The following is a 144,179-nucleotide window of genomic DNA, read 5'->3' on the forward strand; positions in this document are numbered from 1 at the left end:
TTAACTACACTAACTGAAAGGCAACTGATATATGTATATAGTATACTATAACAAAAACGTATTGTAAAAAGAATTGTTTGCTCTCTGTAAAATTCTAAACTAGAGATATTAATATTTGTCACATGTTGTGCGTATCAGCGACGTAGTAGCTTGATACCTGATGGAATTAAAAGTACTCGTTTATAAATTGACTGGTTTTTAACTTAGATATCATTTTAAAATTTATTTAACAGAAAGTCAACTAATTTCGAGTGTTTATAACACATTTAGAACCAAGGTGGTATGTAACATCAATGAACCTGAAATATAGTTAAAATTTAAAATAGTTGAAATACCTTAAACTGCATAAAAAAAAAGTAAAAAGAGCTGTGCTACACAAAAAGTAATTATGATCTTTTTTTTTTCGATTCAAATTTACTTATTTTTTAAAGTTTTTAGCTGAGCGCGTATTTATCTTAACATAAAAAAAAATTAAAAACTTTTAAGATTTACTTTAATAAAGAATTCATTTATCATATCAAAAAGAAAAGAAGTATATAGATCCATAATTTTTTTTAAAATTAATTTTGGAAGAAATAAACCGAAGTACTTTGATTGTCGAGTTTTATAAGTGTATTTCTATACTAAATGTAAATCAAATGTTTTTATCAGATAAAGATGTTTTTAATTGACTTTAATAACAAACATAAATATTGTTTTTAAAATCACTATATGTTTACATGTAATTCATTTATAAAATTATTTACTAAAAAAATCGAAACTATACAAACTTTATAAAATAAGTTCTGAAAAATGTATAAGTTACTCTAGTTTTATATGCACTTGACTATGAGTAGAGATTAAAAAAAACTTTTATGTAATCAAGTTTACTCATATAATTTTCAAAAGAAAAAAAAAACTTGTAGTTAGTAACTGACACTTGTAAAAATCTAACTAATGTCTAAAAATCTAAACTTACACATACATAACTCAAATTGAGCATACAGAAAAATGTTACAAAAAGCGGTGAATAAAAAACTATAAACTTTTTTTAGTATTGGAACTAAAGAGATATTTGCTTACTTATATTTATATATATATACAACACGGGCCTATTATATAACTGACAACAACGCTTTATTATATAATGCACAGTCCTAAGTTAGTCCTTAAACTAATTTCGTTATTTATTCTAATAGGCTTATTAAGTGTTACTTTAACTTATACCATTTTTTAACCAGAAATCGAGTATGTGATTAGTAAAAAGCTCTAAATTAAAAACAATCGACATCGTTACGCTAGCAACGATGGTTAACTGCTCGTGAGAGACAATAACAAAGCCAAAACAAAGGCAAAGTAAAAACAAACTCAGCCCAAACCAAGCGAGTTCACTGCTTATAGCATGAAATATTTTGAGAGAAGAGAATGAAAAATGATGACTCTCTACCGCAGCAGAGCGGTTAAATTGCTTTTTCTAATTTAATATTTCTATCATTTTAGCTTGGGTTTTATAAAAAAAACATTAATTTTAATTATTGACACTTGTGAAAAGTATTTAAAAAATTCATTATAGTATGAGAAAGAATGAAAAACGACCACCGGCTACCGTTGGTAATTATACTTAAAAGCTTAAATACAATTTACAAATTCATAAAAATAGAATAAATTTATATTTATTTAAAATAACTATAAACAGTTAGTTGTAGCTTGTTATTATTCATTTATACAATAACTTTAAATTTTTTCGTTAAAAATTTTAAAAGTTAGCCATATGCTATTTAGTTTTAGAATTGTTGTTAAGTTAGTATACTTAAAAAGACTTTTGTGAAAAATATTTAATTTCTCATATAGCATATGGCTAACTTTGAAAAGTCTTAACGAAAAAATTCAAAGTTATTCTATAAATGAATGTTAATAAACTACAAATAATTGTTCAAGATATAGATTTAATCGTTTGCGAACAAAAGATCCTAGTGAATTAAGTTCACTGGAATATAAATAAAAACAAATTATACAGTAAACTTCCTTTATTGTACCACATATGTTTCTGTGTGTTAACGAATTAACACACTTCAACTAGGTTTTTATTGGAAATAAATAAGAAAAAGTATTTCTTTTCATAAAAAAAGATAGTTGAACTGTGATCCAAATAAGAAGAGATGTATTTTTGCTATCTCTCTAGTAACTATTTTTTGTATCCAAAAAGCAAGTAAACTATGATTTTAGTCAAATTTTCTTTTATTAATTCCAATATATTACCTAAAAAAGTTTTTTAGTAATTTTTGTACTAATAAGTAGTTTCATATATATACAAAATGAGCATTTTTATGACTATGCTGTCGCATTAAAATTCAAATAAAAATAGTATTGAAAGTTTCAAGAAGCAGTACTATTTCAAACAATAAAAAAAATGTTTAGCAACACCAAATCTTTAATGTTCTTAATAAGATTAAAACCTTTATCAAAACTTATTTCTTTAAAGCTAAGTTATATTTTAAATTTTAAAAACATTTCGTACTCTACGCTCACTAAGAAAATTAACAGATTATGAAATGTTGTTTATTAACTTTAAATTAAGTAAAAGTTAAAATTTGGTATTACTTTTTATTGCTTGAACTGTAACAGTTATAACTTTTTGTTTATTTTGTTCAGATAATTTAAACTTAATTTATTGCCGTTTTACATATGACCAAATTTTTAAATATCAGTCAAAGTTTAATGTATAGTTTTGTTAATGGTAATTATAAAAACTATAAACTTTGTACCTGCTGAATTACTTAAATGTAATTTTCAGTTTTGTTGAAAAGTACAAAATGCTTACTAATTAAATGTCAAATATTAGTACTAATCAGATATTTTATTTTTAATTATTGTTGTAAAGACTGAATAATGTGTACGTACAAAAAAACAAATAAACGGTTTAAACTAAAAATTTTAATAGTTTGTCTAAATTTTTTTCTTTTTATAAAATTTTTAGAAATAAATTTAATATTACTTGTGTAAAATAACTAAATCTATTTTGAAAATGAAATAAATGTTATGATTTCTTATGGTTAATATTGAATATTCTTATTCAATAATATTGAATATCTCTTCGTTTTCAATTGATATCATTAACTATTTCAAAAATTGATTAACTTTTTAGTCGTAGTTAAAAGCAAAATGAGTGCAATTGTAAAACTTAATGCCGGAAAGAAGCAAGGTCTCACTCCCGCCAAAATTTGCAACCACATCAATAAACACTTCAAAATAACGAACCTTCAATTGAGAGATGTTACTTGTAAACAAAAGAATTCTTACGTCTTGTTGCAATGTGAGGAAAACGCTCAAAAGTTGCTGAATAAATCAGCTTTGACCATTGACAATGTTTATTGTGGGCTGTCTTTAGAGCATTGCGCTTCTTTGAAAAAACTGCAACTGAAATCTAAAAAGCCTGCTGGTAAGTTTGCTAATGATAGATGTGAACCATCTGATGATAGATTTTCGAGCAGCCGACCTTTTCTAGGGGCAAGCCATGTTAAAGAATGTAATGACAACAAAGAAGCACAACAACCGATATATGTTGCTTGCAAAGGAAGTATAAACCAAGGTTTTAAACAAAATGATATTTATGATTATTCGGCACAAAGCAATCCAGACGTTACAAGTCTGAATTATCCAAGATTATGTTACACTAAAAATCCAATGTTACAAAAGTTACCATATCATCAAAATGCTAGTTTTGAGAACCATAACAACCCAGCATTTTTGAATCTAACCCGCCCAATGTCATGCACTTCGTATAACCCAAGTTTTCCACACCAGAACAACCTAAAAATTTTTGACCAGAATAACTCAAGATATTTAAACCAGATTGACCAAGGATTTTCAAACCAGTGTAGCTTAAGATTTTTAAGTCAGAATAGCCAAGGATTTTCAAACCAGAATAACCGAGGATTTTCAAACCAGATTAACCGAGGATTTTCAAACCAGATTAACCGAGGATTTTCAAACCAGATTAACCGAGGGTTTTCAAACCAAATTAACCGAGGGTTTTCAAACCAAATTAACCGAGGATTTCCAAACCAAATTAACCGAGGATTTCCAAACCAGATTAACCGAGGATTTCCAAACCAGATTAACCGAGGATTTTCAAACCAGAATAACCGAGGATTCTCAAACCAGAATAACCGAGGATTTCCAAACCAGGTTAACCGAGGATTTTCAAATCAGAAAAACCAAGGGTTTTCAAACCAGATTAACCGAGGGTTTTCAGACGAGTACCGGTAACAGTGTCCCTATCCGGCTTTTCGTAAAGTTAATGGACATTGTTATTTTTGACTCTAATCTTCAATATATGAAGTAAACGTTTTGTAATTATCAAAAACTTTTTAGTCTTTTTGTTTGTTATCGAGCTTAAACCCATTGTTAAAATACTATTATGGGCCTGCATATTAAACACAAAGTTTTTATTAGTCTTACCATTTCTTTTATAATTTTGTAGTGTGTTTTTAGTATATCCTTTTTTTACAAAGACTCTTTTGAATTGATCTTTCTATTTTAGATTTTGTTGTTTTACAACTTGTATATTTTTTGTTTTTATAAGATGGTATATAAAGTATAAACATTTAAGAGTTATCTTATTATTTATAATTAAGATTAGTATAAGCTTTAACTTTATTTAAAGAAAAATATTTTTAATATAAGTTTTTATATCTATTATCAAAAGCAATGTTAACTTAAATATAAAACATTGATAGCTGAACATTAATTCACTTCTAACCTTTCATTTATTTTTCTGCAAAAGTATTGCCATTGAAAATATACTACATTAAACCACCTATATTTAATTGAACAGTAAAAAATTTGCTAAGTATTCATATACTTATGTTTATCCAAATTTTATGCAATTTTAGTAATATTTTTTCTTATTTAAGCCACTTTTTTAAGACACCTCCAATGGTTACCTAAAAAAATCATTAAAACTGGATTTGATTACTAACTAAAATCACTTTCATACTTTTCCTAATAAAAGAACAACAGATAACAATGGTTCAAAAATAACAGCAATTTGTGAAGTAATAAATTGTTTATCATTACATCCAGTTTGTACTTGCATTTATTTGTATTTAAAAGTTTGATGTTTAACTCCATTCAACTGCTCAAAAAAAAGGAAATTACGTGGAGAATATACTGTAAAAACTTCGTATTAATTATTTAAAAAATTAAGGTTTGTTTTATAAAAGCTATACCTAGCTACGAAGCTTTACTGAGCTATTAAACATTTGTATTGCAAATATTTAAGCGTTTAAAAACTATTAAGATGATCAATTTATAGAATAAAAATTTATGTTTTTCTTTCCATGAAAAAAAAATAAAATGATTTTACATTTATTATTTTGTACAGATAATGATATTGTTATATACTATAAGTAAAAATGTACAGAGAGACTTTAAAAAAATTACCTAAATTTGAGTGCTCGATCACAACTTAAATAAATGGGAACGGGTCTAAATTGCACGATGACAAAATTGCATGAGCTAACTATATTGCTTAAGGGGACTAAATTGCACGAGAACAAAATTGCACGAAGCCAAATTTTCACGAGCTACATTTTTGCACGAGATTAAAAACTACATAGAAAAAAGAGAAAAATAAAAATAGTGATAGTAAAAATAAAAATAGAAAAACAACTAATAAAAATTATTATAAAAATATTTTTTTTTTAAGTTCTCGACCGAGGGTAAGGGTTAGGGGTAACAGTGATAGTAAAAAAATAATAATAAATAAACTTAAAAAATCAAAGTTTGAATTAAAATAAAATAAAAAAAATATTCAAATTTAAAAAAAACTACCGATCGAGGGTAAGAGTTAGGGGTAACAGTAATAGTAAAAAAAAAGAAATAATAAAATAAAATATTCTAAAAAATTAAAAAAAAAATTTTTAGATATAAAAAAAAAACTTACCAACCGAGAGTAAGGGTTATAGGTAACAGTGATAGTAAAAAAAAATTAACAAATATATATATATATACATATATAAAAAAAATCAACCCGTGCAAAAGTGCCTCGTGCAAAAGTATCTACGTGCAGTTTTATATATGTGCAATTTTGTCCCCTCGTGCAATTTTGACAGTTAGCCTAAATAGATAGATCCGTGTAGAAAAAGACCTTTTGTGATAAAGCTACTCGACATTTGCTTGTAAACACTGTTTTATTTAACCTATTTTTTTCTTTTTAAGTTTCACTTCTTAAGATAAAAGTTATTACAAATTAGTTTGGTAGTGATACCATATCTTTTTAAGTAAATAGTCCCTGGTTTAGTATTTCGTTGAAGCAGTTTCAAACATTTCACCAAATTTTCATTTAAACTGGAATTTTCAAAACAAAAGTTTCAAACAGGTCATGAATGCTATAGTTGGCAGAAAACAAAACAATTTACCATTTTGTTTCTACTTTATATAGTTTTACTTTTCAAAACAGTTATGATTGTAAATCAAATAATGAAGTGTTTTATAATTACCAAATATTGTGGTTTTACTGTGTTTTACCGTTTGAATTTTTAGAAAGAATTGTCAAAATAGTATTGAAATTTATTGATATCCTGTATTAATGTTATAAGTTTTTTTATGTTACTAGTTGGTAGAAGTAATTTTTTTTTTCTTTAGATAGTACTAACAAACTTTTATAATATTTTTTAATTCAATATTATTTTTTTAATAAAAGTATTATGAATTTATTCGTTCAAGTATTAGTTTAAAAACTAAGTTTTGGTCAAAGACCTTGTTGGTGCTAAAACAACTAAATTAAAAATTTTAATTACTTAATTTGTAAAATAAATTCTTGAAAGTATAACTTCATTATTTCTCCTCTAGTAGTTTCTCCTCTCTATTTGTTTTCTTAAAACCAAAATATATAATAAAAACATTATTGTTAGTTTATATTATTTTCAGTATTTTGTTAGTTTCTAGATATTTTTATAGAACTTCATACTTTTAGTTAGAGATATTGATTTAATTAAATTTGCAACAGCTGATTGTGAGTCCACAGTGGTGGAATGTTGATGTATTTTTTGTTGTAGTGTAGGCATATTCTTGCTTGGGGATTTCAGCTTTATGATTTCCCACACTTAGTAGTTTCAATTTTTGAGATTTCAAACTTGTGAGTATTTGCCAAATGACGTGCCACTAAGGATTTTTTTACAGTTAATTTTTTTTTTCTTTTTTGTTGGTTTTATATTAATTTAAAAGGGGCAGGTAGAGTTAAAGTTGTACCATCATAAAACATTTATTGTTGAAAAGGAAAAATAAGAATAATTTTATATTGTTTTTCTATCAAAAAAAAATTGAATAGTTTAAACTTCAGTACTGTAGAATATGTGGCCTGATGATGTAAGGGTCCTAATGTAGTACATATTAAGTGGTTACTCACTGTATTTTACTTTGAAAAAAAAAATATTAACTTTTATACTGAAATTCTAAAAAATTATTGTTTTGCTAAGACTTAATTTAACAAGTTTAACCTGCAAAAGTTTTTTACTGTTAAATCTAGCCCACCGACTACAAAAATTACCAAACCCTATCATAAAATAACAGTAACAAAATAATAAACCTTTATAGTAAATGAGTAAATGAAATTTTGTGCACCAGGTTATCAAGTGAGCACAATTAAAATTTTATAGGTAATGGTGAATCAAATAGTTCAATAGATTTTAGAGTTGAATCTTAGTGAAAGATTTAAATAAAAAAGTTTGTTCTAACAAAGATTCTGACCTTCTAGCAGATTAAGGCCATAAGTGGGTAAGCCATGTTTATTACAAGTTGATCTTATCTTATAAAGTTTTTTCCAAGCTTCAAGATGCTTTTTATTATTGTTTTAAATAATTTGAATTATTTTTTGAGATATGACCAGTCAAAGTTGGGCCACATAATAGGTTTCCTATGGGAAGGGAAAACTAAAACAGCAAAAAAAGACGACTTTATTTAAAATCTATTTTGTCCTACATTTTTCAAGCAATCTACTTCAAATTTTCACAGTCTAATCTTTATATAATAACAAAAAAAAATGTTACTTTAAAAAAGAATTTGTAAAAATATATTTTTTTGAATAAAAAAGACTTTTTATTTTTATTTTTGTGATAATTTTTTTGTTTTTTTGAATATTTAAAATTCATAAGTAAGATTTTTTTCTTATAATATAAGGAATATTTCTTACAAATTTGAAGAAGATTGCTTGAAAAATGAAGAAGGAGATAGATTATTTTTTAATTTAAAAATTTCCAAGAAAATTGATTTCAAAAAATTTGCGGTTCATGCGTTTGTATGTGTATTGAAAACTTTTTACAAAAAATAAAATATCTCAAAAGTTAAATGATATTTTTGAATTCTATAAAAACTTGTAGTTAGTATTTAAAGCTTTCTTATAAAAACCAAAGTTAATTTTTTTCTAAAACTAGAGTTTAACCCTCCCTATTACCTTAACACAACAAAATTTGTAAACGAGCTGATAAAATATTGTTTAAGTTAAATTAAGCTTATTAAAAAAAATATTTTAGAACAGCCATTGCAACAGAAAATTTATATAAATCGTGAAATTTAAAAATTCAGGCTATGTAAAAACACTAAATTAACGTTTCTATAGTTAGCTGAATATTTGCAACCTTTTATTCTTATATTTTTATCCTGGTGCATCAAACCTTCAGTTAACGTTGTATAGTTTTGATTCTTTGTATATGTATTCTTATTAGACGTCTAAATATAATATTTAAGTTTAAAAAAATAACACTTGACGTCATAATTAACACCTGAAGACAAACAACCTATATAGAATACACATACAAACTATATTATTAAAACTATACAACGTTAACTGAAGGTTTGGTGCACCAGGATAAAAATATAAAAATACAAGAATGTAAGGTTGCAAATATTTAGCTAACTATATAAAAACATCTATAATTTTAAACAAATTGTATATTTAAATTTATAAGCTCAGAATAGATAAAAATCAACTATTATTTACAACAAAAGAATTATGTACTATTCATAGTTTTACTTTTTATCAAGACATAAAAAGTTGTTTACTGTATCTTTTGAGTAATTTTATTCAACTAAATACATTTTTAAACTTATTAAATAATTACAATATTAAATTATTTTTGTACTAAAAGTGACAAAAAAACTTGTATATTTAAAAATGTTAAAGAAAAGAAAAAAAATTCTAAAAAACTAGTGGCCACCCTATGTGTAGTTTAACCTGCTGCTTTAGTAACAATCAGTGTTACTTACTTCAAAACACTTTTCTTTAAATATATATTACTATATTGATACTAACAGATTTTAATTATTATCACTGTATTGTAATAATGTCAGCGGGAGATGAGGATTATGAACTAAGGGACTTGCTGGTGAGCACTCTGGACAAAAACGGCTCTCTTGGCAAAATCAAGGTTTGTTTTCACACAAGTTTCATTATTTTTGCTTTTTTCTCTGGATTAAGTCCTTAAATAAAACTTTATTTCCGATTTTTGAAAATTAATACTAGTTTTTTTATTTACAATATATTTTTATCAATGGTTGTTATGTTTACTCCTTAAATAGCTATTAGCTTCTGTTTATTTACAAACAGACAGCTTCAAATTTTATTTTTAGTGTAAAAAATAATAATCATTGCATATTAAGCTCAGTAACATTGTCATAGTAAACCTAACAACTAATATTTTTATACAATGATACTATGGTTTGAAAAACAATAAACTAACATGTTTACTCACACAAATTGAAAAAGCAGATAGTTAAAAAACTAGTTTTTTTTTGAAAATATTTAATTTGCATCCTTTTAACAGAGTTATGTTTTCTAAGCACGCCAGTCTAATATTTTTAAATTAAGTCTTTTACAGTTTTAACTTCAATGTAAGTTTTCAAAGAAGGTGTACTTCTATAGCTAGACTAATAACTGAAGATCTTTTAAGTCTAAAATAGTGGAAAGTAGTTTGTATACTCTTAAAATGATATTAGTTAATGTTTTAATTATAATATAAAGAAAAACATTTAAATATAATAAAATCAGAAAAGTTTTATTTTTTATTTTCATCAGTGCATATATAAACTGTATTAATAAGATCATACTTCATCCTTTTTTTAAATTTTAACACTTACTGAATTTATTGTATGAACAACAGTACTTTATAATGTATATTATGTTGCTCTTCACAAGAGTTGATTCAAAACTTTGTTTCAACTAGTCAAACATAGTTTTGTTTTTACTTTTTTTTTAGTATTATCTTTAAAAATTTATCTATAGCCTTTATTTTTTTCTCAGAAAGAGTTATAAAAAGTATGTTTTTTTTTTGCTGATTAAAATTGTTCCTTTATTGACAATTAACTTATGATTTAGTTTACCTTCTGATGAGTTGTTACCCCTTATATCATCTTAAGATACTTACTAAACTTTATTAAGTTTTCGCATGTATTGATTATAGTTTTATAACCTAAAAACTTATCATAAGCAACTAAGGCTAAGATTGATTTACATTGTTAATTATTATATTTTTATTCTAAAAACAAATTTATTTTACAGGCAGAATTAAGGGCTTGTGTATTTTTGGCATTGAACACTCATGACAACTTTGATGTGAGTTTAAGTTTATTTGTGTATAATTTTTTTTCAAGATACCTGTAAAAGTTTACTTTTGGGTTTGAATAGTAGTTGATAAGTAAGTATAACAACAATTTTGTATCTAATAAAAAACATTGTAAAAAAATTTTACATAGAAATACCATAGTAATACAGTAATCTCTCGCTTATTTACGCACATTGTGTCCACAGAAAAAGTGCGTAAAGATATGAGAGATCGTAAAGAAACGAGAGGTACCAAATATACTCACTAAAATGGCTGTTTTTTAATATTGCTTCTAGTTAAAAGCAGACTGGGAACTTTCCCACTTTTAACAATTTGATTACTTTATTTATAAATATGAAAACAACAGATAAAACTATACATATATTAAAAAAAAGGATTTATATTTCTATAAAATAATAATACGAGTAGAAATAATTTTACTATTTTAATAATAAGTAGAAATTATCTATATGTTTATTTATATGTGACATTTATATTCTATTCTACTTAGCAAATTCAATTTATAATTAAGCATTTCTTTACAATTATAAAATGGTGTTTATTAATATATAATGCAAGACTGCTGTATTATTTCTTTGTGTTTTAAACTCTCATTATTTCATTATACTTTCATTATTAAAAACAGTCATGTTTATTTCAGAATTTTGATTTAATCTCTTATTGTTTACAAAACTTCTGATATACTGAGGTATAACTAAATGTTTATCAATTAGTCTAGGAACATAAATTTACAAAGTCTAAAGATATAGAGAGGTGTGTTAGCATTCAAAAACATATTTTAATTTAAAAATATACATTAAACCTAATTTGTGCAATATTAAAAAAAAATATATTTTTATTTTCTGAATTTTATAGAATTCTGAAGTGCGTAACTAAACGAGAGTGCGTAACGTCACGAGTGCGTAAAGATCCGAGAGGTTACTGTATTAACTTTTGGTGTTTTTTATGTTTTGTTAAATATAATAACTGTTACAATATTTAATCTGCTGTTTTTTACAATAACTAAATTTGTATATTCCAATATGTGTACAATAAATTATAAATTGAGTATTCTGAAGTATTTCTTAACAGTTCATAAAATTTCTAAAAATAAAAGCCTTGGGATCCACTTTAATTTTAAAGAGGTATTTTGTAATCTTTTTTAGTCCGATGCTTTTTAATGCTTACTTAGGGTTGCCACAAAACCTGGAGTCCTGAAAAAAACCTGGAATTTGTCAATTTAGGCTAGAAAACCTAAAATTTTAAACAATTTTTACATGTTAAGTAGTAAAACTTCAATTTTAAACAAAAATTCTATTATATAGATAAAAAAATGCTGACTATCAAAATTAATTTTATTAAAAAACACATTTAAAGTAGGTTTACACTATTTTTTTAGTATTGTTATACTGTTTAACAAAGTTTTTTTTTACCTTAAACTTTGTTTTAAACTAGAAACAGACTTTAAAAAATGTTTCCTTCAAAAAAGGGATGAAATTCAGAAAACCTCGAAAAATTTTCTCAAAAACAAGTAACAACCCTGATAGGATTTAGGTGGTAGTTTTTAATTTATTTTGGCTTTTATATGAAAGCTGGAAGCATAAATAAAAGTCAATTTTATAGAATCTAAAAAAATAGTTACGTTTTCAGATAAAGGTTTTATGTAAAAAAAATAATTGCAATATATGAATTTTTTTTTTGAGCTATCAACCTAAAAGTTAAAGAAAATCATTCTTATACAATTTAAAAGATTTCTTGTGCTAAGTATTCTAAATATATTGAACAATAAAAACTTTGAATGAATAAAAAGTGGTGGTTTAAAAGATTTTCTTTTGTTATTCAAAATACTTTTTCTAGTAAAAATTAAATATTAGTTTTTTAGACTAAAGTCAGGGTTGCCACACACTCAGGGAACTCAGGGAATTCAGGGAATCTCAGGGAATTTTCAAACTGTAGAAAATCTCAGGGAAACTCAGGGAATCTCAGGGAAACTCAGGGAATTTTGGCATTTTTCTTTTAACTCAGGGAAACTCAGGGAAGTTTTGATTTTTTCTCTAAATTTCAGGGAAGTTTTTGAAAATGTCAGGGAAATTTTTTTCTAGATCTAGAATGAGGTTTAGTTAATCCAGTTTTAATATTTTGTTCAAAAGTAGTAGTTTTTATTATTTAAGTGGTTATTTAGAATTTTTTTAGCCTTGCGGCTAGTTCTTTAATATTCTTAGTATTAATATTGTAGTTTTTTTAAGTTTTAAATTTATATTTACTTAAGTATAATCAAACAGTTTAGAGAAATGAAAGTTGTTGTTAACTATTCATTATTATATGTATGCATTTAAGTGAGGTCTTCATGTGAAATATTATTATAGTATTATTATAGTATAATTAAATTTTGTCAATTAAAATGTCAAACAAATAAAACTTTATTCTTTTATGTAGAAATTTAACTAACAAATTTACACAAAGTTGTGCAAAAATTTAGTTTTAGTTTTTAATTGGTTTAAACCTTTTAAGATTGAGTTTTTGAAAACATTTTTTTTCATAAATTTAATGCAGAAGCATACACATACAACCTTCCTTTTATTATTAAAGAAGAAAAATGAGAATGAGGTATTAATAACTTGTGTTAGAAGAGAATTTTTTTTTTTAAGATTTGAAAAATACTCAGGGAAACTCAGGGAAATTTAAGGTTACTCAGGGAAATTTTTGGTCACTCAGGGAAGATTTTTTGGCTCAAAGAGTGGCAACCCTGTAAAGTGTTAAAAATTGAAGATTACTTATGAAAAAAAAAGAAGATCAATTTTCATTAGTAAAATTATTTTGTCCTTTTTTATTTTGAGCCTTCCAAAAGTAATCTTATGAACTCAACAACTTTAATCATTTATATCTCAAAAATAACTTTGAATTTTCTTAAGCTTTTTAAGTTGTCTGATTGCTAAGATAAAGCTCTACAAAAAAGATGAACATTTAAAAATAAGTTGGACCCCCATGCCTTTAAAGAAATTAAAAGAAGTTTTGTAAATTTGATGAATCAAGCTGTAGAGTTTAAAAAAGAAAAGGGGTTAACAGAAATGACTACTTTATGTTTAACTTTTCATTCGTTTTTTGACGAATCTTCTTCAAATAGTCACTGTGTATTCATTACTTTTTTTAATACAAATAGAACATTTTGATTCCTTTTAAAAAACATTGATTGGTTTTGATCATTTTTTACTTTTGGAAAAATCCAATAGGTAAATTTTTTGAACTATTTAAAGGAATTGTAACTGGAGTACCTTGCATAAAAACAAATGTATTTTGTAAAGTTTAAAATTTCTAGAAAACAGACTGTAAAAATATGTTTTATTTAGAAAAAATTTCTACTAAACTGCCCTTAAACCCAAACCTATAACCCCTTACTACTCAAATTAAAATTAAGAAATTAAAATCTTTTGCTAATTAATAACATAAGTTTTCTTACAATAGCCAATGTAAACGTTTATTTTTAAGAAATGTGTTGATTGACCCCCTGCGACCTCACTTTGGTTTCATATAGAAATTATAAAAATTTCATACACTACAATCTAAAGCCATGCTCTGAAGTAGGTTTGAAACAATACAAGAGTTGCAAACATTTTTTCAATCAGGGCTGCCCGCTGGTGAACACGAAGCTGCAGAAGTTTCTGAAGCAGGAAGAATCTCAGTTATGCATGGAGCTGATGTTGGAGTTAATGGAGAACCTGCACCTGGACTACACCACCACCGTGTTCCGGCCCGAAACCAACAACGTCAGTTTTGATATGAATTGATTTTTTGTTTTGATGGTTTGTATGCGTTCTTTTGTTTTATATAGTTTGTTTGTAAGTTATAATTGTTTTTGTTTTTAGTTAATTGCAATAGTTTGAAATTTACGTGCAGTTACATTTTTTTAATTTTTTGAAGTTGAGATCAAAGATAAATGAGTTATCAATATACTTAAATTTTCGGAAAAAGTATTGACTTTGTACAATATATAAATAAGAAGATGCAATTATTATCTTCAAAACTTCAACGCCGACATTTCTAACAACAGACGTCAAATGAAGAACCTTCCCGAACTGACGTTTGCAAAAAGCTGGGAATCGATGTTAAAAGTTGTGGAGAATTTCCTTTGCTGGCCACTTGTGTGAGAAAAGTCAAACAAGTCAGTTGTCTGATGTTACATTTGCACTGTGTTGCTCCTTTATTTTTTTATAACTTTTACAATAATTTTTTAATTCCCTGCTGTTTTTAGTGGATTTGTAAGTTTTTAAAGTTTTTCTATACATAAACTTTGCATATGCTCCTTAAGTTACAAGGACAATATCCTCCTTTTGAAAAATAATTGATTATAAGTCAAGCTATGCTTCAATAACTTTTACCCGACTTGGTGAAATTCTTACAATAAAACGTTTTGCAGGGTAGCAGTAACGTGACCAGCCAGCCGACGTCGAAACACATGGATGAAGCGATGGGAATGTTCAATATGAAGCAGAATAACTCGACCATATCAACAAGCGAAGTTGTGGACGTTTTGTCGATCGTCTGCCCCATGTTCCCCGTCTTCCTCATCGACAAGTTCGTGTCGGAATACACCACCAACGATCAGAGTTTGTTTGAAATTGACTAGTTTGTCTGTAGAGCTGTTGTTTATAAGTAACCTAGTTTAATAAAGTATTGTTTTACAAGACTTCGTCAATTTTGGTTTTAAAATTTCAGAAGAAATTTAATTTTATGTATTTAAATGTCCCTTCAAAAAGGTTTCTTTGTCTACCACCATTGATCAAAAATTTGTTCTTGTACTAATTATTAAAGTTGTTTTTAATAAAAAGTAGTTGCCACACGCAATCAAAATTTCTTCAAAGTTTTTTAATCAAAAGTTAGTTTTGAAATTGTTTCAAATTAAAAGCTTTTTTTGTGTAGTAACTTGAACTGTTAAACAAATCAAATGAGTAGTTTCCAAACTCGTTCAAAGTTTTTCACTATAGTCACTTTTTTACCTTTAGATATTACTCAAAATAACATAAATCTAAAGTTAGTCTTTTTTAAGTTTACTTTTAAATAATTTTTAAAACCATTTTTGATTTTGGTGTTAAAGCAACATGTTTATTAAATAAAAGTGTTTCAAGTTGTCTTAAAATATATCTAAATAATTTTTTCAGGACTAACGTGGAGCGAATTTACGTGTTTGTACGAAAAATTCTACTCAGCCTGCTACAGTGTCGTCTCAGGTGAGTTTTGTTTGAAATTTGTGGTAATTTCTGTACGAACACGGTCAATAGATATGTAGTTGCATATATGTTGCTTTAACGTTAAAAAAGTATGTTTTCATTACTCAGAGTTGCCAATAAACCTGGAATTTAACAGTTTAGGCTAAAAAAACTTGAAAAACCTGGAGTTTGAGATATTTTGAACAAAAATCACTATTAGACCTTGAATTTTGAACAAAAATTACTAAAAAACCTGGAATTTTAACCTATTTTTACATGTTTTGTAGTAAGATTTTTATTTGACACAAAAAATCCACTATTAAGATTGAAAATTTTTGTCATCATCAAAAAATTTCTTTATTAAAAAATACATTTAAAGTTGCTTTACAGTATCTCTTCAATACTTTTATACTACTAGCACAGTTTAAAACTTTAAACTAAAAACAGACCCAAAAACGTTTACTTTTAAAAACCTGAAAAATAATTTTCAAAAAGTTTGGCAACCCTGATTATTATCATTTTTTATTGTACAAATATGAGCTATATTGGTTTGCTGTTGAAAAGTAAGTAGTTTATGGCATGTTAAAAATGTATTTGCGAACAAAAAGTTGACATATTTCACGAAATTCTATTAAAATACTTCATTGTTTACTTAAGGAGGCAATTTTTAAGAAAGTCGTTGGAATGTTTTCTTTAGTAAATGCTTCTTAACCTTTAACTATTTCAAACTTTTATGTTGTTTATGTAAACATATGCGTTTTTATTGGTTTCCTATTGATGGTAACTTTTTTAAATTTGTACAATTTTTTTTTCTGTACAACAAATGTAAAATTAAGGTCTACTAAGGTGTTGTAAAAATTTTAAAGTTTTTTTTTCTTCTTTTTTTTGTGTGTTACAGTTTTTTTAAGTTGATTAAAATATTTTCTATCAATACCTTTTAACTGACAATTGTTTTATTACGATCAACTTTTTCTCAGGCGACAATCAAAATTGTGGTGATTTCAAAAGTGAAGACAACAAGTTTCCCCATCAAATGAAAAATTTCAATAAAACTCATCATATTGAGTCTCCACCAGTCAGTTAATTTCTCTTCATTATAATAACTAGTATTTAATAAATTAACTTGACAGTTTTATATGTTTGGCATTTTGAGCCTTTACAACTTAGTGTTGGTAGACTTGTTTATTTTGAATATTTAAGCTTTTGAAGGTTTTTTTTTATAAATACTTTTAAATAAATAATCAAACTTCCTTACTTACGATATATTTTTTTTTGTAAAACAAGTAGCTTCAAAAGGTTTAATAAACAATTTTTAGACATTTTTGTTTTAACTTTTGGTCTATATAACAAACTTTTTATATTTGATAGAAAATTTTAAGTTTTTTAGTATTAACTTATGTAATGTATATAAAAACATTAGAAAAAATGTTATTTGAACTTTTTACGTATTTCAAAAAAAAATTTAGTTGAATATTTGTAAGTAATTAATTTTTTAAGTACTGATTTTAATTTTTGGAAGCTTGTTTTTATAGGTCTCATTTTTGAACTAATTTAAAAAAAAGCTTTTTATATTTTTCATCAACTTATTTTTCTTATAAATATAACGTTTGATGTTGCTGTAATATATTTTTCTTTCTAGTTTATTGTTGTTTTATGCTTTTTTTAGTCCTGATATGAAAAATGTTTTTTTTATCTGCCTATTTTATCATCAAGTTTTTTTATTACTTTAAAAAAAAGTTTAAAGATTTGCCGATGAACAATGTATAAATATTTCAAAATAAATTGACTTCTTTAACCACTTTACACTTTATCATGTTTTTTAAGAAATTCACAAGTGTTTAAAACTACAATGTGTCGACCTGTTTTTCTTATCAAGTAAAACTCTCTTACCCAAATGGAAACATTATAGCGACAAACTCTTGTAATTATTTGTACTCATACTATTTTGTCAAAGCCTCTGTAGTTATGAAAAAATAAACTCGTTGTAATAAATTTAAATTCATCCTTTATCAGAAATAACTTTAGAAAATTTTTTAGAAGTATATAGAGCCTAAGATAGCCACTTACTCAATTTTCAACTATTTTTTTTTAATTGATATAATTTCAAAATAAATGATAATAGTGAAGTGGCAAAATAGCTTGTAAAAACTCATAGATTTAATTTGTGTCTGTTAACTCTTATCTTTAAGTTGGTATTTGTACTTTTAAAATGCCCTCACCTACAAATGTTTTGTACATATTTAAAGTTAATTGTTCTTTTAATATTTTTTAGAATTTAAAAGTTGTTATTTTCTAGGAACCGGATTTGTCTGCATACTTACAGAAAACAAATGATGACGTCATAATAAACAAACAAAACTCTCTGATCAGTAGTTCATGTTAGTTTTATTTTTTGTAGTGTTATCACAAGTCTTATTATTTATTTTTTTGGTTAAATACAAGCCTTTTCTAAATACTTGCGAATAAAATTAAAAATATTTTAACTTGTTTCATTTCCCATGGTTTTTATTTTCATGGGACACTTTTAATATTTAAAGTTAAAATATGTTACTTAAAGTACTTCAATTCACTTTGCATTCTGACACATGAACCAATGAAAAGAAATCTTTCTGCCAATTGATACGATTACCTTTTTTTTGAAAACTGAAATAAAAAGCATGTAACCACTTATCATTTACTTGTACATTGTGTTAAACATGTGTTTTAACTGATATCTGTTTTTTTATTTTGCAGCATCTTCATCGAAATCGTCGCAAAACTCAATGTTGCGTCCCAACGACGATTTTTCGCGCCAAAACGACGAAATAGACAAGTTTTACGACGACTGCCTCAGCGATGACGGCGCTCAGCAGAAAACTGACTTCAGCAGCAGAAGCGCCGACGCCAGAACGAGAAGCAACTCGACCGAAAAAAACAGCCCCAATGAAAAAAGCAGCCCGTTAGTTATTCAACTAATTTTTCAGTTTTGTGGAGAAAATCTTGTTATCTAAAGCAGTGGTCGTCAAGGTGTACACTGGTGCACACTAACGTGCACGAAATTTATTTAGGCGTATGTTTTAACTTGATTTGGCTAAATTTTTTACGGATTTAATACTTTTTATTTTGATTAATTTTTTTGAAAACCCAAATACTTTTTGTGGCTTTTTTTTCTGCTTGATAAGCTTTCATAGGTTTATAATTAAAATAAGTGTTTCAACAGAATTTCTCCAAAGCTGTCCCCTTCGAAAATACCGGTCAGAAATTCAAATTCGGCAAACACTGAAAACAACAGCAAATCAAATAAAAGCAATGCGGGTTTGTGTTGGTTTTATTTCAGTAGATTTTGATTTATGATATTACCAGTGATTCAGCACTTGTTTTAATTTGATTTAATATTTATAATAAACATGACTTTAAGTTTTACGAAAATGAAAAATCATGTGTTCATTTTAAGTTTTATTTAAGCTGCTCTAGATTTATTAACGAATTTTCAGTGATTAGCAGTTGTTTCAAATTTTTAGGCAGTGTTGTTTGAATTTATGAAAACTAGTTGTAAGCATAAATAGTGTGTTGTTTATAGTACCTATCATAATGCAGATACAACTTCTTATAAAAGGAATCTTCTAAAAAATTAAGTTTTATTTAATAACGTTGCCGTGTGTTGAGAGATTTCGCATTTATAACCAAGCATCTCTGCAGTATTTATTTTTAAGTTTATATTTTTATGTTTTTTTTACATTTTTGTTAACCTTTTAAATAGAGTAGTAACTTTTGTTCAAAATTTGCATAAAAACTTTATAGTGACGTCTGTGTACTATATCACACAAAAAATTTTTTTTGAAGTATTTTAAATAGTAAAAAAATTAGCAATTTAAAAGGTTGTTGCCATAAATCGGTCGACATTTTTAGACGGGTTGTAATGCTCGTAACATTAAGATGATTAGCGAAGCTCTATGAACTACAGTCGCATCCTGTTATTAGACTGAATTAAGGGCATTGGGGAGACCACCTTGATTTTTACAAGTTGATCTTATTTTATTGAGTTTTATCTGAGCTATCGGACATTTTTAACCGCTTGAAAAAATTCAAAGTAGTTTTTGAGATATAAGAGATCAAAGTCGGTGACATTAATAGGTTCCTAATGGAAGGCACAAACTAAAAACGCGAAAAAAGACCATTTCACTAAAAATATATGTCCTCCTTCATTTTTTAAGCAATCTTCTTCAAATTTTTTCAAAAAGTATATTAATAAATTCTAAAAAGATTGAATGCAGGATTTTTTTATTTTAATAAAATTTTTATTAATAATAAACTACTTTTTTTCTGTTTTTTTTATCTAACATTTTTATTTTTTGATATTTTAAAAATTCCAATACTCAAAGTCTTTTAAATTATAAAAGGAACGTTTCCTGAAAACTTGAGGTCTCTAGCTCAAAAAATGAAGGAGAAGATAGATTTTAATAATTTTCTAAATTTCCGAGAAAATTGACCCCAAAAAATTGTGTTCTATACGTTTGTATCGGGAACTTTTATAAAAATTACAATATATCAAAAGTTAATTAATTTTTTTTATTCTATAAAAACTGGCTTATAGTTTGTACTTCAAGCTTTCATATAAGATCCAGTTTATTTTTAGTAAAAAAAATGTCAGATCCTCCTACACCCTTAACTAATCTTTTGCTCAGGGAAGGCAGCGTCAAAAATTGAGGAAGCATTTTAAAAATAATGTGGTATTAAAACTAATGCAAAAACTATCTAAGTACTAATTACTGAAATTCACCAAATTTAATTTGCTTGTTATAAACTTGAGTATTTTTCTCGCAAGTGAACGCCTTTGTCAGGTGGGTTTTTTTTTGCCTTGTCAAGAATTAAATTCGCAAATACGTTCAATGTCCGATTGTTATGCATATAAACTGGTACTTGTTTTCACAACACTTCTGTTTCGCCACAAAATTAATTTCCGTAATGTTTCAACGTTACCTTAGACTCACTTTGCAATCATTTTTCTTCGCCACAATATTATACAAAACTACACTTTGTTAGGTTTCGTTGCCAATACTGAGAAATTTTACATTTATGATGGCAAATATCTTTGGCAGTATTGCTTACTTCAGTTACTATAAAAGTTAGTTTAAACTTCATGTTAAGTTTCTGGTAAGGTCAAATGTTGTAGTCTGCCATGATAACTAAATAGTTATTTTTGATTGTTGTGATTGTTTTAAAAAAATTGATTTTAAATCGGTGGGATTTGAGTTGTAACAATTCGAACAAATGCAGTGAGATTTTTTAACTGTAGTTTCAAACATAGAAGAAGCAAAAATTCCAAACAGAGTAATTTTCTAAAATTAATTCTAAAATTGGGCAAAAAGTTCATGTGCGCTAAAAACGACTAATTTTATATTTTTTGATAATTAAACAAATATACTAATGTAATATATATTTTTCGCAAGAATAGGTTGGCAATTTTAAGTCAGGTCGCAATGCCCGTAACTATGAAATAATAATACTGGTTTATTAACACATTATTGCATCATGTTTCTTGACCGAATTAATTTGTTTTCTGATCGGGAAGGCATCATCAAAAATTGAGTAATCGACAAACAGTTAACAATAATGAGTTAACGGAATGTCATGGTAGTAAGTTCTGAAGTATGATTTTAAACGATACTAAATCTTAAACTGGTTTACTTACAATTCCCACACATTTTCTTTTCCTCTTTTTATTTTTACTATTACTGTTACGCCATACCCTTGGTCGGTAAGGAGTTCTTGGATTTGTTCGGGTGGAATTGTGTGGGAGTTGGAACTGAGCGGTGCCCACTTAAACTTGACACTATCACATTATTTTTCTCGCAACCAAACGCCTTGGTCAGGTCTTATTTTTCTGTTGATCCCTCGTTAAAGAGTTGTATTCTCTTATAAATGTATGTTAAAGTTATATCTGACTGTTGCTTGAGAACATTCCTGTTTATCAACTGTATTAATGAGACAATCACTGTGTTGCTGTTTCTGTCGGTCGCAAAATCAGCCGCCATCAAAGCTGGTTTTCAAGGGTTGTTATAGATATTCAGCTACAACTCTACGTCTAAATCTTGATTTTTCCATTGAACGCTATACGTGGGCAGGCAAAGAGTCTTCTCTGCAGACTTATCATCACCAGAAAATACATTTAACTTTAATTTTTGTTTTTGACCTTAGTAGTAGCTAACCTTGTAAAGGGGGGTGTCTCTTTTGCACGGCGACTCTTTTGCCGTCACTTTAGCACAAGGGTTACCATGGGACGACTTTGCACGGCATCATTTTTGCACTAAGACACTTTTTCACAGGTTGAAAAAAAAATATTTTTTTTCTTTTTGCTATCAAAAATTACTCCCAACTCATACCCTCGGTCTGTATTTTTTTATTTTTTTTTTTAACAATTAATAATTTTTTATAGGTATATTTACTTTTTTCTATCACTGTTACCCCTAACCCTTACTCTCGGTCAGTATCTTTTTTTTATTTATAAATCTTTTTTTTTCTCGTTTTTTTTACAATTTATTTTAATTTTAAAGTTTTTTTATTACTCTTGTGCTAAAATTATGACCCTTCGTGCAAAAGTGTCCCCTCATGCAAAAGCGACCAATTCCCACCTTGGAAAACATACATTGACTGACTAATTTTCAGTATGAATCTCCTTCACATCAAGATTTTTATTTTTGTTGCTGATCTGTTTGATGAAAACCATGGAAGTGTGCTGCAGCAGTATTTTTAGATATTTTTTTCATCTGTTATTCACTTCCGCCTAATTAAACTAAATGTTTGTTGCACAACAAAGTAAAAAGTATGTTTTACGTGTTTAAATGTTTTTTGTTGTTGGTAATTTTTTCTTATATATCTAACTTCAGTTACATGACTATTCAAATTTTGGTATTTCAAATTCTGACAAATTAAAATTCTTAAAAAAATGTTTAAGGGGCCACATCTCAAAAAGTGATATATATTTGTTAAAATTAATAATGGTCATGTAATATAATATGATTATGATGGTAAGTATTCAAATCTGAAAATGTAATTATAAAGTTAATAATTTTTTAAGTTTACTGTATTTTAGTATGTTTTAAAATTTATTTTAGCCATATCTCAAAAAAAATGTTTATTAAAAAATGCTCATAGTGATCTAATTATTGTATTATGATAGTTAAAGTATTAGAATAACAATTTTAATTATTTGGTTTGTTGAAATATATTAACAAAAGTTAATGACAACTACCAAGTTTTGAATTGTCAGAATTTGAAAAACAGTGCACCTCAAATTTCAGGAGTTGTAAGTGGACTATAAGTTGTAAAGTTTAAACGTCACAGCACAATATAAGTAGATTGTTACAGATAAAAATTAATTACCTATGAGAAATATAATTATTTGAAAATGTACAAAAAAAATACCTCACTGTTCTTTGAATTCAAGATGTAGGTCTGTATAAGCCTGAGTTTATTAATAGTTGTTTTTGTAAACAAAATTTTAACGCCTATGTTTTAACTAGTGCTGACGGCAAAGTATAGAATTTAATTGATGAATAATTTTTTTTTTTAAAGGCAACCAACTATAAAAGGTCTACTTACTAAAGCACGTAGTATTCGAATACTAATTCTGTTTTTATAACTATGTAAGATTTATGTTGTTACTCTTAAGGTTATTTTCAAATAACAACTAAATAATTATTTTGTAATAAGTTCTACTTGTAAAAAGTTATTTGCAACTTTATTAATGTTTAATTTTAGTTAAACAAGTTAACCATTAAATAGTATTAAAAAAAATTAAAAAAATTCTACAAAATGTTTTCCTATAATGTTTTTTAACATTAATTCAATTACAATTTTGCACAGTTTGTCATTTTATAAACTTTTATTACAGAATTGAAGTTTGATAATTTGTTGAGCGGAGAAACTTAGTAACTCTCTAAATGTTTCTAATAAATTTGTTTTGATTAAAAATGTATATTTTTTGTTTTATATAATAATTTCACTTTTTTAGTGAGAAACAGCAATGAATACTCGGAAGATTTCACAAACACAACAACTACCAATGATAATGAAAGTATCCCCGAAGAAATACCTGTTAGTTTGTTATATAAATGTTTTAAAGTTAAACTTTCATTGATACTTTGATTAAGTTGTAAAGTTTTGTTTTATTTATGTTTTAAAGATACCAAACGGTAGTCATGACTTCAAAAATATTTTGTTATAATAAAAGCTTGACTACAAATTAGACTATTGCTACTTTTATTAAATTCAAAATAAAAACATTAAAAATAAGTCATCGAGTAACAAGATCTTGAATTATATTAGTTGTAACTTACGGGGGGAGTGCCCCGGGGTGGTGGACATGTCTCGATAAGAGATGCCGACGTGTTGTCTATTGTAACCAATCTATGTATTAGGGGTAATTAAACTGGGATATATATTTAAAGATAAGATAAATACATCTAAGATACTTAAAAGTCAACAAAAGTTTATTTACAAATATAAAATAGTCACACGACACACTAACTAAAACTACAATTGAACACAAGTAACAAGAAGTATCTTAAACTAAAGAAAACGAAGCAATTCAGACTTAAACTTAAATATTTTGTAATACAACATTTCGAGCTTTACCAAACACAAATAACACTGCTACTGCAAGTAAATGCAAGTAAAATTCCGTTTTATAAGCACTGAAATAAATGTAACTCCTTTAAGTAAACAATATTGTTTATTGTTTTAGAAAATTGTTTTAAGAGTTATAAAAATTGTTTTAGAAAAGCTTGTTTTGAAAATAATGAAAAATGTTTTGGAAAAGCTTTTATTGTTACATAAAATTCCATATTTATTCACAAGCTTTAAAATCCTAAAATGAAATGTTAGTTTCATTACATTACTTATTTTATTTTTTTTTAACTAGTATTAAAAGCCTGGTTTTAAATAATTTAAATCCTTAAAATCCTACTTTACTTTAAACTTTTTTAACAGTATTAAAAGTCCGGGTAAAAAAAGTAAGAAAAAGAAACTGTATTTCTTATTATCTCAAAAATTACATAATTTACAAAAACTTAGATAAAACACAACATAAAGACAAAGTAAGTAACAATGATAGTCATTTAGTTGTCTTCCGGCTTGTTGTCCTCGGGCTTCTTGCTCTTGGGATTTTTGTCCTTAGGCATGTAGTCCTCGGGCTTGTTGTCCTCGGGCTTGTTGTCCTCTGGTGGTTAATAGAGGTTTATGAAACATCAATTTTGGATCATTGACAACGTCTTGTTCTTCTAGGAAACTTTTTGACTTTCTGTCTTCTAGCTGGTTTGTAGAATCAGCAAAACACCACATCGATTGGCTTTGGAAACAATGACAGCAGGAACTTTGATTGTGACGTCATAGAACAAACACAAATCTTCATTCAATCTTTTGTCTATTGTCGAACTTATAAACAAAAAAACTTTTAAAGTTTCATGCAGCAGCAAGGTGTTAGGTGTGCTTAAATGACAATCAATTATTTGCTTCAAACAACGTTCAAAAAGATACAAGCGCAACAATTTATTTAACAAACAACTTTTAAATTTAAGGGGAGTTTATTTTTGGTTTCTTTCAAAGGGAAAATTTTAGCACAATTTTATACTTGAACTTGAAACGAGTAATAAAATGTGGCAAACGATAAGCCATTTAACGACTAAGAAAGATGAAAACTCATTCAAACATATTTTTAAACTTCAGAAACATTCTAATTTAAAACAAATACAATCTATACTTTAATACAATCAATCAGCAGATCAAAACAATAAACTAGTAGTAGTAAACACATAGGAAAATTAGTCTTATCAGCTAAAACTCCGACGTTATTAAGAACAACTATACTGCTGTTGTAATTCTAAATTTTATTGCGGTTCTTACTTTACATTTCTATGCTTAGAAAAATATAATAACTGCGCTCTCTTGGCAACTTATAAAATGCAATTTTGCACTAAAATACTGCGTCCCCTGACGACTTATGTAAATTGCAACATCTTCAAAGAACATTGTGCACTAGAGTAAAAAGACAGTGCTTTTTATAATCGAAATACTGCGCCCCCATGCGACTTATGTTAGTTGCAACTTATATTGTGCCCTTAGCTAAAAAGATTAAGCTTTTTAGGATCGAAATACTGCGCACCCATGCGACTTATGTTAGTTGCAACATATATTGTGCACTAGGAAGAAGAAATATTATGCTCATTAGCAAATAAAATAAGCACCTAAGCACTAAAAAAGCATATATAAAACTATAAATAGAAATAACCGCAAAAATTATATAGTACTTCCAGCAAAAAATCCTTGACACCAAGCTTCACTTTTAACAAAACTAAATAAACCACTACCACACACTTGTATTATAATTGTAGACTTGCTGTTTCAAAGTAGAAAGTTATTCACACAATTTTTCTTACTATTATCATAGTGAAATGTCGCAAAGTAAAGTATTATCGCAAATTATACTGTCAAAATTTCAAACTCGTTAAAAAATTGTTTAGTAATAAACTAAAGTTTTTTTTTGCTGCGTTTTTTAATTGATAAGGCACCTAATTCCTAGTCAGAAGATTCCTAGAACACAGGCCACACATGGTCTCCAATGTCTCGATAAGAGATGCCGACGTGTTGTCTATTGTAACCAATCTATGTATTAGGGGTAATTAAATTGGGGTATATATTTAAAGATAAGATAAATACATCTAAGATACTTAAAAGTCAACAAAAGTTTATTTACAAATATAAAATAGTCACACGACACACTAACTAAAACTACAATTGAACACAAGTAACAAGAAGTATCTTAAACTAAAGAAAACGAAGCAATTCAGTCTTAAACTTAAATATTTTGTAATACAACATTTCGAGCTTTACCAAACACAAATAACACTGCTACTGCAAGTAAATGCAAGTAAAATTCCGTTTTATAAGCACTGAAATAAATGTAACTCCTTTAAGTAAACAATATTGTTTATTGTTTTAGAAAATTGTTTTAAGAGTTATAAAAATTGTTTTAGAAAAGCTTGTTTTGAAAATAATGAAAAATGTTTTGGAAAAGCTTTTATTGTTACAAAAAATTCCATATTTATTCACAAGCTTTAAAATCCTAAAATGAAATGTTAGTTTCATTACAGACACATTAGTGGCCATGCTAAATCGTGGGGAAGGTTTTCTAGAGGATAGCTTTGCTACATTTAGACTAAAGGGTGGTTTTTAGTTAGGGTCCATGTTAGGTATAATTGAGACTAAAATAATTTCAATAAAGTCAATGTAAGATATTGAATTTATTTAACTTTAAGTTCAATACAAACAAATCCAAATCTACTAGATTGGCAAATTAGTCAAATATAAAAAAATAATTTAAATAAGTATTCCTAAAAAAATTGTATAAATCAGCAAATAAGCCAAATATAAAAAAGCCGAGCAGTGTAATAGTATAATCCCTAATACAATTGTACAAATAGGCAATTAAAAATGTTATTATTTTTTCAACTGGAAGCTAACTGCTAAAATCAAATTCAACTGTTCAAAATCAAGTACAGAGTTTGTGTTCAAACAAATTCAAATCAAACTAGCTATAAGTGGACTGATTCCACCACTCAAATCTAAATACAGAACTTAAGTTCCAACAGGCAACAAATTCAAAAAAAAAAAAAGCTATAAGTGAACTGATTTTACTTACTCAAAACCCAAATATAAGGTTTGTAGCCTGACAACACTGCAGTGACTGCAATGTAAGAAATGAAAATGTTTTCCTTTTTTATTGCATCATTAATGCAGTTTTATGCATAATAAAAAGTGATTAGCAATGTGCTGATTATGATTAATTGCACAGTTTCATTTTGATATTCAAAACTTAATATCAGGGATGCATTACATAATAAGATCTTATCTCGATCACTATCCAATATTTAAAATCAAAACATCTAATTTCAACCCACTTTACAAAAACTTGTATAAAAAAATGCTTTTTTAAAACACTACTATAAAGGGTTGCCAAAAAACCTGAGTTTCAAACTATTTTTACATGTCAAGTTACAAAATTTCATTTAGTTACAAAAAAATATATCATTAAGATAAAAAAATGTATCATTAAAAAAAATTCTTAAAAAACACATTTAAATTAGCTTTATTATCCTTTAAATGTTGTTATACTACTTAAAAAAGTTTTCTCTACCTTAAATTTAATTTTATACTAAAGATGGACCTAAAAACTTTTATTTTTAACCTTAAAGAAATTTACAATAAAACCTAAGGCAACCCTTTACTGTAAGAAAAATTTAAGTTGTTAGTAATTTACTGAACATAACTTAAGTATGCCAGCATCTAATTTGTTGTACACAGATACATGTGTCTGGTAAAAGTGTTAAAACTTATATGAATTTATACATTTGAAATATTACGTTTAATAGTTAATTCATTGAAGTATTTAACATTGAAATGTTTTACTTACATAAGACTTGATAAATACCAAAATTATTTATGATGAAGTAGTAGTTTTTGTACTCGAGAAAGTATCTGTACTGAATTTTAACTTTAATAACTTATTTTGTCAAACTATTTATCTGTAGAATTTGTTTTTGTTCTAAAATTCAAACTGTTGTAGCTTAATTTTATATAAAAGTTATTATATTAGAATTTTTTTTTAATCAGTTGTAACAAAACTTAAAAAGACAATAGTTGTTTAAAATGATATTGCAAAAATAGATATAGATATATTCCTTTAGTTGCCAATAGCCGTTTTGGCACTTGTGTTAATAATTAAGCAAATGTCAATACGAGTGACAAAGAAGCTCTAAAGCATAAAATCAACATTAAAGTATCAGCTGGAATTTTACATGTAGTATATTAATAAGGATTGTGAATCACGGGTTAACAAAGATTGTATATTAAAATTTCACAGGACATCAGCGGGCTGTCGGATTTGTCGTCGGCCAACTCCTTGCTGGCCGACCTCACAGAGGACCACACCATGTCGACGCACAACCACCCCGATGCCGACTACATGTCCGACGTGACGTCATAATCGCCTCTGATTGAACGGTGTGACGTCATGATGAATTTTGCGTGACGCCGTGTTCTGATGTCAAAAATAATTAAATGGTAGTTAAACACAAGTATTTTAAACCGTAAAATTTAAACAAAATAATAAAAAAGTAATAATATTTTTTGATTAAAATGTTGTTTATTTTTTTATTCAAAATTTTTTGATCTAAGTTCTAATTAACTAGTGGTTTGCAGGTTTTTGATTTGTCGCTTTTAAATTGCTTTATTTTGTATGAAATAAAAGCAAAATTTTTATACTTTTTACCCTAATCTTTTATTTTAGTTTTTATACCTCTTTATAACATTCAAATTTTATTTAAAATAACTATATCAAGGAAAACAGGTTGAAAGAAAAAGAAAGTGTAAAAACTTATCAGATTTTTAGTTTACAGTGGTCACGTTTTCTTTTACATTTTTGATTCACTTTTTTTTCTTAGTCATAAAAAATGAGTAACTTTTTTGGTTTAATTTTATCTACTTGCTATTTATTTTTAAACTAAGTGATATTTATTTTAACTTGCTCTGCTTAGCTTTGTTTTACAAATTAATCGCCTCCCAAAGATATTTTAAAACATTTCCAGTTAGTTAATACTATTTTCCTTGATTTTTTTCTCAAAGAACTTTCAAATTCAAAAAACTTTAAACCTCAATTTCATACTTTTTGAAAAGTTTTCTTTTAGTTTTGTTATTCTGAAACACTTGTTAGGTTTGATATAGCCTTTATTTTTTTCAGATTTTTGTATAACATACTGACATTTTAATTTATTGCACGTTTATGATTTATGGTAGCTATGTGATAAATGTTTTTCTTAAACTTAGATCTTTAATTACTGTTACGAAATTTTATAGTAAAAAATGTTTCAAAATTGTTTATAAAAGCAAATAAATTTACAAGTAGTACTGAACACGGTTTTAACCGGTATTTTATTATAAAGACTAGTGAATAAAAAAATTTACAGGCAGTAAATTTAATATAAGAATTGGGTTAGTTAGGTTTAGGCTATTATAAGTATTAAATAACGATATTTATATTGCCACTTACAAAAGCTCTGAAGGTTCTTCTAGGTGAAACGGCGTAAGCTTAAGTTGACAATCGCTGAATAAAAAAATATTTTAACGATATTTATGTTGTACAAAAACCACAGTATGGATCTTAAGCGCGAAACTGTTTCATTTAATTTACTGAAGTTATAGTATTTAGAACAAGGTTTCCCAAAGTGGCCCCTTTTTTGAATCTTGTTGGTGGAGGCCTTTTTTTTCTTTGAGGGCCTTTTGAAAAAAAATTTGGGAAATCTTGCTTCAGTTTTTTTAGAATATACCTCAAAGATGTTTGTGTTAATTCCTTTAATATTTTATCAAAAATCTAAACTTCGGAACCAATCAAAACATTTTTTCCTAAACTTAATTGTGACGAAGTTAAACTACGTTCAACACAAACTTTAAGATCAGTACAACTTATTGCGACAATGTCTTTTTTACGTTTACTTTCTTCCAAAAACAGCAATTGATCCTGGTTGCAATAACGGTTTTCGTACAAAACTTCGCTTTTTAGTAGAGTTAGTTACGACAACTTGTATCAAATAACTTTAAACATATTTCAGTAATCTTATGTAGAGTCGTACGGCAAATGTAAGATTTTATTGTATCAAAACAGTATTATGTTGCAGTTTTTTCTTTATACGTTTTTTACCACATCAAACTATGATATAATTATTTGTTAAAAAGTTAATCTCAAAACAGTTAAACACATATGTACTGTCACTTACATCAATTAAACGCTTATGACTGTTAACTGACTGTCCTGGACAAGACGTTAAAAGGTATCAGAGTGTTGTGCGACTAAAGAACCAAAAGGTTCTTCATGCACCCGGTCTTAGGACCAAAAATTTTGAGTTCTTTTATTTGTCGTTTAATAAACAATATATACTGTTCAGTTTTATAAACATTAATTGTACAAATTTCACAACTATGGTAAATGACAGTAAACTTATGCATGTATAATTCACAAACGTTATACTTTATTAACTATTTGAAATTGTTAGGAGTATTGACTTATTGCAGTTTCCTATGAAATATAAAAGGAGTTAGTGGACAGATCTAAACAACTATTCATTACAACTTAGTTAGCGAAGTTATATTTTTCACTGTTGAACAACTTAATAAAATGTACTTTTCTATAATGTTTTTAGAACCATCAATTTTTATTAATCTCGAGAAAAACTCCTTTTGTAAGGACTTAATTTTGAAGAGCTATATTTTAAACTTTAAGAAGTTCTTTACTTTGAACAAAAATATGTTATTGTTTGATTGCTATTATTTTTATTAGTAAAAAAACATCTACAGATTTTTTGATAAGTATACAAAATTAATCAGTTTGCTAATTTTTCAAGTTGAGAGCATATTCGCCAGGCCAGATCTTATGATTTTTAATTTGCTTTAGCTTTTCCTTCAATTTTTTATTTAACCAGAGCCGTTGTAAAAAAGATCTTATCATTTTTAGCCAGTTTAACACTATTAAGACCTTAATTTCTAAAATTTAAATTCATAATGTAATTGTTATATATAACAGTTATATAACGGGCAGTTTCCAAAGTGTTTTGCAACCCAACTTGTAATGCAATGATCGTGGGAATCATGGTCGCATTTCCCAAACTTTGCAACGAACTCCCCGATCTTGTTCGCGGACAGACACTGGATGCACTGGTCCATGATGTGGTGTTTGCAGACATTTTTTGACTTTGGTTTTCTACGTCCACGTGGCCACGGCAAAATTTTTCTTCACTTTAAACAGCTTTTCAGGCTGGTTTTGTGAGGCTGCCTTAATAGTTGAGGTTGTGGCCATGGAAGCTGTTTTTTATTCATTTTTATCAATTAGTTTCATGCTAATATTGTTTTTTAAATATGCTAATTTATTTTTTGTTCAAGAGTTACTAAAAAATTATTATGAATTTGTAACCAAAATTTGTAAAACGCATCCAATAAATTTTGAGTTTACTAAATATATTGTTATATCAAAACAGAGTTGGTTTTAAAACGTAAACTAAAATAACTAACAGAGTATATAGATCTTAATGTTTTCTTTTAATAAAGTTATATTACAATTTATGTCATAGTTTACAAAAAGTTTGATCATACCACAAGCTTTCATTAGACTGAGACCGGTTAAGTATTAAAAGTGTTTACTAAGTCTTATTCATTTTACTGTTTTTAAATTTTTTTCATAACTTTATTGAAGGTTTATTGTTCTTTTTCAAACTTGTTTCAATCCTGTCACATCTTAATAAGTTTTAGCATGTTACACTTCAGACAGTTAGCATAGATATTAATGTTATTAAGTGAAAACTTAGTCGCAAAACTTTTATTTAATGGACACTATAAACACTTTCTTTTATTGGGAACTAGAGGTGACGGCCAAGATTCTTCAAGTAACAGACAAGACAAATATACAGGTAAGCCATTTTATCAGGGATTTGAAAATTTAGTAAAAACACTGGGAAATTAAAGTTTTTGAAACTAGAAACTTTAAAAAGTTTTAATATGTAAATGATGAAAATAGGAAAAGAAATAGTTTTTTTTCGGTTTTTATTTATTTGAAAACACCTATTGAGTAGGGTTTTATTACTTTTTCAATAAATTCATACTATTAAAAGCTGCATTTTACCTTTAGTTTTTTACTAAAAAGAGGTTAAAAAATTTACACTTTAAAAATGTGGAAACATTTTTTTTTAAAACCGGTGGCCTACTTGTAATCAAATTTTCAAATACAACTTTGGCTAAAAATCTTCTGTAGCACACCACCTCATCCTGACCACAAAGCTGTTTAGTTGCAATAAATTTCGTCTGTCAGTTTAAAATGGGATATGACGAGTATCAGCCAGCTATTGAACCAGAAATGAGTTACAGTGCAAGGTACCTAAAATTTCTAAAGATAATATAATCTAGTTAAAGACAGAAATTAAACCGGTTGAACCAACTGCTTTAATCTGCCGTTTAAGCACTTTAGACTAAAACTTACAACATCTTTCCAGTTTATTATATGCAGTATAAAAATGTCCAACAACTCCTGTTTATTAAAAAACAGAAGACAAAACTTGGTCTGCAATTTCAGAAAATAAAAATATCTAGAGAACTACAACGTCAAATGCTAGATAGAAATGCTGAGACAGAAAATATAACTTTTTTGAATGGCCTTTAAAATCAACATTGTTTGGAAAGCAGGTAATAAACCCTAGGTTTCTAGAGTTTTGCTTTAAATCAACGACTGTAGAAGCTACGTAATGTCTTGATAAATTTTTATAGCGTTAAATAGCTACTTATATTTACTCATCAAGATTTTTGAACTGTACTTTAAAATTAGCCGTTAGTCAGCTGTGATTTACCGTAGCACAAGGAGAAAAAATGCTGTGTTTGGTTCAAAGTAAAAACACATTATAAACCTTTACTTTGGACCAAACACAGCATTTTTTCTGCTTATAAACTTGTAAACCTCAGCGAACAAAGTACAAGTCTGTAGAGCATTTTATGAGCAACGGACTTTAATGATAAAACTCTTTTATCGCTTGAAAACAATATAAAAATATTTTTAAGTTCATAGTTTTTTAGAAAAAAGAAACTTTTGATTGTATACAACAGTTAACGTGATATCAAACAAAATAGACATCACAGTACACTCCTTAAACAAAGAACATTTTAGTTGTTATTATGAAAAGCTTAAACTTGTTCTCTCCACATTAGTTATTTTAGAGCTGAATAGCGTGTGGTGACTGATTAAAATTTGCTTACCCTGTTATAGATTTTATGCTTCCAAGCTGCTTCAAAGTAATTCGATACCCGCTGAGTGCAAAGCAGCAGTTTTTCTTTTAAACAACTTGGAGTGAGATCTACAGTAAGACTTTAAAAAAAGCCATGTTGGAAAACAATCAATCAGGTTAAATTGATTTAAAAATCTTCAATCAGTGGTTACATGAACCCCTTGCATAAAAAGTTTAAAATGTATAATTGAAACATAAATAATGCTTCAAATAAGTAACCATTTTGCTTTGTGGCAAAATTGATCTAATATTAGAGTTATAACGTAATTTATTATTTTTTTCTTCTACGTATAAAATAAAAAGGATCACTCATTTATTTTAATGTTTATATTCAAAAACCTTGAATACATTTGGCTCTTAGCTTGTAGACAACATGAAATTTATGGAACGTACACAATCATTTGACCCATAGCTAGTATAACATTTTTGCTTTGTGGTTTAGTTTTTAAAAAGTGGTCAAATCGATAAATATGCATTAAAAAAACTTTTAAAACTACAGCTTTAGACCCCTCTGAAATGTGCACAAACTTAAGTAAGTGGGCTTTTTAAACTAAAGTTAAAATAGATTTAAAGTACTCAGACCAACTTAAAACTCTCAAATTTCTTCTGAACAAAGTGCTACGAACCGAACCTAAGCTCACGGGTAGCTAAATACCAACAGCGAGAAATTTTAGTTGATGCTTGTGATAACTACACAAACATTTAAGCCGAGTAGGTATAATCAGCTGATAAACACCATACCAGTAACACTCAAATCTATTTTAAAAAGTTTAAAGAACCATGTGTGTTTAGTTTTTTCATGAGTAAAAACACTACTAAACTGTTTCTTATTATTTTTAACAGTTTAAAAGTAACTTTACTTTTATTTCTAATGATATTTTGATAACAGTCTAGTGTTTTATCTCTTGAAACTAAATTTTGGTTAAGGTTTGTTTTAAAAGTATAAACAAAAGCGAAGATTAACTGTAAAATTATTTCTTTTTTCTGTCATATTTAAAAGAAAAATTGCTTATTTCAACAAGCTATGTTTAAGATATTAGTTTAATTTTTTTTATGTTAGTGTTATCATTCAGTCAGTTACGAAAAAGTTAAAGCTTGTCACGTTTGTTCTCTGTTGTATAAAACTTATTTTTCCCAACTTAAATTTCTAATTTATTTTTAGTTTTCAAACAATTTAAACTTACCAACAACTTTGTCAACAAACATGACTTTAACAAAAGACTACTTGTATTATTGAACTATTAAACTGTAAAACACCTAATTACTAAAAAATACAAAACAGGTACAATCATTTGAAAACATTATATTTATAAAACGTCTTAAGAAACAAATTTATTATAATTTTTTCAGATACTTAGATTATTAATTTTTTACATAAACTAACAAGTTCTGTGCGTAAAAAAAACTTTTCGATGCACATTAACGCGCATTCTTTTAACTGTTTAAAAAGTTAGAAGTAAAAGGTACTACTTTAGCTGCTTAGCACTAAGACTTTATGAACTTTCCTACTGGTTGTGTTCTTTAAGAATTTTAAATACTATCAGGAATCACAGGAAACTACACATCTCAAAAACGATAAATCAAATACTTAGAGACCACATATTCTTTAGAGCTTAAATGAAAAGTTTTATAAAAATCCAAAGAAAAGGTAAAAATACTATCTAGTTTCAATGAAAACTAGTATTTTTAGCTATAACAAGTTTTACTAACACAACATCTAGAAGAAATGCAATAAACATATAAAATCTATAAACTAATGACAGAAAAATGAGAACTTGTTTTAACCTAAATACTCTTGTAAAATTTTAAGATAAAGTACTCTACAAGATGGTCTTTGCCAAATAGTCATTTCTGATAACTAAACAATATACCAACTAATTCTACTAGCCCATAGGTATGGGCTGGGCAACATTTCTAGTTAGATTCAACAGCAAAAATCTCTTGCAGGACTTTTTGAAAAAATCTAAGAAGCCGCGTAAGTTTGATCAAAGTAAAAAACACTGTTTATATATAATTGTAATCAATAACTGATCATTTAATAAAATCTTGTATGTAAAAAAATAAACACACCTAACTGTTTATCTAAATATCTCAATCTTATTAGTTTGGTACAAGATTTTTTTAAGCTAAAAAACACGTCGCATCCAGAAATTTCTGCTAAAGGGCCAAACCCGGTTGTCCACATTTAAAACTGGTTATACTACTAGGTATAGAGATCCTAAGTATAGTAAGTTACCTCAGGTGTCTTAATTGCTTTAAGCATCGTAAGTGCTGTAGGTTTGAACATAAAAACTAGGATAAGTGATATTAAGGGTTGGTGGGCAGTTGTTCTAATTATTTACAGGTAACTTTTGAGGTTTTGAATAGACTGCGTACTTTTGAAAAGTAACATATAAGTAACCATAAACAACAAGAAAACTCTCTAGAGGCGAAAATTGAATAGAATGACTGTTTTATAATCACTACTGTAGTATTGAAAACTAAATTAAAGCTTAATTTAAAACTCTATTACAATTAATCTCAGTTTTATTATTTTTAACAATTTCTAAAGGTAAATAAAACACGTGTTTTTTGCTTGGCGGGCCTCATTTGGTCGTAAATTGCTATCTCTTAAATTATAAAATACCGAAATAAAATAAATATATTATTATATTTAAAAATAACTAAAGCCACCAGGTATTCTTTAGTATCGTAGAGGTTAAACAGCAAACAGGGATCTTAGTAAAACCAAGCATGTAGTTAAACTCAGGTGTTTATAGTAAATTTGACTGAATTACAAAGAATATTGTTTGTTCAAAAAGCGAACAGCGAGTATATATTAATTGTAATATATGTATATATGCACTATACTATAATTAACAAATAACCCAAATTGCTATATATATATATATAAACTGCTTTATAAAGTGAATAAGACTTAACAACCCAAATACATAATTTATTTGTAAACACGTTTTTTAAATCAAAAGCATATTCTCATAAAACGTTTCATTAGATTGTGAATCTAACTCATGTTCAAATTGTTCTATGCACCGTCACAAATCGAATTTAAACTTAAAAGCTGATTATCACAGCATAGCATAACAAATACTTTAAACTATATAAATCATTCACCCTACAACAACAGCCAGACTTTGGTACGAATTAAAAACTATTTTAACCATGACCAATACGTCGTAATACAACCTAAAAACACTCATTTTTGTATAAATAAACATTGTCAGTTAGCATGGTTTATTAGTTGAACAATAAAAAAAATACAATAGTGATAATCTAGTATATGTCCTTGCAAGTTCCGCACGTGTAGGGGCAGTCCTCTCGAACGAACCACGAGTACTGGTTGGTGACGTCACAGTAGCCCCTCGACGCCCACTTCTGGCACTTGGTCATCCTTTTGTTCGACCCGCATTTTTTCGTCCTGGCGCCGTCCTCTTCCTTGCAAGCTGGAATGACGTAAAGTTTTTAGAACAAAAGTCAGATTACAAGGTGGAAGAATAAAAGATCGTTTGCTGTTTTTGTGCAAAAATGTTTATGAACAAGTACAGTTTTGGTTTGTAAAGCTGAAATAGTTTTACTATTTTAAATTGACTCTTAATTTGTACGGCTGGTCAAAACACCTAAAAAAAGTATTCTTTGTAAAACTATTAAAATACTTTTAGTTACGCTCCTTTCCCAGAAATCCTGAAATCCAGACGGAAACCAAAACGAGGACCATTTTATTAAGGCCGGTAATACTATTTGTAAGTTTTTGACATTTTAAAAAGTATATCACTAAAAACAATTTTGTTTACAGGCAAACTTATTAAACCTTTAAACCGTAAGTACGCATAGTTTACTTTAATAATGTTGTTATATTTTTTGGAACTGACGACCTAATTACTTGAAACGTTTTTTAAAAAGAAAAATTTCAAAAAAATGAATATTAATAAATTATTTCCTTCAATAAAGTTAACAAACTTATTTGTTTGGTTAAAAACTAGAGTCATAAAAATAATAAAATACATTCTTAACATGCTGAGTGTTTCTTAAGCGGTCACATGAAAAAAAAAAATTATACGACCTAAATTTACTTTTTAATTAATTCTTAAGCTCAAAATTTTAAATAAACAAACATTTAACTTTGAAAAGAAAATAGTTGTTTGAGTTTTTTTTTTTTATACTTTGCAAAAAATTAACAAAAACGTTTGAAAAATTAATTATGTTAAGACTTTTAACTCCAACATTAAATTAAATTTAAGCTATCAGTTTTGATTTTGTATATTTACCAAGTATTTTAAAATTCGTAATATAACTCACAAAGTAAACTTACTTAAACTTAATTACAAAGCTTTAAATCAAGCTTAGGTTTATATCTAAACAATCAAATGTTTAAAGTTTTCATTAGATTAAAGTTATTATTTTTGTTTGCAGAAAGGCATAAAAATAATTTGAATTTTTACTGTTAAAAAAACTTTAAACAACAAATATTTTGAAAACAGTTTAAAAAAAAATCATGAATACTACTCTACTGTTTACAAAAAAATATGTAAATAAAGTTTGTATACAATATAAGTAAAGGTTTCTTAAATTTCATTATATCAATGGTTGATTTCACTAAACATCTAATACTTTCGTATCGTAGTATAAATAGGGATTTGTAAGTTTGAAATATTTTTAAAAAGTTTGTTTTTATATGTTTTCCCAATGAAAATTTAATCAAGCCTAAAATTCAATCAATAGATTTTTTCAAACTAGTTAGAATAATTCAATTGAAAAAAGTTATCTAATTTGAGTGAAAAGTTTATAAATTTGTGCACTTTTCTTAAAACACATGGGTGTTTTTTTCAAACTAAAGAAGTAAAATATCATATTTTGTACTTTCGTGTTTTGACAGTCTTTAGATGCTTAAAAGATCGTAAATATTAACTATTTCCGTTTAAAAGGAACATTTTTTATTTCATTTATTAAATCAAAATATCAAAAATAGTTTAGTAAGTTACATGTGAGCTTAAACTGTATATGATTTTCAAACAAATAAGAAAATGAACCGTGAACTAGCTGTCAACTTTGTTAGAGGCCACTGAGGTATTAGTTAAGTATTATATATTTTTATAGGCTCTACATGTGCTATTTTTCACAATCTTTAAAAGTTTATCAGGTTCAAGACAAATATAAAACTGCAAAAACATATAAATTTTACCATTGTTTTTTAAATTTTTTTCACAAAAACCTATTTTAAATACGACTAACTCATTAATTTAGCTTTGTAAAGAAAGCTTTAAAATCACTTTTCAAATTATGAAAATTACTTATATATCGTAAAAATGTTATTTGACTTGTATTTTTTTCCATAACTAAAATTTTAATTTAAAATTTATTCAGACTTTTTTTTAAATAAATATCAAATTACCTCGCGCAAACTACCATAACTTCAGTGTAGATTTAAGTTTTTAGCTTAGTTTAAAACTTTAAACTTAGTAAAATCTTGACATTTTATTACTAAATCTAAAAGAAAACTGAAAGATGGACTTTTATTTTCTACACCTAGTTGCAGACCTAGTTGTGACAATTGCATTGCACAGTTTGTATTTGTCTATATTGTCACATTGCGAAAACTGCAAACTAGTGAAAACAAAAAGTAGATGGATTATTTGAAACTTGAATAAATACATGTGGTAACCGGAAACAAAGAAACTCAACTTACGGACGCATTTTTGGTCGACCACCGATCCACGCTCCGTCTTCAATACCAGCCCCTGGCCAGTTTGACAATTTCCAGCAGCGTCCGTTTGTCCGTTGACGACCGCGGTTGCCAGGGACAACAGTGCGAAAGTAACGAAAAGCTTCATTTTTCTCCCGAGTCGTCGTGTTCGGTGTTCAGCTGGTAAACAATCTCAACACACATTTGCGGTGCGATTCGCAATAAACGCCCCGGGGTGTCTGTGCGCGTCGTTTCCTGGGCAACCGTTGTTTTTTGGCGCGATATTCATATATCGTGCTAGGTCATTTTTCATTGACTGTCAACAACTTAAATTTAAAATTTCAACGGAAATAATCGCGCGAAATCTGACTCTATCCGCTTTGAAGTCGGTTAGTAGTTTTTTTTTTTTAGTTGTAGATTGCTTTTTTTTTCATAATGAAAACTTGTATACACACACACTAAAATTCCGTTTTGATTCATTGCAGTCAAGTTTTTTTATTTTTAAAAATAGTAAAGTTTCTTATAATTTAATATTATTACCATATATTTCATAAATTTCAGTAATTAACCAAACCATTAAATACCATTGTGAAAGATTATACTTTTTTATATGTAAATTTATAGGTTTTTGTTACCAAAATTTGTGGTCTGAATTTTTTAAACGATTAAACAGACTACACCCTAACAGTCTTGTTAAACAAATTTAGCGGGTGAATAGTATATCTCGAGTGATTCAAAAACTAGTTCTTTTTTGCTTTGTGTAAACAATCGATAAGTGGTTTTTATTATTAAATACACTATCATTCTTAAAAAATGTTTATGCAATATATTTTTATCATAAGCAGTGATTTTTATATCATTAAACTATTTTTTACTGATAATTTACTTATCTTTGTTTAAACTCATAAATAATTAGTAATTATGTATGATTATTGTAAACAAATTCTGTATCTTAATCTATCTATTTATCGAACATATTTAAAAAAAAAGAACATTTGATTCATATTCAAAGTACTAATACGTGATTTACTTTTAAAAGTTTTGCAGTTTTTCGGTAGCAATGATGTAAACTTTTTTAAAGCACTGAAACTAAAGTTTTTTGTAAAACACCTCCTAAAAATTTTTTCATAATTAAACCAACTTTAAATTAACATAAAAAATTAAGAATATTTTTTTAACAGTTTCGACTTTAAAAACTTTAAATTCAAAACCAATTGGTAAATTATGTACAACAATACTATAGCTTTTATTATAGTATTTTATTGTAATACAAAAGCTTTAAACTAAGATTTTTTAATTTAAAATCGAATCGAAGTACATTATAATTTCCTAACTGTATTTTGCTTTCAAACTTTGTTAAGAAACTGAATTGATCACGTTCCTTAATCAAACTATTTTTACTATTTTTTTTACTTTCAATGTTTAAAATAAACACATTTTTATGTACTATAAATAATTGTATTTTTTTTAAACTCGTATCTGTTTATGTGAATAAATACCTTTGAATTTTACTACATTTATACCGTTTTTTTTTAGTCATAGTTTGATAGGCTTTTTTTTATAAATATATTGTTTTATTTTTTGTTTCAGCTGTATGGATACATAACTAGTTTTTTTAACTAAAATTATCAGAAAAACATATTAATATTTATTGGTATGTACGTTTTGCATTTTGTAGATTAACAAACACAATTATTTCATAAGTTTAATGTTTCCGTCTAAATAAACTTTTAAACTCTGCTTTATTTTTAAATACTTAGCATTTATAATTTACTTAATTTTTATATCTATTTAATAAAAAAAGTTATCGATTTTCAAACCTTTACTTAGTTATATTTATCGTAAACTTACATAGTATTGTTGTAAAAAAGTTTTAAATAATCATTCTAACCAATAATTAATTACATATTGGTATACTTTTTTAGAACACTTAACATGTCTATAAGATTTATATTGCTAACTTTGAGATATTGTTTTAAATTTAAAATACTTTTGATTTACTTTATAAAAAAAGTTCTGTTCGTCCTTAGAGTACTAAATAAAACTTTATTGCTTTTTAGTAAATTTGGGTTTTATAAAAGACTTAATTTATATTTATATTGTTATATTATTGTTTTATTTATATTATATTTTGATATTTAACTACCTCCAAGTTTTCTTTCTAGTCACCCTTTTCTAAATTAAAAAACTGAAAAGCTGATTAGTAATAACTTTCTACAAAGTTAAGTTAGAGCAAAAATATTTTTATAATAAAATGTATTATTTATAAATTACAGCTAAAATTATATTTCAAACTTTTAGGTTATATGTACATTTTTTATCAATGTTTTATTAGCAGATTCTAATTACAAAACAATGTTTTTCTTGAAAGGGCTCTAAAGTTATAACTTGAATTTTATTCATATATCATATTATACTTTTTATAAAAAATATTGGTGTACTTTACTTTTCAACCAACTTTTGAGTTTCAAAACCCGTTTCAAAAATATTGTTTTTTTATTATACACCATTTTTTATACGGTTATTATTTACTTTAAGTATACTGTAGTCTGTAATTAACTTTTTTGAATTTTGGTGTATAAAAATTTTAAAAGCAAAGTAATCATGAAACCTTTGTCCTGGACATGACGATAAACTGTTTTGGTGTTCGACTTGATAACCGAAAGGTTTTTTTGTACACCAAGTCCTTGTACTAAACTTTTTTAACGTATTTTTTGTCGTTCAATAAACAATCAACCGTGTTATTTAAAAGTTATGAAAGTGTTTAAAACAAAAATAGAAAATTTAAAAAACTAAAGCTCACATAAACTTTGTTTTATTTTAAAAATAATAAATTAGCTTTTCTGTATTGCTTGAACTTGTTTTGCCTTTTTATTTAATGTTTTCTGTCATTTAAAAAAACAAAGAAATTAATCAAAGTATTTTTATTTTTTAAATGAAATTAAAAATAAAGTAACTTTAAAAACAGAAAGTGATTGATGTAATTGTTAAGTTTTTGTTTATTTTTGATATCTAAATTAATAAAGAATTTTTTATTCAAACTTGTTTCAAACAAAACATTTTTAAAGTTTTTTTAATTCAACGTGCTATAAAAAACTGTTCCTTATTAAACCTTAAGTAATTTTTTAACAAACAACATAGAATATACATAGGTGCATTAAAATTTGTTAAGGTTGATTAGATATTTTCTAAAAAAAATTTAGTTAATCGAAAATAACCAAAATACCTGAAAACGTATATCTTTTTTTGAATATAATTTCGGAACCAGAGTTGTTATTTAAGTTGCTATAAACAAATAGTAACACTCTGTATCAGCCTTAAAGTATTAAATCTTGAGGTTCAAAACCATGAAGTACTTTAATGTGTAATATACAATTTGTATTTATGGTGATTACAACCCTTAAATTCTGATTTGTGGTTTTTAGCTCTAATATGCTTAACCTGAAAAATATTTACCATACGATTTTAAATATTAGTGATTGAGTTTTTTGAATATAATTTCCGTACACTAAATAGCAGGATAATTGTTTTCATATCTATTTATTAACAATATTTTAATGCTTATTTGCCTATTTTGACATTTATTTGGTTTTGTTTTTAAATAACTGTTATATTACGATACTATAGTTTGGAAAAGGTATTCTAAATTTGCATTCCTTCAAAAAGAATAAAACCGTTTTCTGTACGACTTGTTTTTTATTATAATCTTTTTATTCATTATTACGGCTATCTTTAAAGTTTTAAAACATTAAAACAACTTTTGACTTTAACTTATTTTAGTGCTTTAGAACTTTATTTAGTACTGTATATTTTTTTTGTAGTTTAAAGAGGATTTACTTTTGTTAGTCTTAAACTAAAACAAAGTCTTTATTGAACTACTGTTTACTTAAGTTTTAAGAATATCAAGTTTTATTATTTAAATATCGTTATTTAAATCTATTTTAAACAACTAGTGGTGTTTAAAACCAGAAAAATTAGATATAATATCTTAAACTAGAGTATTTAATCTTATCATTTTTTATAAAATAAACCTTTATATTGTTTTTAAATATATCTAATTATGTATTTCTAGATACGCATTAAATACCTAAAAATTTGTCAGATACCTTAAACTGTTTGTGTTTTTTAAGACATTGCAATAAAGTTTAATATTTATATGTAGAATAAAACGTTATTTACATTACAATGTTTGTTTTAAAATAAAACAGTTAATTAAATAATAAAAAGAAAAAAAGCAATGTTAAGAATGATTTTAATTATATTTATATTAGTAAAACTTCTTTAGATTTCAATAACTATGTTACGACTACCAAGTTGTTTAGTGATAAGTTAGTTACAATGCAAAACGTTTAATAAACAGTTTATAATAGTATTGATAAAATCTCCGACAAAATCTAGAAAAAAACGCAATATAAGCTTATTTATGCAATATACAAATTTAAATGTACCACAAAGTGTTTGAATAGGAGCAACGCCTGAAAATTAATCCTAAAAATAACCAAAATAATAAGTATTAACACCGGTTAAGCGTAATTGATGTTTTTATATTAAGGTTTACCACGACCTGTAAATTTTTCAAAGCATGTTTTAAACGATTGACACTGTTTATTTTTTGATGCCACTTTATAGTTATGGTTTATGGTTTACCAATTAACTTCATGCTGTTAAATCCGTGTTGTCTTTTGTTGTCTAATTTAAATTCTAGCTCGCATATTTTTCCAGCCCAAAGCCTATACGCGAACCTTTTTATATTTTAATTTAGAATTTTGTTTAAAAATTTATTTCTTTTTAGTATTATGCTTAGAGCTACTGAAAACTGTAAAAAATAGCGAGAATTATTTAAACCTTCGTTTTTGCTCTTTTAAACCTAATGATTTCAGATATTTTTATGATTAAAATTTGTTTTTCATTACTTATTATTTTTCTTACCTTATAGCAATTTAAACACAGCTTTTATTGATAAACAAACTATTACAAAACACGGCTTAACATTTAGTGTGTTGTAAAGTGTTTTATCCTTATTGAAAATGCTTTTATATCTTAAAGTTCTTATTTTCATAAAGGAATTGTTTTATTTGTAACTTGATAACTTGAACTTTTAAGAAATAGTTCCTAGATGTTGCAGCGATCGATTATTACTTAATTGACGATTTTTATATAATTATACTCATTTTTATGTATCAGATTACCACTCGTTCGATAACTTATGTATTTTTGTGAATTCATTGTGAATAATTTTAAAAACCAAGTTGCTCTTGAAATATTTATTATTAAACTAGTTACGTATTTGAAAAATAGCTCAATTCTCTACAAGGTTTAAGCTTAAAGTTTTTAATTGGCTATAAGCTTAAAATTATTGTTTTTAGCCAATTTAGATAAAAACAAAAAGTTTGCTCATATAGACAAATACCAATAAAACTGATTACATGATGAAAATTGAAACAAAATTGCCTTCAATTTCAATAAACAAATTCTTGAAAAAACACAAAATTCAATAAAAATAATAATAGTTTTGAGCTATGATTTATTGTACTAAAATTTCAAACATCAAGTATATTTCTTCTTTCAAAACTTAAAAAAATACAACTGAGATACGTTATTTAAATCTATTTAATCATTTTTTACAATAATTATAGTTTAGAGTCTTTTGAGTTTAAAAATAATTTAATTTAATTTAAGCGGTAAAAATTTCATAAAAGTTTATATATGTATTTTATCAAAAATTGAATTATTTAATAGTTTAACTAGATATATTTTGTATAGAAAACTAAATGTACATTTAAGTATTGGTAGTATATTTTTTAAACTGGGAATTTAAATCATAAACATAAAAAGTTTTTCAATTTTTTGAAGTTAAAAACGTATTTTTAATTGACCTTGTAGTCAATAATTTTAAATTGGATAAGTACTGTGTGTTGCTTATGCACTTGCTTGTATCTTAACAAACGAAAAGGTATTCAAAGAAAAAGTTTTTTTTTTCTTTTGTTGAAGGATAAAAATAATATACAGTACTAAGTTGTACTTTTAATTAGCTTATCTTTAATTATTATGCTGGAAGACGGTATGTTAAAATAAAATATACCTAACACTAAAATTTAGTATTTAAAACTACTAACTGTTTTTTTATTTCTCTGAATTCGATATTTTGGAATAAAACACAATAAAAAAACGTATAGTTTAAAATAAAACTGTTAATTCTGTAGCTAGGAGTAATTGTTAACGTATAATTGTTTAAAACTCTTGCTAATTAAAACTTTTCAGTATATTATTAATTGTTTCATAGCTATCACTTCTATTTAGTCTCATCTTGCCAAACAAAGTTGTAAGAATATTTGATTTTGTTAAGACTTCTGAACACCGTTTCCCTTTTTTTCAAATAAGTTACTTTACTTTTTGTTTGTATTTAGTTTATTAAAATCTAATTTTATAAACTTCTCAAACTTTCACAATTACAACAATTAGCTTGTTTTATAACTAGTTTGTTTGAAATTATAAAATGTATCATTAAATTAGTTAAAAAGTTACTTTTATGAAAAAACTTTAAGAGATGTTAAAAAAAGTTATTAAAAATTTGTATACATCAAAGTAGTACAAAAATTATTGTTAGTAAAAAAAGTTGTATTTAGATCTTAATGACATATTTGTCTTATGCCTATAATTAAAATTTGTTTGGTGGTTCTATTTAACTTATTTGATAGTAGTAAAAAAATGTATTAAATAAAAAATATATTTACGTTTAAAGTATATACTACCTTCATTAAACTTCAGATGTCTACAGTCTTTTAAGTTGTGCTTATACTTATCTTTTTTTTAAAAGTTAAATTTTTTAATCTTGTGGTTATCTACTCAGAAAATATAAAAATTCAGTACTTGTTAAATTTTATGATTACTAAGTGTAAGCTCATCTAAAGTCTTCATATCTTAAAATCTAAAAACAGTTCAATATCTCAAAAACTGTTTAAATTAAATTTATTTTGTATTTTGTGTGTTGTACTTTTATCTCGCAAAATACTCAATATTCATATATGTTAGTGATTAACTATTTTGATAGAAATTATACTACAACACAACATATTAAAAAAAGCTTTCAGCCTAAAACTTTTAGAGCGTTGTACTGTTTACAACCTCGAAAACAAGTTTGTAATTTATTGAAAAAACAAATAGAGTTGTTGTTCCTAAAAATATTTTTCATCACAAGTTTACAAAACCACACTCATAAACAATTTAGCAACGATCTAATACATCAAACTAAGTGCACTTGTATAAATATTATTAATTAGAAATAAAAAAATATCTGCCACACCAAGGTCTTGTTTGTTTATACAGTCACGTTAATTAAACAGAAAAAAAATTACAATATTTTCACCAGAGTAAATAAACATCATGAAGTAATTTACGCTTAAGAAGCAATAAAACACTAAATTATATGTCTTTATTTCACATAGTCAATAACTGTCGTGTTTAAGATGCGATACTGTTGCATAATAATTTAAAACCATTTGAATTTACATAACTAAATAGTGTGTTTCAATAAACAAAATTAAGGTAACTAGAAATCAGAAAATATACTATGATTTTTTTTAATTTTTCCTCTCACACACGTCTAAAGAGTTTAAAAAACGATTTTCAAAGTATTATGTCGTAATTTTTCCTCCAAGCTTTTATTTTAGCTTCTACCAGTTCTAATGTAGTAGCTGGTCGTAGTATGTAAGTTGTCACTTTTACTGACTTATACATTTTAAGTAATCAGTAAGAAGTCAGTCTTAATTTTTTTTTTCGTACGGGGAAAGAGTCGACTTTTACTTAAATCTAATCCGTCGCCAGTAACAATTCAGTCTTATTAAACCACGAGATGAGAATGTAATGTGTTTGCGCCTGAAAAAAGGCGGGCAAGGAAACAACGTGTCGATATGTTATCACCCGAGGCAGTTAGCGCGACTTGTATATATTCGCCGATGTGTATTGGCAAAATTAAACATTGCAGCTGAACGCGTCAGAATAAGTCAGAATGAAGCTTTCAGTCACTTTCGCGCTGCTGTCCCTAGCAGCCGTTGTCTTGAGCGACAAGGGGATCGTCCCCGGCGGGCACCCGTGGTACCCGGACAGGTGGCAGGATGTATCTGGGGTGTGTCCGGCCGGTGAGGGGTACGCCGTGCAGAGGGTTGAAAAGGGAGGCGGAAAATTCTGCACCCGTAAGTTTTTTTTTTGTATTTTTTTTCAATTATCTAACTAGAAATTTTTTGCAATCATTTTTTTAATGTTAATCTTTGTAATAGATTTTATACTCAAAAGGTGATTTAAAAAAAACGTTTTTTGTCGGTAAAATACAGGGTGCTTGTTGAAATAATTAAAACAAAAAGTTTGCATTTGTGAATATTTTTTTCTTGTTGTTGTTGGTGTAAATATTTTACTTTGGGAACATTTTTTCTGCCAACTGGGTAAGCACATTGAACACAGCGCAAAAGCGCGTACCTAACCGGCAGTGCGTACTTAGGAAAATTTTATTTGTAATTATTAACATTAACGCTAACAAAAACATGTTAAAAGCAACTACGGTTTACAAAAAACTATTTTAGCAAAATCTGCCAAAAGAAAAACTTTAATCATAAAAATAAAACAGGCTTGTTGGAAGTATATTGGAAGCCTTGAGTGTTTGTTTAGCATATGTATTTATTTATGTGTGTATATTTATATTGGACCCACAAAATATTCTAGTTCATCTTGTTTTTCGTTGTACCTTAAAATTTTACATAGTACAGTAGTACATAATTAATTACTAATTTTAAACTAATAAAGATTTATGAATACACTTTTAATACTTTTATTTAATTAAGTTTATTCAAAAAAACTAGTTTAGGGTTATAATATTTTACTAGTGATAATAATTGTTTAGATATATTTTTTCACTATACCTAGTTTTCTTGGTAAATAACACAACACTTAAAGGTAAAATTATGTGGTGCTCATAGTATACCATTGCTTACATAGTAAATATTAACAGTAATGGATTCTATAAGAAGTAAAAATTTTATAAATTTAAATAGATATTTTGTTTAAATGAATTCAGCAAGGTTACCATAATCTCAGGTCACTTAGGCTAATCAAGATAATTAACGCTTGTTCTTCAACCATTTAGGTTACTTTGATTTTGTTATCGAAAAACTCATGGTATTAACTTTTGTATTAAATTTAATGAAATTTTCTAACTTTATTAACTTTTTAGATTGTGTTAATTTTGTTCATTTAAGAGTTTAGTATAGTTTTTAAGTGTTTCTTATTCCTATGTTTTAATCATTGGGTAATGGTTATGCAACTTTAAATTGAACTGTTTATTATTTTCACTAAATAAAAAACTGTAAAAATTTTGTCTTATATAATGAATTTGATATAAAGTATTTAACTTCAAAACCTATTTTTCGGTTACCTTAGTTTTAACTTATTAAAACTTAAGACAGTATAACTTACTATAGAAAATAACATTTTTTATCACTACTATTAGAACTGTCTTTTAATTAAAAAGTAAAACAAAATTGCATTTTGAACTTTGAAAAAGCATTTTTCGGCCGACTAAAAAGTAGGTAGCAGGTCACTATACTTGATTTTTTTAAATTCTAAACTTTGAAAACGCCGAGTGCTACGAAAACATGACTAATTACAATATTTTTTACCAGCGTGTAAACTTGAGAACCAGACCAAAACCAAAAAAATAAAATTTTTGTTACAATCGTAACCATTTTTTTTTTAAACTCCTCCCAGACTTTAAAAGCGAAAATATCTCCCAAAAAAATTACAATTTCAAAAAAATTTAACACCAAACAACCCACAGCTTGCAAACTGGAGGACCAGACGAAGACTGCCAGCTGCAACAACAGCCGGAAGCGCACCATGTGCGAGAAGTGGCAGGAACAGGGGTACTGCATGGACTCGAACAAGTACGCGTGGTACGTGCAGAAGGAGTGCCCCGTCACCTGCAACGTGTGCAGGGTCGTCAAGGGCTCACCCATGAGCACAACGGGCAACACGTACAACATGTACAACGGCCAACCCATGGTGTACAGAATTAATAATTAGAAACATAACGTTTCAAAAAACCGTGCAACTTAATGCATTTATCTGTAAAATTTGTGCTTATTATTACTGGGTGTCTTTTTTTCTAACTGGTTTGAACAATAAACATAATGTGGTTAAATTTTGTATTTTTACTAAATTATAATGTAGATGTTTTATACAGTACTGTGTTGCTTGTTTGTTGAAATGCTTGAAAACAAATATATGTCAAGCTGAAATCGTAGTTTAAGTATTTAACCAAAATCATAATTTACAATTTTTAACTAATTTTAAGATTTTTTAAAAGTTATAAAACGGTAAAAAGTGACTTTTGTCACACCTGAGTAGAAAGTTTATTATAAACTGTTTATATTTACATTTTTACAATATAAAGTTTTCAAAAAAAATTGTAATTTTTAACTCTACCGATTCATCAAATCGGTTAAGCAAAAAACTATAATTTTTCTTTTATTTTTTGAGTTGCAGTTTTAGTTACTAGAATTAGAATTTTTGTGTTTACTTGTAGCACTTAATTGGTTAACATTTATAATAATTTCTAATACAAGCCTGATTGAAAAAAAGTATCTAAAGTAATTTGTTTTATTTGAATATTCATATATGAAAAACTAGTATTTTTAGCTGTCAACTAAACTTTCAATCTACAAAAGTAGATTAGCTCATTCATTAAGATATTTTCATATATCGTCTTACCAACAACATATTTACGTAGTTTACGTTTTTTTCAGTATACGCTCAAATTGTTTGAAAACTTTTTTGGTTTAAAACGAAATAAGTACATGAAGTTAAAAAAAAAGATTTTCAAGCTACGACTTATCAGCATTCATGATTGGATTCGCTTTCTATTCTATTTGTTTTCATTCGTAATTGAATGTAATTATTTTTAGATATTAACTTTTAGATGTAATGAAGTTTGTTATTTGTTTTCAATGCTGCTTGAACAACATATTTAAAAATAAAATTTTGCACAGCTACTAATTAAAATGAAGGCGATAAAATGTAATAATAGAACTCAACTGTCGTTTAGGTTTTCACTTTTTCACAAAAACAACTTACATAGAGCTACTAGTTAACCACATTTACATAATAAGCTAGCCTTTCTAGGCAACCTTTTAAAGTAAGAGTAAAATTTTCCTAAAACAAGTTGCTCGCGGGCCGCACTTTTTCAAAAAAGCTGTAGCAATCAATACAAAAGTAGTATTTTGTATATTAATGGCATAAAACAAACCATAATAAAGCATTTGTGATTACTAACTATTTAGTTAACAGCTGGATTTAAAATTTTTTCCACAATAGCTGTTTTTAACTCAATAAAAAAAAATTATTTTAGCTGAATAGTACGTCGTGGGTCGTAGGTTTTGCTTTGTGGGCCGCAGTTTCTCGAACCCCGGTCTAAACGCTCAACTTGCAACCTATAAGCTCTTGTTCGTTACTCCAAAAACTTTTATCATAAACGCATTTAAAAAATTCATCATAAAAAACTGAGTAATAATTTTGCTCCGAGTGATCCGAGTAATTCTTAAAGGTTTCCTTATTAAATGTCAAGGGTCACTTAAAGGTTGTAACTTTGAAAGTTTTTTTTAATTGTTTAGTCCCAAATCTTTCGTATGTGTACTTTTAAGGGCGGTTGTTTATAGCTGGAAGTTTGAAGAATACAGCTTTTAAAATTGTTTTAGAAAAGCTCAATTAAAAAGCAAAAATCCTTTTATACTTTAATAAATCTATATTACTGTAGTAAAAAGTTAGTAAACTTATAATTAAACTCTACTAGAAATGTAGTATACCCTTTGCAAGAGCTGTGTAACAAATATTTATTTGTGTCAAAAGTGTTTACTTCTATATAAAAGATAAATATTTGTTTTTCAAACTATTAACTAGTTGATGAAACGTAGGTAATATGATAAGTTAGACTAGCATTCAAAACCTACAACATTTGCTAGCAGCAGCCTAAAATATTTAAAATTTCTTTTGAGTAATGTTTGGTATAACATTTTTTTTATTTTTTAATAAAAACTTTTTAGTACCCTTTGTTTGCATAAACAGTAACAAACAAATTTTAAATTTTTACCCGAAAAAGTGTACTTTAAGCTTAAACAAATTTTGAAAAAAGTACTAAATAATAATTCAAATTTTTTTTTTTTTTTTTTTATAAAAAGTTAATACAATCACTATATTTTGTAGACTATTTAACAAAAGTTTACTTAACATAAAGGTGATAATTAAGTTTATAGTTCATCAAGTTATTTTTCAGTCTGTAATCAATAAGCCAAATTTATTATAAAGGATATTTTTGATATCTTTAAAAAATTTTAACTTTTAAATTTTCTTATATTTGCTTTTATAATATTTAAAATTAATAAAAAACATACTTTGAAATTATTAACAGGTTAATTTAATAATCTTTTTAAAGTCACTCAATTGATATATTTTCAAGTAACTCGCTTATTTGTTTTTATTTTTTACAATAATACTTATAAACTTTACAAGATTGTGTACACTTGGACAAAATACTTTAATTTTTACATTGAATATGATAAACTAATATAAATCTATAAGTCTGTCATTTAAATACTTATAACTAAAAGTAACAAACTATTAGTAGAAATCTCTGTTAAAAATAATAAACACAACTAAGCTAAAAAATAATTTTTAATAACCGTGACAAACTTCTAAATTTAAATTTTTGTAGACAATTGCGTCTTTTCAAAAACGACAATTTAGTTAATATTGTTAAAACAATAAACTACCGACTACACTGTGAGATAAAACCTACTATCTTGCCGCAAACATGTTTTGGTATCTGTTATCGGTTTAATCTTAATCTCTTTTTATATATTCAATTGACAGTTGTATATTTAGAGAAGCTGCTTACTTAAACCAAGAAGTACAAGTTTATTCTATAACTATACAACTTATTTTGATATTTTTGCTGTCGTAAGATTATATCATATGAAAAATATTTGTTTTTTGTACAAGTATGTCGGTGAATATGAATTCAGCTTGTTGTAGTTCAACTCTTTTCCCAAGATTAAGTTTTATTTTATTAAAGCTGGTAAAATATAAACTATAAGCTGCAAAATTATTCAACATTCGTAACACTAAAAGATTTCACTACTATTTTAAAACTTTTTACACTATTTTAAACAATCTAATCGAAAAATATAGATACGTACAACAAACTCTGTATGTTAAACATTTAGTTTATTGTTCATCAATAGAAAAAGATAAAAACTATCAAACAATCAAAACAAAATTCATCCGCTAGTTGGCGTACTTGCACACGTTGCAGGTGTACGGGCACTCCATCTGCACGAACCAGGAGTACTTCTTGGTCGCCTCGCACCTCCCGGCATCCCTCCACTTCTCACACCTGGTCCTCGGTTGGGTCAGTGGACAGTTGGAAGTCTTGGTCATGTCCTCTGGCTTGCAAGCTGCGGAAATATATTGTTTTAATTACGAGTTTTAATATTTTTTTTTAACTTTATTTATCCAAGCTAAAAAACTTGACCTAAATTTTGCTTGTGGAATAAATTTAAAATTGGTTACGTTAAGTTTTAATCAAAACGAACTCTTGGTACTATAGAAAACATATATTCTTTTTAATATAAAATCATTTGACTATGTAACATCAATTTATCAGTCTCAATCTTTTCTAGGTAAAAGGTTTACCATCTATGGAATGATTTAGTTTGTTGTCGACTGAATGAAAAAGTTTGTTGTTTTGTCTTATATTTTGTTACTACAATTTATAAATAAAAGTACGATCACAGTTGAACATATTATTCTTTTAATGCATACTTTGTAGAAACCATTTAGACTTTAGTTGTGCTTTCAGATGCAACACGTTAACTACAAAGCTAGTTTACAAAGTAATTAGTTATGCTAAGGTGTTGGCTGAATATTAACTGACACGTAGTAAATTTTTTATACCTTAAAGTATTTGATTTGTAAAGCATTAAGAACTGTAGAATTAGCTTTAAATGCTTAATAAAATATATACATATGCCTTTTTTATCTTTTAGACTACCTTTATGTTAAGGTATGTCTAAGTTATATACTAAAACATCCGATTTCTACAAAAATTGCCTCCGATATATTTCTTGCGATGTGAATTTCAAAGATACGACCCGCTATCGCACAAAAATTAATTTGATAAAATCGCCAGTTGACCTTTAGCTTTGTCAGAGTAAAGAATAAGAACGATAATAATTGTAAATAAATATTTTTTTTTGTTTGTAATTTGTTGACGCAAATTGGTAAAAGTTATATATTAGTTTAAAAACCTTATCGTAAAACAAACTACACAGATAAAATGTGTAAAATGGAAAGGATGAAAAATATATATTTCTTTCATACATGATTAAGCTATTCAGCGTTTGCTGGATCAAAATAAAAACAATTAAACTAAAAAAAAGGATATTTGCAAAATAATACTGAAAACAAATTTCTGACTAAATTTAAGCTCATAGAAAATTTTTTAGAGGCAAGAAAGTATTTACAACCATACACAGGCTCAGCAGAGCTTTCTTTGGAGTATTTTTAAGCATAAGTAAAGCTTTCAACATTAAATACAATATAAAACCAAATATTCATAACAGTTTATTGGAAATTTTATTAAGATTGACTCTGACAGTGATTTCATATTAAAAAAAGCCTAATGCAGTTTTAAGTCTTATACGTTTTGAACAAGTTGGAAAGTGTGTATTTTAAAACACTTGAAACATTAAAATAGATTCAATAAATGCATATTTATATGACTTTTGTATTTTAATAAATAACACTAGTAAGCACTAAAATATACTAAAGTCAAAAACGTTAGTTTGTATTAATTGAAATTATTTACCTCTTTTAGGCTTCATAGTTACTTTTTAATATACTTGTTACCATATACAAAAATATAAAAAGCAACAATAAAGTAGTATACCAGTTTAAAAATCATGAAAAGTTGAAAACCGAAAACTACTATTATAGCAAAACATTTTAAAATGTGGCTTATTTTGACTTTTGCTTAAAAGTTGGACGTTTAAAACTTCAAAATAATTGTCAACTTAGTCTAAACTAGGTTAAATTTTGTTTTTATGGTTAAGTTTTAGTACAATTTTTGAGACCAAATGCGTATCTTTTTATTTAATGTAATTTATACTGCCACTAATAAAAGTTTTAACACACTTTTTATTAATTTATACTTAACAACCCTCGTATATAAAACCAATTACTTTGATTAGTATTTAAGTTTTGTAAGTTATATAAAAAAAAATTACACTTGTGTAAATAAAAGTTATTAAATCAACTAAAATAGTATACTCTTTAATATAAAAGTTTTAACTTTTAATAATATTTGATATTTCTTACACGAACTAAATTAACTATGTAAATTTTGAACTAGTTTATATTTAAGATATAAAAACATTACGTCGCAGGAGATCGAAAGTAGAATAAAAGTTCTATATGCTTACAAAATATATAGCAAAACTATTCAATAAACCAAGTATTAAAACTAACGGATGCAATGGTATTCCGGATTCACTGTCGGAACATCTTTGCTCTTGATCGCCCAACCTTGTCCCAATGGACACTTTCCAGAAACGTCCATTTGTCCGTTGACGACCACCAGGGCCAGTAGTGCAAAAGTGATAATAAGCTTCATTTCTTTTCTGAGATGCTGTGATGTGTTCAAATGTTTAATATCGTCGAAACACATCGGCGCATATATACGAGTTACAGCGAAACTGCCTCGGGTTGTGTTCTTTGCTGCCGTTTATTTTTGGCGCCATGCGAACTAGCATCTCGTGTGTATTGTGTAGTGCCTCGTGCATGGCGGCATACCGCTTACTTTCCGCCAATAACAACATCAAACTACTACAACGGAAAATTCAATTCGTGTGAAAATCGGCTTTTCGGCTATAAGAAAAAGATTGTGCAAAATATTTTGCTGTTTTTAAAAGGTGTTGTTAACATACCTTTGTTTTTCCTGTTTTATTTGTTTGCATCGTCTTAAAGTTTTTACTTCACAAAACCATTTAACACAAACGTTATAGTTTTAATTATACTGTAGTCTGTTGAGTGACAAAAAAAATGCTCAAAATATTTTCTCCTAGGACCTGGTGCACGAAGAACCTTTTGGTTATCGAGTCGTACGTCACGGATACCTTTTAACGTCTTGTCCAGGACAGTTATTATTACCTCTTAAGAAAACACATTTTCAAACTATGAAGTTTTTTCGAAAAATAAAAGCTTACCTACCAACCTTGGAAAACAGTTAATTAGCATAACATCTGTTATTTTAATCTTAAAAAGTTAAATTAAACTGTAGTTTTATTTGTCAAAACGATTTGCTACAAATATTAGTTATTATATTTTAAAATTTTACAGGATACTTATTTTATAATGTTAAGTAAAATAAATTTTTATACTAATTAGTTTTTGTTTTTCGCTGCAAACAGTTTATTTTAATTTGTCAATAAACACTATACAACAGTAAACTTTAAAAACTATAAGGTTTTTACTAAAGTTAGCTATCAGAAAAAAGATTGGTTTTTGTATATATAAGGTTTATTTTAAATTAAATTCAAAACATATCATTTTTTATTTATTAACTTATTTTCAAATGTTTTAATTTAAACTAAGACTAATGATAAATCTAGATGTTTATCTATTTTTTATAGATAAAATTATCAAAATAAGATTACATAAGTTATTTAGTTTAAACAAAGTTGACATAACAGATTGGTCAATTTATCTCCACCAGTATAAACTTTGACACTTTTTTATATAGAACTCCTAAGCAGTCAGGAGAACTAATGTTAATTTGATATTATTAAGCTGTTTTCATTTTAAGATACGCTGCATATAAACAAGTTTAAATATGTCAAACTGAATTAGTTTATACATTGACAAAATATTGATATCTTTACCTACATGCTTTAGTTTAACAGCTTCAACTCTTTAGTTCGTTCTTAAATGATTTTGTTCTCAAAAATTTAGTTGTCAGAACATTTAAATTTAAGACTTGATTCACTACTCGTTTACTTAGTTAAAAACCTAACCTTTGTACTTTTAAAGTTAATTAATAATAAAACTAAACATATTAATTAATGTTAAGTTTTATAATTCAGTATAGTAGAGTTTAAATTAAGTGTTAAGTTATAAAGACAAAAACTATACAAAAATATCCGCATTGTTTACGAGATTGTAATGCTTTTGTTAACCTTATTTTTTTTAACCTTATAATTAAATCACTAAACTAAGAAACTAAATATTTTAAGGTTTGTTCAGGATATATATCTGCTGTTTTTCTTTATATAAAAGGCATTTTACATTTTATTAAACGTTTAAGTTTTCAAAATAATCTATCAATTTTTTTTTCCTACTATCACCTGTATAATGTTTAATATTTTTTAATTTTTGCCTGGTATAATGAAAAAAGTGTCTTGTAGTTCGTTGTTATTTAGAAAATTAACAAACTAGTTTGTTATAGTAATGTAGTAAAACTTACAAAAGTACTTTTTGTTTTGAAAAACTTAGAACTCTTTTAAACTTAACATTATTCAAGTTTAAGTAGTTGATCTATTACGAAAGTGTTTCTTGTTAAGATCAAATTACTTAGTGAACTTGTATTGCCTTTTTATTTACAAACAACAACTAATTATATATCTTTTCTGACATAAAAAGTAAATTTAGACACAATAATCAATCAAACAATTTATTCCTGAGATGAATTAAAAAATATTTTTTGTAAAATTTGAAAGATGCCAACTTTTTTTTTATTTTTAGCTTTTTCCAAGTTTATTTGACAACAGGATTAACAAACTTGTATATTTCCCATTTCCTTAATGATTTACATTGAAATTTAAAAAATAATTTTGAAACTTTACAATGCATGTTTAGTAGTATGTAAACTTATAAGTTAGTGTAGATTAAAATAAAACTAATTATCGTAAAATGCGCATAAATGTAACTACACGAAAAAATATAATTAAAAATTTTAAGTTTTTACAAAATTGCGCTAGTTTAATAGAAAAGACTATTAAGTTTATAAATTAAGTTTTTTTTTTTATCAATTTATAACTAAAAATTAAATTGAATTAACTTTTTTATAAATATCATATTTACTGTGCAAATTTTCATTTGATTCAAACTTTTTTTTTACTTTCTACTTTCTAACAATTACCTTTACAAAGTTTAGTTTAAATAAAGACATTTCTATTACTTAAAGCTAACAGTTTTATTTTCTTTTTATTAATTTTAAATTGATTCATGCAAAAGGTTTATTAAAACTTGAAGTTTTTTTTTAATTTAAACAAGTCATTAACGGGTAGTTTTAAACATATTTTTTATAAGTATTTGTCAATGACTTGTCATTAAATAGTACTTCTAAATTTGTTAGATACTATAATTTTGTAATTTTTCTTTTTATACGTTGCAACACAGTTTAGTAGTAAGTTACAGTAAGTCAAAGCTATAAATATAAATTTTTTTATTCTTTGTTATAAAAGTATTTGGAAATCAAAAAGAAGATGGTTATATCTATCAAAACGTTAAAAAAACATCTTTAAAACCGTACTAGTTTTATTTCTAAATATTTTATGTGTATGTTTACATTTATAAATTAAATTAAATTTATTGTATACTGTACATCTTTATTATACTCAGTTAACAAAAAATTCCAGTAAATTCTCCATCACAAACCTGGGCACAAAAAAGTTTTCAGTTTAGTTATTTAAAATTTATTTTGATAATTTTAACAATTTTTTAAATAAAAGGAACACCTAGCTAGATATTAATCAAATGAACAAACCTTCTAGAAAGAGTACAATGAAATTGTTCCAAAGTGTTAAATGTATGTGTTTTATGTATTGAGTTTTTAAGTTTCTTAATAAAAATTATCAATTATCACTAGCAAAATTTTTTGTGGTTTGTGGCTTTAAAAAGATTAACCTTTTTTTACTATTTTTTTATTATAGTTTTAGAATATAATTGTGTATAGCGTAGACTTATATTTAGAGTAAAATAAGTAAGCATAACTTTTTTAAGAACTTGAGTAATTTGTTTGTTTGTATTTATTTTTAAGAATTTTACTAACATAAATAGTTACTTAAAAATAAAAGTATGGAAAAAATATTAATTACAATCTTAAAATATAGAAAACGGCTTTTTTATTTTCATTAACTTAAATCTATCAAACTTTTTTTTTCATAAAATATCTTTTTGATTTTAACTTATTAATCAATAGGTATAAAACTTAAATACAATTTTATTCTTATCGACAAAAGTTTATACTTACACAAAAAAAAGATATGAATAACATTATTATGAATAATGTTAGTTCTACAATTTTAACTTGTACAGCATTGTTTTAATAATAACTTTGAGTTTTATTTTAGTTTTATAATTAAAAATCTAATTAGTAATTTTTAGGAAAGTAAAGTTAATGTAATTTGATTATTTTTTTTCTAATTAAAGAGAAAACGTTCTAATAAAAATCTCATTAAAGTTATTTTTAGGTTTACATGAGTTTTAAATTTTTATTGGTCGAAAATGACTGGTTTAACTGAACTGATATCAAGTTTTAAAATTTGTATATAATTAAAACTATGTAACAATTTAAGGTGACCGCATCTAGTTGATGTTTCAGAAAAATAAGTTAAAACACTTTAAAATTTTAAGTTTTCCTACGGTATAAATTTAATTTCTACACTTAAAACTAAAATCTTTTTTTTTAAGTTATCATTCTTTTGTTGTTTGATATTACCTTTTATGTTTAAAAAAGCTTTATTTTTTACACCTAAAATGATAAACTTTTAATCTACGTTTTTTAGTTTGAATTAAACTTGAACATATCACTCACAACAATCAGCAAAAAAAAGTGTTTGAATAACAGACATCAACCAGTCATATTAGATTTCAAAAGCAACATCACAGCCATATACACAAAAATTGGTATATTGAGTTTAAATCGTCTAGTTTTTTAAGTAGTTTATATTCACTTCTACTTTGTTATCCTAATTTTTATTTGAAGAATGGATTAAGCACAATTATTTATTTATACTTTTAAATAATCTTTTTCTTTTAACTAAACATAGATTAGAATGTTTTGTGTTTACATAATTGTTTTTGGTTATGATCTTAAAATAATAGCTAAAAATTATTTACCTCTATACTAAGTTTGTAAAAAAGAATGTTTCAATATAAAACTGTCAGTGCAAAAAGTTTGTTTAAAACTTTTGTGATAACTTTTCTGCTAGAAGCATACTTTCAATCGATTTTAAACTTCTTATAAAAGTTTTATAAACAAAGTTTAAGCATTTAAAGCTTTTTTTTTCAGCGTTTGATAGCTTATCAGTAGATACATCAGATGTAAAGTTACACGAACTATTAGGATTGTAGTTAAATACAAACTCAATATATAGTCTGTTTTTTCACAGAACTTCAGTTGTTTTTAAAGTGATCAAAATTAATACTTAAAACTTTTAGTAATAAAAAAAGGTCTTTTAAATTTATGTAACAAAAGCTTTTCAAATAGTATAACAAAACAATATTACTAAATTATTACTTACAGAAGACAAATACGCTGTTGTACTAAATTTTGTATAAGTTTTTGCGTATTTAAATTGGTTTGGTATAATTTTGGAAAAGTTTTAAGTGTGTGCCGTCGAACTTTACAAAGAAAAATAAAACTATCTATTCAAATTTAAAACCAAAGCACAATAGTTTATAAAAGTTTAATGAAGTTTTTAAACGGTTTTAAAAATTCAATACATTGTCTTGATCAATTTTGCTGTAGTTTAGCATTATTAAACGCTAAAAGGAATGTTTTTATATTGTAGGAAAACTAAAAGTGTTTTAATTTAGTTTTCTGGAACATCAAGTAAATGCGTTCACTTTAAATTGCTACATGGTTTTAATTATATGCAAAGTTTTAAATTTAATATCAGTTCAATTAAACCAGTTATTTATGACCAATAAAAGTTTAAAACTCATGTAAACCTAAAAATAACTTAAAAGAGATTTTTTTTAGAAAGTTTTCTATTTAATTAGAAAGAAAATATACAAAATACATTAACTTTACTTTTGTAAAAATTACTTCTTAAATTTTTTAATATAAAATAAAATATAACTTATAAAATATTAAACCAAAGCTGTACAAGTTAAAAATTGTAAAACTGCTATTCATAATAATGTCATTCATATCTTTTTATTGTGTAAGTATAACTTTGTTCTAAAAGAAAAAAATGTACTTATTTTTTAGAATAACTGGCTAATGAGCTAAAAACAAAAAAAGATATTTTTATAAAAAAATTGATTAATTAATAAAGTTAAAAAAGTCGTTTTTAATTTTTTAATATTGTTTCTAAAATTTCAATGAATTTTATTATTAATAAAATTATTGATTCGTAGAAGAACATTTTACCGATAAAAAGTTTATTGCGTTTAGTCAGGACAAACAGGGAGAAAAAACTAAAAAAAGTACTACATCTTGAAAAACTATATTACAAATATCAAAATGCATAAAATATGTATAACTAGAGTTATATTTTAACGTTCAAGTGCTTTTTATTTATTTGATTTAACCTTCTTATATTTTCTCGCAAAAAATTGTTTTCTTTATTAAACTTACAATAAGTAAAAATTTAGTTTGCTATAATGTTTTTACATAACTTTTAATTATTATTTTTTAATTATATAAAACACTTCTGTCGGTAACTATTATGTTTCGTTTAATGTATTTAGTTCACAAATCTGAAATTTGATTATTAACTGCTGAGCTTAGATGTTATTAAATCTACTGGTAAGTTGACCTCCGAAGGTGTCTAGACAAAAACGCACACTGAGTCTAGCTATGCAAAACATGTTTTTTAATCAATTTAAATTCTTAAAAAGTCGACACGCCCTATTACTTAATAACCAAATACATAATCGCGATTATCCGACCAAAACATAAACAGCAAAGTTTTACAAAGATGGTGCAATATGTACTTCAAATGTTAGGCACTTATATACGTGACAATCTTATTATTGCTAAGGTAATCTGCAATCCTAAGCTGAAATTATTTATGTTCAATTAAACCCGTCTAAATAGCATGAATAGTTAAGGTGCGTTTTGTGTACAGTGGTTGTTATTATGACGTAACACTAAAAGCCTTCCGGCCAGTTCACAAAGTTCGTATAAAACCACCAACAGGCCGCTTCAAGCATTCAAAGCTGTCAAGTTCGTTGCAAAGAGAAAAACATGAAGGTCTTAGCAATTCTCGCCCTCTTCGCCTTGTTCGCAGTGTCCCGTTCGGAACACAGTTGTGAGGACAACCAGTTTGAAGTTGAAATTAACGGAGAAATGCAATGTGTTGGTTAGTTTTGATAGACGATTTTGTTTTTGACATTTAAATGCATCATAACCATCTATAATATGTCATCGTTTTACCTGGTACTTGGAAGAATAAACCTAAAATAGAGAAAATACTTTAACGCTAACCTTTTAAACGTTAGAATAAAAAACACTTCCTAATACCTATAGCAATAAACTTACAAAAAATAGAGAGTTCAAGTTAAGTATTATCATTGTTAAGAACTTTTTTAAGCAGTTCTAATTCAACATTAAATTCAATTCTGATAATAGTACAATTGTTTTCAAATAGTCTTCAAAAAGAAACTATTTTTTCAAACACAACTTCTGTTAATAAAATAAGTTAACGTTTACAGCTCGTAGAAAACAACACGATAAAATAGATTTTTTTAGACAGTTTTGCAAACATGACTTTAGTCTCTGACAGCTTGGAACATAGGTACTTTTTTAAACTATATAAAACTTAAACATATCATACTAAAATCAATATTTTGTAAACTTTCAAACCACTTTTACAGAATGCAAAGACAAGCACCGTATGATCTGCGGACACGCCAGCAAAACCAACCTCTGTCCCGGGTACGCGAGAGCCGGTTACTGCACGAGTGACAATGAAAAAGCTTTGAACTTTATGAAGAGAAACTGCCCCGTGTCTTGTAAAATGTGCTGACCGGAACTAAAATTTCATCTAGTGTTTGTATACTGTTTTAAATGTTCATTTGAGAATAAAAAGTGACACTTAAAACGAAGCTTTGTCTGTTTTAGACTTCGGAATAAAATTAGCTACCTAGTTTAATTTTTAAGAACTTTGTTATTTTAGAACATAACTTAATTAGTTCTATGATTATACCTTTAAGTCTTTATTAAACCACTTTGAACCTTAAAATTTCTATCGTGAAAAAAAGCATCTCTAATATAAAAAAGCTTAAAAATATCAATATATGTTTATTAAACATACCAGTCCTATCTCGCATTTATTTTTAAAACTATTTAAGATTGTCAAAATATGTTTTAACGTTTAAAACTACTATTCAACTTCTAAGCAAAGTTTAGTGATGTAACTAGTAACTATTTTCAATTGCAAAAATTGTGGTACACTTAAAAATGGTTTTATTTAAACGACAGTTTATACGAAAACAAACGTTTTAATTGAAATTAAAAGTTATTATACTACCTAGCTATATCGTAGAAATATTTATATATTTTTTATTAATTTAAAACGTTTAAACGAACTTTAAATATTTTTGGAAATTTTTAAGTTTGGTTTAATGATAGCGTTAGTTGAAAAAATAAAAAAGTTATTTTTTTACTACTCATGTATATTAGCGTAAAACTTAGACTATTGATTTCGTGAAAAAATATTAGAACTTAGTTGTTTAAAGCACCTATGCATGTAAAAACTTTCATTGACTTATTTTGATACTTTTAAAGCTTGAGTTTTTACTTGTTTAACTTGACTGCTGCTAATTATTTACATTTTCTAATCAATGTCATATTAGTATTTAGATAAATCAAAAAGTTTATCGAGTTCATACGAACAGTAATACCATATACACTAGTTTTTTTTTACAACCCGACTTAAAATTCCAAATTATTGTTTGTGATTAAGTTTTTGTCTTTGTATTTTGTATATAATTAATGATAAAAATTTAATACAAACCGACGACGATTCATCTCTTTTCAAAACTAGTTATTTTTCAACATTGGTTTTAATAAAACACTTTTTTTTGACTTATCTGATAACTTACTTGGAAACTGTAAAACTTATTAAAAATATTTTTGACTAATTAAAAAACAAGATAATGCCCTGTTTGCTTTATTCTGATCTAAACTTTATTTTGCATATAAACTTTATAAACAAGTTGTTAAGTAATGTAATTAAAAGTGAAATTAAAATTTATTTTGTAAGTGAAAAAAAACTCTTAAACATAAAAAATTTAAATTTATAGAATTTGGCTATGTTATTTTTAAAAAATTTATTTTCTTGCTGAAAATAAAAAAAATACATAACTATGATTGCTACATTTTTTTTTATAAATTTTCAAAGTTAAATTATAACTGATACAGATGAAAACATTGTACTACAAATAAATATTTTGCAATAGAAAAACGACTTTTAATTAATACAGATTGTCTTGGATTTTTTTAAAAAGGCTGACATAAGAAGTATAGTTAAAGTATTTATTAATAAAGTTAAACAATTATTATTCAGTATTAAATTATATTTTTTTATACAAAAATGTAAACTAAATAATTACAAAAAAAAAGAATACTGTAATCAAAACTATGATTTGTTTTGAAGGTATAAAAACATCGTAAGATGCAATATAAAAGTTTTCAAATCATCTAAAATTACTTTTCTGAAGCAAACTGTGGGTTATTCTCAACTTTTAGAAACACTTATTATAAAATATTTGACAATAAAATATTTGACAATAAAATATTTGGTTAAGTTTAACTTCAAACTTCTATAATCAAACAAGTTGTTTAGTATAATATTTAAAATTAATCAAGAATTTTCTGTCTATTCTTAGTCACATATTAATATTTAAGCTAAATTTTTCGTTAAATGACAACAAATGTAAAATTATTAGTTTTAATTAGTAATCTACCGGATCTAGATCCGGCTGGATCCTAATTTAAAAGAGACCCGGATCCAATTAGTTTGGATAGACTTTGTTTTCTGCGATCAGCTTCTTTTAGTCTTATATACATAGATTATGAAATTTGATTATGTTTTGAACTAAGCCAGTATTAAGAGTTATCGCCCTGTAAAACAATAGAAAATACCGGATCCAAAAGCAATCAAAATTCATTAAAAATATGAACACTGTTGCTAAGGACAACCAACCATTTTTCAATTACTAGCGATCAAGGTTTCATAGACCCGTTGGCTGCTTTAGAGCCAAGTTACTTGATTCTAAGTACTTTACTGGTACAATGCTTCCTCAGACTTATAAATGTTTGAAGATAATAATATAAACTGAGTTTTTAGAAGCTTCGTTTTTGTCATTTAGAAGTGACATATGGAAAAATTCGAAGACAAAGACATCATATCTTTCTTTAACAGCGCATTGGTTAGATGAAAGCTTTGAGTACAAACACCGAACTTTGCACTGTAAGGAAATAGAAGGTTCGCACACTGGCTCTTAAATCAATAAAGATCCGGATCTGACCGGATCCTAAATAGTGGATCCAGTAGATCACTAGTTTTAAGAAAATATTTAAACTTTACTTTTACTTCTTGCTTTCTTCGATACTTAATCAAAGAGAACTCAGAACTTTAAAAGTACTATGTTCAACTATTACTATTTCTACAAAATACAAATTATTATAAATTGTCCTCTAAGAAAACTTATGTTGTGCGTTTAATTCTTTTTTTTTAACAACAGTGGATTAGAAAAATTCTTTTTCAAACTATTTTAAGTATCGTTTTTAATATCTATGGTAAGCTCTTTTTCTCTATTTTTTTTTATTTTAGCATAAAAAATTTCACGTAATATTGTTTAAAAGTATTTATTTTATCTTTAACAAAACTTAAAGTTTTATAAACTTTGTTTCGTTTTGTTTTTTTTTATTATTAATTTGCTTAAAATACAGATCAAACCACATCCAAACTACCATATTAGTAGATTAAGTGAACGCTGGTTTATACAACTTAATTTTTCAAGCAAATTCACAAACAAAAATAACAATATTATGCCTTAATTACTTGTTTTACAGACTGCGTTCAAATAATAGTAAAGTAATAGTAGTTGTACTGTTTTATTTAATAACTATTGCTAAGTGAATGACATGCATATGTTTTATATAAATCTAGAACGCATAAACATTTCACATAAAGTTCCTAGCTGTACATATACTGAAAAAGAAAAAAACAATTAAGTAACAGCTCTCAAAAACTCAGTAAGACTGACGAGAGGACCAAAGTTGTTATTATTAAGAAATTGCTTTGTTATTTAAACCTTGACCCAAGGGCGAGTGTAAGATATCTACGCCATTCTTAAGACTAAAATTTTGTAGTTGAATCGCTAAACATATAATTTAAAACTGTTTGAAAATCTCTGAAGCTTAGAAAGTTTGAGTTAATGCAGCTTCTTTTTTTATAAGTTTGCTTCATCTTGTTTTACAAACATCTATTGGAAGTTGTGGAATTATAATATACTATTTTTAAAACAAATATAAACTAAATTTTGACAAGCTTTGTATAACTACCACATAAAAGATATAAACTTTAAAGATTAACTTTTAATTTTTACACACTTTTAACTATTTTCAGAAGTAACATAAAAGTTAGTAAATTCTTCATCAAACTGCTTCCAGGCTTCATACTACTTAAACTTTTTGAAAGCTTTCAATGTGGTATTTTATGAATTTTCACAAACTAAAGAAAGTATATATATATATATATATAGTAGCAGTTCTAGTACAAGGATCCTAAAAGTCAGCCATATTTTTTTGTTTACTAACTGACCCTCAGATTTTAATTCAAAAAGCTCGTAGTGCCAAACACAATGTCGTAAAATTTATTCATACAGTTCTGCCTTTTAAAAATACAAAATTATTTCTCATCAATTTTTTGGTCATAAATGCATACGTGGAAGTGATGAACTTAATGGTTGCTTTTGAAAAATTAATGCTATGTTTTTAGATTGAAGCCGAAACGTATTTTGTTGAGTTAAATAATAGTTTTTTTTTATGTCCCAATGTTAAAAAAGGTTCTTCGAAGCAGCTGTTTTTTACCTGATAGCTAGTAAAATGCTTGAGTGCTACAGTTCAAATAGTTGTGAATGTATAATTGACTTAAACTAAAGAATTTCTATCTCCATTACCAATTTTAACTAAAGTTGACAACAGTTGTCAATAAATCAATTAATTATAATATTGATTTTTTGGAACACTTTTAAATTCTTAACATACTGTCTTCGAAACGTTAGCAGGTAAAAACAGTGATATGTCTGGTATTAAACTCGTTGAATTATCTAGAAACTTTGGTAAATATGGCGACATTGAAATATTGTTTTTAGAATTTAATTTTTTTGTTTTGAAATTCCGAAACAGTCATCGCTAATGAGAAAGATGATTCTTAAGATTCCTTAGGTTCCTTCAGTTTTTTTATTCATTTGTTCTTTTTCTGTTCACATTTATTAAGAACTATAACAAGCTATTCGATCTGTTTTTATGCTCTACAGATAGCATACATTCAGCTCACATCCTGTTTTTCAATTGAAAAATAGTGCTGTAAACTATTAATTCATTACTTTCATAGTGTTTTTCGGTCACAGGGAAAAGTTTTGATTAAATGTATATTTTTATTTCTTTTAACTAATATTTGTGATGATTTAGTAGCTTCTCCAGTTTACTCTTAACTCTGAAATACTTAAATTCGATACCATGTTTTTGTAGTGATTTTTTTTTTAGTTTTTATAATCCAATATTTTTATTTCTTCAGCTATCATGAGTTCGGCAAACTTCGGCCTGCAATGTACGTTTCAGTAAAAAAATGCATACCATTTTAAAACAAAACAACATGCTTGAAACCTACAATTAGGCACTAAATAAATAGTTAGTATTTAATTTTTTTTTTCTTTTTTTTACAAAAGTATTTAAAAAACACTCGAAATATTTGATCCTAGGACCTGGTGCACGAAAAAACTTGGTGCTCGTTATACTAAACTAGTAGTTTAAAACAGTACTTTTTTATTAATTACTGCAAGTATTTGAAAAATTGTGGCCTACGTAAGACTTGTATCTATATTGGCAGTCTATTGTAACATAAAAATTTAAGTTCCGAAAATTTTTATTCATACAAGCAATTTTTTTCAAATACTTAAGAGACCATATCTTAAAAATTGTCATATATTGGAAAATAAACATGTGGAGGTCTTATTAATATCAATTTAGCATAATTTAGCAAAAAAATGGCTTTTAGATATAAATAAGACCACAATAGTTTTAATCTTATTTTGAATTAACATTATTTTTTGAGTTTTAGCCCTTAATTTTTTTTTAAGAAATTTATTTGTCGAATTTGAATCATCCAAGTTTGAATAGTCGTTCACCCGCAGTCCACAATTTTTTTATTAAAGTACTTTTAGACTAGTGACTTACACATGGTTGCCACTGATCAAGCTGAGAAAAATTTCCTGACTTTTTACCAAAATTTTCCTGACTTTTCTAAATCAAACTGTTAAATTAAACTTATTCTAAAATACATAAACCAACACTTGAAATTATATAAAGCTTCCAATCTAATTTTAATACAGGTTAAAAACAACAGTGTTTTTGCTGAATTCTATCATCAAACTTCCAGTACATCACTTAAACCATCTGTGTATGATTGATGTTTGTAATAAACAGCTCTATCAGCAAAATAGTTGTATTATTACCTTAAACACAGCTTGTCTGAAAAAAGACACAAATTTTTAGCATTCCTAGCATAAATATATCTAGATAAACAAACGACATATAAGGAACTTCTACAATTAAAACCTTGAATTTATAACGATCTTTCACAACTAAAATCTTAAAACAATAACAAATTTTTACAGTTGAAACCTTAAAACAATAAAGAACACAATTTTTTAGAATTTCCTAGCATAAATGTATCTAAATAAACGAAACGACATATAAGGAACTTTAACAATTAAAACCTTAAATCAATAAGGAACTTTCACAACTCAAACCTTAAAACAATAACGAACTTTTACATTTGAAACATTAAAACAATAAGGAACTTAATCAAATACTGTTCTTTTAAATGTATGTACTAAAATTTATTTTCTCTGTTTTTTTTGAGCACTTCAACCTATTCATCTAATGAAAATATGGTTTCCTTCATCTGAACTGCATTACGCTTCATTTTCTTGGCAGTTAAAATCATTTGCCTCTTTTTATTTAAATCGCTCTCATCTGCTGTCCCTACACTTGTTGAGAAGAATCTTTTCTCTAATCAAGCCACAACTTGTGGGCTTCATTTCTTTTCTTTTAGCACTCATTTATTTTTACTTTCATTTTAAAAATATTTCCTCTTATCATTTAGTATAAAATTTGTAACAGATAAATATACTCTTATTTACTTTAAAAACTTAAGTTACTCTACAAAAAATACAAATAAACTTAATCTTGGCGTATACCTCTGCTAAAATTTATTTTATAAATCTAAACAACTTTTAAAAAAATATAAAGAGGTAAAGTATACACATAAACATGTTACATAAAATACTAAACTAACTGCTTAGTTATAAAGAACTCAATAGAACTCAATTATTTACTTGAACAAAAAACACTTTGATTCTAAAATTATGCTAGATAAACTTTTTGTATATATCACAGTTTCACTATGGAGGTGTCCTTGCTACAGATCATCAATACTAAAAAGCTCAGAAAATCTGCTTGTTCAATATGTTAATAGAAAATTTTTGCAGTTTTGTAATGGATATTTTACTAATTTATACCAGATGAAGGCATTGGAAATAAAATTAAATACTTTTGTAAATTCCTAGGAAAATTTTGGAATTTTTTTCTGACTTTAAAGGACTTTTAATTAATTTTTACCATTTGAAGGCTTTGGAAAACAAGGAATTTTGTAAATTTAAACTGACAAAATCTGACCTTTTTTTTTAATTTTATCAAATTTCCTGATTTATTTTCAAAACCCCCCATTTTTCCTGACTTTTGTCATTTTTTCAAATTTTTCCTGACCGAGTGGCAACCCTGCTTACAATAAAAATGTTAAAATGAACCGTTTATAACTCATACATAAAATGCAGCATAACAACTTTAAAACCCTCGTTTAAAGTTCTGCTATTAAAACACTATTTAACTTAGTTTCACGTTTTCAAGAACGGCAAAACTTTATTTTTCAGCAAATATTTGACAACTTAACACTTATGTGTTGATTCACCTTTTTTATCGCAATCAGATTTTAATTCCATTTTTGATATAAGATGTTGTCTATAGTGGTTAGGTAAACTAACCTAGTTAGGTATTACTAACCAAAATAAGTAACAACAAATACATGTTCTTAAATAACGAGGACAAATAACTGCATATTACGTTATGCCAGGAAGTTGCAAAGTTATTAAAACAATTATTTTTAATTATATTGGTTACTCTTTGCCAAGAGATTATTTTTTTATTATTGATTTTATCAGGATTGCCAAAGGTTTTTTGAAAATTAATTCCAAGGTTTCTGAATTTTCAAAGTTATTTTACGAGGTTTCTCTGAAAGTTTTTTGATCGATTTCAAGTATAAAACTCAAGGTAAATAACTGTCTTAAAAATTTAAACAACATATAAAAAATATTTTAAAGTTAACATAATTGTGTTATTAGATAGATAAAAATTCCTATGTGATAAATCGTGTATATCTAATGAATACTTTTACATGTAAAAATTTTTGTGATTTTTTTTGAAATACTAGGTTTTTTTGACAACACTGTTATATAGGACTCCAAATATACACATCTACGGCTCATTAAGGACATATTGTACCAGTAATAATTTATTGCTTATAAAAAAGAGTCGAATAGTTAAAGTGATATGAATAGATAGATGTATTTTGATGTTTGCTATCAATACAGGTTTTAGTTTTCAGAAATGCTGAAAAAGTTTCATTTATTTTTCTAATATACCAGACGCCTAATGGTGAACCTGGCTTATTGTATAAAACTTTCCTTACCTATTTTTAGGCTTTATAAGAGTTATTGAATTGAATAGAAAAATTAATATTTTATCAGATGTCTCTTTATCCAAGTATTTACAAATAAATTGTAAACGTTATACAGAGAAATCTTGTCTGTTTTCTCACTGAATAGTGTACCTAAAAAATGCTGCTGGATTTTATACCTGGCACTGCTAAACTAATAGTCTAGTGCCAGGTTCTAAGACCTTATCAAACATACGCAAGAAAGGGTACAGAAAAAAGTTCCTCGATAATTAGAATGCTGGTCTGGAAAATTTGACCACTTCATACAGTTGTGTTTTGACCATTTACTTAAGTTAACTATAATAAAAGTAGTGCTTTACTTTTTTTTAGTTCTAACCAAGTTTGTTCCTAGCTTTTCAGTTGTCGATATTCGTCTTTTTCTTTAGTAAAAATATCTTATCTGGCTTTTAGACACTTAATAATTTATCTATATTAGAAACTTAAACTAATAAAAAGGAATGCAATTTTTTTTATTGGTTTTCATCAAAAATTTTTACTCTATTCTATTTTGGTTTTAACAAAAGTTCTGAACTGTCATGGAGTCTTTAACAAACTAAAAGATGGGGACCTTCACTTTAATAAAATTAACAATTTATCTATCTAAAAGTCTAAAAATTAATCTAAAAATTAGAACTTTAATTGCCATTAAATAAATTAATATAAACATAAAAACCGAAATTTGTAAAAAGTTATTTTATTATTAAGTATTTGAGCTACACCAATTGAGCTAAGATTTAACTAAATTGTGAAAAAGGTCTCACATAAATATCAGCTACAAATACATATAAAAAATTTAATAAAGCAGATTAAATTTTGTTGAATGCAGCAATATCAACAGATTGTACGTGATCTTCGAAAGCAGTGATAGACTCTTCCAAGAAGTCGGTTGATACCTGTTTAATATTAGAAAGTTAATGGAAAAATATGAGTAGTAAACTTGTAAACATTATGTTTATCGATTTTCACTCACTGAAGTAAAATTGCTCTCAAAAATATAATATTTAAAGCTGTGTACATGGAACAATTTAAAACACTCATTAGCTTATACCATTACTGTTTTTCATTTACTTTGCTTATTTTAATACTTAAGAAAATTGCCATTTTTTGACAGTCTAAACCTCATGCCAAAACTTGAAACAAAATTGTTTTGTTTATTTAATAGCTCATGCTGAATTAAATATGTTAAAATAAGCTTTTTTTAATTAATTGCATTATTCTAAAATTTATTTTAAAATACTTTTATTTAAAAAAATAAACTTCTGCTTTAAAAAATTCAGTCATTTATTTAACTTTTAACCACTATCAGAATATCTTTTCATCAATTTATTTTTCTATTTACTGTAGCAGCTTTTAATTTTAACAATGTTTCAATTTGTGAGAAAAGTATAATTTAACGCAATACACGAATGAAACTTAGTCAAATTCAAATTATGAAACCGAAACCCCCTTTTTAATGTTCAAAACCAGAACTTTGTATATTTATCCATTCAACTTAAGTAATTAACAAAAGTGTTACTTGTGAAATACAAATCTCACCTTGTCGTCTTCGATGACGCAGTTGATCTGAAGCTTCTTGATTCCGTATCCGATCGGGACGAGCTTTGACGCTCCCCACAACAATCCGTCGCAAGCAACCGACCTCACGTTCGCTTCCACCTGGTAACATTTCGCTAGTTTGGCTTGGTTGTTAATGTTAAAACTCAAAAAAGGTGAATGCTGCGGTGTTACTGTTTAACATTTACATTGCATCGGTATGTGGCTGGTAATTACTTTTTTCTAAGTTTTTAATGCAGCATTATTGTAAATGATTAAATTGTTGTTATGTATTTTTGAAATTACTCATTGGTTTTCTGCATTTATCATTTCCGGTTTATAATTATTATGTAGATAATTTATAAACGCTTAAACCTACTTTAAAAATATATTTACTTAAATAAGGACTAAAGATAAATATTTTTAGTAATTTCAGTGTGCAACTTTACCTATTAAATAAAATTAACTTTTGATAATTAATTAATTATAATGTAATTATAATTTTTAATGTTTAAAAACAGAACAGTCATGAACGAAGTTTAATTATATTGAATTGTGTGCATACCTCTTTCATGTCAGTTTCATCATCCCATGGCTTGACATCGAGAAGGATTGAAGATTTTGCTGCTACCTTCTTCTCTGTAAGTATGTTTACATATAACTACTTTATTAACATTTGTGATTAAAATCATTAAAAAAATTAAGTCATTAGAGAAGTACCTTCTTTTTAACTATATTTTTGTGCTTCTCATTAAATTACTTTAAAAACTACTATGCTATTAATTTGGTATAAATCAGCTCAATTGATCAACATTTGCTTTCAAGTTTTAAAACCAGAAATTGATGAATAAGAAAATTTCAAATGTGTTTATGCCGTTTACATGACAAACAAATCAAAAGATTTTAAACAATTTCAAATTGATTTAAATGTAATAATCTAATAATTTAATAATTTTGAAACCAACTTCCAGCCTTCCTCTCGTTGTAAGCGGCGATCCTCTCCGCCTTGATCCTTTCCTGTTCCTCGTCTTCCTCGTCGTCGCTTCCGAACAGATCGTCTGAATCGTCGTCGGACTCCTCCTTGGCAGCCTGCAGTTTGGTTGTATATGGGATTCATATTATATTTACATATGAGGTTGTGTTTTTATATTCTATACAGAAGGGTGCTGGACCAGGAGCATAAGTACAAGAAGAACATCAAGTTCTAACTTGTAACGTGTAATTTTTCACAGTTCTCGTTCGAAACTTGTGGGTTTTAAAAAGTGATTAATATATGGGAGGATGAGGATACATACATGGGGATAAAGCTACGTATTAATAAAGAAACAAACAAATATTAAAATTTTAAATTAGAGTTTTTGACTTGATAAGTTTTCAATATCAGTTTTCAGTATCCTCACGTTTATAAATTAATTAGAAAATTAACAAATCAACTTATTCATAATAATATATATATGTACATTTAAATCAAACTGATTAACTGCTTTCAAATGTAACGCTCACCAGTGACCAAGTAGGGCATACAAGCTGCTAATGTCGCGTTTAAAAAACACAACAGATCATTTTAGCAATGCCCGGTCGACAGTGTTAGCGGTGGAAACGGCGGTTTCCTTGTTTGGTTTGCGAGACACATGTGATGGTTCAATCACGTGAGAAAAATTGAACCACTCAGTGGTTGGTCTCGGGTGAAATGTAGTTGATTATGGAGGGATTGCGTTTGTTATTTAAAAAAAGAAATGAAGATTAATAATTTTCTCAGTGAAATTGATAACGGACTGGTAACAATTGTTAATGTCTGTGAATTATTTTGTTATCTTTTGGAAATACACAATTTATCATGTATAAAATATTGTGTGTAATAATCATAGAATCAAACTAAAACAACTTTTTATTTGTTATTTAATAAGTTCACTCTGTTGATATCTTATTGGACTTTTTTATCATGTTTTTATTCTATTATGAAGTTTAATTATACATAAAAGTGAAGAGTATTTTTAGTGTTCTATATATATGATTACTCTCATTTGACTCGAAAACTTTAATGTGACTACGCACATCTAAAAACATCTTGATCATACAGAAATGAACGCCTTATGAAATATCTTATACACCTTCAAGAACACTTGTTCAAACCTGTTTGGCCTGGGGAGCTGCGGGAGCTTGAGGGGCGCCCATCTTGCCTTCGACGGAAGCGAGCCTGGCGTCGAGGGCGGCGAACTTTGAGGTGAGCTCCTTCACCTGCTCCTTCAAGCACGCGTTCTCCGTCTGCAGCTGGTTCACCAGCTCGTTCACGTTGCCCGACGGCTGTTTGATGTGTTGGGATTAAACACAGGGAATAAACATTTAACTGATCAATAGTATACATTTTTTCCTTATAATATTTGCCTACTGTATGTTCAAAACAAAATGGTCTTATGTAACCTTAAATTTATAAAACACTGCATCTGCACAAGCTTAATATTTGAAATTAATTAAAAATAACAATTTATCCAACTGATGTACATACTAGGTTAATTTATTTTATAAAAAAATTGTAAGCACAATGATAATAAGCACAAATTGTTTATATCTCTGCTTTAACCATTAATTGCTAAAAAATTATATTGCAATATTTAAATATATAAAATAAAAAAATTCAGTTATCAAGTAATAATCAGGACATGAAACCATTATTAAATTAATTGGCAATAGAAAACATCAAAATAAAAATAAAGGTGATCATATATTAGATTCTATTTAGATTTAGAGTAAAAATTATATTTTAAAGTATTTTAAGTATCTATCAAACATACTACATTAAAATTTAGTAAATGTTAAGCTAGGGAAATTAACTAACTTAGTGCAACAGGGTTTTGTTTTTAGGAACTAGTTTTTTAATTAAGAATTGTTATATTGAAAGTGTTTTTTTAATTTTATTTTAACCTAGTTATGTATAAATTACTTTTAATATTAATATATTGTTCTGAGACAAACTGATTTTCATATCTTTTCACAATTATCTAATACGATTTTTTTTGCTAAATTTATTACTTATAAAAGTAGAGTAAAATTTCTAAGTTCTTTTATTAATTAGGGTAATTTATAATTAAACTGAGATCAACTTATTAATAATACTGGTATTAGAGTTAAAAAAGTTGAAAAATTACGGTTTTTTAATTAATAATTTAGTTTAATTAATTACCTTTCTTTTTAGTGATCAAGCTCACATTTGTGTTATTCAAAATTAGATTGTTGTTTTTCTAGCGAAAAGTGATATCATAATTTTAAAATCTCAACTCGAACAATACGAATAATTATTACAAACAAATTAAATACTACTAAGTTTAAATATCAAAATTAAATAAATTTGATAGTATAATTACTTGTTGAAATTAAAAATAATATTTTTAAGATCAGTCTCTAGACAAATGACATAGTTTAAAATAAAACAAAATCATGGAAGCACTAATAGATAAAAATTCAATTCATAATAAACAAATAAAAAAACTTAAAATAACAGTTTTTTTTAGTGTTTGAGTAACATTACAGGTAGATATTTAAATACATGCATTCAAAATTAAATCAACCAAGAGGTGTATAACATAAAGTCTGGTTGCAACAAAATATAGCAAAATAAATATCAAGATAAATATAATCAAAAGCGAAATAAAAAACATGAGCAATTACGTTTTTCAACCTAATTTCACCAACAAAAAGTTGTTTTCCTGTGTTGTGATAAAAATATAAAGCTAATGGTTTTACCACAATTACAACAATTTATAACATCACCAACTTATTTGGTTTAGATGCATTTACTAAAAAACAATGAAGTCTAATATGCTCATTCTATCTGAACAATTACATATCAATTGCTACTAAGCCATCTAAATATTTTATAAGAATTTTAATGAAATTGAATGCGAAACATGTGAACTTTATAGCAACTTAAAATTGAAAAGCAAAGAAAAAAGCATTTGGATTCTTTAATTTATTGATTTTTTTTGCTAACTTTTGTATCATTCCTTGATGCTAAACTAGCAATTCTACAAAAAAAATATGTCAGTGTGAAAAGTATTTTAACTGTGATAACAAACTTAGAAAATTATTGAAATAGAAAGTTTTAACTAAATGGCTTACATAGATAGTTGAAAACTTCTACACATATTTTAATATTTGTAAGATATTATTGTTTAAAACTAGATAAAATAAACAAATTTGAAATACGAAAAAAAAAAACAAGTACTCTCATTATATACAATGACAAACTTCAGTCAAACATAAATACTAAAGCTATATTAATAACAATTTTCACATTTGTTTAAGTTTTATCATAAAAGTATTTTGTTATTTTTACTACAATGTATTTTAAATACAAATAATTTCAGCATGTTTATAGCATTATGAATTCATAATGACAAGCTTTGAAATAATCTAATAACTACTTAAGTCAATAATCAAACATTTGGGGTCGGCAACCAACAAAATAATGTAAAATTATCAGTTTCTTCATATTAAAACTTGCATCGTACAGGGTTGCCAATGATTTTTGTAAATTTCATTCAGGTTTAAAAAAAGATTTTGGTCCAATTTAGTATATTATTAAAGCTAAAACTCAAGGTAAAAAACTGTCTCAATTTATATAACAACATTCAAAAGATACTGTTAGGTTACTTTTATTATATTTTTCAATTAAGTTTTTTTTTCTTTTTATGATAGAATTATTTTGTCTGATCAAGTTTTGTTTATGTACATGTCAAAATGGTAAAAATTTCAGATTTTTTATTGATTTTTGTTTAAAATTCAAGTTTTTTTTCCAACATTTCTTAAATTTCAGTTTTTTTTTTTTGTTAAATTCCAAGTTTTCCTGGACTTCAGGTTTTTGGCAACCTAGATCTTATTTAATTATTTAATACCGTAATTATTATTGAAATAAGGTAACTTAATTCTACTTGTCATTAAAAGGTGTGGTAGTAATTTATTGACTTTTTTTATCTTTACTACTTTTTTTTAATTACTATTTAACAAAACCATTTGGTTGCCGACCCCATGGCTCTGCTCTAACAAAACAAATCAACATGCAAAATTAATCACCAAAAGATCATCACACACGCTTATATATAAACAGAACATGTATTGTGTTAGTGTTGGTCTCTTTTAAACTGACTTTTGGGTTATTAATACTGTTCATGGAATTCAGTATTTTCATCCTGGCGTCTGCAATCAGCTTGACAACAACTGACGAACTGCTGGGAGCCTGCAAAAATCAAATACCTCTACTACCCACCGCAACATCTTCAAATTACTTCACACCAAATTACTTGTTTGTATAAAAACTACTTGTGAAGCACAGCTTAGCATTAATTGAATGGCAAAGTTTATGGTAAATTGTGGTTAAGCTTAATATAAATTTGGATGACCAAAAAACAATTAGGCTTGAATTAGGTGTTCAAAATAGAATATATAGAAAAGAATGCAAGAATCTAAGTTGTATTCTATAACTTATTTAACAATATTAAAAATTATTAATACTTATATATTACACCATGTTAAATTTAAATAAATAGATATTTATAAAACAATAGGTTTAATAAGCACATTATTTTCAAATCATTTATTTTTAACCTAAGGTTTTTAAAATATATATATTCGTTAAAAAAGCAATTTGTCCTTTTCTTCAAAAATTTTATTGTAATACTACTTAGATCATTATTGAGTTTTATTAAAAATATTTATTTTTCTTTATAGCTTAATTTTCTTTAATTATACAACACTATTTACTTTAAGATACTTATATATTTACTTAATAGCTCATTTAAGTCAGGAACCTAAAAGCTTGTAGTTGAGTTATAACAAAACAAGAACTAAAAATTTTGAATATATTAGTGATTGATTTTACTATAATAAAATTGTTAGTATGACAGAGTGAAAATCATGGGGCATACACATAGTTGATATTTTGAAATTCACCATTCTTTTTAAGTAATAGAAGTTAAATTTATTTAATTACTCAAGTTTAGAATTTTTAATAACATACAAACCTGTTCAACGGCAGGCTGAGCATCGCCAGCAGCAGCAACTTGGCTGGCAGGGGCTGGTCCGGCATTGTGGGCGTGAAATTTCATCTCAGCCTCTTCAAACTTGGCGCGGTCCATCCACACGTTAGCCACCATCATCTTAGCAAGATCCATGCTGATTTATTTTAATTTGCTTTTTTAAATGTTTGTTTTGTTAGAATACTTTCATGGTTATGCATTTGTATTGAATTAAAACAGCCAAAATTCTTATTTAAACTTGAATCATCAAGAAGTAGAATAATCTAAGGACATAGGGGGTTGCCATACTTCTTAAAAATTGATCTTATTTTAAAGTTTTTACTAAGCTTTTTGCTGTTTACTGTTTTAAAAAACTCATCTTAGTTTTTGAGTTATGACCGGTCAAAATCAGGCCACATAAAAAGTTCCCTAAGGAAAGAAAAGAAAACTAAAACAGCAAAAAATACTTTTTTTTTATTTAAATCTATCTCCTGCTACACTTTTCAAGCAACCTCCTTCAAACTTTCAGTCTAATCTTTATATAATAACAAAAAAACATTACTTTGGACTTTATAAAAATTTAAGTGAAAATATTTATTTAAAAAAAAAACTTTTTTTGTAACAAAACTTTTATTTTTTAAGATTATTAAAATTCATAAGTATTTTTTTGTCTTATAATGTAAGGAAAATTTCCTGAAAATTTGAAGAAGATTGCTTGAAAAATGAAAGAGAAAATGAATTTTTAGTGATTTTTTTTTATTTCGAGAAAATTGACCCCAAAAATTTTGTGTTCAATAGTTTGTATTGGAAACTTATCACAAAAAATAAAATATCTCAGAAGTTAAATGGTATTTTTTGAACATATGTCAACTGGCTTGTAGCTCCACCTAAAGCTTAAATATAAATACCAAAATTATTTGCATGTAAAAAATTGTTGGACCCCCATATGGCTTTAATGGTGTGTTGAATAATTGTGTTCTAAGCCATTTAGTTTAAATTAAACTTAAATATTTTATTGTCACCATACAAGCATGTGATTATTTTTAGTCACCTTAATTAAACAAAATAAAATTCTTAACTCATAGGCTGTCACTCTTTAGGGAAAAAACAGCTTGAGTGACAGTATTAACTAGCTCATGTATGAGAAAATTGAAAAAAAAAGTTTCTGAAAACTATCAAAAATTAAGTTAATCTAGCTATGGAACATAAATACAATTAAAATTATATATAAAACAAATTAAACAAAAAATTATACAGATAACAGTATGTGATTTAGGAGAAGAGTCAGCTTGGAGTAATTTATGAACCATCAAGGGTTCATTACAAAGGCCATGGTTGTCACTCTTTGAGTAAAAAAACTGTCATGAGTGACCCAAACTGTCTCTTAAGGGCATGGGGGATTAGGGCATAGGGGAGTTAACACCCTTTTTTGATCTTATTTTAATTAGTTTTTACTAAGCTACAAGATGCTTTTAACAGATTTAAAAAATTCAAAATAATTTTTGAGATAAAGCTGGTCAAAGTCCAAGGCAACAATAGGTTCCTTATGGGAGGCTCAAACTAAAACAGCAAAAATAGACTATTTCACTAAAAATCTACCTAATCCTACGTTTTTTGAGATAACTACCTCAAACTTTCAGGAAATGTTCCTTGATATATTTAGAAAATTCTGTTGGAAAGAAACTTAAAAATGGTTAATAAGTTTTTTTTTGTTTTTTTTTGTTATAAAATTTTTATTTTTAAAATTTTGTTCAAACAGAATTTTTTAAATGTTTCAAGGAACATTTCCTAACAGTTTGAGGTAGTTATCTCAAAAAACGTAGGAGAAGATATTTTTTTAGCGAAATAGTCTATTTTTTGCCGTTTAGGTTGCACCTCCCATAAGGAACCTATTGTTGCCTCCAACTTTGACTGGCTATATCTCAAAAATGATTTTGAATTTTTAAAATCTCTAAAAAGTATTTTGTAGCTTAGTAAAAACTATATAAAATAAGATCAAATTTCAAAAAGGTGTTTACCCCCTATGCCCTTAACTTTTTACAAATCTCTTTACAAAACAAGTTATCTTGACTTTTTTGAAATCTTTTAAACTAGTTTTTTAAATTGTAAACCAATAAAAATCAGATTCTTCAACAAAATAGTTAATATATTAACAGAAAAGTTTATAAATCAACTAAAAAAATAGAGAAATAGAAAAAAAAAGGAGTGAGATTTAATAAAATATTAAAAATATCTCTAGTTTTATTATAAAAAATATTATTAGGAGCCAGTCTGAGTTTAAAAACAAATTTGAAAGATTCTGAGTTTAACTGAGTCATCCTGAGATTTTCAAAAACTTCTAAATATATTGAGTTACAAGTGTCAGGCAACTCTGATTTTTAGAAAAATCACATGAGAACAAATCACAAAAACTAATAAAAATACCTGGATTTATGAATAACTTTTCTATGTTATCATAGGATATTATAATGAGGTTTTGATTATATACAAAATAAGTTTAGTACAGATTTGCCGAAGGTTTTTGTTATTTTTTTTTAAGGTTTTAAAATACAAGTTTTTTGACCCATTTTGTTTACAAAAATAAACTTGAGTTAAAGATATCTTAAACAGTATAACAACATTGAAAAAAACATTGTTAAGCTACATATATAGTGTTCTTTGATACTTTTTTATTTACATGGCAGATTTACTGTATCTTATATAAATTGTGTTACTTAGCATGTAAAAATTGTTTATTAACATACCAGGCTTTTCTCAAAACTTCATAAATTCTAGTTTTTTCCAAGATTTTAGAATTTTGGCAAAAAATCTAAAATTCCTGTTATACATGTAATATTTTCAATTAATAATGTTAATATTATAACAAAAAAAAAGTATTATAAAATAAAAAAAATAAATATTAAAAATGTTATGAAAAAATAAAAACAGTTTTTTTGTCTATTTTTTACATAATATTTATATTTTTTGATTTTTTTAGAATTCTTTCCGATGAAATTTTCTAAATATATTAAGTGCATTTCCTAAAAGTTTAAGGTAGATATCACAAAAACATAGAAGATAGATATTTAGTGAAATAGTCTATATTTGCCGTTTTAGGTGGTGATTCCAATAAGAAATTATTTTAGCCTCCAAATAAGACTCAAAAATTATTTTGAACTATTAATATCTGTAAAAAACATCTTATAGCTTAGTAAAAACTATATAAAATAAGATAAATGCCCTTAATAAAATTGTCTGAAAATAAATATTCAAATAAACAAAAGTTGGTTAGATTTTAGTAATTAATCATAAACAACTAAAACTTTATTATCAGTACATTTAAAAAAAAATACATTCAAGCTATGTCTGTTTTTTATAAATAAAGGAAGTATAAATAAAGTATATATAGATAAAATAAAAACATTTATAAATAAGTTGATTATTAATAAATTTACATGCTTTACTTTAAAATTTTGGTAAAAAATTAAGTTTTTAAACAAGCTACATTCAAAATAAAACAATTTCAAAAATCAAATTAGCACAATATTTTTTTATAAAAGTATATTATTTTAAAAACGATCATTTTTATGTTTAATCTACTAATTTTAATTAATTATACACAATTTACTAATAATTTCTACTCACATTTTTTGTTAGAATGATTCAATGAAATGACCAAAACTAATATGCCTCAATCTAGAAATTTCTAGTGAAAGACTAGAAACTTACCAACTGATAAGAATTTCTTGTCAAACGTGTTGAAGTTCAAAAATTAGTTTTAGTTCTTGAAAGTCAGAGAACAAAGTGCAGATAAATTTTACAAGATATAAAACATTTATAAGACTTAGTAGTACACGCTTGTTAATTTATTTTCATTCAAAGTTTCTGAAGTATCTTTCTATCTCTACTACAAAAAATACAATGATTATATGCTTAGTTGTTTAGTTTTTGTATAATAATGTTTATTGAACGATAAAAAAGCGCTCAAAAAGTTTGGTCTAAGAACGTGGTGTAGAAAGGAACCTTTCGGTTATCGAGTCGTATCAAATATTTAGATGTTTAAATTTATAATACTTCACATATTTATAGAATTAAAACAACTACATTCTTAATTTTTTAGTATGTATATTGTTTATGGAACAACAAAAAAAGAGCACTCAAAATATTTGGTCCTAGGACCCATATACTTCGATGAAAAGCATCAAACTAAGAAAAACTTTTGTCCACGCAAAACAAAATTTTTGTAATATTTCTATATGAATTGTTTGTCTTTTTAAGATTAAATAGATAAAAAGGTGAAAAATATTTTATGCAGATTAATATCTTTTTAATTTATTATTAGTCTTAATTAATAAACAGCTTAGTCTACATTTTTACTTAATCTTTAGTAATAATGGTACAAATTTCGTAGAACTTCAATCAGGCTTACTTAAAACGAAACTCTTTTATTTCTAGCTGCTCCGCATACAGCTTTACTTTGTCACAGTAACAATAATTCAAAGTGCGTTTTTTAACGTTTATTTCAATTTGAATATCATGCTACCTAAAAAATTTCGGCAACATGCTTATTTCCTACGCTGTCTTTAACTATTAAAAGCTCATTTAACTAAAGGTTTGTGAGATCTAATAAAAAGTATTTTTAAACTGAAGTTAAAAGATTTGGTCTGAATATTTTAAACTAAGTAGTCTTCAGCGATAGCTTACGAAAAAGATTTTAAAAATTAAAAAGTAAATAAGTAAGTAAAAAAACAAATAAATAAAGAAAATAAACAGATCGTGACCGAAGGGTATACCGAACATACATGAGTATACATAAGCTGTTTGCAAAAATTCTTTTAAAATTTTTTGTTGTGTTTAATGTCATTATATCTAAATCAGGGTTTTCGAAACTTATTTCTGTAAGGCCCCCATTAAAGAAGTTAAAAGAAAACAATGATCCCCTACAATAAGAACTCAAAAAACTAATCTTAAATAAGCCTAAAACTTTTTTCCTCTCTTCATCAACACGTGTAAATAACTAGTGAAGTTCCAAATAATAACCATATCACTTTTGGTCCTTCGCAGCTTATACACCCTTAACTTTCTAAAGTGACCCTCTTTTGGAAGCCCTGGTCTTAGTGAACATTTTAAATTTTTCCTTAATATCTACTATAAGTTTCAAAATTACTCTTTAATACGCTTTAGACTTTTTTTCTCTTCATCATCAACTCGAAAATAAATAGTGCAAGTTTCAAATTATGACCTTATGGGTCCTTTTTCAGTTACGGCTTTCCTTTGACCACCTAAATTTAAAAAAAGACCCCAAGGGGACCATATGGCTCACTTTGTAAAAACCTGATTTAATTTTATTATTGTTTTAAACTGAGGTTAGGAACAATAATTTTACAAATTATATATCAATCATAGCATTAATGATTTTCTTTATTGTCTTATATTTTTTAAGTTCATTCGTTGTACACAAGTACATGTGTAAATATGATTTAGTGTATATTATAAAAATATTTATAACTTTAATAAAATAAAGTTAGAGATTATGTAAGTTGTTTGGAAAAGCTACTCTTTGTTTTTCATTAATTTAAGAGTTAAGACTATTAAATATGACAATTTTATTTTTCATAAATACTAAACTATTCATAAATATATAGATTATTTGACGTTACCTGAAAAAACAAAGCTACTAAAACGCTATGTATTAATTAACCAGTTTTCTAGTTGAAAGAATGGTTGCACATTAGACATTCATTGTGGCTTTTAAACCAAGTATCTGCACAACTTTTGCACAAATAATGGCTGACATGATAGTCTAGCTCTAGACGGACCATTTCCATAACAACTTCAATGTCTTTAAGGCGAACCACACAATTTTCACTTATCAACGATTTGTCTGCAGTAAAAAGTTCAAACTTTCCAATCGTTCAGGTGTAAGACTATTGCACCTGAAATCCAGCTTGAAATCGATCTATCTCTAGTTTTAGTTCGTCACGTTCAATCTGTTGTTGTCTTATTTCATGTCTTCTTTGTTCTATTGCCTGTTGTTGTCTTATTTCATGCTAATTCAATATTAAAGAAATTACAATCAACGGCTTTGGCCAAATTTACTACATCAAACAACATTGAATTCTGCGAAATCGAATGGCAAATATTGTTTAAAATTAACTGCTTAGTTCCCAAAAAAACAAACAACTGCACTATATGCAACCTAGAAAGAATGGCCATTGCTTAAGCGGACAGAGATAAAGCACTCATTGTAAGAAAAGAACTAACATCGATATACCCCCATTTCAGATCTAAATATTTTTAGTGTTATTTTTAGTTTTATTTTTGATATTTATCTATTAATATTTTTTTTAATTATTTATTGTTTTAACTTTTTGTTTATCATACCGTCTTAAGTTTTATCTATATGTTTGTTAATTTTTGTATTAATAGCTATTTGTTTACAAGTATTCATTTATTCTTATTTTTTTGAAGATAGTTTTTGCTTTGTTTTATCTTAACAATTAGTTAATTAACTTCCCTTGTATTTGCTTAAGCATGTAATTACTAATTGATTAATAACTAATCACTTTCTCATTATATATATTTGTGTACTTCATTTTATTTTATTGTCAATTAAAAAAAAACTCTGAATAACCTTCTAGGTGAAACGGCGTTAGCTTGAACTGACAGTTGTTGAATAAACTGTATTTAATAATTCAATTATAATAAATTAGCCTATTACTTAGGAAATAATATTATAAAATAACAAAAACTGAAAAAAATTAGGAAAAAAAATACTGAAAACCTTAAGATATTACTTTATTTTCTATTTTAAAAGTTACCAGACACACTCTTCTTTTTTTTTGCGATTTTCATACATGATAACGTGAACAGTTTTTTTATATTTTTGCATTCATTATTTATTTTCTGTACATTAATTTTAACCGATGTCACATGTTTATGTTTAAAATGCTGTTCTAGTTTTTGGAAACAAGCCTGTTTCATTTAAAGCCATTATATATTGCGTAGTAATACAATTTTAAGTTAAACTAAAACAAATTAATATGAAAACAGCATAAAACAAACTTTACTTCATTTATACAATGGTCAAAAATTTCTTTTCAACTTTATTCAAATCAATTTTTCTTTGTTTAACAATCTTTTTACTAGTTTGATAGTACTTAGAATTTATACAACATGTTTTCTATAATGATTTTGTTTCAAAAATTTTGCAACATTTTTATTAATTTTTGTGTATAATGTAAGTTCATTGTTTTTTGTGCAGAATCGCAGTTTGATAATCCATTTAGTGGCGAAACTTAGTAACTGTATGAAATTGTAACAAAATTTTTTCAAAGTTGCATTAACACACATGCTTTTAAGAATCCAGTACATTGAATTTACATCTCGGGTGTTAGTAAACAAAAAATCACTTTAGAGGGAAACATTATAGTTTATTGAAGGCTAAAAAACGCTCAAAATGTTTGGTCCTAGGACCTGGTGCACAAAGAACCTTATCGAGTCGCTTCACCACGTATACCTTTTAAAGCCTTGTCCAGTACAGCTTTCAATGTCTTGTCTAGGTAACAGCTGTTTCGGGCCACATAGTAAATTGAAAAAAAAAAGCAAATTAGTAGTTGATAATTTTTGATATTTCAAAATTTAGTAGTAAGTTAGACAAATCTATAGTAAAGCAGTTTTATTCTGAAGTTCTATTCTGAATACCTTTGCCAACAGTATAGTATTAAATAGTATTAAAGTATCACTAAGAGTTTTTGACTTTTTTTTATCGTTTAATGCGCTTAATTGAGCATAAAAATTGTTTAAATATGCAGTAACTTTTAATTAACAAGCTAATAAATTTTTTGAATATGATAATAACATTAACACTCAAAAATTTAAGTAAGGGGACTTTGTGTATAGAAAGGTGTTTAGAAAAACTGTTAAGCTAATATAATGTTTTTGAGGTTACTTAAACCTTTAATTTTAGTTTTTGACTCTCTTTTTTAATACAGTTTTTATTTTGAAATCTACTAGTGCATTATGTCGAAACTGGTCAATAAAGTTTAGTAAAATACAAAAGTCGATTAACGTCTGCCAAAATTGGTTTATTGAAAATAAGCGTACTTCCACAAGTACTTTAGTTTATTTAGAAAGTATTTATAACATGTTAATATCATTTGTATAAAGTGTTCTTTTTTTTCGTTTTACGTTAATAAAACTACAAAAACTTCGTCATCGAACTACTTTTAAACAGTTTGCAACCTTTTTTATCAGAAAGAGTTGAAAGCGTATATCTAAATCGAAATAATGAAAATATAAAGTATAAAAGTTAAGCGGCATATCAATCAGAACTAATAGAATTTTAACAAAATGTTATTTCTAAAGCTTTTAAAAAATATTTTCTTTAACGAAACAGTTGGTAGCTAAGTTAATAGTACGATTTTTAAATACATGTTTAAATAGTTTGTTGATATTAATAACATTTTTACAGTAAAAACCTATCTATAATGTGTTAGATGCTAAAACAAAAACAATTAAAGTTGTAAAAAAAAATCAAAAGAAACTCCGTAGATGTATAATATTTTTTGTTCAAGCCATTTAAAATTTTAAAACTATCACTGGCTTAATTTGAGCTAAAATCATTGAAATCATAAGTTAATGAAGTTTACCATTAACTTTAGGTTAATTATTTAATTTAACCCATCTAAATTGATTTTTCAAAAAAGTTATACAAAAATAAAAAACAAAACGATCAATTTCAACAATCGTCTATGACGTATTTTGATCGAGGTAGTTAATTTTAAAAATATATTTTGTTGTTATTTTCAACTATTTGTTGGTTTGTTGTGAAATTTTTAAGTTTTATGTTTTGTGAGAGAAGTCAAAGACTGGTAAGTTTTAAAAGTTGCTTAGTTTAAAAGTTTTAAAATTCAAAATGAACTTTCTCGAGGTAAAAAGGGGACTAAGTGAAAAAGTGAAAAAGGATCTCATGAAGTTACGTCTTAATGGCAAGAAAAATAATTTAAACGTTTGTAGTAAAATTTATTGGGCCTGCGTTGTAGTCAACAGAGCACATCCCACCGAGGAGTATCATGAATATTTGTTAGAGAAATACAAAGATGATGATATAGATAATGCTTTAAATAGAATCTCAATGGAGGTAGAAGATGGTGCAGTTAGCGAGGAAGAAAAAAATGCGTGCATCGAATTAATTCGCTTGTTAAAAGTAAAGATAGAATCTATGAAAAATACATTTAAAAATAGTTTGTTTCAACATAAAAAAAAAGAAAAGAACGACAGCTTCAAAAAAAAATATAAATTCATCACGAACAACGCCGACATGTCCGCAGCGTACGAAAAGATCAACTACCCCGCAGAGCTGGAGTCGTGGAGCGACTTTGACCTGAACGGTGCCGGCCTGGGCAAGTGCGTGGACCCGCAGGCCTTCAACAACCTGATACAGATGCACATCGGCAAGGAAATATGCCTGGCCGCCACCAAACTGGCCGCGAGGAGGCGGCTGGAAAAAGTGCAAGGCGAGTTTAAGGAAAAGTATGAAAGTTTGAAAAAAAGTGGTCAGTTTTGCAATAAAAAGCTCAATGCTTACGACACAGTTGGTAAAACATTCAAAAATGTGAAAGATATCCCCGAACTTAAACAGTGCTTGGACGTTTTAGCACCTTTGTGCGGGACAGAACCCGTGCATTACGTGAGCAAAGCTTTCAAAATCGAAGAAGGTAGTTACAAATTAGCCGACTACGACAGACTCGCGAACCACTTGGCCGTGAACGGCAGCTTCGACCACCTGACGACGGCGTCGATCGAGGACTTCGTGACGGGGCTGAGGGGGGGAAAAGCGGAGGAGTGGAAGTTCGAAAAGGCGGACACGTACCAGCTGAACTCGTTCGTGGGCCAGTTGCAGGTGTTCGCGCCCAAGGTGCAGGTGTGGGCGGTGGAAAGGCTGAACGACATCCGCAACATGTGCTCCCACCGGCCCCGCCTCGGCGCAACCGACTCCCACCGCAAGATTGCCTTCTACTACTACGCCAAGATGCTCGCGAAGCTCACAGAAAAGGACGACATGTTCGGTGGCGAGTCCCCGCTGTCGGAAGAAGAGGAGAAAAAGTACATGTGCCAGCTGGTGCGGGTGCAGGAGCAGGGGCTGGCGTTCGACTTGGCAAAAAGGGACGACCTGGACGAGGTGTTTGAGCCGTTCGGAGGCGGGCTGGACGCGAAGCTCGAGCTGTATGAGAGGCTGCAGAAGTGTATCAACAAATACCACTCTAAGGTTGTGGAGTTGTCGTTAGACTTTTCTTTGGACGACCTCAGAAATAAATACCGGGAGAAAAATAAGGGAGAAATGAATACCGGAGTTAACAATAATAATACTGTTGGAAATTACCTTGTTCTTCGAAGCAAGATTTTGACCCACGACATAAAAAAAAATGTCAAGATCGTCAAGGGCCAAATAAAGTTCTTAAGAGATTTTTATAACAATCATAGTAATCCGTACAAAAATGAAGAAGTTGCAGCAAATGAAGAACAGCAACATCGAGGAGCACAACAAGGAGGAGCACAACAAGCGCAGGCAGGAACATCAAACAAAAACAGCGAAGATTCAAAAGATTCGTACAAAGAGATGATGAATGAACAATATTTAAAAGATAATGATTTACTAGAACATTGGAATCAGTACAACGACTACTACGATCAATATTTCAATAAGAAGAGAATTAAAAATGAAATTGAAAAACTAGATTCAAAGTTGAAGGATTTATCTGAGAAATTAGAAAAAGTAGAAGGCGTAAGTATTCTTAAGTGCACTCCGACTAAACACTATCAAGGCGCCTGTAGTACAACAGATGAACATTGTAAAGAAAATAGAGCGAAAGATAGAGCCGATAGTTGAATAAATTGATAGAAGTTACGAGTATCCACTTTGAAATCTAGTATAAGTTGTTAAATAAAACGATATTTTAAACAACTGCTCTTTTTGTTTAAAGTAGTTTATTTATAAATCGTTAACTTTTTTAAGCTTATTCAACTAGTTACCTTGTTTTAAGAGAGAATTTTTAAAAGTAATATTAGGTTTTTCTTTTTAAACAAAACTGAAGTCAAAGTTATAGATCGAAAAAAAAAATAAAAAGTAAGAATCAAGTTCAGCCCTAATTTTAATAAAATTATTTTAATTTAATTGCTAGTTTTCTAAAAAAAAACATTTCTACTTGATGGATTTTAGATATTTTACCCTGACATGTATAAACTTCATGTAAGTTAAGTCAAAGTAAAAACGATTCGAAAAAAGTAAACAAAAGTTAAAACTTAGTTTGTGATGAGTATTTTATTTTTATAGGTGTTAATAAATAATTTTGAATTAATTGTAATAACTTAAACTTATTAAATTTCTTTTCTAAAACAGTGTATAAGACCAGATCTTCTATCTAATATTGCAATAGATTTTTTAGGAAAACTAACAATAGACTTTTAATAAATGCGTAAAGTATTAACTGTTAAATAGTTTGTTAGAAAGTAAACATTATTTGATAAATAAAATATATTTGTTAGCTTTGTGAAGAGTTTCAAATGCAAACATACAAAATATGGGTTTACAAACTGCAGCCAGCAAAGCAATAGTTTACGACCCGTGAAGTATTTTTTCAGATGAAAACATACCTTTTTAAAGCAATAAAATTGTTTTGATGGTGGAGAATATAAATTATTGGTTTAGTAAATAAAAGTTATTTGTTTCCTATTAAGTTTTTATTATATCAAGTTTGTGGCTTTATTCAGTACATCTTATTTTACTATTTTTTTTTTAAATAGCTACCATCCGCAGAAGAGTTTTTTTTATACATTACAATATGCAAAAAAAAAAGACAAACTACTTATCGAAGGCCGTCTGAAACCCTTAGCTAGCTAGGCTATTTAGACTACTACTTAAGATTGATGGCCCAGCATCCAAAAGCTTGGTATAGTTTACCATCTGGATTAAGATTGTCTCCCAGACCATTTTTTAGATGCTTTTTTTTGCCGATGAGCCGACATATTAGGGCGTGACTGTTTTGGACAGGGTTCGGCAAACTGCAGCCCGCAAACCAAACTTTGCGGCGCGAGAGGTACTTGTAAGTTAAAAAGAGGCTCTTTTAGACAAATTAAAAAGATTTTTCTGGTTTAACACAGTGGAATCGCGTGGTATTTTTCTTAGGTTGCAGAAAAGGAATCCGAGTTGCCGGTGCTTTAATTGATCCTACTCCAGTTGTCCCTGCTCGAATTGTCTCTGATCAAGTTGTCCCTGCTCGAGTTGCCTTTGCTCGAGTTGTCCTCGAGTTTAATTTTATCACATTTTTTTATTTACAAAAGCATTTTTGCATTAGTCAGTACGATTATTTTAAACAGTTTCGTCCAGCCGAAATCTTTTTTTCTGCACAGTGCGCACGCTTAAAACTTTGTTTAGAGAAATTTCTCACGACTTATGAAAGTCAGCCGACTTCTGATATAGGGTCAGCAGCTGACATAACATTGACCCTATATCTTAAACTAGTATTTATAGTTAAGTATTGGTTTACTAAACACAAGTTTTACAAAATAGGTACTACAAACGAAATATTATACAAAAAAAAATTATTTTTTAATTTTTAATAAAAGTTACACTAAAACTAACTTAAGAAGTAATTCAGTTAACTGAAAGATGTTTGAGAAGTCTATAGAATAAAATAATAAATCGATATCTAAATGTTAAATTAAAAAACTTGTTACAATTAAACACTATTCTAAAAAAATTATCTTTAAAAACGAAAAAATACAAGTTTTAATGCTCTGAGACAAAACCGTAGAGTCAAAACTATCTGCAGCTATTGTTCACTCGGCAAAACTTTTTTGTTGGAAATAATTTTGCGTTACACATTAGATGTTGCGTCAGCAGTATTTCCTCAACTTACTTAAGGTTGCATCAGGCAGCCGTTTTAGTCGAGTTGCTTTGTAAAGTTCGATGTTCAAACGGAAAGGCATGTTAAACGTGCAGTTTTATTACATGCCAACCATTGGTGTAGTGGCAATATTTTTTCTTTTTTCTTTGTAACATTAAAAGTTTACAAAAAATCCTCCCAGTCTTGTTATGCTAGAGCTCTAAATTTACAAAAGCTATAAACTGTATGAATATGTTAGTACAAAATTGTAGCACTTTTTAATTTTACAAGAAAAAATGTGATTTACAAATTTTATGACTACTGTTTGAAAAAACTGCATTTAATCATCATTTTAAAAAACAAAATTCCATTAAAAGCATAAGTTTCTTACAAAAAAAGATTTTTGAGTGAAGCCAAGATAAAAATGTTTCAAACAGAACTCAGAAAAGTACGGTGCGGACCAGAGATGTATGTTGCTTGGCCTTAAATTGAAAACCCACTATGGTATTTTATAAACTTAATTATAATCTACACAAACTAGCTTATTCTAAGCAAAAAAAAAATCGTTTGGAACAATTGAAATAAATATAAATAACAAAAACGTTAATTTCGAAGATTTCTGTTATAAAAAAATATTTTACTTTGTTTTAAACGGTTAATTATAATTAAATTATAATGCAAGTACAAATAAAACTGAACTAATTAAGTTGGTAACAAATTTAAATGAAAATTTTAAAATATTTAAACTAAACAGCTTGGTTTAATTAAAACTGAAAAATTGTTAACCAAACCGAGACGCTTGATTGGTTTTAAAAGTTTTGAGTGCTTTTACTAGTTAAAGTCATAAGTTTTTTTTTTTTTAAATAAGTATTACATCTTTTATCTTTAACTTTACTTTGACTGAAGCACTAAAAAAACACTCAATCAAATTATGGCTGCTACGATGTATCAAGGAAAACTCGTGGTTTGCGGTGGTCATAATTTTGATAAATGGAAACCATTCGATTCAGGATTCTTCATCTAATTTACGGAGTGATGAAGAGATCCCGAAAATGCTAAGCACTAGATCTAAACACAAATTATCGGGTATAAAAAAACAAGCTCTTTGCATTTGGAACTAATGGGGACACAACTGCTGAATGTTATGATAATTTAATCGAATTAGTCTGGAAAGTGGGTTGTGATAGATTTTAAATTACCATTAAACGTTCACCTACCTCACGCGTTAAACATCTAGATAGGAAAAAAAATCTTTTCTCTAATTTTTTATTCAAATTTATAACAAATAGCATTGAAAAGTCGATGGCTGTTTACGATGCACACGAGAGAAAATGGTCCGTTGAACCTGGCCCGTTTACAGCTGAAGAGGTTTACATGCATATAAAAGTTTTGAAAGCTCCTAAGATTTAGTAAGTTGTTTCAGGACGGTAGGTGAAAACATAAATTGAGTGTTATTAGTTTAGTTTCATGGATAGTCCTGAGTTTAAGTTCAATTTTCTGATTATTTTGAGAAGCCTTAGTTTTTACAGTATCAATGTTTAATCTAAACGGATGACTAAAAAAATACATAATCTTAAAGTATTTTAAACGTATAACTAGCTCACAAAACAAAATGTTTTACATTAAAAAACTTAAGTACTTTTTAGTGAAATTTCAAACAAAAAGACGCTCTTCTTTTTATAGTTTGTATTTGTGTTTTGTATAACTGTCTTAAGTTGTTTTGAAAAATATACTTATTATAAAGATCTAGTCAAAGAATATATAATATTCCGCATACAATTTGAATTTTTTTTTTTGCGAAACTATTTATTAATTGAAGTTATTTTATACAATAAAATAAGTTTCACTTTTAAATACTTTTGTGTAAACAAAAAAAGTTATCTAATTTTCTTAAAACTTAATTTTGTAATATTTTGTAAAGTTGCTGAGTTAAGTTTTAAAACTTATATTATAACTAAACCGCTTTATGATAGCAATTTAAAGTCAATTTAGTTTAGAAATGCTTGAACTTTTCTTTTTTAACAAAATTTAAGTAGATTATGCGGAGTTCTACTATCTATATGTACATAATTTTTTTTTTGATATTCAAAGTACAGGTGTTTACAAAATTTTATACAAAAAGTTAGATGCTTAAATAGTTAGTTTTTTTTAAAGTTTTACCACAAAAATTTCCTATGTTAGTTTGGAATGTTGTTATAATTTGAAACTAAAACATTTCAACTTAGACTAAATAGTTAAATTTAAATTGCTTTGGAGGTCGCGGGACAAATTAGAAAATAAATTATAACAATTTTGCGGGCCGCGGTTGCAGCTTTAATTGCACCGTACCATATTGTATTACATCTCTATTCAATCGCAGCTATTACTAATTTTTACTCTTTATTTCAAACCAAGAATTATAGTATAACTTTAAAAAATTTAACAATCTTGCCGACTTCACTTTTAACATTCATTGACCTAATCCTGCTATTACCTGATCTAGCATCTATAAATATTTATGACTGCTTATGTAATGATATAAAAATCGCTCAAAATATTTGACTGTAGGTCCTGGTGTTCAAAAGATTTTTTGGTTGTCGACTTTTTCACCCTTAGATATACTTTAAGGTCTTTCCAGGACAATAAAGTATACGAACTGCTTTTTTAACTAAGAACTATATAAAACTAACAATGTTGTAATCAAATGTACTAAGCTTAAAAGTGGGCTGAAAATGAAAATTTTATATAAGAAGACTTTTGACTTTCCTTACTTAAATGCAATTCAAAAGTCGGTTTTGTGAAAGCAGATTCCTGCTAGATTGTTACTAAGTTGTTTTATACTTTTATATGATTTTTTTATTAAATAATAATTGACTCAAGTTCAAAAAATACTTTCTAGTTTGTTTTTTATAACTGTTGGGCCAAAAACTTATATATTAAAGTAAGAATGAGTAAAAAGTTAACTTAAAATTAACTAAACTAAATTTAATTTAAAAAAAAGTAAAAATTATTTGAAACTATTATTATTAAACAACTGTTTGTGAAAACTTAAAAAATCTTACTATGACTCACAAAACTTGAATGAAATTTTTTTATTTGGCTTTATTACTCTACAACAACAAAAAAAAACTTAAAATATTTGGTCTGGTGCACGAAGAATCATTCTTTTCGAGTCGTATTCCACGGATACCTTTCAAAATTTTGTCTAGGACAAGATTTATTGTGATAAAGTATAAACATAAATAATCATTGAAATAACTTCTAAAGGTATATGCTAAAGTAAAAAAAGTACTATTTATTGATTTTGTAACAACATACTTTTTTATTACGTTCTTTTGAATCTTTCAGCAATCTTAAAAAAAATAGCGAATAGTAGTGCATAGTTTATAAATCGTATACAAAAGTTAATACTTGAAAAGTATCGAAAAAGTACTTTTTTTTTATTTTAAATTGTTTTTACAAAAAATCAAACGATGGTTTAAAAAATCTACAAGTTTAATACATACTATTTTAGTTCAAAGTTCTTTCAGACAACAGTCCGCCTTCAGTGAGCTTATGTTAAACTAAAAGAACTGAAACACATTCATGCAACTAAGTGAAAAAATACATTATGACGTAGTATTTCAAAACTGTGTATAAAACCAAATTTGTAAAAACAAGAAGATTTTTTACATTATTATGATATTTTTGTATGTAAAAGTAAATCCAAATTGATTGAATATAAAAACAAACAATTTTCCGCTATAAATTCTAAATTAAAAACTTTCTTATTGAGGAACTGTTTGATGTAAGTTATTTTTAATAAATAGTTACTGTTATCGGTGAAATAAAGATAAAAAACTTTTTCCAAACAGTACTTAAAGTAATTACAAAAACCTATATTAATAAGAAACTGTATCTTACAAAGTTCTTATCTTGAAGTAACAGTATTATTGATGAACAAAAGTAACTTTTTTGAAACAAAACCTAAGTTGAAAAATAAAAAACGATTAAATAAAGAGTTGAACTAAATTGTTTTAACGGCAAATTATCTTTTCTAAAATATTGTTTTTAAAGTTTAAACTGAAGTTAAATAATTCCATACATCTCTTATATGATAATGATAAAAACAAAACAGTAACCTCAGGTTTTGAAATAGCCACACTTTTTAACATAAATTTTCAAAAAGTTTTTAAAAAAGACGAGAGTTACCAGTTTTTTAAGCTACCCCAAAAGAATTGTAGTAAAATGCAAAATTTTTTCATAACCTATGAAGACATTATAAGTTCAATTAACCACCTAAAAGATAAAATCATAAGAACGCCAGAAAACATTCCACCCTATTATATCAAGCATGTTATCCAATCAATAACTTTTCCATTATCATTAATATTTAATTGCTCTCTAGAACTATCTGATGTTCCTATCTAGCTTACAAATCAACTGAGCATCCAATAATTTTTGAATCTAAAGCCTCAAGCACATTAACAATAGACTGGCCAAAAAATCAAAATTAAAAAATACTAAAGATCTATAAGAGGAATGTGTTGCTTACAAATTAAACTACCAATAAACTACATACCACATACCAAATCAATAGTTAAAAAGATGAACAAAACTAATTACTTATAAATTTTACTGGTAAACATTTTATTTAATTCAAATTATCTAAAATCTTCAAGATTTGTGCAAGATACTAGTTCATTTGGAAGTTAGTTCCACATTTTCCCGAACGATAGAAAAAAGAATTTTGCAAACTAACGTTGTTGAAATTATATTTGCATGTATATTTTCTATTATCACCTCTGAGTGAATAATTATTTTTATAAGGTTTAAAAGAAGTTTGGGAATCAATAGTAGTTTTATTGTTAATTAGTTTAAAAAAAGTAATAAGATCAAATTCAAGTCTCCTGTACTCTAAAGTTTTTATATTACGCTTTTTAGTCTGTCTATGTAAGACGTATATGAAATGTTGCACCGATTTAAGCGTTATCTTGTAAATTTTCTTTGAATAGATTCTAGTCAATTGATGTCTTTTATAGAACATGGAGGCCATAAAGGTGTGTTATATTCCATCTTAGGACGGATGTAAACTAGGTAATTTTTTTAAGAATTTCCAAATCCGTAGATATAAAGCTTTTTAGAATTTCAAGAGATAAAATTGATTAAGTACGGTAAATATAGTTAATGTGATGGTTTCATTTTAAATAAGCTGAAATGAAAATTTCAAGGTCTTTAAACACTTCAGTTTTAGGTAAGATTACATTGTTTATTTTAAAGTCAAAGGAAGGAGTAGGTGTACTTCTGTGAATATTTAAAACATGACAATTGCTGGAATTTAGGTTTAATTTCTTTTCTTTTAACCAATGGTATATTTTATTTAAATATTTTTCTAAAACTAAGTTAGATTGGCTAAATATTTTTGTGTCGTCTGCAAAAAGCTTAATGTTGCTATTAGAATCAAATTCTGAGGCTATATCATTTATCTTAATTATAAATAAAAGTGGGCGAATAACCCCTCCTTGAGGAACTCCACTAAAAATTAGCAAGGATTCTGAGAACGTGTTACTGATAACTACTCTTTGTGTTCTACCCTAAAGAAACTCTTTAAACATTGAACTAGATTTATATTAATTTTGTATTGAGATAAAGTTTTAATAAACTTAAAATGAGAGACAGAGTCAAACGCTTTCTGAATGTCTGTATAAATTACATAAATAGATTTATGGGTAACCATGAATGAAAGCAATCCAATAATTGAATACAGGAAGTTCGTTTAGGAAGAAAACAGATTTTTTTCGGAGAAATAAGATTATTTCAAAAAAGATGATGAAGTATTTTAAAAAAAATATATGTTCAAAAGATCTGCAAAAGCTACAAGTTAGCGAAATTGGTCTGTAGTTTAATGGATTATTTCTGTTTCCTTTTTTGTATGTTGGTATAACATAAGATATTTTCTATTGTTTTGGTATGAAAGATATAGCTAACGAGATTGGGAAAACGAGTGAGCAAATCGTTCGTTTTAGAAAAAGTTAAGGTATTTTTTCTGCTGTTCTAAGTCGTTTATTTTTTAAATGATTTTCAGATTCAATTATTTCATTTTCTCAATGAGTTTAAAATGTTCATCTTCATAATCGTTACAAAATACTTTTTGGAATGATTTGTTAAAACAAGAGGCTTTATCAAAATCAGAAATTAATGGTAAACTGTTTTCATTGAGTAAAAGAGGAAAGGAAGGTGCTAGATTTAGCTTTGATTTTACAAAAGAGTAAAACTTCTTTGAATTTGTATTTTGACAAAAGCTTTTTTCATATTGTATGTCGAAATTTTTTACAGTCTTTTGGTATTCTTTTGAAACTAGTTTGTATTTCTAGTTTGTATCTGCTGATTTAACTTGCATTTTTTGTATAGCTTTTGCTTTTCTTTTAGTAGCTTTTTTAAACTATAAAGATATATTTTTCCTTTTCTATTTTTTTTTCAAGGGCACTAATTTTTTGATTGCAAGATTAACAGTGTTAACAAATTTATCATAAAACTCCTGTAAGTTTTCTGATTTATTATAAATAAATTTCCAATCTATACTTGATAAATATTCGTTAATACACTTGAAATCCGCTCTGGAAAAAGCTGGGTAAAGTGTCACAGTAGCTAATTTCATGCTCTTATTAACATTAATGCCAAAAGATATAAGAGAATGGTCATTAGTACTGGTTAGAGGTGAATCAACTGAATGAAATTTAATTCTATCCAACCCCATGCAATTACAAAACACTAAATCGAGAATACCACCGTTTTTATGTGTAGGTGAATCAATAATTTGAGTTAAAAAAGTTTATGAACAAAACTTAATAAAACTTTTATTACGTTCATTATAAGTTGAGCTTGGAATACTCCAATCAATATTTGGAAAATTAAAGTCAACAATAATATTAAAAAAAACATTTTTTGGTGTGAAATGTTTAGTTAGGTAAATCATGTTCGATAAAATTTTTATAGATTTAGAAAGATTTGGAAGGAAATAAATACTAAGAAATCTCAATTTTAATCCATTGAGAATTAAATCAAAGCTTATAAATTCAAAACCGTCAAAAGTTATGAATTCACTTTTGACTTCAATAATTTTAAACAGTTTTTAACAAAACAGCAACGCCTCCCCCCTGCTCAGTCTATCATTGCGAATAAAATTATACCCAGACTGACAAAAATTAGAATTAACTTTGTTAGGATTTAACCAAGTTCCAGTTAAGAAAAATAAATCTATGATTTTGTATACATATAAAACTCAACAAAACTTGTTTTATTTAAAATCGATCTAATATTTATATATGAAACAAACTTTTATTAGAAAATATTTACTAGACTTTGACCTATTAAGAAAATTTTTGCTTAAGGCTTCAGTACATTTAACTTTTAAAAAACTAGTAGTACTATTATTAAGAGAAAAATCACTACAATTATCAACAGAATTAACAGGTTGATTAAATAGATTAAATATACTAAAGTTTTCAACAAAGTTGTTACAACTAACACTAACCCCAGAGTTCCAGGGTGGTGTAACGAAAGGGCTGCTGTATTTTTTCAACTATTTTGTTGTTTCAATTTACGTATTGTACTCTCAGATTTTTTTCATCAGCTAGTTGTTGTTTTATTCTTAATTCTTCTCGCATTTAAAAAAAATTTTTCAGTTGTTCAATGGTTCGATCCGGATTTATGTATATTTTAACTTAAAACTCATGTGTCACATATTTGAGATTTCTCAGCTTAATCAGTCTTTCTTTAGTTTTTGTTTCATTGAATTTTACAATAATAGGTCTGACTTTTCTAACTTCAAATTTACGGTATAAAGATTTTAGTTCATGTTTTTCGATTTTATTTTTACCTAATACTTCTTGTAGGACTTTGAAATCTTTCTTACAGCTATCAAATTGACTTTGCGAAGGAACATTTTTATTTTCAGGAATATTAAAAACGATGATATTTAATCTTTTCTTACCAATCTGTTTCTGTTCAGTATCAGCATCTATTTTAACTTTAACAACATCAAGTTTACTGCTCATGTCGGTAAGAACTTCAACTGGCTTGTTTTTGACAATATCATCATAAGTTTTAAATTTTCCTCCAAAACTGTTGAATTTATTATTGATTTGAGAAAAAAGTCTTTTTGTTTGATTGTTTCCATTACATCAGCATATTTAGAAAACTTTGATTCAAAAAGAAAATTCTGTTTTAAATTCCAAAAAACTTTTTTGTAACTCGGTGATTTTTTCATCTAAGGAAATAACTCTCTTACAAAACATAACATTTTTGTCATCACTCTGAAATTCAATAATAATCTTTTCAATACTCTTACTTTTCTCATTACACTCAGTTTTTAATCTACAAATATCAGCCTGGAGTGAATTGAATTCATTATCTTTTTTACATCCAATTGCAATTAATTTTTTTCAAAAGTTTTCTTATTTTGGAACTTTCAATCAAGGCTTTGATCTCAGCTTCCATAGACATTTACTTTATGTTTTATAATAACTTTTCTTATTCAAATAGAATATACCTCTTTAAAGGTTTTGCTCGATGTTGGATGTTTGTTGGCATAGTGAAGTTTGAGTGCAGCTCTATCATTTGTCTCGCTGGTAGTCATGTTCTTCAAGTTATGTCTGTGATAGCACCATGTTTGGGGAAAAGACGTAATTGTCTGTCCCACATAGTGCTCATCACAGACATTGCACTTTGCCGCATAAATTTCAAAATTTTTGCAATTCAATTTCATTTTTAATTAAATTGTTTTACCACTTTTTGATTTTATTAAGTTAGTTTTTTTACCATTCCCCCTCGAGTGCTGCAATTTTTTTGTGGGCGTTTGTATGCCACTAAAACATTCGGGTTCAATTCTCTTTCTTTCTTGGTGAGTTTAAAAGCTTTTGAAAGTTTTTCGTCCAAACACTTATATTCCCGTTAATTTCTCTTGCCTTTTTCATTGGAGGTCCAAACCGTGATTTTAATCATATCGTCAACTAAAGCTTTAAAGAAGCAAGACTTTAAACAATTATCTTTTAAAGACTTTTTTGCTTCTAAATAATCACTGTCACGTTCGCACAATCTCCTTAGTCTTATTGACTCTCCGAATACAACTGATTTGTAAACGGAGCGTGGATGGTGTGATATTCCATTTACAAATACACAATTTTTTGCTGTTGGTTTTGTGCAGTTTTTTACACAAAAACCGCCTATTTCTGTCTTGTCAATGACGTGGTTAACATCTAAAAACTCCAGTTTGTCATTATCATGTTTTGTAGATATTTGTGTGAAAACTAGCTTAAGATTGCGTTCTTCAAACGCACATTTCAATTGTCTTTTAACATTGTCCGTACACCTAATGCCTAGACAAAAAGGCAATATCATCAATGTAGCTTTTGAAGAGTTTTGTTGTTTTTATTGTAGTTGAATTGGCATTATAACGTGGTGCAGTGCAATGTTTGCAATTGACACTGAGTTGTTGTCACCAGTTATAATTTATTTGGATTGTTTGTAGAAGGAATTGCCGTTTTAAACTACAATATTTTCAAAACAGAAAATTGTGAGGTCGATTAGAATTTTTCTGATTTCTTTGGCGTAATTTGCGCATTTTTGGAGAGAATTTAAAATACTTGCTTTAATTAGTTCTCGACACAAACCTTGAACGTCTGCAGCTACTATGTAAAGAGTTTCCTTTTTTTTTGTGTTGCTTAAATTATTTTTCCAGTTAGTTAATTCTTTTAAATATGTTAGTTAGTGTACTATCCTTGCAATATTCATTAACATTATATTTACACATGTTTGTTGAAATTGGTTTAAAAATTAATTCTAAAATGGTGGTTACTTTGGTGGTGGTTATTTTACCTGCAGACTGTACTAGGCGTACGGGTATGTCAAGCACTTTTGTTTTGCTTATTTTAGAATTTTTCAGTTTGTGTGTTTTAAATAGAGGGTAGGCTGGGTCATTACATTGAAATTTTTCGCTAGTGTACTATTGATTTTAGTGTAGATGTTATTCTATCTGTGTGCTTTAGGATGTTTTCATCTATGCAATTGAGTTTGTGTAAATTAATCATGAAATCTTTAACTTTATTACGTATATTTTCAAAATGTTTTTCAATGTTATTTGAGTTTAATGTGTTGATCTTTTCAAAGATTTTAAGTTTGTGATTCATTATAAGTTTATAATCATCATGGTTTAAAATAGGGGTGGGCAACGTAAATAGTTGACGGGCCGGATCCAAAAAAAAAGTCCTCAGCGGGCCGGAGTGTTTCGAGTTAGCGATCTACTGGATTCAGCTGGATCCTAATTTGTAAATATTATCCGGATCCGGCTATATACTAATTTTAGACAAAGATCCGGATCCGAATGTAAGCTTATTTGAAAAAGATTTGGATCCGGCTTGGTGCTAATTTATCGTGTATATCAGAATTTTGAATCAATATAATAATTACCAAGGTTCTCAAGTAAAAAAATTTGTTTTTATTTTTATTAAGTATTCATAACTATATATTTATTATAGCTCTGGATCGAATTAATACTAGTTAGTCTTATAAAAACAATAACTTACTTACTTAAAAATACCTGAGCCTAATATTTCAAGCTGAAACATTAAAAAATTGTTAACTATTCGAAATTATATATTTTTGGCAATTCTTGGCTGGAGTTTTCATTAATAATATTATTAAGAAGTTAACTATCATTACAAAATAAAATTACTACCTTTTAATTTAAACAAACTAATTAAGATTCATTACATATTTTTGCACGTAGAAAAGAAACAAAACAACAAATAATTCTGATATAATAAACAGTTTTACCATAAAAAGCGAAAAAATAAAATTAAAAGATCTTGATGAAACAATTAGTATATATAGACCTAAACAGAACAAGTAACTTCATTGCCATCTTTTTAAAATTAACAAACTTTGACTTGTTGCGTAGGGAATAAAATCTGTCAATATTTAAGGTTTGAACTATTTTTTAGTGTACTATCACATTGAAGTTTAACAGTTGTAACTGTATATTACTAGGTGCATTTTCGGTGTCAAACGTCAACTATGAAGACACAATATCAAATTTTTCTATTAGTTGTTGAAAGTCTGCAAAACGAAGACCAAACTCATTATCAAGTGAAACTATTGCCATTAATTGGTCATCACTAAACTTAACCATAAAATTAATCAAAAAATCATTAATAAAAAAAAATAGCAGAAAAGAGTGCAATTTGTAGTCTCAACTTAAAATATTTTACTAAAATTTAATGTTGAGCAGTTTTACTTTAAATAATTGTCAATGTTTAAAAATCTTTTTTTACTTTTCTAAACAAGTATAAAAAACAACTCACTACACATTTGGGTTTTTTGGACTTAAAATCATCTTGGTTAAAAAAGACAGCAACTTTTAACATGTCCATTTTTTATGAAAATTATTATGGTAGGTAAGATCATCAAAGTTAGTTTAGCAAACAATTGTTTTTGGATAATTTGAGAAAGGATTGCTTCAACTGACTCGAAACAGAAAAAGATACTTAAACAAAAGAGTGTTTTTTTCACCACAAAAATAAAAAGCCATTTTTACAAACTTTTTCAGGGTCAAAGTCTTACATTTTTGTATTATTAAATTAATTCTAAAAAGGTTTTGTACAAATTTTGTAATATTTATATTGGTTGGCGGAATTTCATATAGATTTTGAAAATGCTTAGCGGGCTGGATCATCTATTCGCGGGCCGGATCAATTTTGTCCGCGGGCCGGATTCCATTTAAATTTGAAAAAGGTTTGGGGCCCGGTCATTTTCACTTCAAGGGCCGGATCCGGCCCGCGGGCCGTACGTTGCCCACCCTTAGTTTAAAACAATCAGCTTTCCGTCTTTGTCTGATTTACAAATCACTATTTAATTTTTCATATTATTTCAGGATATACTTTAAACTAATCAAGCGGAATACATTTTTTTATTCTCAGTACCGTTTTAAATTAAATTCAGCTCATTTGAATCTTTTTAAAACTTATTAAGTCAAGCATAAAAAGTATAGTTTTATCTAATATAAAAACGTTTTGTAATTTCTATTGCATAAACCAGTAGTTACAATCTATGCATTAATTATTTGTTACATGATGTATATTATTTAATGACGAAATAAAAAAAGTAGCATAACAACATTGTTAAAAACTTTTTTATTCTTTATTTTTTTGAAAGTTCTCGTTATAAGTATTTAATGTGTTTAAATTAAAAACTAAGTAAATAGCTTGCTCGTTAATAATTAAACTGAGTTTGTTTATATTTCAACTACTACAATATTTACTTTAAGTTACTAAATTCACTGCATAATATTCTACATTACTTAATTGTAAAATTTTTAGATGAAAAATACAAATTTTAACTTACAATTGCCAGAGTTTAATCAGCACGAATGGATCTGAAAATCCAGATCAATGTGGAAAAAGAACAATGCAATAACAACACACACACACATCCACTTTACTATTTGACATGTGCTAAAACACTGTTGTACACCAATTAGTAAGAATCATTGGATGTTAAATGACGAAAAGAAGGTAATGGTTATTTTTCTTATGGTAAAATAAATGTTTATAAACTTTTTGGAATTATCGTAATTAGCTTATTTTGTAAAAAGAACTTATTTAGTTTACGTAAATCGATTTTTTGATGAAACTATTTTTTGTTTCTTTTAACAAAAGACTAGCTAGTAAATAAAAGCAGAGTAAACAATAAAAAAAAAAAACTCTTATAAAGCTACTGTTTTACTAAACTAATAGTTCTGAACTGTTTGATAAAAATTATAGGTTTTCAAAACGAAAAATCCAAAAAGGCAAATATAGAAAACATGAGGCTCTCATAACTCCCTGCTTCTTTGTTAAACATTGAAAATAAAAAGAAAAAATGAGAGGCTCAAACAAGAACAAGCAAGCAAATAAGCTGTCTCAATTCAATGAAAACAGTTCAGACAGTCGAGGTTTTAATGGTAGTCTTTTTATTAACAAGTCAAAACTTTGCATGAGGCTTACAAAAACAGTTGGTAGTGCCAAACACGATCAAGGTTGTCCAAGCTCATTTAAATAAAAATAATATTTTAACTAAAAAGACAACTGATAAGCATTTTTATTTTGACAGATAAAATGGAAAAATTATATCTAATTTACAAAAAAATGATGTTATGAATACAAGCAATGACATTCTAACAAACCATATTTTTGAAAATTCGGATGATCTTCTGCCATTTTTTCAAATTAAATTTAATAAGAAACTATAAAAAGAATCAGATAGTACGAGTCTGATCACAAAAAAATCTGTTAAAACAGCAACAAATAAAAATATCCAGATTCATGTGAAATTGGTTTAGCTGAAGGCTTAAAAGCGCCAAAATTTCTCCACTTAAATTTATGAAGTAAGTAAGAAAGAACCTCAAACACTTCTTTCCTCGAACTGCCGCGCAACTCCAACAGTCGTCACAAACTTTATCCGTGCGAAACGTCGCGTTACCTGCTCGCAGCAAAGTCTGCTCTAAAGTGCCATAAGTACACGCCAAGAAAATTAGTGGTAGGGCAGAGCGATCAAGAATCTTGTTGCAAAGAAAACCGAAAGACTTTTTCAATATAACTGTGGCAAAGTTGGTTACGATCCACTGTCTCTCTTCAAATCCCACAAAAGCGATTGGAAACGATTGTTTTGCTGTCATCTACAAGGCGGAAAGTGGAGAGCTTATGCTGTTAAGAGAATGCAGGAACGTAAGTACCAGGTGCATTTAAAAAACGACGTGTTCAATTATTAAATTATATGAGAACGCCTTAAGATTGCAGATTTTTTCATTTTATTGAAGCCGGAGCATTGTTTGTTCAAATGGAATTAGGCAGGACTTTGTGCGAGAGCTTGGAGACTTACTTGTTTTCCTTTGATGAAAAATGCGATTCACTGTGGGTTTGTTGTCTTGTTGCTGCCAAGAATTCATTCAAATAAGACAGTGTATTTGGACGTGAAGCCAGATAAGATTCATGTTAGTATTGAATTTTAAGCTGCTAGGTTTCGGTTGTTCGGCTCAAAGTGAGGAAGATTTTGTTTTGAATGAACATATCAGTGGTTATCATTCAGCTCCAGAGTTAAGACAAAAAGTTTTGAGCAAAAAAAACGATGTTTATTTTCTTGGAGGGTTCATCGGATACGTCATAAGTGTTAAAGTGACTATAATAGAAATGTAGATCTGATAAATATTGAAGCAGGTTTCATTGTCAGTATTGGCAGTAAAAGATTTAAAAAGAGTGTTTAATACTTTTATTTGCTGATGATGTTTAATTTTTTGTTTGTACGACATGAGAAGGAAGTTGTGACAAATGAGAAGTTCCCATGCATCAATTCAACGGTAGTGTGAAGGTTGAAGAACTTATTAGTTTTACAAGTTGAAAGCTTGGCTGTAACTTTTATTTCTAGTTATTAAAACTTTAATTATATGAGTTCATAGTGTTTGTTAGATGGTCTGCTGTTTTCACTTTTAATCTTTTGAAATATAGCTATCCTGTTGAATAACCTTGGTTTAGTTTTTATTACTTTTTAATTAAAAGTACTTTAATCTTTTAGAACTTCCAAGAGAAATTAAAAACAATGGGTTTTTAAAATATGCAACGAACAAAATAACTGACATCGCTGTTAAATCATTTTTCGTTTATTTTTACTGTTTTTTTTAATGTACTTTAATCTTCCAGAGATTTGGTAAAAAACACTTAGTTAAGTATTTAACAATACCCAGCAGTAAAATTTAAACTACTTTTAAAAGAAGAAGCTGCAAATTAGGAGATTATCTCAAATGCGCTCAAGCGAACCAATTAGCATCAGTTATATTTTGTTTCTTTTATTTTCTAACTGACTCTCTACTTACTATAATTAAGACTATTGTTAATTGTTAAAAGCGTGTGTAGAAATAAAACATAAGTAATTAGCGGCTTTTTATTTTTACCAAGTCTAGTGTTAGCTTTAAGATACCTTAGAATTAGAGAGTTATTGTCAATTATTACCCTGACCAACAAGTATGTTATAGCAAGCAACTACCTAGTTAAGTATAAGTACAGAAATGTATTTGCAGTATAGTTATATTCAAAATATTTTAATATAAGATTTTTTTTTTCCATTTTTCCATTTCCCAGGCAGAGTTGCATGAGTTTCAGAACAAGGAATTTCTGAGTACTGAATAAAGATTTTCTTGTTTTAACTTATATTTTCGTGCTCGAGTAACTAAGCGGCGATTTACTCATGAAAATCTAGCAACTTTGCTTAAATGCTTACTATGTATTTAACTTTCAGTAGTTGTATTTGTCTTTAATTAAAACAAAACTTTCTTTATACATTTTTATGATGTAATGTACTATTGTATTTTGTATCGTATCTTCATTTCTAACATCATGATTTTAAACTGAATTTTTATGTTTTCAATCTAAAATACTAATAATTTCTGAATATATAAACCGAACTCTGACTACTAACTTTAAAAAACCATAATAGCATTAGTCTGTTTTTGCATAAGCCATTTCAATTTTACATCAGTAGTAAAGATTAAAACATGTATATGAAATTTTGTTCATTAAATGTTTTTAACTTTAATCAGTTATGATTTCAACTTTAGTTTCTTTAGTTTGATTTATACGGAATATTTGTTTACAATTTTGATTTAAAATGAATGAAACTAATTTGTTTGAATTAATCATATTACAATTTCCTCATTTTTACATATTTTTAAGCTATTTTTTTAGAAAATCTGATCTTTATTTCTATACAAAAAAATATTATAGATCCATCATTTAGTTTACATATCTTGTTTATCACATTTATTACATTTTGATAATTAGTCACAATTTTTAGAATTTACTTCATAATATAAGCTTAGCTTAGAATACTTACAAATTAGCAATATAGCTAACTTAAAGTAGTATTAAAGCACTTTAGAATTTTTTCCTCATGAACTTTTCAACTATTGTTGTTAAATATCTGCTTTAAAGTTGTTTATAGCTGACTACTTTTTTGTTTAACTATTTATTTAAAATCATCACTTAAAACAAGATTTTTGTTTTTGGTTAAACAAAATAGTTGTAATTTTTGTTTAGTAATAAAATACTTGTGTACATGAAAGCTAACAAATAATTAAAGTATTTTTTTGTTTAAATTAAAATAAAATTACTTCTTTCTTTTTAGATTTATAAGTTTTATGGTAATTATATTATTAATTATGATATAAGCAAAGTAGGCTTTCTTTATAACTAAAAATGTTTATGTTTATAACATACTTTTAATTATACTTAACTCTTCACGTATATATTGCTAAACTTCAAAAAAGAAGCAAATTATTTCATAACATATACATATGATACCTAAAACTATTAAAAAGTTTTTGTTAATATATTGTTGTTTTAAATTAAAATTAAACCTTAGAAAAACAGTCTAAACACTTTGATCCTTTAATTATGATTAAAATAAATCAGGCACGTAGCTTGGTATGTTTCTGCAAATCTTCAGAAACTTATACAATTGTTCGAGAAAACTCACTTTTGTTTCAATATTTCAGCTTTTAAAGAACCTGATTTCTTAGGTTGTAATATTCATTTAAACTTAGTTTTGCACTCCTGGTTGATTTGAATGATTTTAAAGTATTATGTAATCTTTAGTATTTTTGGTCCCATAAAAATTTAACGAGTTAAATACATCTGATTTTTTTACAATTTGGTTATACTAAATTCCTTTACCAAAAAGCAAAGCATTGTAAAACATTATCTTTTAAATTTAAAGCTTCATCTTTAAATATTAGAGAATATAAAAACTTAAAAGTGAAGGAGGTTCTTGTACTATAAAAGTGTTTCTGTTGGCTCATTCATAAATATTTTTTGGTAATTTACATTCTTTTGTGTCAAAAAAGGAATACATTCAACAAGTTAAATTTTAAATTAGATGTTGTTAAAAGTTAACTAACAAAAAGCATCAACCTTGATTTAAATCAAACTGACTCTCTGAGTTGAGTGTTGCAAGATTGAATCCCTGTGGTTGACAAATAAACAAAAAATAAAAAAACATTCCAAACAGTAATGCTATCATTTTTTCAAGTTCTATTAGGAAGATTTATTTATTTGAACCTATATTTGAAAAAAAAAATTAGAAAAAAAAACTATAGTTTAGTTAAAGTATGGTCAACTATACTTTAGAATGATATCAACTGGTAAAAAATAGCCATACCCCTATTGCCTTAACTGTTGAAATGTATATTGAATATTCTAAAAACTATGTTTACAAAATTTATAGAACATTTTAAATCAATATAAATTAGGTTACAAATTAGTATTTTAGACAGACTGTAGAAAAATTATTAAATTTTTTTTACATTATTTTTTTTACTAATGATATTTTTTTTCAATCTATTTTTTTCTCAGGTAGAGTTAGTTTTTTTGAGGTTACAAAATTTTAGATCTACAACAATACAACAAGTTTCCTGAACAATAATTTATTTCATAGAATTAAAGAGTTTATAAAGGCATTAAAGTTAGTGATTTTCCTTCTACATTTAGGAAACAACATGTGTGGCTAATAATAAAATTTTAGTTGAGTTGGAGAAACGATTTAAAAATGTTGAGACAGGTCATTGGTAGCAAATCAAACATTTAGAAAATGTTTATATAAAAGTTGTTCTGAACTGTATCTAGATTATTTTTAAATAAAATTTCTTAAACTTATCCTTCAACTAATATTTGTAAGCTTAGGCTACAATTAAAAGTTTGTTACTAAAGTTATAACTTGTGTAAAGAATCACTGCAAAGATTTTTGAAAAAGTTCATGGAAGAAGGTTAAAATATTATTTTTAGTGAAAAAGTAAGTTAAGGAGAGATTATTATTACAACCCCAATGTCAAATGTGGATGCTGAATGGAAATTTTCTTGTATGAAGTGGATGAAAATACAGATTAAGAAGCAGGATGAGCAATACCAGGTTAAATGCATTAGGTGTACTTACAATGGAAAATGTTAATGAATAACTTCTAGAGGGAAACAAAGTTCAGGGAAAAGTTTTACAGCATAATATTAAGCAAAAAAAAGTAGACATACTGTCTTATAACATTTTTTTTGATTTCATTTCTTCTCCAGTAAGAGCTAGTTTTTATTTTAAGAAAAATTCAAAAAAAATTCTTGTAATTAGTGTTGGCCAAAGAGTTGATAAAAGTAGTTTTATTTATAAATTTGTGTATTTTATTTACAATGAATTTGTTTTCTACTCATATTGTTTTATTATTTGAAGATTTTTAAACAATTTTTTTTTACTGCTTACTTTCGAAGGTATTTCATTTTCTCAGTATTTTCATCTTTATATTTACAAGTTTTAAGGTGGTTTAGAAAATTTAAAAACAAAGTTTTAAGTAGCATTTTTTGTATTCTCAAGTTAGCTTTACATTTTTAAAATTAGTTTTTGAGTCTATTTTGTTTTATTAGTGTAAACATAGTACAATATGTGTAGTTTTCAACAAATTTGTTTTTTTTTTGCAGACTTATTCTAAAACTTAGTTTAGAATTTGAGTTTTTCGTAGGTGAAAGATATGCAAAAATTATTTTAAAGTAAAATCACCCATTCAGTATCTGTGACACTCAAAGTAATTAACAAAGTCAACCATTTCTGGATGTTGTGGAAGCTCTTCATTATTTGCGGGATCTCGAATGTGGCCCTTCCACAGTTTTTAAGCCTTCTGCTTATTTTACAGAGTTTTAGTTAGACAGACTTTGATGCTCTTTCTGCTATTTACTTCAGTTTGCTACAAAATAAATTAAGATAAGATGTTTCAAGAAAAAGCTACTTGAATATAATAAAACCAGAAAACTGCCCAAATAGTGAAGTTTGTGTAAAATTGCATTTAAAATATGATTGTAATTTTTAATTTTTTTTAGAATCACTGTTGCTTAAAATATGAAGATTTTTTTAAATTTATTATTTTTACATTTCAAAGCATATGCATACTCTGTTGTTTCATATGAAATTCAAATTGTTAGAAAAGTTTACAAAGTTTATATAATATATTTTAGATTTATAAGATATATTAGTTTAATTTTTTGACAAATTTTTATTTCAAGGTTATGTTAAGGGTTGTAAAATGAACTTTATATATTTACTTAAATTAAAATTTAAAAAGAAAGAGTAAATACTTTTTTATTTTATCAATACTCTCAAATGATAACAAGTTTACAAAAAAATGTATCAAATAATTTTTATGTTTTGATAATTTAATTTTATTAACTATTTTTGTTTAGAAAATTAAATTAACAAAATTTTAAGAACATAGTAAGCACAATGTTAAGATGCATGTTAAAATGGAAATCTGTAGCTAAATATTGTCACAACAATACATTATTAAACATGTCTAACTGGAAATTTATTAAAATAACATTCAACTCAAATCTCAATACTATTTATGTGAGCCTAAAAGTATTAATAGATAATTTTGGTTATTTTAAAAATAAAAATAATCTTGAAATAATTATAAAAAATGGAAACTACATCAATTTATTTTTTGTTAAAAAGGAGATATTTGAAACTATACTGAAAATAATAGCTGAAGGTTAGTTTAAAATAATATTATACATTAAATATATAAGATTATATATATTTTGGTTAATTATAGCAATGTAAATTATTAATTACAGCATAAAAATTTTAGGCATTTTTTTTAAAGAAATTACATAAAGAAAATAGATATTATTTTAGGACCTTTTAATATTCAAAAAAGATTGTTCTATAGTTTTTCTTAAAGTATTTTCCATAGTCAATTCTAAAACTCACATGCTTTTTAGGTTATGGAGAAATAGATGATGAAAACTTAATACCTCTTTTAAATGCAGCAAACCGTTTAGAATGTGAAAAAGCAAATAATTTCATCAGTCAATTTATCTTCAATAAGTTGAATTTGAAAAACTACTTGTTTTATTTCAAATTGACCAAGTTATTTCATCTGAAATTTTTAAACAAGTATTTCTGTAATTACATTTTACAGCAGTATTTTTTTAAAGAGAATGTAAAAGTATTTTACAGTCTTACTCTTCAAGATCTAGTTGAAACGTTTTCATGCTCTGAGTTACAAATATCTTCAGAGCTTGAGCTTTTCAATGCAGCAGTCGATTGGATAAGTTGCAAACCTAAAGAACGTACTAAACACATGAATACACTTCTAAAATTGATAAGACTGCCATTACTTACTGATGAAATATTGACTACCATTGTAAAAAATCATGACTTTTGTAAAAACTGTATAAAATGTATGTACACAATTGACAAGGCAATAAATGATAAAAGTAGTTGTATTGATAAAGCTTCAAACATTCAGTTTTATAGTCGTTACTATAATTGTACTTTTGAAACAAACCAAATTATGGTATTTAAAAGTGCAAAATCTTGTAAAAAAGCTTCAAGTGTTTATACAATTGATGAGTTCAACTGTAAAATACCTAAGGCAGTAAGTAAAATGCAACTAAAAGCATTCATCTTTAAAACTGCTGTTATTGGAAATAAAACATACTGTTTAAGTTACGTTGGACGAAACAACTTTTTTGAAATTTATAACAGAAAGAAAAATAGTTGGAGTTCATTAGCTAAATTCGAAGGTTCATACGTTAAATACTGTTGTGTTTGTTCATTTATGAGTAAAGTATACGCTTTTGGAGATTTATATGGTCATAACTGGGTCTATGATCCAGTAGAAAACATTTGGACACAAATCTCGGACTGCAATCAAAGACGGCAAACTGCATCCTGTACAGTTTTTCAAGGGCAATGTGTGGTTATAGGAGGTAAAAGCAGTAAAAATTATGATAAATTGAAATCAGTTGAAACATATGATCATTACCTAAACAAGTGGTCGTTTCTTGCTAACATGCAGAAAGAAAGAAGTAAAGCTGCAGTTGTAACGAAAGGTAACAAAATATTTGTTATTGGTGGATTTATGGAAAATTCGTGTGAAGTTTATGATTCTGCTACAAATAGGTTTTGTGAAATTGCAAACTTTGAATTTTATTACGACATTTACAACTTAAATACATACTACAAAAAAATTATTCCACTTATTTTCGATGATAGAGTCGTATTGTATGGCGAAGATACAGTTTATATTTATGACATCAACACTAATCAGTGGTCATACATAGAAACTATGTCTACCAACGATCAACAAAAATTCGATTATCACTATGTCAAAATACATAAGTTGTTAAGTAAAACAAATTAACAGTAACACGAATTGATAGCTTAGTAATACTTTAATTGTTTTTGAAGATTGTTGCAAATAAGTATTTTTATTTACCGATTTTTCTTTTAACGTTTGTTTAAACTGATATTACTGTTCTACAAAAAACTTATAAAATTTTATATGATCTTCAAGAAAATCTAGATTCTATGTGACAGAATTTATGTTATGTTTATTAAGATTTAATCTGATAGTTTCGATTATGAGTTAAAATAAAGTTAATTTAAAAAAATGTTTATTAAATATTTAAAAAATGTTATTGACTATAACAGTTTTTTCTTAATTGTACCTTTAAAATGTGTTTATTACCACTTTAGATGCATATATGTGTTCTGCTTTGATATGAAGAGTAAACATTTTTTCTGCTAAAATCTTTAAAAGTTAACTTCTCCCTCATGTTTTGTTTTCATTTTTTGTTTTATTTTTTGATAACATTATGCATAACAAATTTAGGAGTTTCATCTTTAATTGAAATTGTATTTTATTAAAATAAAACAAATGTTATTTTACCAGCATTCTGTTTAATTTTTTTATTATGTTTAATATAATTATAAATAGAATAAACTGTTGTAAACCACTACTAAAAATAATGTTAAGATAACTGTTTTATGGATTTTAATTAGTATGTCATCATAAAACTAGTAAACTAATAAAATTATTTTAAACATAGTACAATACAAATGCTTATAATAAAATAAGTTTCGTAAGAAAAGAAAAGAAAAAAAGATGTATTTAGTTAGTTGTTTTTTGAGCAAATAACTTTCAAAATACTATAAACAAGTTCTTAGACTGATGTATGGAAAATAACTTTAAATAATTATAAACTCAATGCTAATTACAGCTTATACTAAATACGCTTTTTTTATAACAAAGTATATAATTTCATTACGAAAACTTAATTTATGTTCTAGTTGTAGTCAAACTTACATGATCTAAAGACTAATACAAAAATTATAAGTATAGTCAATTGATTTTATTGAAAAAGAAAACTTTGTTATAACATTTCCCTAATTTACTAAAGAAAGTATTAAAGTAATTACAAACTTCTAAGTTTAGTTATAAGCAAATTCTACTAAATTATTTTCATAAATGATATTTTAGATAAAACTATTGACAAAAAATATAAACTGTTACGCAAAGTAAACTAAACAAGATGATAAAGTACCTATAAAATTTGATTTGTATAGAATATTCTAACTGTAAAAACTTGTATCAAACCACTATTTAAATAAGTACTGACATAAACTATTACTTATTTTAACTTATTTATTTTAAGTTAAAGTTTAGAGACATCAATTGATAACTTTTGTTATTTCGAAAACTAAAACGGCCTTGATTGTTTTTAAAATAGTTAACTACTCAACTTAACTAACATTGAAAAGAAAAAAAAAATAAAATAAAGTTAGTTAAAGGTTAATTAAAAATTATCACATTAAACTTTAAATTTATTAGTTTTTTTTTCTCTTTGATTTTTGAGTTAAACCTTTTAAAAAGCTTTAAGCAAATTCTTATAAATATTTAGCTTACTTATCAATTTTCTTAATTTGAAATAGTTTAGGAAAGTTTATTTTTAAGGTTTTTACAAAAGATTTAAAACTTATTTTAACTGACCACTTGATTTTCCTGGGTCTGTTATAAGGAATAAAAAAAATTCAAATTAGAACTGCAGCTGCAGCCCGTGAAGACTTTCATTTATGAAATTTTGCTTGCGAACACCAAAATGCCGATCCCAGGAACATATGTTTGCAAACAGCATGTGTATAAACTACTGATTAATTTGTATTAAAACAAAAACAAAGCAATATTTTAGTAGTTCAGATAATTGTGCGAATAATATAAATTTATTGGTTTTAAATATTTTCAACTTCTGCGTTGACTAAACAAAGCTTCGAAGCTATTTTCAAAAAACAGTAGCATTTATTAATTATTGTACTTTTAGTTTATTGAAAATTCTAGTTTAAGGTTATGATCGTTAAGCTAAGATTAAATAGTTTTCAACCGGTTTTACTGGTTAATTAATAAAATACTAAAATAGTTTATTCTTAATTTTTTTACACTAAAACCATTATAGCTATTTGCAGTGTTTCCTTAAATATGTTGATAAAAATAAATGATCTGTGCATTTAATTCTGGCAAAACGATGAAATTTTTTATTAATAAAATTACATATTTTACTTAAAAATTACTTGTTTTTAATATTTTTTCACATTTTTTGAAATAAACTTTAAGAAGAATAGTTTTTGTGCAAATAGAAATTCTCAACAATTATTGTTTGTAATTCTTCATTTTAATTACTAAATTAGTAGAGTTTTTTCAACATTTTATGCTTTTGCTTTTTGTAATAAATACTTTTTGCGTTGTATATTTTGTTAACTTTTAGTGCTTTGTTTAAATAAACGGATTATTCAAAATGTATCTTAAATATTCACAAATCAAATAATATTGATTTTTTATTGATTTTTAATTTAAAATGTTCCTTAAAGAAATTAGTTAGAAAAAATTGAGCACGAACTTTATGTTAGATGGAAAAGTTAATTTTGTTAAGTTACGTAAAAAGGCTGTTTAGTACTATAAAGTTTTAGTATAACACCTCAGTAAATTTAGAAAAGGAGAATGATAACATTATAGTCGTAGTAGGCGTTTTAGTATAGTATACTCTTTTTTTTCTAAAGTAACAAAGTCTAGTAATACTAATTTAGTCTGAGATCAGTTTCAAAATAAACTTACTCAATTAGGTACAAACTTAGTTTAAAACTATTCTACAAACAAACAGTTTAAGGAATAGTCTTATCGGTTTTTCTTATCAAGAAAAAAGTTATTACTACTAGGTTTAATAGTAGAGTAAATTTATTTTCTTTAAAAAATAAATATACAAGTAAGAGTTTTTGCTATTTATTGTTTTAATGTCTTTTACTCATACATGAACCTTTTTTAAACTAGCAATGTAGACTTGTATTTTTAATATCGCGGATGTTTTGAATGTTTGATGTCTTAAAATGAATGGTTAAGTTTATATCCTGATAAAAACTTCGACAGCTTATAAAGTAATACAGAGTTTTATCAAAAATTTAACAAAGATGATCCTTTTTGAATTAATAAACAATAAAAAATAAACCATGGATATTGCAAAAGCGATATCAGTTATTTTGTTTCTTAGCGTTTTTTTAAAAACACATTGATTTTTTTTTTGGAAATTTTAAGAAAGTAAAGTACTTAAAACAAAAAAAAACATAATCTAAATCTTTTGTTAAATAATAACACTGATAAAATTTTAAAACATTCTAAAATAAAGAAATATTATCAAGCAAATTAGTGTTTCAAATAAAGTAAAGAACCTTAAAAAGTTAAAATACAATGTAGAATTTTGATTTTAGTCAGTACTTAATAGTTATACTTGATTTTTATTGGTTTAGTTTTACAAGTTTAAAAACTTTAAGTAATTAGTTTTCCGGACTTATAAAATTAGTATCCGACGGATCCGGATTCTGATTTTATTGTGAAACTAGGATCCAGCCAAACCTATGAAACTTTCAAACTTTTTCGTAATATGTATTGCATTTTTTAAAATAAGCATTTTTTATTGCTGTTCATCAAGTGCTCTAGAATATTTAACGTAAGTTTCAAACTTTATCGGAATATCTATAATACCTTTCAACAATTCTCTCGAAATATTTAGTTTTAATTAAAAAAACTTCAAGTATGTCTATTACCCTTTTGCTTAAAGCAACCTTCTGTGATATTCCTTATCCATTACATTAGAACACGACTAAATCCGGATACTTTCACAACAGGATTCAGATACTTTGTTTTAATGAAGTTAAAAGTTAAGTCATTAAATATAACTAAAAATAAAATAAAATTAACTATTACTCTCCTTCAAAATTAAAATATCCGCATTAAAAAAGTTTAAACGAAATTGAACAAAAGTTTTATTTTATAAGTGGAAAAAAAGCATTAACTGTGCTAGGAGTGGCAATTTTTTTCAATCAGAGGGCCAGATATAACAAATATTTTACGAATCTTGTAAATTTAAATTAGTTTAAAACTAAACTTGTAACAAAAATAATCAATTCATATGTGTACTAAAAATAAAATTAAATACACATTTTAAATATTGTACAAAAAATACTAATTTATTTTGTTTCAAAAGTTTTTATTAAGCTTAAAAATGTTACGTATTGCTGCTTAACTGGCCAAAAATGTGTGTTACCAAGACCAACCTAGATAAATAGTAAATTATAAAAGCTCACATTAAATATACTAAATTCGTTTTAATTGAAATTAATCAAAACTTTATTTGTTTGTTGTACATTTTAAGCTCTTTATAGTAATAATCGATGTCAGCATTTAAGATTGTAGTCAGAAGTTGTACAAAGCTAATTAATTTTTTAAAGCAAATATCTTAATGATGAAGTTTATACAAGTAAAGATAGATGTTTAGTTTACAAAAATAATTACAATATAGTGTACCATACTGTCTGCAAGATGAGAAAAAATCAAACATAGTACCTTATATATTTAATTATCACAATTTTAAGAACAAAAGATGTGTAACATCCAAACAGGCAATACCATTAAAATAGGTAAAACTATTGGCTTCATAATTACAAGAATAAAAAATAATAGTTTGCTAACTAAAAAAGATAGAGGTAAATTTGTAAAAACAAACTTACATTTTAAGTTTCTAATATTTTGTTAAAGTAAAACGGCATTATAAAAAAAAAAAACACATTAGTTTATTAAAAAATTTAAAAATAAACTTTCAAAGAAAAAGAGCTTTCATGTATTATTTAGCTAAAACTCTTTATAAGAACGTGAATATATAAACCGAACTCTGACTACTAACTTTAAAAAACCATAATAGTATTAGTCTATTTTTGCATAAGCTATTTCAATTTTACATCAGTAGTAAATATTAAAATATGTATATGAGATTTTGTTGGTTAAATATTTTTAACTTTAATCAGTTATGAATTCAACTTAAGTTCCTTTAGTTTGGTTTATACAGAATATTTGTTTACAATTTTGATTTAAAATGAATGAAACTAATTTGTTTGAATTAATCATATTACAAGTTCTTCATTTTTACATATTTTAAAGCTATTTTTTTAGAAAATCTGATCTTTATTTGTATACAAAAAATATTATAGATCCATCATTTAGTTTACATATCTTGTTTATCACATTTATTACATTTTGATAATTAGTCACAATTTTTAAAATTTACTTCATAATATAAGCTAAGAATACTTACAAATTAGCAATATAGCTAATTTAAAGTCGTATTAAAGCACTTTAGAATTTTTTCCCCATGAACTTTTCAACTATTGTTGTTAAATATCTGCTTTAAACTTGTTTATAGCTGACTACTTTTTTGTTTAACTATTTATTTAAAAATAATCATCTTAAACAAATTTTTTTTTTGGTTTAACAAAATAGTTGTAATTTTTATTTAGTAATAAAATACTTGTGTACATGAAAGCTAACAAATAATTAAAGTATTTTTTGTTTAAATTAAAATAAAATTACTTCTCTCTTTTTAGATTTATAAGTTTTATGGTAATTATATTATTATTTCTGATATAAGCAATGTAGGCTTTCTTTATAACTAAAAATGTTTATGTTTATAACATACTTTTAATTATAATTAACTCTTCACGTATATATTGCTAAACTTCAAAAAAGAAGCAAATTATTTTATAACATATATATACATATGATACCTAAAATTATTATAAAGTTTTTATTAATATATTCTTGTTTTAAATTAAAATTAAACCTTAAAAAACAGCCTAAACACTTTGATCCTTTAATTATGATTAAAATAAATCAGGCACGTAGCTTGGTTTGTTTCTGCAAATCTTCAGAAACTTATAAAATTGTTCGAGAAAACTCGCTTTTGTTTCAATATTTCAGCCTTTAAAGAACCTGATTTCTTAGGTTGTAATATTCATTTAAACTTAGTTTTGCACTCCTGGTTGATTTGAATGTTTTTAAAGTATTATGTAATCTTTAGCATTTTTGGTCCGATAAAAATTTAACGAATTGAATACATCTGAATTTTTTACAATTTGGTTATACTAAATTTTCTTTACCAAAAAGCAAAGCATTGTAAAAAATTATCTTTTAAATTTAAAGCTTCATCTTTAAATGTTAGAGAATATAAAAACTAAAAAGTGAAGGAGGTTCTTGTACTATAAAAGTGTTTCTGTTGGCTCATTCAGAAATATTTTTTGGTAATTTACATTCTTTTTTTTTTTCAAAAAAGGAATACATTCAACAAGTTAAATTTTAAATTAGATGTTGTTAAAAGTTAACTAACAAAAAACATCAACCTTGATTTAAATCAAACTGACTCTCTGAGTTGAGTGTTGCAAGATTAAATCCCTGTGGTTGACAAATAAACAAAAAATAAAAAAACATTCCAAACAGTAATGCTATCATTTTTTCAAGTTTTATTAGGAAGATTTGTTTATTTGAACCTATATTTGAAAATAAAAAATCAGAAAAAAAAACTATAGTTTTGTTAAAGTATAGTCAACTATACTTTAGAATGATATCAACTGGTAAAAAATTGCCACATCCCTATTGCCTTAACTGTTGAAATGTATATTGAATATTCTAAAAACTATGTTTACAAAATTTCATAGAACATTTTAAATTAATATAAATTAGGTTACAAACTAGTATTTTAGACAGACTGTAGAAAAATTATTAAATTTTTTTTGAATTATTTTTTTTATTAATGATATTTTTTTTCAATCTATTTTTTTCTCAGGTAGAGTTAGTTTTTTTGAGGTTACAAAATTGTAGATCTACAACAATACAACAAGTTTCGTGAACAATAATTTTATAGAATTAAAGAGTTTATTAAGGCATTAAAGTTAGTAATTTTCCTTTTACATTCAGGAAACAACATGTGTGGCTAATAATAAAATTTTAGTTGAGTTGGAGAAACGATTTAAAAATGTTGAGACAAGTCATTGGTAGCTAATCAAACATTTAGAAAATATTTATTTATAAGTTGTTCTGAATTGTATCAAGATGATTTTTAAATAAAATTTCTTAAACTTATCCTTCAACTAATGTTTGTAAGCTTAGGCTACAATTAAAAATCTGTTACTAAATTTATAACTTGTGTAAAGAATCGCTGCAAAGATTTTTGAAAAAATTCAAGGAATAAGGTTAAAATATTATTTTTAGTGAAAAAGTAAGTTAAGGAGGGATTATTATTACAAGCCCAATGTCAAATGTGGATGCTGAATGGAAATTTTCTTGTATGAAGTGGATGAAAATACAGATTAAGAAGCAGGATGAGCAATACCAGGTTAAATGCATTAGGTGTACTTACAATGGAAAATGTTAATGAATAAGTTCTAGAGAGAAAAAAGATCAGGGAAAAGTTTTATAGCATAATTTTAAGCAAAAAAGTAAACATACTGTCTTATAACTTTTTTTTTGATTTCGTTTCTTCTCTAGTAAGAGCTAGTTTTTATTTTAAGAAACATTCAAAAAAAAATTTTTGTAATTGGTGTTGGCCAAAGAGTTGATAAAAGTAGTTTTATTTATAAATTAATGTATTTTATTTACAATGAATTTGTTTTCTACTCACATTGTTTTATTATACGAAGATTTTTAAACAACTTTTTTTTACTGCTTACTTTCGAAGGTATTTCATTTTCTCAGTATTTTCATCTTTATATTTACAAGTTTTAAGGTGGTTTAGAAAATTTAAAATAAAGTTTTAAGTAGCTTGTTTTGTATTTTTCAGTCAGCCTTACATTTTGAAAATTAGTTTTTGATTTTATTTTGTTTTATTATTGTAAACTTAGTACAATATGTGTAGTTTTCAACAAATTTAGATGTTTTGCAGATTTATTCTAAAACTTAGTTTAGAAATTGAGTTTTCCATAAGTGAAAGATATGCAAAAATTATTTTAAAGTAAAATCACCCATTCAGTATCTGTGACACTCAAAGTAATTAACAGAGTCAACCAGTCCTTAATGTTGTGGAAGCTCTTCATCATTTGCGGGATTTCGAATGTGGCCCTTCAACAGTTTTTAAGCCTTCTGCTTATTTTACAGAGTTTTTTAATTAGACAGAATTTGATGCTCTTTCTGCTACTTACTTCAGTTTGTTACAAAATAGATTAAGATAATATGTTTCAAGTAAAAACTACTTGAATATAGTAAAACCAGAGAACTGCTAAAATAGTGAAGTTTGTGTAAAATTGCATTTAAAATATGATTGTAATTTTTAATTTTTTTTAGAATTATTGCTGTTTAAAATATGAAGATTTTTTAAATTTATTATTTTAACATTTCAAAGCATATGCATACTCTGTTGTTTCAGATGAAATTTAAATTGTTAGAAAAGTTTACAAAGTTTATATAATATATTTTAGATTTATAAGATATATTAGTTTAATTTTTTGACAAATTTTTATTTCAAGGTTATGTTAAGGGTTGTAAAATGAACTTTTTATATTTACTTAAATTAAAAATTAAAAGGAAAGAGTAAATACTTTTTTATTTTATCAATACTCACAAATGATAACAAGTTTACAAAAAAATGTATTAAATAATTTTTATGTTTTGATAATTAATTTTTATTAACTATTTTTGTTTAGAAACTTAAATTAACAAAATTTTAAGAACATAGTAAGCACAATGTTAAGATGCATGTTAAAATGGAAATCTGTAGCTAAATATTGTCACAACAATACATTATTAAACATGTCTAACTGGAAATTTATTAAAATAACATTCAACTCAAATCTCAATACTATTTATGTGAGCCTAAAAGTGTTAATAGATAATTTTGGTTATTTTAAAAATAAAAATAATCTTGAAATAATTATAAAAAATGGAAACTACATCAATTTAATTTTTTTTAAAAAGGAGATATTTGAAACTATACTGAAAATAATAGCTGAAGGTTAGTTTAAGATAATATTTTACATTAAATATATAAGATTATATATATTTTGGTTATTTATAGCAATGTAAATTATTACTTTCAGCATAAAAATTTTAGGCATTTTTTTAAAGAAATTACATAAAGAAAATAGATATTATTTTAGGACCTTTTAATATTCAAAAAAGATTGTTCTATAGTTTTTCTTAAAGTATTTTCCATAGTCAATTCTAAAACTCACATGTTTTTTAGGTTATGGAGAAATAGATGATGAAAACTTAATACCTCTTTTGAATGCAGCAAACCGTTTAGAATGTGAAAAAGCAAAATATTTCATCAGTCAATGTATTTTTGATAGATTAAATTTAAAAAACTACTTGTTTTATTTCAAATTGACCAAGTTGTTTCATCTGAAATTTTTAAACAAGTATTTCTGTAATTACATTTTACAGCAGTATCTTTTTAAAGAGAATGTAAAAGTGTTTTACAGTCTTACTCTTCAAGATTTAGTTGAAATGTTTTCATGCTCTGAGTTACAAATATCTTCAGAGCTTGAGCTTTTCAATGCAGCAGTCGATTGGATAAGTTACAAACCGAAAGAACGTACTTAACACATGAATACACTTCTAAAATTGATAAGACTGCCATTAATTACTGATGAAATATTGACTACCATTGTAAAAAATCATGACTTTTGTAAAAACTGTATAAAATGTATGTACACAATTGACAAGGCAATAAAAGATAAAAGTAGTTGTATTGATAAAGCTTCAAACATTCAGTTTTATAATCGTTACTATAATTGTACTTTTGAAACAAATCAAATTATGGTATTTAAAAGTGATAAGTCTTGTAAAGCAGTTTCAAGTGCTTATACAATTGATGAGTTCAACTGTAAAACAACCAAGACAGTAAGAAAAATGCAACAAAAAGCATTTATCGATAAAACTGCTCTTATTGGAAATAAAATATACTGTCTAAGTTGTCAAAACAACTTTTTTGAAATTTATAATAGAAAGAAAAACAGTTGGAGTTCATTAGCTAAATTTGAAGGTTCATACATTAAATACTGTTGTGTTTGTTCATTTATGAGTAAAGTATACGCTTTTGGAGAATTATATGGTCATAATTGGGTCTATGATCCAGTAGAAAATATTTGGACACAAATCTCGGACTGCAATCATAGACGGCAATCTGCATCCTGTACAGTTTTTCAAGGGCATTGTGTGGTTATAGGAGGTATAAGCAGTAAAAATTATGAAAAATTGAAATCAGTTGAAGCATATGATCATTACCATAATAAGTGGTCGTTTCTAGCAAATATGCAGAAAGAAAGACGGCGAGCTGGAGTTGTAACTAAAGGTAACAAAATATTTGTTATTGGTGGATTTATGGAAAATACATGTGAAGTATATGATTCTGCTACAAATAGGTTTTGTGAAATTGCAAACTTTGAATTTTATTACGACGTTTACAACTTAGATACATACTACAAAATAATTATTCCACTAATTTTCGATGATAGAGTCGTATTGTATGGCGAAGATACAGTTTATATTTATGACATCAACACTAATCAGTGGTCATACATAGAAACTATGTCTACCAACGATCAACAAAAATTCGATTATCACTATGTCAGAATACACAAGTTGTTAAGTAAAACAAATTAACAGTAACATGAATTGATAGCTTAGTAATACTTTAATTGTTTCTGAAGATTGTTGCAAATAAGTATTTGTTATTTACCGATTTTTCTTTTAACGTTTGTTTAAACTGATATTACTGTTCTACAAAAAAATTATAAAATTTTATATGATCTTCAAGAAAATCTAGATTCTATGTGACAGAATTTATGTTATGTTTATTTAGATATAATCTGATAGTTTCGATTATGAGTTAAAATAAAGTTAATTTAAAAAAATTGTTTATTAAATATTTAAAAAATGTTATTGACTATAGCAGTTTTTTCTTGATTGTATCTTTAAAATGTGTATATTACCACTTTAGATGTATATATGTGTTCTGCTTTGATATGAAGAGTAAAGATTTTTTCTGCTAAAATCTTTAAAAGTAAACTTCTCCATCATGTTTGTTTTAATTTTTGGTTTTATTGTTTGATAACATTATGCATATCAAATTTAGGAGTTTCATCTTTAATTGAAATTGTATTTTATTAAAATAAAACAAATGTTATTTTACCAGCATTCTGTTTACTTTTTTATTATGTTTAATATAATTATAAATAGAATAAACTGTTGTAAACCACAACTAAAAATAATGTTTAAGATAACTGTTTTATGAATTTTAATTAGTATGTCATAGTAAAACTAGTAAACTAATAAAATTATTTTAAACATAGTACAATACAAATGCTAATAATAAAATAAGTTACGTAACAAAAGATAAAAAAAAGATGTATTTTTATTTAAAGTTGTTTTTTGAGCAAATAACTTTCAAAATACTATAAACAAGTTCTTAGACTGATGTATGGAAAATAAATTTAAATAATTATAAACTCAATGCTAATTACAGCTTATACTAAATACGCTTTTTTTATAACAAAGTATATAATTTCATTACGAAAACTTAATTTATGTTCTAGTTGTTGTCAAACTTACATGATCTAAAGACTAATACAAAAATTATAAGTATAGTCAATTGATTTTATTGAAAAAGAAAACTTTGTTATAACATTTCCCTAATTTACTAAAGAAAGTATTAAAATAGTTACAAACTTCTAAGTTTAGTTATAAGCAAATTCTACTAAATTATTTTCATAAATGATTTTTTAGATAAAACCATTGACAAAAAATATAAACTGTTACGCAAAGTAAACTAAACAAGATGATAAAGTACCTATAAAATTTGATTTGTATAGAAAACTCTAACTGTAAAAACTTTGATCAAACCACTATTTAAATAAGTACTGACATAAACTATTAATTATTTTAACTTATTTATTTTAAGTAAAAGTTTAGAGACATCAATTGATAACTTTTGTTATTTCGAAAACTAAAACGGCCTTGATTGTATTTAAAATAGTTAACTACTCAACTTAACTAACATTGAAAAAAAAAAAATTAAAATAAAGTTAGTTCAAGGTTAATTAAAAATTATCACATTAAACTTTAAATTTATTAATTTTTTGTCTTTGATTTTTGAGTTAAACTGTTTAAATAGCTTTAAGCAAATTCTTATAAATATTTAGCTTACTTATAAAATTTCTTAATTTGAAATAGTTTAGGAAAGTTTATTTTTAAGGTTTTTACAAAAGATTTTAAACTTATTTTAACTGACCACATGATTTTCCTGGCTCTGTTATGAGGAATAAAAAAAAATCAAATTAGAACTGCAGCTGTAGCCCGTGAAGATTTTCATTTATGAAATTTTGCTTGCGAACTCCAAAATGCCGAACCCTGGAACAGATGTTTGCAAACAGCATGTGTATAAACTACTGATTAATTTGTATTAAAACAAAAACAAAGCAATATTTTAGTAGTTCAGATAATTGTGTGAATAATATAAACTTATTGGTTTTAAATATTTTCAACTTCTGCGTTGACTAAACAAAGCTTCGAAGCTATTTTCAAAAAACAATAGCAGTTATTAATTATTGTACTTTTAGTTTATTGAAAATTTTAGTTTAAGGTTATGATCGTTAAGCTAAGATTAAATAGTTTTCAACCGGTTTTACTGGTTAATTAATAAAATACTAAAATAGTTTATCATCAATTTTTTTACACTAAAACCATTATAGCTAATGCAGTGTTTCCTTAAATATGTGCATAAAAATAAATGATCTGTGCATTTAATTCTGGCAAAACGATGAAAGTTTTTATAAATAAAATTACATATTTTACTTAAAAATTACTTGTTTTTAATATTTTTTCACATTTTTTGAAAAAAAACTTTAAGTAGAATAGTTTTTGTGCAAATAGAAATTCTCAACAATTATTGTTTGTAATTCTTTCTTTTAATTACTAAATGAGTAGAGTTTTTTCAACATTTTATACTTTTGCTTTCTGTAATAAATACTTTTTGCGTCATATATTTTGTTATCTTTTAATGCTTTGTTTAAATAAACGGATTATTCAAAATGTAACTTAAATATTCACAAATCAAATAATATTGATTTTTTATTGATTTTTAATTTAAAATGTTCCTTAAAGAAATTAGTTAGAAAAAATTGAGCACGAACTTTATGTTAGATGGAAAAGTTAATTTTTTTAAGTTAAGTAAAAAGGCTGTTTAGTACTATAAAGTTTTAGTATAACACCTCAGTAAATTTAGAAAAGGAGAATGATAAGATTATAGTCATAGTAGGCGTTTTAGTATAGTATAAGTATACTCTTTTTTTTCTAAAGTAACAAAGTCTAGTAATACTAATTTAGTCTGAGATCAGTTTCATAATAAACTTACTCATTTAGGTACAAACTTAGTTTAAAACTATTCTACAAACAAACAGTTTAAGAAATAGTCTTATCGGTTTTTCTTATCAAGAAAAAAGCTTATTAATACTAGGTTTATTAGTTAAGTAAATTTATTAAAAAAAAAAAAGATAAATATACAAATAAGAATTTTTGCTATTTATTGTTTTAATTTCTTTTACTCATATATGAACCTTTTTTAAACTACCAATGTAGACTTGTATTTTTAACATCGCGGTTGTTTTGAATGTTTGATGTCTTAAAATGAGAAGTTAAGTTTATATCCTGAAACAAACTTCAACAGCTTATAAAGTAATACAGCATTTTATCAAAAATTTAACAGAGATGATCCTTTTTGAATTAATAAACAATAGAAAATAAACCATGGATATTGCAACAGCGATATCAGTTATTTTTTTTCATAGCGTTTTTTTAAAAACACATTGATTTTTATTTGTGTAAATTTTAAGAGAGTTAAGTACTTAAAACAAAAAAAAACTTAATCTAAATATTTGGTCAAATAACAATACTGATAAAATTTTAAAACATTCTAAAATAAAGAAATACTATCAAGCAAATTAGTGTTTCAAATAAAGTAAAGAACCTTAAAAAGTTAAAATACAATGTAGAATTTTGATTTTAGTCAGTACTTAATAGTTATACTTGATTTTTTATTGGTTTAGTTTTACAAGTTTTAAAACTTTAAGTAATTAGTCTTCCGGACTTATAAAATTAGTATCCGACGGATCCGGATTCTGATTTGATTATGAAACTAGGATCCAGCCAAACCTATGAAACTTTCAAACTTTTTCATATTATGTATTGCATTTTTCAAAATAAGCATTTTTTATTGCTGTTCAGCAAGTGCTCTAGAATATTTAACGTAAGTTTCAAACTTTATCGGAATATCTAAAATACCTTTCAACAACTCTCTCGAAATATTTAGTTTTAATTAAAAAACACTTCAAGTATGTCTATTACCCTTTTGCATGTATCACCCTTCAGTGATGTTCCTTATCCATTACATTAGAACACGACTAAATCCGGATACTTTCACAATAGGATTCAGATATTTTGTTTTAATGAAGTTAAAAGCTAAGTCATTAAATTTAACTAAAAATAAAAGAAAATTAACTATTATTCTCCTTCAAAATTAAAATATCCGCATTAAAAAAGTTTAAATGAAATTGAACAAAAGTTTTATTTTGTAAGAGGAAAAAAAATCATAAACTGTGCTAGGAGTGGCAATTTTTTCAATCAGAGGGCCAGATATAACAAACATTTTACAAGTCTTGTAAATTTATATTAGTTTGAAACTAAACTTGTAACAAAAATAATCATTTCATATGTTTACTAAAAATTAAATTAAACACACATTTTAAATATTGTACAAAAAATACCAATTTATTTTGTTTAAAAAGTTTTTATTAAGCTTAACAATGTTACGTATTGCTGCTTAACTGGCCAAAAATGTTTGTTACCAAGACCAACCTAGATAAATAGTAAATTATAAAAGCTCACATTAAATATACTAAATTCGTTTTAATTGATATTATTCAAAACTTTATTTGTTTGTTGTACATTTTAAGCTCTTTGTAGAAATAATCGATGTCAGCATTTAAGATTGTAGTAAGAAGTTGCACAAAGCTAATTATTTTTTAAAGCAAATATCTTAACGATAAAACGAATACAAGTAGTGATTTAAACTGTTTAGTTTATAAAAATTATTACAATATAGTGTACCATACTGTCTGCAAGATGAAAAAAAATCAAACATAGTACCTTATATATTTAGTTATCACAATTTTAAGAACAAAAGATGTGTAACATCCAAACAGGCAATACCATTAAAATAGGTAAAACTATTGGCTTCATAATTACAAAAATAAAAAATAATAGTTTGCTAACTAAAAAAGATAGAGGTAAATTTGTAAAAAAAAACTTACATTTCAAGTTTCTAATATTTTGTTAAAGTAAAACGGCATTATAATAAAAAAAAAACACATTAGTTTATTAAAAAATTGAAAAATAAACTTTCAAAGAAAAAGAGTTTCATGTATTATTTAGCTAAAACTCTTTATAAGAACGTGAATATATAAACCGAGCTCTGACTACTAACTTTGAAAAACCATAATAGCATTAGTCTGTTTTTGCATAAGCTATTTCAATTTTACATCAGTAGTAAACATTAAAATATGTATATGAAATTTTGTTGACTAAATGTTTTTAACTTTAATCAGTTATGACTTCAACTTAAGCTCCTTTAGTTTGGTTTATACAGAATATTTGTTTAAGATTTTGATTTAAAATGAATGAAACTATTTTATTTGAATTAATCATATTACAATTTCTTCATTTTTACATATTTTAAAGCTATTTTTTTAGAAAATCTGATCTTTATTTGTATACAAAAATATTATAGATCCATCATTTACTTTACATATCTTGTTTATCACATTTATTACATTTTGGAAAATAGTCACGATTTTTAAATTTACATCATAATATAAGCTAAGAATACTTACAAATTAGCAATATAGCTAATTTAAAGTCGTATTAAAGCACTTTAGAATTTTTACCCCATGAACTTTTCAACTATTGTTGTTAAGTATCTGCTTTAAACTTGTTTATAGCTGACTACTTTTTTTTTTAACTATTTATTTAAAAATAATCATCTTAAACAAAATTTTTGTTTTTGGTTTAACAAAATAGTTGTAATTTTTGTTTAGTAATAAAATACTTGTGTACATGAAAGCTAACAAATAATTAAAGTATTTTTTTGTTTAAATTAAAATAAAGTTACTTCTTTCTTTTTAGATTTATAAGTTTTATGGTAATTATATTATTATTTATAATATAAGCAAAGTAGGCTTTCTTTATAACTAAAAATGTTTATGTTTATAACATATTTTTAATTATACTTAACTCTTCACGTATATATTGCTAAACTTCAAAAAAGAAGCAAATTATTTTATAACATATATATACATATTGATACCTAAAATTATTAAAAAGTTTTTGTTAATATATTGTTGTTTTAAATTAAAATTAAACTATAGAAAAACAGTCTTAACACTTTGGTCCTTTAATTATGATTAAAATAAATCAGGCACGTAGCTTGGTATGTTTCTGCAAATCTTCAGAAACTTATACAATTGTTCGAGAAAACTCGCTTTTGTTTCAATATTTCAGCCTTTAAAGAACCTGATTTCTTAGGTTGTAATATTCATTTAAACTTAGTTTTGCACTCCTGGTTGATTTGAATGATTTTAAAGTATTACGTAATCTTTAGCATTTTTGGTCCCATAAAAATTTAACGAATTGAATACATCTGAATTTTTTACAATTTGGTTATACTAAATTTCCTTTACCAAAAAGCAAAGCATTGTAAAAAATTATCTTTTAAATTTAAAGCTTCATCTTTAAATGTTAGAGAATATAAAAACTTAAAAGTGAAGGAGGTTCTTGTACTATAAAAGTGTTTCTGTTGACTCATTCAAAAATATTTTTTGGTAATTTACATTCTTTTGTGTCAAAAAAGGAATACATTCAACAAGTTAAATTTTAAATTAGATGTTGTTAAAAGTTAATTAACAAAAAGCATCAACTTTTGATTTAAATCTAACAGACTCTCTGAGTTGATCCCTGTGGTTGACAAATAAACCAAAAATAAAAATCATTCCAAACAGTAATGCTATCATTTTTTCAAGTTTTATTAGGAAGATTTGTTTATTTGAAACTTTATTTGAAAATAAAAAATCAGAAAAAAAAAACTATAGTTTAGTTAAAGTGTGGTCAACTATACTTTAGAATGAAAAATAACTGGTAAAAAATAGCCATACCCCTATTGCCTTAACTGTTGAAATGTATATTGAATATTCTAAAAACTATGTTTACAAAATTTCATAGAACATATTTAATTAATATAAATTAGGTTGCAAGTTAGTATTTTAGACAGACTGTAGAAAAAATATTAAATTTTTTTTGCATTATTTTTTTAATTAATGATATTTATTTTCAATCTATTTTTTCCTCAGGTAGAGTTAGTTTTTTTGAGGTTACAAAATTTTAGATCTACAACAATTCAACAAGTTTCGTGAACAATAATTTCATAGAATTAAAGAGTTTATAAAGGCATTAAAGTTAGTGATTTTCCTTTTACATTTAGGAAACAACATGTGTGGCTAATAATAAAATTTTAGTTGAATTGGAGAAACGATTTAAAAATGTTGAGACAAGTCATTGGTAGCTAATCAAACATTTAGAAATTTTTTATATAAAAGTAGTTGTGAATTGTATCTAGATGAATTTTAAATAAAATTTCTTAAACTTATCCTTCAACTAATATTTGTAAGCTTAGGCTACAATTAAAAATTTGTTACTAAAGTTATAACTTGTGTAAAGAATCACTGCAAAGATTTTTGAAAATGTTCAAGGAAGAAGGTTAAAATATTATTTTTAGTGAAAAAGTAAGTTAAGGAGAGATTATTATTACAACCCAAATGTCAAATGTGGATGCTGAATGGAAATTTTCTTGTATGAAGTGGATGAAAATACAGATTAAGAAGCAGGATGAGCAATACCAGGTTAAATGCATTAGGTGTACTTACAATGGAAAATGTTAATGAATAAGTTCTAGAGAGAAACAAAGTTCAGTGAAAAGTTTTACAGTATAATATTAAGCAAAAAAAAGTAAAAATACTGTCTTATAACTTTTTTTTTGATTTCGTTTCTTCTCTAGTAAGAGCTAGTTTTTATTTTAAGAAAAATTCAAAAAAAAATTCTTGTAATTGGTGTTGGCCAAAGAGTTGATAAAAGTAGTTTTATTTATAAATTTATGCATTTTATTTACAATGAATTTGTTTTTTACTCACATTGTTTTATTATATGAAGATTTTTAAACAATTTTTTTTTACTGCTTACTTTTGAAGGTATTTCATTTTTTCAGTATTTTCATCTTTATATTTACAAGTTTTAAGGTGGTTTAGAAAATTAAAAATAAAGTCTTAAGTAGCATTTTTTGTATTTTTAAGTTAGCTTTACATTTTTAAAATTAGTTTTCGAGTCTATTTTGTTATATTAGTGTAAACTTAGTACACTAGGTGTAGTTTTTAACAGATTTAGTTGTTTTGCAGATTTATTCTAAAACTTAGTTTAGAATTTGAGTTTTTCGTAGGTGAAAGATGTGCAAAATTATTTTATAGTAAAATCACCCATTCAGTATCTGTGACACTAAAAGTAATTAACAAAGTCAACCATTTCTGGAAGCTCTTCATCATTTGCGGGATCTCGAATGTGGCCCTTCCACAGTTTTTAAGCCTTCTGCTTATTTTACAGAGTTTTTTAATTAGACAGACTTTGATGCTCTTTCTGCTATTTACTTCAGTTTGCTACAAAATAAATTAAGATAAGATGTTTCAAGAAAAAGCTACTTGAATATAGTAAAACCAGAGAACTGCTTAAATAGTGAAGTTTGTGTAAAATTGCATTTAAAATATGATTGTAATTTTTAATTTTTTTTAGAATCATTGTTGTTTAAAATATGAAGATTTTTTTTAATTTATTATTTTAACATTTCAAAGCATATGCATACTCTGTTGTTTCAGATGAAATTCAAATTGTTAGAAAAGTTTACAAAGTTTATATAATATATTTTAGATTTATAAGATATATTAGTTTAATTTTTTGACAAATTTTTATTTCAAGGTTATGTTAAGGGTTGTAAAATGAACTTTTTATATTTACTTAAATTAAAAATTAAAAAGAAAGAGTAAATACTTTTTTATTTTATCAATACTCTCAAATGATAACAAGTTTACAAAAAAATATTTTGATAATTTATTTTTATTAACTATTTTTGTTTAGAAAATTAAATTAACAAAATTTTAAGAACATAGTAAGCACAATGTTAAGATGCATGTTAAAATGGAAATCTGTAGCTAAATATTGTCACAACAATACATTATTAAACATGTCTAACTGGAAATTTATTAAAATAACATTCAACTCAAATCACCATACTATTTATGTGAGCCTAAAAGTGTTAATAGATAATTTTGGTTATTTTAAAGATAAAAATAATCTTGAAATAATTATAAAAATTGGAAACTACATCAATTTATTTTTTGTTAAAAAGGAGATATTTGAAACTGTACTGAAAATAATAGCTGAAAGTTAGTTTAAAATAATATTTTACATTAAATATATAAGATTATATATATTTTGGTTATTTATAGCAATGTAAATTATTACTTTCAGCATAAAAATTTTAGGCATTTTTTTTAAAGAAATTACATAAAGAAAATAGATATTATTTTAGGACCTTTTAATATTCAAAAAAGATTGTTCTATAGTTTTTCTTAAAGTATTTTCCATAGTCAATTCTAAAACTCACATGCTTTTTAGGTTATGGAGAAATAGATGATGAAAACTTAATACCTCTTTTGAATGCAGCAAACCGTTTAGAATGTGAAAAAGCAAAATATTTCATCAGTCAATGTATTTTTGATAGATTAAATTTAAAAAACTACTTGTTTTATTTTAAATTGACCAAGTTGTTTCATCTGAAGTTTTTAAACAAGTATTTCTGTAATTACTTTTTACAAAAGTACCTTTTTAAAGAGAATGTAAAAGTATTTTACAGTCTTACTCTTCAAGATTTAGTTGAAACGTTTTCATGCTCTGAGTTACAAATATCTTCAGAGCTTGAGCTTTTCAATGCAGCAGTCGATTGGATAAGTTACAAACCGAAAGAACGTACTAAACACATGAATACACTTCTAAAATTGATAAGACTGCCATTACTTACTGATGAAATATTGACTACCATTGTAAAAAATCATGAATTTTGTAAAAACTGTATAAAATGTATGTACACAATTGACAAGGCAATAAAAGATAAAATTAGTTGTATTGATAAAGCTTTGAACATTCAGTTTCAAAATCGCTACTATAATTGTATGTTTGAAACAAATCAAATTTTGGTATTTAAAAGTGATAAGTCTTGTAAAGCAGTTTCAAGTGCTTATACAATTGATGAGTTCAACTGTAAAACAACCAAGACAGTAAAAAAAATGCAACAAAAAGCATTTATCGATAAAACTGCTCTTATTGGAAATAAAATATACTGTCTAAGTTGTCAAAACAACTTTTTTGAAATTTATAACAGAAAGAAAAATAGTTGGAGTTCATTAGCTAAATTCGAAGGTTCATACGTTAAATACTGTTGTGTTTGTTCATTTATGAGTAAAGTATACGCTTTTGGAGATTTATATGGTCATAACTGGGTCTATGATCCAGTAGAAAACATTTGGACACAAATCTCGGACTGCAATCAAAGACGGCAATCTGCATCCTGTACAGTTTTTCAAGGGCAATGTGTGGTTATAGGAGGTAAAAGCAGTAAAAATTATGAAAAATTGAAATCAGCTGAAACATATGATCATTACCTAAATAAGTGGTCGTTTCTTGCTAACATGCAGAAAGAAAGAAGTAAAGCTGCAGTTGTAACGAAAGGTAACAAAATATTTGTTATTGGTGGATTTATGGAAAATACATGTGAAGTATATGATTCTGCTACAAATAGGTTTTGTGAAATTGCAAACTTTGAATTTTATTACGACGTTTACAACTTTTATACATTCTACCAAATAATTATTCCACTTATTTTCGATGATAGAGTCGTATTGTATGGCGAAGATACAGTTTATATTTATGAAATCAACACTAATCAGTGGTCATACATAGAAACTATGTCTACCAACGATCAACAAAATTTCGATTATCACTATGTCAAAATACACAAGTTGTTAAGTAAAACAAATTAACAGTAACATGAATTGATAGCTTAGTAATACTTTAATTGTTTCTGAAGATTGTTGCAAATAAGTATTTGTTATTTACCGATTTTTCTTTTAACGTTTGTTTAAACTGATATTACTGTTCTACTAAAAAATTATAAAATTTTATATGATCTTCAAGAAAATCTAGATTCTATGTGACAGAATTTATGTTATGTTTATTTAGATTTAATCCGATAGTTTCGATTATGAGTTAAATTAAAGTTAATTTAAAAAAATGGTTTATTAAATATTAAAAAATGTTATTGTCTATAACAGTTTTTTCTTAATTGTATCTTTAAAATGTGTATATTACCACTTTAAATGTGTATATGTATTCTGCTTTGATATGAAGAGTAAATATTTTTTTCACTAAAAGCTTTGAAAAGTTAACTTCTTTAAAAAAGTTCTTGTTTTGTTTTCATTTTTGGTTTTATTTTTTGATAACTTTATGTATATCAAATTTAGGAATTTTATCTTCTATTGAATTTTTTTTTATTAAAATAAATCGAATTATATTTTACCAGCATTCTGTTTACTTTTTTATTATGTTCAGTATAATTCTAAATAGATAAAACTGTTGTAAACCACTACTAAAAAACGAGCGTTGAATGGCTTTTTTTTGTAATTTTTTGTAACCAAACTTTAAAATTAATTGTTATCCAAATTTCAATGCTAACTTAGAATTTTTTTAAAGAATGTTCTTTTCCTTTGCTTTTCACAGTAATTTTTATCTAATTTGGGTTTAACTTTTGTAGTGGGGCCCCTTTAAAAATTTTATAATTTTTTCTATTTTTTAATTTTACAAGTTTTTCTCGAAAACAACAATTTTTTTCGAGTTATTTTTATTTAACATACTTATAAAATGAGTTTAAACTTGTAATTTTTTTTCCAATATAAATTTTTTTATACCATATTCCAAAAAAAATTTTTCTAGAAAATTCCAATTTCGTACGAGTTTACAGACTTTTATGCATAATTAATTTTTTTGTTTAAATAATTTTTATTTTTAACAGACTCGTTTAGTTAAGTTTCATGATGTAATTATAATTTTTTCCCAATTTATTATTGTTTTTTAGATATATGACCTATACAAGTTTTACTTAAACTTTTAGCAACCGAGAAAGAAATCTTTCAAATAGATTTGCTAAGAATTTTGGTAAAACTTATATGTGTCATTTATTCTAAAAACAATGATTAATTGGAAAAAAAAAATTAAATCATAAAACTTAACTATACAAGTCTGTTAAATAAAAATAAGAAAAAAATTTTTTGCATAAAAGTCTGTAAACCTAAAATTCAAAAATCGTGAAAAATTGGAAATTTTCTGAAAAATTTATTTAGGCTTATGGTATATTTGAGGAGAAAAATTTGTAAAATTGAAAAAATAGAAAAAAACATAAACATTTTAAATGGGCCATATTACAAAGGTCAAACCCCAATTCGATAAAAATTATTTCGAAAAGCAAGTAAAAGAACGTTTTATAGAATAAAAAAAATTTCTAAGTTAGCATCAAATATTTTGAAAATAATTGGTTTTAAAGTTTGGCTGAAAGAAAAAATTACAAAAAAAAGCCATTCAAGCCAAGTTCACGCTTATGACTAAAAATAATATTCTAGGCAACTCTTTTATGGATTTTAATTAGTATTTCATCATAAAAGTAGTATACTAATGGACGTATTTTAAAGCTAGTAGAATACAAGTGTTAATAATAAAATAAATAACGTAACAAAAAAAAAAGTTGTATTTAGTTAGTTGCTTTACGAGCAAATAACTTTTAAAGTACTAAAAACAAGTTCTTAGACTGATGTATGGAAAATATTTTAAAGTAGTTATAAACTCAATGCTAATTACAGGTTATACTAAATAGGCTTTTTTTATAACAAAGTATATAATTTCATTACGAAAACTTAATTTATGTTCTAGTTGTAGTCAAACTTACATGATCTAAAGACTAATACAAAAATTAAGAAGTATAGTCAATTGATTTTATTGAAAAAGAAAGCTTTGTTATAACAATTCCCTAATTTACTAAAGAAAGTATCAAAATAATTAAAAATTTCTAAATTTAGTTATAAGCAAGTTCTACTAATCTATTTTCATAAATGATTTTTTAGAATAAATTATTGACAAAAAAGTATAAACTGTTACGCAAAGTAAACTAAACAAGATGATAAAATACCTATAAGTTTTGATTTGTATAGAATATTCTAACTGTAAAAACTTGTATCAAACCACGATTGAACTAAGTACTAACATTAATTATTATTTATTTTAACTTATTTATTTTGAGTAAAAGTTTACAGACATTAATTGATAAATTTGGTTATTTCGAAAACTAAAACGGTCTTGATGTATTTAAAATAGTTGATGCTGTCTCAACTTAACTAACATTGAAAAAAAAAATAAAAAATTTAAAATAAAGTTAGTTCAAGGTTAATTAAAAATTATCACATTAAACTTTAAACTTAATAAATTTTTTATCTTTGATTTTTGAGTTAAACTGTTTAAATTTTAGCTTTAAGCAAATTATTATAAATATTCAGCTTACTTATCAAAATTATTAATTTGAAATAGTTTAGGAAAATTTATTTTTAAATTTTTGACAAAAGATTTTAAACTTATTTTAAGTGACCACTTGATTTTCCTGGCTCTGTTATAAGGAATAAAAAAAATCAAATTAGAACTGCAGCTGTAGCCCGTGAAGACTTTCATTTATGAAGTTTTGCTTGCGAACACCAAAATGCCGAACCCTGGAACAGATGTTTGCAAACAGCATGTGTATAAACTACTGATTAATTTGTATTAAAACAAAAACAAAGCAATATTTTAGTAGTTCAGATAATTGTGTGAATAATATAAATTTATTGGTTATATATATTTTCAACTTCTGCGTTGACTAAACAAAGCTTCGAAGCTATTTTCAAAAAACAATAGCAGTTATTAATTATTGTACGTTTAGTTTATTGAAAATTTTAGTTTAAGGTTATGATCGTTAAGCTAAGATTAAATAGTCTTCAACCGGTTTTACTGGTTAATTAATAAAATACTAAAATAGTTTACCCTCAATTTTAGCCACTAAAACCATTATAGCTATATGCAGTGTTTCCTTAAATATGTGCATAAAAATAAATGATCTGTGCATTTAATTCTGGCAAAACGATGAAATATTTTATTAATAAAATTACATATTTTACTTAAAAATTACTTGTTTTTAATATTTTTTGACATTTTTTGAAAAAAACTTTAAGTAGAATAGTTTTTGTGCAAATAGAAATTCTCAACAATTATTGTTTGTAATTCTTTCTTTTAATTACTAAATGAGTAGAGTTTTTTCAACATTTTATACTTTTGCTTTTTGTAATAAATACTTTTTGCGTTGTATATTTTGTTATCTTTTAATGCTTTGTTTAAATAAACGGATTATTCAAAATGTAACTTAAATATTCACAAATCAAATAATATTGAATTTTTATTGATTTTTAATTTAAAATGTTCCTTAAAGAAATTAGTTAGAAAAAATTGAGCACGAACTTTATGTTAGATGGAAAAGTTAATTTTTTTAAGTTACGTAAAAAGGCTGTTTAGTACTATAAAGTTTTAGTATAACACCTCAGTAAATTTAGAAAAGGAGAATGATAAGATTATAGTCGTAGTAGGCGTTTTAGTATAGTATAAGTATGCTCTTTTTTTTTTTTAAATAACAAAGTCTAGTAATACTAATTTAGTCTGATATCAGTTTCAAAATAAACTTACTCATTTAGGTACAAACTTAGTTTAAAACTATTCTACAAACAAACAGTTTAAGAAATAGTCTTATCGGTTTTTCTTATCTAGAAAAAAGCTTATTACTACTAGGTTTATCAGTTAAGTAAATTTATTTTCTTAAAAAAAGATAAATATAAAAATAAGTATTTTTGCTATTTATTGTTTTAATGTTTTTTACTCATATATGAACCTTTTTTAAACTACCAATGTAGACTTTTATTTTTAATATCGCGGTTTTTTTGAATGTTTGATGTCTTAAAATGAGAAGTTAAGTTTATATCCTGATAAAAACTTCGACAGCTTATAAAGTAATACAGCATTTTATCAAAAATTTAACAAAGATGATCCTTTTTGAATTAATAAACAATAGAAAATAAACCATGGATATTGCAACAGCGATATCAGTTATTTTTTTTCATAGCGTTTTTTTAAAAAACACATTGATTTTTATTTGTGGAAATTTTAAGAGAGTTAAGTACTTAAAACAAAAAAAAAACCATAATCTAAATATTTGGTCAAATAACAATACTGATAAAATTTTAAAACATTCTAAAATAAAGAAATACTATCAAGCAAATTAGTGTTTCAAATAAAGTAAAGAACCTTAAAAAGTTAAAATACAATGCAGAATTTTGATTTTAGTCAGTACTTAATAGTTATACTTGATTTTTATTGATTTAGTTTTACAAGTTTTAAAACTTTAAGTAATTGGTCTTCTGGATTTATAAAATTAGTATCCGACGGATATGGATTCTGATTTTATTATGAAACTAGGATCCAGCCAAACCTATGAAACTTTCAAACTTTTTCGTAATATGTATTGCATTTTTCAAAATAAGCATTTTTTATTGCTGTTCATCAAGTGCTCTAGAATATTTAATGTAAGTTTCAAACTTTATCGGAATATCTAGAATACCTTTCAACAATTCTCTCGAAATATTTAGTTTTAATTAAAAAAAAACTTCAAGTATGTCTATTACCCTTTTGCTTAAAGCAACCTTCAGTGATGTTCCTTATCCATTACATTAGAACACGACTAAATCTGGATACTTTCACAACAGGATTCAGATATTTTGTTTTAATGAAGTTAAAAGTTAAGTCATTAAATATAACTAAAAATAAAAGAAAATTAACTGTTACTCTCCTTCAAAATTAAAATATCCGCATTAAAAAAGTTTAAACGAAATTGAACATAAGTTTTATTTTATAAGAGGAAAAAAATCATTAACTGTGTTAGGAGTGGCAACTTTTTCAGTCAGAAGGCCAGATATAACAAATATTCTACGAGTCTTGTAAATTTAAAATAGTTTAAAACTAAACTTGTAACAAAATAATCATTTCATATGTGTACTAAAAATAAAATTAAACACGCATTTTTAATATTGTACAAAAAATACCAATTTATTTTGATGGAAAAGTTTTAACTAAGCTTAAAAATGTTACGTATTGCTGCTTAACCGGCCAAAAATGTGTGTTACCAAGACCTACTTAGATAAATAATAAATTATAAAAGCTCACATTAAGTATACTAAACATGTTTTAATTGAAATTTAATTAAAGCTTTATTTATTTGTTGCACACTTTAAGCTCTTCATAGACATAATCAAAATGAGAATTGAAGATTGTACTCAGAAGTTGTACTAAGCTAATTATTTTTTTGAGCAATTATCTTAACTACAAAACTTATACAAATAGTGCTATAAACTGTTTAATTTATAAAAAATATTACAATATAGTGTACCATACTGTCTGTAAGAGGAAAGAAAATCAAACATAGTAGCTTATATATTAAATTAACAAAATTGTTAGAACACAAGATGTATAACATCCAAATAGGCAATAACATTATACTAGGTAAAACTACAGGCTACATTATTGCAACATTAAAAATGTTAGTTTGCTGATTGTTAAACATAGAGGTAAATTCTAAAAAAAACTTACATTTAAAGTTTTTAACAATTTTTCATGCTAAAAAGACATTATAATTAAAAAAAAACATTAGTATAATAAAAAAAAATTAAATATTAATTTTCTCAGAAATAAAGATTTTATGTATTATTGCACTAAAACACTCAATAAGAACGTGAGTTAAAAGGTTATCATAAGCATGTTGAAACTGTAGCTATATTTCAAAAGATTAAAAGACTGAAAATAACAGACCATCTAACAAATATAAAAGATCTAATAAATATTGAGGCAATGATGAAAACTGAAGGTTGAGAGAAGAGAGTAAACGCGAGCGACGTGGTAAAGACATTTAAAACTAAGAATGTCGATCAGATTAGAAAGGGCATGCGTTACATTAGAACCTTCAGTTGAAGTTGGATTTTTATAAGTACGACATGAGAAGGAAGTTGTGACAAATGAGAAGTTCTCATAAATCAATTCAACGGTAGTGTGAAAGTTGAAGAAATTTTTAGTTTTAAAAGTTGAAAGCTTAGCTGTAACTGTTATTTCTAGTTATTAACACTTTAATTATATGAGTAATAGTACGAGTCTGATTACAAAAAAATCTGTTAGAACAGCAAAAAATAAAAATATTCAGAATCATGTGAATTTGGTTCAGCCGAAGGCTTAAAAACGCCAAAATTTCTCCACTTAAGTTCATGAAGTAAGTAAGAAAGAACCTCAAAGACTTCTTTCCTCGAACTGCCGCGCAACTCCAACAGTCGTCACAAACTTTATCCGTGCGAAACGTCGCGTTACCTGCTCGCATCAAAGTCTGCTCTAAAGTGCCAAAATTAGATATTGCGCGGCAGTTCGAGGAAAGAAGTCTTTGAGGTTCTTTCTTACTTACTTCATGAACTTAAGTGGAGAAATTTTGGCGTTTTTAAGCCTTCGGCTGAACCAAATTCACATGATTCTGAATATTTTTATTTTTTGCTGTTCTAACAGATTTTTTTGTAATCAGACTCGTACTATCTGATTCTTTTTATAATTTCTTTTTAAATTTAATCTGAGAAAATGGCAGAAGATCATCCGAATTTTCAAAATTGTGGTTTGTTAGAATGTCATTGCTTGTATTCATAATATCATTGTTTTGTGAATTAAAATGAATTTTTTAATGTTTTCTGTCAAAGTTTAAATGCTTAACAGTTGTCTTTTTATATAAAATATCATTTTTATTTAAATGAATTTGGATAACCTGAATCATGACAGCACTACCAAACTTTGTTTTATTTTTGTAACCCTCATGCAAAGGTTTATCTGGTTAATAAAAGTACTACCATTAAAACCTTGGCTGTCCAAAGTTGTTTTCATTAAATTGAAACAGCTGATTTGCTTTCTTGTTCTTGTTTAAGCCTCTCATTTTTTTCTATTTTTCTATCAACGTTTAACAAAGAAGCTGGGCTTTCTGAGAGCCTCATGTTTTCCACATTTGCAATCAAGATGTAAGAAGTTGTCGGTTTTAGCTATCGACGTAAGTTCATATTCATTGTGCAAGTTAGGTCAAAGTTTTTGTTTTCAAATGCGATTTAATTTACTTCAACTTTACTGTTATATAATTATGAAGTTAAAAAAATCTAGTTTTGTTTCATTTAAATATGGTGATTTCATAATTGTGAGATTAATTAGTTTTACTACATCTTAAATCTACATATTGAAACTAGCTGGAGATAAATACAATCAATAACGTTTCATTTTTGAATTAAGTAAAGTAATCTACTTATGTCTCCAAATTTTTACTTCGAATAAATAAGTATATACGAAAAACTGTTTTATTAGTTTTTGATCCAAGTTTTTACAGTTATAATTCTATGTACAATTCAAATTTTATAGGTATTTTGTCATTTTGTTTACTTTACTTTGCCTAACAACTTAGATTTGCAATTATTAACTTTATCTAAAAAATCTTTTATGTAAATATTTTTGTAAAATATGCTTATTAGTGATTTTAGAAGTTAATAACTATTTTAGTACTAATATTAGCAAGTTAGGGAACTGTTATGATAATATTTTCTTTTTTAACAAAACAATTTGACTAAGACTTATAGTATTTCTATTGGTCTTTAGATCATGTAAGTTTGACAACAACTAGAAGCATAAATTAAGTTATTGTAATGAAACTATGTATTTTGCTTTACAAAACAAAAGCCTTTTTTGTATATTAAAATCTGTAATTAGCATTCAGTTTGTAATTATTTAAAAATAATTTTTCATACTTCAGTCTAAAAACTAATTTATAGTACTTTAGAAATTATTTGCTCAAAAAACAAACAATTAAGTACTATTTTAGTTATATTTTTTTAGTTAAGGAACTTATTATTTTTATATTAGAACTTATGTTGTACTAGGTTGAAAAAAAATCATTAGTATACTAGTTTTATGATGACAAACAGGGTTGCCACTTTACCTGGAAACCTGTAAAAACCTTGAATTCCACAATTTAGGCAAAAGTAACCTGGAAAAACCTGGAATTTGAGAAATTAAAAACAAAAACTAGAAAAACCTGGAATTTTGATTAAAAAACCTGGAATTTTTAATAATTTTAACATTTTCAATACTAAAATTTCAATTTGACACAAAAAATCTTTTAAAATAAATATGATTTTTTTGTCACGATCAAAAATTTTTTTATTAAAAAACACATTTAAAGTAACTTTACAGCATCTCTTAAATGTTTTTGTACTATTTAACACAGTTGCTTTTATAGAAATTAACTTGAGAATAAAAATAGACCCGAAAATGTTTATTTTTAAAAACCTGGAAGAAATTTGAAAAACCTGGAAAAAATTTTGAAATAATGAGTGGCAACCCTGGACAAACTAATCAAAATTCACATAAGAGATACTGATTAAGTTATAACGTTTTTAGGGTTTCTTATTTTTTTCTGAGTTTTAACATAAAAATTTAATCACTATTGATTATTTTATTTTTTTTACCCAAAAGTACGTTTTTTTTAATTGTTTATTTTAAAATTTACCTAAATTTGGTTTTTTATAGGTAATTATTAAAAAAAATTATCAATACTTAGTGGTTTAAAAAACACTAACTGTTTTATGTTATATTACTTAAATTAGTTATTTTCAAGTTAAATTAATATATCTAAGTTTAAAATATTAGAGTTGTTTTTGATTTTTTATTAACAATATGTTTGCTTTTTTAATGTTATTGCATCATTTTGTCCCTGGTTTTGTAATAATTAAAAACATTTAAAACTTTTTTGTGCTCTTTAGCGCTACAAATTTTGAACAAATCAGCGACGCATCGGTGGAATATTTAGCAGGTAAAAACTGTAATTAGCATTGAGTTTGTAATTATTTTAAATTATTTTCCGTACTTAAGCCTAAAAACAAATTTGTAGTACTTTAAAGTTGTTATATCAAAAAGCAACTGATTTAATACAACTTTATTTATCCCTTTCTTTATTATGTGACTTTTTATTTTTTTATTAGCGTTTTTATTTTACTAGGTTTGAAAATGTTCGTTAGTATACTAGTTTTATATTAACATACTAATTAAAATCAATAAAAGAGTTACCTAAAATATTATTTTTAGTAATGGTTCACAAAAGTTCATTATATTTAGATTTACATAGAACATAACAAAAAAGTAAACTACATGCTGGTAAAATATCATTCGTTTTAATTCAAGAAAACTAAATATTTTAGTAAACGATAAAACTACTAAATTTTATAAACATAATGTTGTCAAAAATAAAACAAATTAGAAAAAAAAAACAAGCCTGAGGGAGAAGTTCACTTTTTAAAGGTTATAGTATAAAAAACGTATTTACTCTTCATATCAAAAGAGAATACATATATATATATATATTTGAAATAGTAATAAACACATTTGATAGATAAAAGTAGACAAAAAAATTTTTGTAGTCAATAAGGATTTTAAAATGTTTAATAAACTATTTTTTAAAATTAATTAAATCAATTTATCATCGAAACAATTCTGTAACCTCTGATAGATAAAAATCTTAAATTGCCTTAATATCATCTAATTTTTTTTAAATTTGTTGTAGAAAGAAAAATATTAATTTAAACAAACTTTATAAAAAAAAAATCAGTAAGTAACAAATAATTATTTGCAAAAATCTTCAAACATAATAAACGTGTTACTAAGCTATACATTGATGTTACTGTTTTTTTTTTTACTCAACAACTTGTGTATTTTGACACAGTGGTAATAAAAACTTTGTTGGTCGTTGGTAGACATAGTTTCTATGTATGACCACTGATTATTATTGATGTCATAAATACAAACTATATCTTCGGCATAAACTACGACTTTATCATCGAAAATAAGTGGTATAAACATATCAAAGTTTTTGTAAAAATAGTAAGGGTTAAACTTTGCAATTTCATTAAACCTGTTTGAAATTGAATCATATACTTCACACGAATTTTCATAAAACCCACCAATAACAAATATTTTATTACCTTTCGTCACAAGTCCAGCTCGCCGTCTTTCTTTCTGCATGTTAGCAAGAAATGACCATTTGTTGTGGTAATGATCATATGTTTCAGCTGATTTCAATTTTTCATTATTTTTACTGCCTACACCTCCTATAACCACACATTGTCCTTCAAAAACTGTACAGGATGCAGATTCCCGTCTTTGATTGCAGTCCGAGATTTGTGTCCAAATGTTTTCTACTGGATCATAGACCCAGTTATGACCATATAAATCTCCAAAAGCGTATACTTTACTCATAAATGAACAAACACAACAGTATTCAACGTGTGAACCTTCAAAATTAGCTAATGATCTCCAACTGTCTTTCTTTCTATTATAAACTTCAAAAAAGTTGTTTCGTCCAACGTAACTCAAACAGTATGTTTTATTTCCAATAACAGCAGTTTTAAAGATGAATGCTTTTAATTGCATTTTACTTACTGCCTTAGGTATTTTACAGTTGAACTCATCAATTGTATAAACACTTGAAGCTTTTTTACAAGATTTTGCACTTTTAAACACCAAAATTTGGTTAGTTTCGAACATAGAATTATAGTAGCGATTTTGAAACTGAATGTTCAAAGTTTTATCAGTACAACTAATTTTATCTTTTATTGCTTTGTCAATTGTGTACAAACATTTTATACAATTTTTGCAAAACTCGTGTTTTTTGACAATGGTAGTCAATATTTCATCAGTTAGTAAAGGCAGCCTAATCAATTTTAGAAGTTTATTCAT

The 144,179-nt window shown here is 26.1% G+C and overlaps 4 protein-coding genes and 1 long non-coding RNA gene across 8 annotated transcripts; 3 read left to right on the top strand and 2 right to left on the bottom strand.

Moving 5' to 3' along the window:
* The first annotated feature begins 9,298 nt into the window (after positions 1 to 9,298).
* Positions 9,299 to 29,398, top strand: LOC145835999 (uncharacterized). 2 transcript variants are annotated; one of them, XM_082943775.1, is made up of 12 exons: positions 9,299 to 9,407; positions 10,538 to 10,591; positions 14,204 to 14,344; positions 14,629 to 14,739; positions 14,995 to 15,184; positions 15,737 to 15,805; positions 16,762 to 16,859; positions 18,081 to 18,162; positions 18,518 to 18,722; positions 18,984 to 19,078; positions 23,778 to 23,860; positions 28,683 to 29,398. In XM_082943775.1, the coding sequence occupies exons 1-12, from the start codon at positions 9,324 to 9,326 to the stop codon at positions 28,803 to 28,805; spliced, it is 1,335 nt and encodes a 444-aa protein (XP_082799901.1). In that variant the 5' UTR covers positions 9,299 to 9,323; the 3' UTR covers positions 28,806 to 29,398. The 2 variants fall into 2 exon arrangements, with proteins under 2 accessions (XP_082799901.1, XP_082799902.1); XM_082943776.1 differs by having other exon boundaries at positions 18,518 to 18,704.
* A 17,905-nt stretch (positions 29,399 to 47,303) lies between these two features.
* Positions 47,304 to 49,505, top strand: LOC145835713 (uncharacterized). Its single transcript, XM_082943417.1, has 2 exons — positions 47,304 to 47,508; positions 49,143 to 49,505. The coding sequence occupies exons 1-2, from the start codon at positions 47,325 to 47,327 to the stop codon at positions 49,385 to 49,387; spliced, it is 429 nt and encodes a 142-aa protein (XP_082799543.1). The 5' UTR covers positions 47,304 to 47,324; the 3' UTR covers positions 49,388 to 49,505.
* A 3,060-nt stretch (positions 49,506 to 52,565) lies between these two features.
* LOC145836194 (uncharacterized) lies at positions 52,566 to 55,097 on the bottom strand. The gene is made up of 2 exons (XM_082944012.1): positions 54,884 to 55,097; positions 52,566 to 52,812 (listed from the first exon to the last, which is right to left on the bottom strand). The coding sequence occupies exons 1-2, from the start codon at positions 55,080 to 55,082 to the stop codon at positions 52,643 to 52,645; spliced, it is 369 nt and encodes a 122-aa protein (XP_082800138.1). The 5' UTR covers positions 55,083 to 55,097; the 3' UTR covers positions 52,566 to 52,642.
* Positions 55,098 to 61,583: 6,486 nt separating this feature from the next.
* On the top strand, positions 61,584 to 62,877 carry LOC145837037 (uncharacterized). The gene is made up of 2 exons (XR_014369899.1): positions 61,584 to 61,725; positions 62,240 to 62,877. It is a non-coding gene; the product is annotated as an uncharacterized LOC145837037 (long non-coding RNA).
* Positions 62,878 to 71,109: 8,232 nt separating this feature from the next.
* LOC145835383 (elongation factor 1-delta-like) lies at positions 71,110 to 81,727 on the bottom strand. 3 transcript variants are annotated; one of them, XM_082942945.1, is made up of 8 exons: positions 81,600 to 81,727; positions 77,982 to 78,132; positions 77,108 to 77,197; positions 74,098 to 74,268; positions 72,930 to 73,053; positions 72,530 to 72,603; positions 71,968 to 72,087; positions 71,110 to 71,324 (listed from the first exon to the last, which is right to left on the bottom strand). In XM_082942945.1, exons 2-8 carry the CDS (start codon positions 78,129 to 78,131, stop codon positions 71,238 to 71,240), a joined length of 816 nt encoding a protein of 271 aa, XP_082799071.1. In that variant the 5' UTR covers position 78,132; positions 81,600 to 81,727; the 3' UTR covers positions 71,110 to 71,237. The 3 variants fall into 3 exon arrangements, with proteins under 3 accessions (XP_082799071.1, XP_082799073.1, XP_082799072.1); XM_082942947.1 differs by lacking the exon at positions 77,108 to 77,197; XM_082942946.1 differs by lacking the exon at positions 81,600 to 81,727 and having other exon boundaries at positions 77,982 to 78,147.
* Between the last annotated feature and the right edge of the window lie 62,452 nt (positions 81,728 to 144,179).

The sequence above is a fragment of the Thalia democratica genome, chromosome 5 (genome assembly GCF_965202585.1).
Source record: "Thalia democratica chromosome 5, ktThaDemo2.hap1.1, whole genome shotgun sequence".
NCBI classification, from domain to species: Eukaryota; Metazoa; Chordata; class Thaliacea; order Salpida; family Salpidae; genus Thalia; species Thalia democratica.

Bases quoted from the DNA above. Each gene is read 5' to 3' on its own strand.
- LOC145835999 (XM_082943775.1), top strand. From the start codon at position 9,324: ATGTCAGCGGGAGATGAGGATTATGAACTAAGGGACTTGCTGGTGAGC. The intron at 15,806-16,761 runs GTGAGTTTTGTT...ACTTTTTCTCAG, and splicing joins CTGCTACAGTGTCGTCTCAG to GCGACAATCAAAATTGTGGT. The intron at 16,860-18,080 runs GTCAGTTAATTT...GTTATTTTCTAG, and splicing joins ATCATATTGAGTCTCCACCA to GAACCGGATTTGTCTGCATA.
- LOC145835713 (XM_082943417.1), top strand. From the start codon at position 47,325: ATGAAGCTTTCAGTCACTTTCGCGCTGCTGTCCCTAGCAGCCGTTGTC. The intron at 47,509-49,142 runs GTAAGTTTTTTT...AACAACCCACAG, and splicing joins AGGCGGAAAATTCTGCACCC to CTTGCAAACTGGAGGACCAG.
- LOC145836194 (XM_082944012.1), bottom strand. From the start codon at position 55,082: ATGTGTTTCGACGATATTAAACATTTGAACACATCACAGCATCTCAGA. The intron at 52,813-54,883 runs GTTAGTTTTAAT...ATATTTCCGCAG, and splicing joins TCCGGAATACCATTGCATCC to CTTGCAAGCCAGAGGACATG.
- LOC145835383 (XM_082942945.1), bottom strand. From the start codon at position 78,131: ATGGATCTTGCTAAGATGATGGTGGCTAACGTGTGGATGGACCGCGCC. The intron at 74,269-77,107 runs GTCAGTTTAAAA...CACATCAAACAG, and splicing joins ACAGTATTAATAACCCAAAA to CCGTCGGGCAACGTGAACGA. The intron at 73,054-74,097 runs GTTTGAACAAGT...ACCAAACTGCAG, and splicing joins CAGCTCCCCAGGCCAAACAG to GCTGCCAAGGAGGAGTCCGA.